Source organism: Bos taurus, chromosome 17, assembly GCF_002263795.3.
Source record: "Bos taurus isolate L1 Dominette 01449 registration number 42190680 breed Hereford chromosome 17, ARS-UCD2.0, whole genome shotgun sequence".
In the NCBI taxonomy this organism is placed as follows: domain Eukaryota; kingdom Metazoa; phylum Chordata; class Mammalia; order Artiodactyla; family Bovidae; genus Bos; species Bos taurus.
Genome location: NC_037344.1, coordinates 64,183,538 through 64,327,716, shown reverse-complemented (window position 1 = coordinate 64,327,716; position 144,179 = coordinate 64,183,538). Strand labels below are relative to the sequence as shown.

Genomic DNA, 144,179 nt, shown 5'->3' with positions numbered 1-144,179 from the left:
GTCCAGCTTGATTTCATTAAGTGGGTTTGGGGTGGGGACAAGGGGAGGGGCGGGGCCGAGCCCGGCCACACGCAGTCCCCCTCCCCGCTCACACTCACGGACACCCCCTCCTCCACGGGTGCCCCCTCCACAGCCCGGGACACCAGATGCAGCATTTCCTCCCTGACCGCGGGTCCCCAGGGCAGACTGAGGCCGACAGACACACACAGCAGGGCCGTCCTGCCGAGCACCCCTGGGCCAGCAAGCAGGGATCCTGCCTCCCAGCCCAAGGGGACGAGGTCAGGGAGGCTCCGAGGCCCCTGGAAGTGAGGAGGAAAATTCCCTGTGCTTGGTTCCAGCTGTGACTCAGGTTTTCCGAAGCTCAGGGCACAGAGTGGGAGTTGGGCTGTGCTTAAAGGATTCGTGGAGGGTCAGGCCTGAGGCAGGGAGGGAATTCAGACACCCAAAATCAGAGCCTTTTCTTCTGCAGGCCTCCGTTTCCCCATTTACAGGGATGGGTGGGAAGCTCTGTGGGTTCCCTCTAACATCCTGAGATCCACGGCCTCGCGATACCCCAAAATGAAGTGGCCAGAACACGGGTTTTCATGGCCCCGTTTCACAGACTGAGAAAGTGAGGCAAGGTGCATTCAAGAGGCTCCTCCAGGGAACCGAGATAAGTCAGTTGTGGGCACGGGAACCAGGCCCTCTGGCTGATCTGAGGAGTCCAGTGAGTCAGCAGTCCTTGCATTCATTTATTCCTGCGCTCATTCATTCATTCGTCCATCAAATGCTTAATGAACACCTATGTGCACCAGACCCGGTGCTAAGCAGGTTTCAGAGGTGAATCAGACCAGCCTTCAAGAAGCTCACAGACTTCCAAGCAGAAGCATACATACATTAATGGCTTTTTTTAAGAAACAGAAATGGGTCCACGGCGGGAGAGAAGCCAAGAGCTCAGGGAACCCCAGGACAGAGAGAAGTCCACTGAAAGAAGCAGGGGAGTTGTCCTAGAGGTTGTGACTGTGAATGAGCAGAGACCCAGGAAGGTTATTCCCGGAGGAAAGACCAGTGTGGATGAAGGCAGGTGGCTGAGGATGCTGCACACGGACAGGGGACTGTGACGAAACTGTGCTGGAGCACCAAGTGGATGAAAGGGAGGAGCGAATGAGGAGGGCGAGGGAAGAGCAGAGCTAAAGGCTCAGAACAGCATTCATCAGGGGCAACAGGGAGCCAGGGAAGGTCTGGAGCATGCGGAGTACAAGAATCAACAGATCATGCCCACCTTTTAGGAACCAGGGCCCTAGATTGTAGCTACTCCCTTTGATGGTCCCAGCAGCCCCAACTCGCCTCCCCAAAGAGGAGCCAGCTGTTTAGAAAATAAAACCAGGGAAATTACCCGGCCAGTGACCCCATTAGACAGCTATCAGACCATCTCTCTCTCTCTCTCTCTCTCTCTCTCTCTCTCTCTCTCTCACACACACACACACACACACACCCCTTAAGCCAAATATCCCGACCCACAATCTGAGGAGAGAATAACAAAAACGTCAATCACCAATGGGAGGGAAAAAGATCCCTGAGTTCCAGCCCCGGCTCACTCATCAGCTGTGAGTGGCTGGGCAAATCTCTGTCCCTCTCTGGGCTGCAGCTAAGCGTGGGGTTGTTCTCGATGCCCTCTGCAAGGCTGCCACCTCTGAAGTTCCAACGCTGTGACATGCTAAATTGTATTCAGTCTACAAATATTTCTTGAGCATTGAGTTTACACCCAGCCACTGTCAGGCCCTGGAAGACAGTAATGAGCAGACATAGGCTCAGAGAGAGGAGACTTGCAATAAGCAAGTAAACAAAGCAATGAATATCTAACTGCAAACTGTGCTAAGAGTTGGAATGGGGCATTTCCAAGGCTGTGAGAGGCCAGTCTGGGGGGCATTAGTCTGGTCCTGGGGCTCATGGGGGCCTTCATGAGGAGGTGGAAGTACAGCTACTGATGGAGGTATTTTGGGAGGCAAGAATGCACGAGGATAGCATGTGCAAAGGCCCAGGGGTAGACAGGAAGCCAGCACCTTCAGAGCAGTTCCTGATCATCATCAAGCAAAAGTCCATGAACTAGGCCTGTGGGGGGACCAGGACCTCTACCTGTTTTGTGAGTGGCCGTAACTCCAGCATCTAGGGCGGTCCCTGGAACACAGGAGGTGCTCAATAAATGCTTGTGACCATGTCAATGACCACTCTGCTCTCCACTCTCACGTTCCTAGGATCTAACCACTCCTCATCCATCCTGAAGGACTCACAGTCCACCTTCTCCAGCTCCAGGACCCATGGTAGGGCCTGGCCCGGGTGATCCCACGGCCCACAGCGCCACGCATGGCTCCAAGGGTGGGGGCGGGCAGGCCTGTGGCTTGGAGGGGGCCAGGCCGCTCACTCACAACCCACAATTTCAGAAACAGAGCAACGGGTCCTCTGCCCAGCCTGGAAGCAATTCAGAGCCCCCACCCTGTGCCTAGCCTGCAATTAGCAGCTGTGACCACCCCCACCCCCGCCCGGCTGAACAACCAGGACTGAGGAGGCAGGGAGGAGGAGGAGGAGGGAAAGCCTCACCCAGGCTTGAGTCTCTGCCAGAGTGCTCCCCGGTTGAGCCTGGGCAAGCTGCTTGGCCCACCGCAGCCCCCAGCTCCAGCCTCTCGCGGGCTCAGAGCCGCTTCTAATTACACAGCCCCCGAAGCCACCGGGGCCTGCCTTCTGGGCAAAAATATCGCAAGATTTTCATGTAGCTGGAGAGACCTGGGCTGCGGCCCCATCACAGCACGGGCCTGGCCTGCGGGTGGACACCCATGGAGTGGCCCCTAGTCGGGGGCTCCAAGGAGGCAGAGTGGCCAGGGCCCAGGTGTGCTGTGAAACCTCCCCATGCCTCAGCTCCCCCATCTGTAAACTAGAGACGTTCACTCATTCCACAGCTCTTTACCGAGTGTCTCTGTGAGCCAGGAGCTGCCCAGGGCCTGGAGAGAACTGTGAATGAGACAGATGCTGAAGCGACTTGCCTCTGGCTGTTCCCTCCACCTGAAGCACTGCCCTCCATGCGCCCCCCTGGCCTTGCATCTCTGTTATCACCACCTCCAGGAAGCCCTCCCTGAACCCCAGCGTCTGGGGAGGGAGATGAGCAGCTCCTTCTATGTTCCTGCACCCCTGGTGCCCTGTAAGGACTTGTTTCTATGTGTCTCTAGACTGTCAGCTTCTCGGGCCCAGAATAAGGGCTTCTTCTGTCACCAGTGCCTGGAACACAGTAGGTGCTCAGTAAATGCCCTCCACCGGCTGAATGACTCTCGTCCAACCTGCCCGTGTTCCAGACGGGGAAACTGAGGCCCAGAGAGGGGATTCACTGACATAATATTGCTCTGCCTCAAGGAGCTCCTCTCAGGGTAACCGGTTAAGAAGCAAGTCAACTGGCAGTTCAAGAAGACACCCTAAAAAGGCCGAGGAGACAGGAAGTAGCTTGGAAAGGGTCGGGGGCAGGTGTCCGGTCATCTATTCTAGTGATTGTGGTCAGGGCTGGCTTCCTGGAAGAGGTGTAAGCACTGACATGTGCAGATAAGAGCAACCAGGCACTCCAGGAGCAGGAGGAACAGCTTCCAGGGCCAAGAAAGCCAACAGCAAGTTCAAAGGCTCTGCGGTGGAAAAGGGCTTGGCACCAAGCATCTTATAGGGAAACCAGAGCAGGTGCTGAATTGGTTCTCGCCCAGGAGTCACTCAAGCTCAGAAACCGAGAGACCTGTCTTCTTCACTCCCAGCTCTGCCCCTCCCACGTGCACTGCTGTGTGAGCCAAGCCTCAGTTTCCCTTCCCACACCAGGAGGAGTCAGCCGAGTTTCCTCTGAACTCTTTCTGCTGTGTGATTCTAAGTGAATTTCCCACTCCAGCAAACAACCCACCACCACAGTAGGGAGAAAAATACCGTAGCCACTTTGGAAAACAGTCTGGTAGGTTTTATCAAGTTAAAGATATGCTTCTCAATGACCCAGCAAGCTCTTCTCTGGGTATTTCCCCAAGAGAAATGACAACACACGTCCACATGCAGACAAGAAAGTCGGTTTATCCATAAGAGCTGAAAAAACACCAAACGTGGCAAGTACCCAGATGTCCACCAACAGGACGACGGACGCATAGACTGTGGTCCGTGCAGTGACACTGCCCCGCAGGGGGAGGATGAGATGGGAGGCAGACGGTTTAGATGAATCTCATAGACACACGGAGCAAAAGAAAGGGACTCCACAGAACACAGACTGGGTGATTCCATTTACAAGTTCTAGAACAAAGTCTAAACCAGGCTGTGGAGACAGAAGTCGGAAGAGCGGATACCCAGAACTTCCCTGGTGGTGCAGTGGCTCAGGCTTCACGCTCACAGTGCCGGGGGCCAGAGTTCGATCCCTGGTCAGGGAACTAGATCCCACGTGCTGAAACTAAGACCTGGTGCAGCTGAATAAATAAAGATACATTTTAAAAAAGAAGAAGAAGAAGAAGGCAGTTACCCTTGGAGGCGGGTATTGACTGGAAGGAGACACAAAGAAATTTCTGGGGCTGGAGCCGGACAATGTCTGGGTGGCGGTTATGGGGGCACGTGTGTATGGGAAAATCAAGCCTCACACTTCAGATGGTTATGCTTTACGTAGGTTATGACTCAAAGTTGTCTTTAAAAATTAAGAGCCCTGCCTCCCTCTTGTTATTATTATTTTTTTTTTGGTGGGGTGGGGGCACCAGAGCCAGTAGGATCTCTGGCTTCCTGTGTCCCTGGTGACCTGTCCAGCCACACACAGCCTTGTAAACATTTACATTCCCCAAGCCTGGTGCAAGCAGCAGCTCCGTGCAGCCCACGTGGGAGCCCAAGTGTCAGAGGGTAGGGGTGTAGATGCACAGACCTGGCCTGGCTCTCCCGCTGTGCCAGCTGCCCACGGGGTGCCCTCAGCAAGGTGCCCTCCGGCAGGCCGTTCTGCAAGAGCCCCCTGCTGCCCCGCCCCACCCTCCATCAGGAAGAGGAATTGAGATGGTGGTCCTGAACCGCCTTGGCAGCACTGTTGGAAATCGAGGGGCGGGGTGGAGGGAGAGGGGTGCTGCCCATCTTTGAGCAGAGGGGCAGAGTGGGGAAGGCCCGGAGCTGGACTTCGGGGCCCTGAAGTCACCCAAACAGTACATCATCCTGTGTGTCTCCTGCTCTGCGACCCCTCCCTTTACACTAAGACCATCTGTCCTATTTTCCCTCTCTCTCCCTTCTTTCATCTTCTCCTTCCTTCCTCCTTCCTTCTCCTTCCTTTCCTCTTCCCTATCCTTCCCTTCCATTTCTTTCTTCTTGTTCTCTCTCTATCAGTCCTTATTGTGCACATGCAATGTGTCGGACACTTCCCACCGCTGGGGCTACAGCAGAGAGCAATACAGACGAAAAGTCTCTGTCCTCAGGGAGCTTGCCTTCTGGTGGGAGCAGAAGGCCGTTCAAAAGATAACTCTGGGACTTCTTCCCTGGTGGTCCAGTGGTTGAGAATCCACCTTGCAACACAGGGGACGCAGGTCCGATCCCTGATGGGGAACTATGATCCGACATGCCCTCAAGAGTCTCCGCGCCTCAGGGAAAGATCGCAATGAAGAACCTGAGTGCCGCAACTAAGAACAGCCAAATAAATACATGAAAAGATAACGCTGGGACTTCTCTGGTGGTCCAGTGGTTAAGACACTTGCACTTCCATTTCGGGGGCGGCGAGGCAGAGGTTCCAATGCTGGTCAGGAAACTAAGATCCCACATGCTGCCCAGCACAGCCAAAAAAGAAGATAGCTTAGTAATTACATACAGAATGATAGATGGTGATAAGGAGTACTGAGGAAGACAAAGCAGGGGAACGGTGATGTTCAAGCAAAGACCTGAAGGACGTGGCGGAGTGAGTCAGGGAGATGATCAGAGGAAGAGTGGTCCAGGCAGAGGCAAGAACGCTTGCAAAGGTCCTGAGGTAGCAGGTGCTGGGTGTTTTGTTTTTTTTTTTTCAATTTATCTTCAGTCAGTGAGAGGCTTGCAAGAGATATCATAGAGAATCTTTTCTTTTTTTTTGGCTGCACTGGGTCTGGGTTGAGGCACCCAGGATCTTCAGTCTTCCTTGCAGCATGCAGGAGTTTTCATTGCAGCATTTAGCTAGGGGATCTAGCTGACTATGGGGAAGGGGCTCCATGGAAGGCCCCTGTGAAGCCCATGCAGATCCCCACAGCCCCTCCCCAGCCACCGGCTTCTGACTCAGCTGGGACCCGACACTTGGCTCCGGGGTCTCCTAATGAACCTCCTCTCCTGGCAGCTGCTGTGAGCCACCTTCTGCACCCGAGCCCAGGGACAGCCTCACGGAGAGGGTCTTCCACAACCCCCAGATCCATCCACCAGGAGGGAAAGGGCCCCGTGGGGGTGACAGCAAGGAGGGAAACTCAGCCAGGGTGAGCTGAGACCACCTACCCTTCAGGGCCTCTGGGTTCTGCTGCTTCAGAGCCGAGCGACCTTGGGCTAAGTTCCTCCGCCACTCTGGCCCTTAGTCCCCTCATCTGTAAAATGGGAGCAATAGGAACATTTCCCTGGGTTATTGTGCGAATGTAACGAGCCCTGGTTATCTGTTACGGTTGTTGTTTAGTCGCTAAGTCACGTCCAACTCCTTTGTGGCTCCATGGACTGTAGCCCACCAGGCTCGTCTGTCCATGGGATTTTCCAGGCAAGAATGCTGGAGCAGGTTGCCATTTCCTCCTCCAGGACGTCTTCCCAACTGTAGGATTGAGCCTGGATCTCCTGCTTTGGCAGGGGGAAGGACTCTTTACCACTGAGCCACCAGGGAACCCTTACAGGCTTGGTGTGTATGTGTGTGCTAAGTCACTTCGGTCGTGTCCAACTCTGTGCGACCCTATGGACTGTAGCCCGCCAGGCTCCTCGGCCCGTGGGATTCTCCGGGCAAGAATATTGGAATGGGTTGCCCTACCCTCCTCCAGGGGATCTTCCCAACTCAGGGATCGAACCTGCGTCTCTCAAATTTCCTGCACTGGCAGGAGGGTTACCAGTAGCGCCACCTGGCACTAAATACATATGCTAATAATAACAACAGCGACGCAAGTGGCGCCTCGGACTGAGACTCCTTCTCACAGCATCTGGACAGCAGCGAGAACAGAGGCTTGGCATACAGCAGGCGCTCCACAAGGCTCCTGAACCGAAAAAGGCAGAGCGGTCACCCACCCAGCCCCCACTCGCTGGCAGGTCAGCTGGCAAGGCGGCCCCCATCCTTAGAGGGGTGAGCCCACAGGCCCAGGCTGGCTCCTGATCCTGCCAGGGCCCCCGAGTGCATGCTCCGATCCATCTCCCCCGGGTAGAGTCCGACCTCCCCAGGGCACATGCAGGCGCTGGCCAGGGGAGGAAGGGCCCCAACAGCTGGAAACATCTGGTTTGAATTGTCGGTTGGAAGCACCGACCAGGCAGCCATGGAATTTGTGAGCTAATTTTAGGCCAAAAGACGGCGTGCTTAGCAGGGCGGGGGCTTGCTCCCCAAACCACAGGGGGGCTGGACTTCCAGGCATGGGGGGATGTGGAGGCCCCACGGTGCCCCTCAGAGGGTCTACGCCTGCTCCCATAGCCAGGGACTGCCTCTCTAACGTGGGCCCTAGTTGGTCACCTGAAGTGTGCCAGCCATGTCACAGCTGTATGAATAGCAAGGGCTTTTCTCCCCATTTCACAGGTATGGAAGCTGAGGCTCCCAGAGGTTAGCCTTGCCCGACATCCAGAAATAAGCAGCAGAGCAGGGATTGAAACCCAGGCCTGACCCTAAGCCTTAAAGCTAAGGCTCTTTTGATTTCTGCTTCTGGTGCTTAGATTTTTGCCAGTCCCACAGCTGTCTCTGCATCTTCACCCCCTTGCCAAACTCCCTTGCCCATTTGTCAATGCGGTCCATGTCTTCTGAACCCCTGCGGACTGCCAGGCACTGTGCAGTCATAGAGAGAGTGAATGTGAGGGACAGAGGCCCCGCCCTTGCACAGCAAAAATCCGTACATCCACATGGTCATCTGGCTTCCCAGGTGGCGCTAACGGTAAAGACCCCCGCCCGCCAATGCGGGGACGTGAGAGATGCAACTCAGTCCCTGGGTCAGGAAGATCCCCTGGAGAAGGGCATGGCTACCCACTCCAGTATTCTTGCCTGAAGAATCCCATGGACAGAGCACCCTGGTGGGCTGCAGTCCACGGGGTCACGAAGAGTCGAACACCACGGCACGAGCTCCACCACCACCACCCTGAAGGGGAGCAGGGGGTTGTCCTAAACAAAAGTGGGGGCAGGGCCGCAGAGAAGGCCCCTCTGAAGAGGCGACATTCACGCTGAGACACAAAGGATGAGAAGATGCTGGTCCCGCAGACCTCTGGCCAGAGAGCACTAGGCAGAGGGGCAGCAGGTGCAAAGGACCCGGGGCAGGAGAGTGCGAGGAAGAAAGAACCAGCAGGCTCTTGGGGCCGGAGCCAAGTGACAGTGAGAGATGACAGCTTTCCTGCCCTCATCCAGCCAACACGTCTGCCAGTGGGTGAGACGGGGGTCCAAACAGGCAGGGGTTGGCTTCCAGAAGCTTCGGCTGCTGGCGGGATTAAGGCACCCTACCGTCCTACAGATTCATTTATAGCCAGTGATTTGCTGAGGGGGCCACTGAAGCTCTGGGGGAAATCCCCTGAAGGCCGGAGGGGTCCAGAGGCCAGACACAAGGGAGAACGATCCGTCTCTCGGAAGGACTGCCCCAAGGGAGGGGCAGCCCGGAAGCAGTGCTGGGACCGGAGGGGACCATGCTTCGCCCCTGGCAGGGTTCACGTGCCCGGGAAAGGGACTGCATCTTCGCCCCCTTGGTGCTCCTGTCTCCTGCCCTGGGCCCGTTCCTTTCGGCTCCTTTCCTCGGAAAATCAGCTCCAAGGCTGCCACCCTGCCAGGTTCAGCAGCAGCATCCTCACTGTGCCAGGCTTGGGCATGGGGCACTGGCCCCGTGGGACCCCAGGGGGCAAAAGCCTGAGCAATTATGGCTACAGGCTTCCAGCCACCAAGAGGAGACACAGCAATCAAGCTCATGGCCACACAGTTCGGGTTTCCAAACACTTTTGAGAAGGGGAACTCCAAGGGCCCTCACTGCCAAGTGGAGAGAGCAGAATTTCTCCACCTCAGGACCACTGACATTTGGACCAGACCCTTCTTTGCCTCGGGGGACTGGCCTGTGCACTGTGGGATGTTTGTCGGGGTCCCTGACCACCTACTAGATGCCAGCAATGCTCTCCCAAGTCATGACAACCAGCTTATCTCCAGACATTGCCAGATGTCCCCTGGGGGGGCAAAGTTGCCCCCAGGTCAGGACCACCAGCTCAGAGCCTTCCTGTGTGGGCATTCATAGCTAAAGAGTGGATGGTTTTACTCACTAGCTGGGGAGACCTGGGACCCCCCAGACTTCCTAAACACTTATGATTTTGTTCTGCCCATTGAAAAATATTAGGAAAACACAGGAAAGTCAAAAGAACCAAATAAAATTCACTTATAATCCCACGCTTGGTGGCTAATCTCTCTTAATGATTTGGTGTACTTCCAGTCATTTTTCTGTATCTGAAAATGGTTTATGGAGGACATATCTCGTGCTTAGGCATCAGGTAAGACTTGGTTGGGTGGCAGGCAGGGGTGGGGTATGGAGGAAGGTTTGGGGAGCCTTTGTCCAGATTGACAGCCAGATGAAGCACCCGCAGGGCTGGCAGCAACCCCCCTCCAAAGGGACAAGAGTAAATTCAGCATGCCACCCCCTGTCCCCCATTTCCTGTCTACCCTCCTTCCTTCCCTACTGCCAGAGCTGAAGTCAGCGGAGTCTGGTTTCTCAGCAGTGCAACTTGCTGAAGTCAGTGGCCCAGCTTTCTGAACCTCAGTTTCTCTAGCAGAGATGTGGGATAATAATTGTCCTCACCTCACGGGTTGTTGTGAGACCTGAATGCGATCAGGCAGATAAAGCATTTGCCGTGGGGCTGGGCATAGACTGAGTGCCCAGGAAACGCCCGTGCCTTGGTGCAGCCCCCTCTCTCAGTCTTGAATCCCGGGTCTGCTCTGTGCCTGCTCTCTGCAAGCTGGGTTCAACTTCGTCATCCCGGGGCTTCCCTAGTGGCTCAGACAGTAAAGACTCTGCCTGAATGAAGGAGACCCAGGTTCGATTCCTGGGTCAGGAAGAGCCCCTGGGGAAGGGATTGGCTACCCACTCCAGTATTCTTGCCTGGAGAATCCCAGGGACAGAGGAGACCCTGGCAGGCTGCAGTCCATGGGGTTGCAAAGAACTGGACATGACTGAGCAACTAACAAGTCCCAGCGCCTTCTCTCAGCAACTGGGAGCCACAAAGGGTGGCTGAGGGGACTTCCAGACGCCAGGACAGGTCAGCAGGAGCGGGAGTTTGGGGCACGGGATTCCCCCAGAACCCCGCTATGATCTCAAGGACCTCATGACTTAGTGGTAAGAATGTGTCTTTCTGATTCAAGCCTAGATTCCAATCTCAGATCCTTATGTATGATCTGGGACATGTGACTGCACTTCTCTGAGCCTCAGTTTCCTCTTCTGTAAAATGGGGAGACTCCTAGTTCCTTCATAGGCTGTATAAGGGGATCCATGGAGACATAGCAGATATTCGTGTTCAGTGGATGGATGGGGCAATTCCTGGGGTGATGTTCAAGGGCAAGGGAGGTCCAGACAAGTGGAAGGGCACACTAGGATGCAGGAGCCAGCCTATATCAGGCTCAGATCCAGTTGTCAAATTTTCAGAATTATTTGAACCAGTTGTTACATAAAATTAAGTTACATTATGTTAAAAACCAAGGTCTTCAATACTTAAAACTCATCGCTTCCGCATGATCTTACTACATCCTACATCTACGCCATTGGCATTATTTACATTTTTTGTATGATCTACTGTATAAATGGCTGGCTCAAAATCAGCCATGGGAGTATTTACAGCAAAGAAATTGGCAAGCACTTCAAATCGTGCTTTGGGCACCAATCCACCTGAGAAGCCAGTTGATAAATATATACCAGCTCCCCACTGGGTTTGGAGCTCTGATCTGGCTCCATCCTTCCTTCATCCTCCGAGACTGGACCAAGCGAAGCGCCAGGCTGCCCTTGGCTCCACTAGCTGGTGGTGGGCGCCCCCTGGTGGCATCTTCAAGTATTCGCCATCTCCGCTGCTGACGAATCCTGCACCTTGAAGGGAGGGCTGCCGAGAAACGCTCCTCTTCCGGTAGAGACGGAAAACCAACGTGCGGGAGCAGGGGTGCTCCCCGGGGCCCTTAGGGGAGCCCGGAGACCTGCTCTCTGCCCAGACGGACGGGGTAGCAAAGTCCCAGAGGAACTGCTCAAATGCCTCTAGGGCCCCACCCCAGTGATGTGGAATCCACCAGCTGAGTTTTCTGATCCCTGATAAAGGGGAAGTGAAATCCTGTTGCTGTCTTAGGACCCCACCTTCTCCAGGGTTGGCTGTCCCCGCCCATGGCGGATACCCAGCTGCACCAGCGCCCCCACCAGAGCACCTTGAACACACCTTCCTGTGTATCACAGCTGTTGTAGAGGTTCAAGGGCAAGGGGGCAGGGGAGGACAGAACCAGGCAGTTCTCCGCTTATCCTGACTCTGTCCCCTATGGCCCTGTTGCTTTTCGTGTTCCTCCTCCCTTTCCCCCCATCCCTTTCTCTGAGTTGCAGCCAACAACCCCCCCTTCCCCTGCCCCAATTAGACCTTTTCTTTGAATTCTTTCTCTGCAGGTTATGCCACGGAGTGGAGGGGGTCCTGAATTCCCAAAGAGGCCCTTGGAGGCATTTTTCTAGAAGAGAAAAAGTCCCCTGAGATGAATGTTCTAGAAGGTAGAAGTGTGTGTGTGTGTGTGTGTGTGTGTGTGTGTGTGTGTTTCCTTCCCCGTGTACAGAAATGACTAAAAGGCATTAGGAAGCAAAGATCAAAAGTCTGAAACCCTGGCTCAGCCATGTCAGGAAGTAAACCACACCCTTCTCCTCTCTAAGCCTTTGTCTTCCTGATCTGACCCTCGGGGTCCACGTGGGTTTCAGTGCTTAAACAGGGCCACTTGCTGTCCTAATCTGCTGGAGCCAGAAACCTTATATCCCATTGATATAGGACTTTAAGTGCTGAAACCAGGAAAGTCTCAGGACATCTGGTCACCCTACACTGAAGTCAGGGACAAGCTAACTTACAGAGCCTGACCCAGCCTGCTGCCTTAAAGTTTCAACAGAATTCAGCTAAACCCCTTCATCCATGACTCAGAGTCAATCGCGGCCTTTATGCCGGATGCCAGAGTTGAGAAGATGCGACAGAGACCACGTGAGCTGCCAAACCTAAGATATTTATGATCTTGCCCTTTAAGAAAAAGTTTACTGGGCCCCAGACTCTCTATGCTGGAGAAGGAAATGGCAGCCCACTCCAGTATCCTTGCCTGGAGAATCCCATGGACAGAGGAGCCTGGCAGGCTACAGTCCAGGGGGTCGCAAAGAGTCGGACATGACTGAAGTGACTCACTTCATTTCTTCAAACTCTGTAAGACAACCAGTCAGTTGTAGGAAGGCCTTGTGGGGTGTAGCCAGGCTCCCCCTGTGAGGAGGGGGCCACTGGGTGTTAAGGGGAGATGAGCCTCATGCAGAAGAGAGAGGTCAGGGTGGGCTTCTTGGGTGCATGGCATTGATGTTTCGAGGGGGTATCTGGCAGAGATTTGGGGTGCGGGGGGACCAAATTCTGCAGGCTTGAACTATGTCATGGGTGGCACTGGACAAAGTGGTTCCTGGGGCCAGCATTCTCTGCCCCTCGACAGCCTGAACCCCTCCCGCAGCGCCCAAGGATACACCAAGGTGCCCCCTGAAGTAACCTTAATAGCCTGTGCAGGGGGCTTCCTAAGGGCCCTGGGGCTGGGGGAACAGCAAAAGGACCCACTCTCCACCTGAAGGAAGCAGCCTGAAGCATTCACTCAGCCATCACTTGTTCACCACCAAACATTTACTGACCGTCATGGGGTCGCAGAGAGTCGGACATGACTGAGCGACGTGTGTGTGTGTGTGTGTGTGTGTGTGTGTGTGTCGTCCTGGGCCCTGAGCTGGGTGCCGGGAGACCTCTGCGAGCACCTCAATCAAGGCCCCGGGGGGGGGAGGCGAGGGAGGGCAGGATGGGATTAGGCTGGCACTAGACAATAGCTTGTAGGTCCACAGAGTCCCCTAAGGAACCTACTCAGCCCCCACAACTCACCGTGGGTTCCCTGAGAGATAGCCCAAATGAGGAGCGGGGGGTGATAGAAAGTGAACTAAGGAATCCAGTTCAGAGTACCCCCTTCCTGTGCAGTGACCGTAGAAGGAAACGGTAGCGGGCATGGCAGCAGGGACGAACTCTGAGTCCTCCTGGGTGCGTGAGGATGAGACTCCAGTGGCCAGGGAACGGAGGCATTAGAGGGAGCCCAGGACACACGGGGGCTGGGCAGGGAGCTGGGGGGTCGTCTGCAGCCTCTACCGGAGGTTCTGTTTGCCAGGCCTGCTTCAGTGCCTGGAGCCTGGCTGCTCTCAGTCTTGTGTGTGGCAGCCCGGGTCCCCGCCCTGAAGATTCCCGTCTCCAGGGGGATCCAAGGCAGCCTGACCCAGGGCTTAGAGCCTCGGCATGGGCCTTGGCTCAGCAGCTCGGGAGCTAAGGGAGGAAGCTGTGCAGGGTGAGGTCATCCCCTTCACGGCCCTCCCTCGGCCCCGCCTTCCGGCCCTGTTCCCTGGCCTTGGGCAGGTCCCCGTTGGGCACGGGCGCAGGCCCCTCGCCCCGCTCGGGCAGCAGAGATGAGATGCAGACCATCTCGCTGGGGGAGTAATCGCGCACGGGGTACAGGTGGTTCTTGCGGGAGAGGCGGATGGCCAGCACCACAGTGCACACGAGGAAGATGGTGGCCAGCAGGGCCAGGATGAGGATGGCCAGCAAACACTGCTTCACGGGGCCCGGGTCTGGCAGGCCGTCTGCGGGGAGTGGGGCCACAGAGCTCCAGGGAAAAAGGCTATGATCTTTGTTCCCAGTGAAGTCATCAGACAAGTTGCCAGCTGCCACAGTGGTGCCCTTGGGAGTATCAGAGGCCACAGGAAGGGCTGTGGTTAGGCCCCTTGTGGTAGCAGTTCTCGTGGGCAGGGCCTCCACAGTGGTTGGATCTGTGGGCAGGGCTGGTATGGTAGTGGGCTCCCTGAAAGGGGCTTCTGTGGTGGCCGGTTCCGTGGGCAGAGTCTCTGTGATTTTGGGTTCTGTGGACAGGGACTCTGTGGCTGCGGGTTCCGTGGACAGGGCTTCTGTAAGCCTGGGTTCTGTGGACAGGGCCTCTGTAAGCCTGGGTTCCGTGGACAGGGCCTCTGTGGCTGCAGGTTCTGTGGACAGGGCTTCTGTAAGCCTGGGTTCCGTGGACAGGACCTCTGTGGCCACGGGTTCTGTGGACAGGGCTTCTGTAAGCCTGGGTTCCGTGGACAGGGCCTCTGTGGTCACGGGGTCTGTGGACAGGGCCTCTGTGGCTGCAGCCAGCTCTGTGGATGGATCCTTCACTTTGGGAGGGATTTCAGTAACCAGTTCTTTGGTCAGCGGGACCGGTGTGACCAGTTTTGGACTCAGTTTTTTGGTGGTTGCCCCTGTGGCACTCAGGACAGCAGAGTCCCTTGTGGACACCTCCAGAATGAATGACTCAGGAATCATAGGCCCTGCAGACTCTCTCTGCCCCAGCGTTGTCACCATAGGCAGAAACTTGGGGACCTCAGTGATATTGTCAAGCATCTCTGGAGGGTCCGTTTGTCCTATATAGTCATAGTCTTCATCGTCTTCTGGGTCTCTCTCCTCACCTGGGTATAGGGGGCCTGGGGCCTTCACAGTTTCATTCGTGCTGGTCTCCCCCAGCTGGTGGCTGCTGCCAGGGCCCAGCAGGGCCAGAAGCAGCAGGAGTTGCAGAAACATGGCACCTGGAGGGGGGACATGGACAACAGGGCGTCAGGATAGCTGCACCCCTGGGCCCACCAAGCACCCTTGACCGCGACCCTGGACATCCACATGGTAACACATCTGGTCTGGAGCATCCTCAGCACCCCTCACATGCCTGGTGCACAGAAGCCCCTCCACAAATAGCAGCTGTTACTACTTACCAGGATCAGTGAATCCATCTGGGGGCACTCCTCAACTCCCCTGACCCAGTGCACAGAAATGTATTAATATTTGCCTCAGACCTCCCTGGTGGTCCAGTGGTTAAGAATTTGCCTGCCAGTGCAGGAGACACAGGTTCAATCCCTGGTCTGGGAAGATTCCACGTGCCACTGGGCAGCTAAGCCCGTGCACCACATCTACTGAAGCTGTGCTGCAGAGCCCCTGAGCAACTGCTGCGGAGCCCACACTCCACATCTGCAGAAGCCTGCGTGCCGTAGACCCTGTGCTATGCGACAGAAGAAGCTGCCACAACGAGAAGCCTGCACATCGCACCTGGAGAGCAGCCCCTCCCGCAAAAAACTAGAGAAAGTCCAAACTAGAGACTAGTTTTATCAAAACTAGAGAAAGTCCATGTGCAGCAGCGAAGACCCAGTGCAGTGTGGGAAGACAGTCTACTGGGGTGTGGAAAGATTACATTAGATCTTCTACTTATATGGACTTCTGTGTCACTTAACTTCTATTTGTGTACACATTTACAATGTCTCATGAGCACAGTGGTACCTGTACACAATTTGTAAATATATCAATGTACCTATCTTGTCCACCGATGGGGTTCATGAGCAAGAGTTTGGTGACCACGGGACTACAGGATAAAGATGCTCGTTTGGCCCTCTGAGGCCTCTTGGAGTGTGATGCTGACTCCTCTCTCTGCATCCCTCTGTTCCAGTTTCCCTTATCTTGGCTCCCATCTCACACAACCCTGGCCTGTCCCTCAGATTCTCAGTCTTCTCATCCTTTCTCCATGTGTTGGCTTGATCCAGTTCCCTTTGACTAGGTCCTCGCTTATATGATGGGGATGATAGCACCTACCTGTAGACTACTGTGAGGATAAAATGAGATGATACCTACAAAGCCCTTAGCATTTTGCTCCTATCTCCAGCTCCTGCAAATAGCAGCTACTTCGGTTCTTTCAGTAAATCTATCCTGTAAGTCCTCGAGGGCCCAGAGCCATCAACTGCTCTATCTGGGGCCAGGAGAACGACTCAAATCTGTTGTGAACAGCCTGTCCTCAGGGAGCTGACAGTCGTCTCGTTTGCCTGTGGGTAGCAGAAGTGACTGTCTGTCTTTGTATTACCCCTCAGCCTCCCGACCAGGGAGCCAGAAAGGGCAGTGCCTCTCCCTTTGGCCATCTGATTGGTCTTTCTTCTTGGCCTTGTGAACACTCATGCCTCCTGGGTTTCTCTCTCTCCCCTTATTCTCCCCCTGGCAGTGGCTGGTGTTTGTGGGATTCAAAATCTTGCAGCTGAGAATCCTGTGGTGACCAACAGCTGTGTTTTGGGCTGAGATTCCTCGATTCCCTGACATAGTACCCTTCCGCAATATGCAATCCAAGGTACTGTGGAAGGGGCCAGGTTGTGGTCCCCAAGGTGGGCTTTCCCCCCAACCCACCCCAGCACACAGAGGCAGCCCAGGGCAAAGGAGGGAACACTGAGCTGCTGTGTAAACTGAGCAGATTGCTTCACCAAGTCTGAGCCTCAGTTTCCTTATCTGTAAGATGGGCAGTATTGTCTCAAAGATGAGAATGGAGTGAAATGCTGCAGGAAGGACCCTGATGCTGGCATCCAGCAGGGGGCTATGGACAGAGGAGCAGAGGAGATGAGGGGTGCCTCTGACTCAGGAGGGTACGGAAGTGGCGACCTCCCTACCTCCCCACGTTAGGGAAGCTGCAAAGACCTGTGTGAGAGCAGAGACCTCCCTGCCTGTTCGGGATGCAACAGGGAGCACTGGGAAAAGCCAATATCTCCCTTCCTGGGACTAAGCCGACCAGCTCATGCCAGAGTGGAGCAGAGCCTGGATAATTTCCAAAACTTTTCCTTGTTTTTTTTCAGTTGGAGTATAATTGATTTTACAATGTTGGGTTAGTTTCAGGTGCACGGCAAAGTGATTCCAGTATACATTTGTTGATACATATATCTACTTTTTCAAAGCATTTTCTCATTTATTCAATACCTTTCCTTGTACTTCACGTAATTCAGAGCAGAGAACAGTTGTTCATCATTTGTTGAATATCTGTAACTCACTCATAGACCCTCTGCTTCTAGACTCAATTCAACCTCTCACATGTTAGTTAAAATTATGATGGTTTCTAAAATACCAGTCTGATCTTACCTTAAAATAATTTCTTAAACTAAACAATGATATTTGCACCAGACACATCTGGCTTTCACAGATATCCTCATTTTACTGAGGAGGGTGAAGCTCAGAGAGGTAGAGCGACTTGCCCAAAGACACACAGCTGCCAAGTCGCGGAGACCAGATTCAAAGCTAGCGAGAACTCAGGAAGGCTTTGTGGAGAGACCTAACCTAGCTGAGAGAGCAGAAGGTGCAAAGCCTTGGAACCCAGTTAGGAGAGGGAGGGCAAAGAAGGAATCAGGAGGACCTTGAAGGCTGTAACACCCAGAAAGGTTGGTGCTCTCTGTACTGGGTACTATGCAGGGCACAAGGTTGAGAGCACAGATTTTCAGGTCCAACAAAAGGATGGTCAAGTCTCAGCTCTGTCCCTTACAAGTGAAATCACCCTGACTCAGATCTTTGCCTTTCTGAGCCTCAGTTTCATCATCTGTAAAATGGGAACAACAAACGCCACCCATCTCATAGGGTTTTGGGGAGAATGCAATGACATAATGAATTCAAAAGTGCCAGCTTGCAGCTCGTGCTTAATAAATGTGTCATACACGTGTGCACACACACACATTCTTTGCCTCTGAATTTGCCTTTGGGAGGCAGACGTTCTTTGCACCTCGGGAAAGAGTATATGGCCTAATCTTGGCCCCACTTTCCTGACGGCAGGGGACTTTAAGAGGAAGCCATGTTTAGGACATATTTCGTAACTATGAGCTTGGGCACTACCCCCACTACCCCCACTTGGGCAGTTCTCGGTTCCTGGAAGGCAGAGCGCTTAGCCACTTCCTGGAAGCAGAAAGGGAGAACAAAAACAGAAGACCCAACCCACCGGCTCCCGGGTCAGGGAGGTACCTGGGTGAGTCAGGGAGATTGGGAGGGTACTGTGGAAGGGGCCAGGTTGTGTTCCCCAAGGTGGGCTGTCCCCCTGCACCCATCCCTTCACACGGAGGCAGCCTGGGGTGGAAGAGAGACCACTGAGCTGCTGTATAACCTGAGCAGATCGCTTTACCAAGTCTGAGCCTCGGTTTCCTCATCTGTAAGATGGGTGGTATTGTCTCAAAGATGAGAACAGAATGAGATGCTGCAGGAAGGTCCCTTGATGCTGGCATCCAGCAGGGGGCTATGGACAGAGGAACAGAGGAGATGGGGGGCGGGCCTCTTGACTCCGGGAGGGTACGGAGGTGGCGACCTCCCTACCTCTCTACATTAGGGAAGCTGCAAAGACCTATGTGAGAGCAGAGACTTCCCTGCCTGTTCGGGATGCAACAGGGAGCCCTGGGAAAAGCCAGTATCTCCCTGCCTGGGCCTAAGCCGACCAGCTCGTCCCAAATGTTCCCAGTGTTAGCACTGACCATCCCTCGTCCCCATCAGTCTCAGGCAACCAGGACCCTGGGACCTGCCATACTGTGGGCTTCAAGAGGAAGGTTACCGGGGATACAGCACCCTGGAGCCAGGCTGCAGCTGGGCAGGCCTCACCCATATGACTGAAACCCGCACGGTTCCCAGAGGCTCTGTGACTGCAAAGAGCCTCGCAGGTAACAAGGAGAGGAGCAGAGTGCAAGCAGCATCTGTGGCAGGTAGGATAATGACTTTCATCTTTGCTAGGACACGTGTACCCTAACGAAACAAGACGGCATAAACCCCCACTGTGGATGGATCGTTTCACCAGCTCATCATGTGGGGGACCCGTTCGCCTACCCACCTGGCGTGGGCCGCTCTGGTTCCTGTTACACAGATTAGGGAAGCGAGGCTGAGGGTAGTGAAGCCATTTCCTTCAGCCCCCACCTTTTGCCTCTTCTCTCCTCTGATGGCAGGAAAATAGTTGCTTACCACCGGAGAGGGGTGGGTGGGGCACAGAGAGGGGCAGAGAGATGCCACATCCTATTTATCTCATCGCTTGCCCGACAGAGGTGATCAGACACTGCCCGTTTCCTTCCACCCTGAACTGGGGTACTTCTGCCTGAGCCGCTCTCAGGCAGTGTAGACTAGAGAGCTGCCAGGGGCCACCCCCACACCCACCCGAGCCCCAAGCTCTGCACGGCTGCCCTGGACCACTCAGGAAAGACACTCATGGGACTCAAGACATTTGGGACCTCCCAGCTGGAATCCTGAATCCCAGCATTCAAAAGCTTGAAATCTGAGGATCCAAAGGATGGAGCATCTCAGGGTGTGGGTTGAACAGCCTCAAGAGAGGGGATCCAGTGGAGGCCCAGGCGTCCCCCCACTCCCAAGATCCCAGCTCAGGTCTGAGTTCTGCTGGACTGGACGTGTGACCAAGGAGGACCCTGTGGGGCCTTCTTAGGACAGACACTGCACCCCCCCTCTCCCCCGCATATTCTCTGCTTTAGCTCTTCCCTGAAGTACCTAGATAACAGTACCTGATGCACATTTCCTGAGTTGTTTTACAGATGCTAGATAGCCCTTCTCCCACCAGGTGGATGAACACGTAGCCCCCAGACCTGGCACCCGAGGCTTGATAATGTTAACCTCTGTGATGCTGCCCTGTTACCCAACCATCAACCAGTCAGAACTGTGCAACTCTCCTCCTTCCCTCATCTGGCCTTGAAAAATGCTTTGCAGGACTTCCCGGGTGGTCCAGTGGTTAAGACTTTTCCTTTCAAAGCAGAGGCTGTGGGTTCGGATCCTTGGAGAGCTAAGATCCCCATATGCCTTGCAGCCAAAAAAAAATAAGAAAATAGAAAACAGAAGCATACACTGTAACAAATTCAATAAAGACTTTAAACATGGTCCACATCAAAAAAGATCTTTAAAAAAATAAAAGTGCTTTGCAAAGGCTCATAGAGGAATTCCGGCTTTTTGAGCCCTAGCTGTCCTAGACCCCTTGTCTGCTACCCTGCAGTAAACACTGCCTTTTCCTCCCCCACAACATGGTGTCAGTAGATTGGCTTGACTGCACACAAGAGAGCGGACCCCAGTTTTGGTAACAGACAGGCCCTGGCCCCGCTCAGGATCAAATCCAGTATCAAACCAGATCCAGTCCCACCTCTGTCACATACAAGCTGTGTGACCTTGGGTAACTGAACCCACCTCTCTGAGCCGTGAGTTCCTTATCTGGAATACAAGATTCCAGTAGCGCCTATGAATGCTTTGTGGGATTGTTACAGGTTGAAGTGAGCTGGTCCAGGTTGAACATTTAGTACCTGGTAGGCGCTCACTAAATCCCATGAATGGAGGAGCCTGGTAGGCTGCAGTCCATGGGTTTGCGAAGAGTTGGACACGACTGAGCGACTTCATGTTCACTTTTCACTTTCATGCATTGGAAAAGGAAATGGTAACCCACTCCAGTGTTCTTGCCTGGAGGATCCCAGGGATGGGGGAGCCTGGTGGGCTGCCGTCTATGGGGTCGCACAGAGTCGGACACGACTGAAGCAACTTAGCAGGCGCTCACTAAAGGCAAGCTGCTGTCATTGTCGTTCTGTACAGAAGGTCCTATCCCTGAAAAATCTGCAACCCTGGGATAGCTGTGACACACTTCTGACCTTGTTAGTCAGAAAGAGCCAGGGCCAGAAGCCCCAGAAGCCTGGGTACCATACACAGCCTCAGTCTCCTGTGGTTTGTGAATCACATGTATTTAGTATAGACAACGCCCTGTGCACTGTTCTAAGAGCTATGCATGAATTATCAACTCACTCAGTCCTCACAACCTCCTCATATTAACCCCATGTGAAATATGGGGAAACTGAGGCTCACTTGGTGCTTAGAACCACATGGCCAGTAAGAGAAGGAGCAGGAATTTGAACCTGGGTGGTCTTGCTCCAGAGCCCACCTCATAGGCACAGCTCCGTACCACCTGTGAACCAGGCCTGGACGTTCTCTGGAGCCAGAATAAATGATGCTTCCTCCAAGAAGCCCTCCCAGATCACCCAGGCATGATTAGTCAGGTTATTTAAACGTTTTTAAAAAAATGCTTGTTTACTTTCAAAACATTCATTCCCATCAGTCCATAAATGCTAAATAGGAACCAGAAACTCTTATGACTCATGCTACATGCCCCGGGCTTAGCAGACAGACAGGTGCTGGGTAGGTGCTGTGATATTGATCCCTTGGAGTGCAGGCAGCGTGGCCGGCCACCTCCTTCAGATCTCAAGTCTCCAGTGGATGCCCAGTCCCCACGGGCCTGGCATCCTGGGGGCTCATTAAAGACGTGTTTCAGGAGTGGACACAAAACTGGGACCTGGCAACAGGCTCTCAGCTGCCCAGAGTGTGCCATTTGCAGACTTTCGGCCTCACGTGCGTCATCCTGTACTTCCCAACCTTTTCTTATCAATTACCCCAGAGCCATCAAGGAGCCTTTCCAGACATTACGCACATGTGCTCAGTTGCTTCAGCTGTGTAAGACTCTCTGCAACCCCGTGGACTGCAGCCCATCAGGCTCCTCCATCCATGGGATTCTCCGGGTGAGAATACTGGAGTGGGTAGCAGGGCTTCCCTGGCGGCTCAGACAGTAAAGAATCTGCCTGCAGTGCAGGAGACCCAGATTCGATCCCTGGGTTAGGAAGATCCCCTGGAGAATTTCGTGGACAGAGGAGCTTGGCTGGCTACAATCCATGGGGTGGGTCACAGAAAGTCCGAAGCGACTGAGCGACTAACACTTTCATTTTTTTTTCATACCTGGTGAATGTTATGTGGACCTTTACAGACACACAAACCATAGTGACATCTAAGATTTTTTTTTTTGCCTTCCTCTCATCGTCCAAAAAAACCCAACTCTTGGAACTTCCCCAGTGGTTTTAGTGGTGAAGACTCCAACCCAATGCAAGCAGCATGGGTTCAATCTTGGTTGGGGAACTAAGATCCCATATGCCCCTCCAGTGTGGATAAAAAAAATGGAAAAGAAAAGAAAAAAAATTCAAGTCTCAACTGTCGTACCCAAATTTGCTGGTCTGGTAACAGAGGAGGTGAGGTCCTTCCACAAATGAATTCACTGAGACCTACACTTGGTTTTAGCTTAAGAACTGACAATTTTCAGAGGCTATCTGTAGACAGACAGACGGACCGACACACGGAACACACACACACCAGCCATCCTGTAACAGAAGAACAAGCCTGACTCCATCCTGTCTGCCTTTAAAAGACGGGGGATGTTTCAAATATCCCCAAAAATAGTCTTCTGGGGGTGCATTTTGGGTAAGTGAGTGGTCTGATTACAGTTATGCTGCTGCTGCTGCTAAGTCGCTTCAGTCGTGTCTGACTCTGTGCGACCCCATGGACGACAGCCCATGAGGCTCCCCCATCCCTGGGATTCTCTAGGCAAGAACACTGGAGTGGGTTGCCATTTCCTTCTCCAATGCATGAAAGTGAAAAGTAGCGACCCCATGGACTGCAGCCCACCAGGCTCCTCCGTCCATGGGATTTTCCAGGCAAAAGTACTGGAGTGGGGTGCCATTGCCCTCTGTGGATTACAGATATGAACCCATGACTAAGAGGAAGAGGACATTTTACTGTAATGATGTGGGGGCCACTGTACCTATTAGGATCTGAGAAACCTTGGCCTTTGAATGACTCTCTAAATTACAATTGTGAAATTAGAGCCATTCTTTGAAGAAGTGGGGAAGAATGATAAAATCCCCTCTGTGCAAACAATTACATCAGGATGAGAAAAGTCCTACAGTTGTTGCTTTATACAGGCTTTTCAAAGGCTTGAAAAGAAGCCCAAGGGAAAACCTGTCACACAGGAAGAAAAGGAAAGGAAGGAGATTGAAGCCATGTTGCTCCAGACCCGAAGTGCTCCTCTGGCGGAGCTGGCTGTCCCAGCCACTCCAGCCACTATGCCAACATATCCACTCCTCCCACTGCCTCCCATTCTTCTTGCTGCAGCCCTACATCCCAACACTGGGGCTCGGGAAGTAGTTGGACTGGTTCCCTCTCCTTAAAGGGATCAGTTATCTTCCTGGGCACTGGAACCTGGTCTGGTGTCACTCTCCAAGACCCAACATGGCACCCAATTTGGACCGGGAGCCACTCCCAGAGCAGGGCAATTGCCCCATAGAGGGCATAAATGAAAAAGGCCAGCTGGCTGGGTTCCTATGGATGCACAGACCCTTCTCAACCTTGGATTTATTTAATTGGACAACCCTCCTTATAGGGAGGATTCTTTCCAAAGGACAGAATTGTTTTGCTACCCATTAACCACCCTACCTGAACAGACATACACAGTCTTCTCAATATGATCTTCATAGGAGATGAAAGGAGAAATGGTCACTGATCAGGCCAGGGAAGAAGCATACCAGCTCCACCTAATGGACTCAAATGGTACACCCAAAGCCCACTTGGCAGCACCCACAGCTGAACCAAACTGGGAGCCTTTGTGGGGGAGCCATGTCCGTTTTTGCTTGTTTTTGGCCATGCTGCACAGCATGCGGATCTTAGTTCCCCAACCAGAGATCAAACCCGGAGCCACAGAAGTGAAACGCTGAGTCCTAACCACTGAACCCCCAGGAATTCCCAATGCCCTTATTAGAGCACTACTGTAAGTGCATCTTGGCAGGGCTTCAAAAAGGGGTCCCAAAACAAGAGTTTGAAAAAGTTCAAGAAATTCAGCACAAATCAAGTGAAGACCTCTCTAAATTTGGTGGAAGAATTTATCAGACTCTATAAAGATGCAGATCCTGAGGGCCCTGAAAACACTAAAAAGGCAAATGCAAACTTTATGGGGCAGAGTGCCCCAGATATCAGGAGAAAGTTGTAAAAATTAGACAGTGCCTTTAGAATGAATCCTTCTCAGTTGGTAGACATTGCTTTTGAGGTATTCAACAGTAGAGAACAGACACAGACAAAAGAAGCCCAAGGTGAAATGCTATTTTTCTAACGGCTGTGTTGGATTCCTGGAAGACAGGAGGCTCTAAGAAAGGTAAGCTAGCACTACATACGAAACAGTGGACTTACTGTAAAGAGAAAGGACACTGGGGAGAAGAGAGCGCCTGAAATTAAAGGAAAAGAGGGCTAAAGACATGGAAGCAAGCTGAATGTTCACTGACAAATGAATGGATAAAGAAGATGTGGTGTGTATATGTGTATATATACATACACACATAAAAAGGAATGCATTTGAGTCAGTTTTAATGAGGTGGATGAACCTAGAACCTATTATACAGAGTGAGGTGAGTCTGAAAGAGAAAGATAAATACCGTATTTTAACACATATATACGGAATCTAGAAAAATGGTACTGAAGAATTTATTTACAGGGCAACAGTGGAGAGATATAGAGAATAGACTTATGAACATGGGGAGAGGGGAAGAGAGGGTGAGATGTATGGAAAGAGTAACATGGAAACTTAGTTCAGTTCAGTTCAGTTCAGTCGCTCAGTCGTGTCCGACTCTTTGCGACCCCATGAACTGCAGCACGCCAGGCCTCCCTGTCCGTCACCAACACCCGGAGTTCACCCAAACTCATGTGCGTGGAGTCAGTGATGCCATCCAGCCATCTCATCCTCTGTCGTCCCCTTCTCCTCCTGCCCCCAATCCCTCCCAGCATCAGAGTCTTTTCCAATGAGTCAACTCTTCGCATGAAGTGGCCAAAGTATTGGAGTTTCAGCTTTAGCATCAGTCCTTCCAAAGAACACCCAGGACTGATCTTTAGAAGGGACTGGTTGGACCTCCTTGCAGTCCAAGGGACTCTCATTACCATACGTAAAATTAATAGCCAACGGGAATTTGCTGTCTGGCTCAGGAAACTCAAACAGGAGCTCTGTATCAACCTAGAAGGGTGGGACGGGGAGGGAGATGGGAGGGAGTTTCAAAAGGGAGGGGATATATGTATACCTATGGCTGACTCATGCTGAGGTTTGACAGAAAACAGCAAAATTCTGTAAAGCAATTATCCTTCAATAAAAAATAAATTACTTAAAAAAAAAGATATGGTGTGTACATGTGTATTACATACACACATACACAATGGGATACTACTCAGCCATTAAAAAAGAACAAAATAATGCCAGTTGTAACAATATGCATGAAGCTAGAGATTATCATACCGAGTGAAATAAGCTATATAGAGAAAGAAAAATATATCATTTATTTGTGGAATCTCAAAAAAAAGATACAAAATCAGCTTTTTATAAAACAGAAATAGACCTACAGAAATAGAAAACAAATCTATGGTTACTAAAGGGAAAGGGGGTTGGGAAGGAATAAGAATATGCAATTAACATTCTTATATACTGCTATATATAAAATAAACAACAAGAACCTACCGTATGGTACAGAGAGCTACCCTGAGTATTTTGTAATCACCTAAACGGGAGAAGAATCTGAAAAAGGATATAGACAAATATATGTATAACTGAATCACTGTATTATATACTTGAAAACAACGCAACATTGTAAACCAACTATACTTCAATAAAAAAAAGTTTCTAAAAGAGGGCTAGAAATGGATAGTAAAGGACAGGAGTGGGGCCTATCAGACGGTAGAGAGGGGAGAATGTTCAGATGATGAATGAAGAGGCCTGGGGTTCCTCTGGATGTACGACACTCAATTCAAACATCCCCACAGGAGCCCTGGGTAAAACTGACAATGAGTAGCAAACTGGTTGATTTTCTGGTAGACACGAGGGAACAAACTCCGTACTAGACCCTCAGTTTAGTCGTTGAAAAGACCTGATGCTGGGAAAGACTGAAGGCGGGAGGAGAAGGGGACGACAGAGGGTAAGATGGTTGGATGGCATCACCGACTCAATGGATGTGAGTTTGAGTAAACCCGGGAGGTGGTGATGGACAGGGAGGCCTGGCGTGCTGCAGTCCATGGGGTCGCAGAGAGTTGGACACGATTGAGCAACTGAACTGAACTGAAACCCTCAGTTAGCACAGAGAACCTCCCAGTCTACGCCAGTCAGTGGGCTGTCAGGGGAAGTACAGAGGTGATCATTTTCACAACCACTGGAATGCCACCTAGGAAATCTGATATTAAAATATAGTTTCCTGTACATGCCTGAATTCCCTATCCTCATCCTAGGCCAAGATCATCTCTGTAAACTAAATGCTCAAGTGACGTTTTCCGATGGGACCACTAGATATCAGAGTCCCACCGAAACCTGCTTTGAAACCTACAGAGGGCTCTCCTAGAAAACTCAGAAAAATGGACAAAACTTAGATGATCTCCCTGAGGTCTACAGAAAGGTAAGACCAGAAGTATGGGCCAATGGCATCCCAAGAAAGGCAAATTATCGCCCAATCTGTATTGCCTAACATCAGTGACAATGTGCTTGCTTTTATCTACAAATATCAGCCAAGTATCATATTGATTGGAAACTACTCATGTACCTGGGGATAAGGCCTTGCCAGTTGTCCTGCAAAGGATTAGAGTGGTTCCCAGAAGCAAGCTTAAATTAAGCTCTTTTGAAATATTGGATTCCTGGTGTCCGCCTGACCAAGAGAACCTGTAGCCAATAGGTCGACAGACTCGGTGTTGCAATCCATTAGATCTTAAGTTGCTGTTTCAAGTCAGCCCCTACCATATAAGTAATGAGGACTTCACTCTCTCATTTCACTGGTACTTGCTGGAAAGGAAATGCTTTAATCAAGCTCTGTCCAAGTGGGGCTAACAGGGGAAATATACAAAGATAGCACATGGCAGAGCAGCCTCGGTGCCCTCAAGTGCTAGAGTTTATATACAGGTAAAGTGGAATTATATACATATACACACACGTGTGTGTGTTCAAGTGCTCGTCTAAGTGTGCATACGTGCTCACTCAGTGGTGTCCAACTCTTTGTGGCCCTATGGACTGTAACCTGCCAGGTTCCTCTGTCCATGGGATTCTCCAGGTGAGAGAATTGGAGTAGGTTGCCATTTCCTCCTCCAAGGGATCTTCCCAACCGAGAAATCAAACCCACGTCTCCTTCAGCTTCTGCATTGGCCGGCTGAGCCACCTGGCAAGACTTCTTGTCTTAAGTGTGACAGAACTGCATAAAGGCGGGGCAGTGTCCTCAGAATGCAAACGGCTTATGCTCAACCTAGGACTTGGGAATACTGCCAGTTTCAAGTTGATAAATTCCATTCCCCCATCACCCCTTCCTCGCCCTTGTTCAGCAAGAAGTAGCCAGGATGATCACTGACCCCACCCTCGCCACCCCCACCGCTGCCAACATTGTGGGATGGACACGGACAGTAGGGAGCCCTAACAGAGAAGAACAGACCTGGCTCCACGTTAGATCTACTCCTTTAGCTCTAACCTTTGTATTCTGTTGCCTCTGGTTAGGCCTTCTGGCTCTGCACTTTTGTAAAGAAAAAAAAAAAGTGTCACCTATAGCCAGAAATACACATACTGTTTTGTTTCTCAAGGCTCTGCCTCCCAGACTTGACCTTTAAAGGTATAACAGTTTTCCATTCATATAGAGATTAAAAAGTTGCCGAACAAAAAATAAAAATTGTCTTGGTAGAGGTTTATAGGAACACCGTGACCAGAACTACTGTGGACAGCTGCAAGAACAAAGGATTCCAACTCCAAGAAGTTTGCAGCAACCAGCCACCCCACCCCTCCCTTTTAGTATAAAAGCAGCCTGGATCCTAACTCAAGTAAGATGGTTCTTTGGGACCCTAGTGGGCCATCTCCTCAGTCAACTGGCTTTCTGGATAAAGTTGCTCTTCCTTATACCAACACATTGTCTCTCGATGCTTATGTCCTGTCCTGCAGTGAGCAGCACAACCAGTAACAATCCTATTTCCTTCTAGCCACAGGCCACCCCCACCCTCTGCCTGCTCCGGCTCAGCAAAAGGAGACCGGGAGACCAAAACTTGGGATCTCTGTGGGCTCCATGAGGGTCCGGTGACCAGATGGAGCCACCACAAATGCAAGCCTGCCCACCTCCCAGCCGTACCGCCGTGGGGGCAGCTGCTTCACCCCTCTAAGCCTTGGTTTCTTCATCTGTTAAAAGGGGGCACAGAGTTCTCTGATGACTCCCTGACTCCTCTGAAGGCTGAGGTTCCCAGGTGGTGCTCACCCTGCAGCCCAGCCCATTCTGTTCAGTTTCAGTCTGCCGGGTCTGCTGGCCCAGCCAAGCCGGGTGAGGAAGACGTCTACCGTGCAGGGTGTGGCCTGCCTGAGGCAAGGGGAGCCACATTCCAAGAAAAAAAGAATTCCAGGCAACCAGAGCCTACCAGCCCTGATACTTTCCTTGTCTCTGTGTATGTGTGTGTATAGGGGGACACTGCTTGAGCCACCAGCCCCCCACCATGCCCTTATATGCCCCTAAAGCACTCCGGACACAAAACAGGAATATTCTCATCATTATTCTGACTTTCTCTTTTGCTGGCGGTAGTTTCTGAATTCTAATATTTTAATAATTTGCTGTGCACACGCATCCCTTCCTCAGTCCTATAAAAATGTAAAGAACACAGGTTTGAAAAATGCAATTTTAAATGGATCCACAGCCTGAGCAAATCTCTTCTCTGGGCCTTGGTTTCCCACACGTGAAGGGGTAGGATGATTTTTAGGGAAACATTCCTGATTTCTCCATTAAAAAAAAGAATTCACAGTAACCCCCAAGCCGGCAGCTGCTGGCAAAACTCGTGGGAAGGGACAGATGAAAGTTGAGGGGGTTAGGACCCAGAAGAGACAGCAGAATAAAGCTCTGAACTCCAGGCACACCTCAATCCCGAGTGCCCAGAGTGTTGAGATGCTCGTTCCAGGGGCTGCACCTCAGGTCCTGCCTGGGGCTGGCCGCCAGCCTGCCCTTGTCTGTCAGGCAGGCCTGCTGGCCCTTGGGGACTCTACCACCCAGCCACTCCCCGTGGTTTTGCAAGCTGGCACTTACCGTGCTCAGCAGACCATGGGACAGCCACCTCGTGGGCCCAGGAGAAGTGGTTCCTCTGCTTTAGCGACAAGGACTCAGCCTGTGCTGCCGAGCACAGCTGTGGCACCCCTGCCGTGGTCTCGGATCGCACCAACCCCCAGCGGCCGTGTGTAAAAGAAGGAAGCGAGAGTGTGGTTACTCAAGGCCACGTGACAGCCCACAGCCCCTTGTTTGTGACAGCTTCGGGGACGTTAATCAAGCCTGGTGGGGAGTGAGAGACAGGGGCCCGCAGGGCCTGAGGTCACTCTCAGGTTCCTGACCGTGAAAAACACCTAGAACCACATGGGAACTCGTGGGGGAGTAGTTGGGAGGAGGCTCAAGTTGAGAAAGGCCACACCACAGTATTACCACAGGGATGGAGGGTGGGGTGAGAAGGCACCCCGCCCTAGAAAGGAGGGATTGACCAGATGCAAAGGAGGATGGTTCTCGATTCTTGGCCAAGAAAAGAATTGGGGGTGGGGGAGATTCAAATCACAGATCTTCCTGAGCTTTGCAAATCAAATGTAACCATTCTTTGGAGATCTAAGAATCTCTCGAAGGTGCCCAAGTGCTCCTTTTAGCTGCAATCAAGAACCTCTCTGGGGAGACAGACTGCAAAATCCATGAGGGCAGGTTCTGCCTGTTTTATTGCTCTTTCCTGTTTTGGTTCTTTAGCCAACTCTGACACCCCACCATCTTTGCTCTGAGACCCTAAGGCAAGTAATTCTGGGCTCTGGCCTTCTTGTGGCTGTTCATCTGATGAGGAAGCCAGAAAGTAAACAAGTAAACAGATCATTAGGACAGAGTGGTGTGGTCATGTCACTTCTGGATGAGCCAGGGAGGGGCTCCAAACCTACCCTGGGCAGGGGAGGGAGTTGACATGAGACTCTTCCAAGGAGAAGTGGCCACTGAGATGACAAGTAGCCCAGGGAGAAGGCAACAGCCCAAGGAGAGTGCAAAGCTGGGAGGCCTGAGAATGCACAGACTCTCAAGGAAGGCAAAGAACAGGGAGGGCTGCCTTCCAGGGTCTGGCCAGCGCCTTTGTATTAATACAAGGTGGGGCTCAGCATACATGCACAGAGAGCACCACATCCTGGCTTGTTGTCTTAAACTGAAAATCAGAGCCCCAGTGGGTGTTCACATGACAGAATCTTGATCACTTGAGGAAGCTACAGCCAGAAGGGGACCCAAACACTCAGTCTGTACAGGCAGGGAACCTGAAGCCCCCAAAGAGGAAGGGAGACACTTAGAGATTCTTGCTCCTCCTCAGCAGGTGTGGGAACAGCCAGCCCTCACGGGCAGGGGCTGAGAAACTCTGAACGCCTCACCCAGGGGAGGAAGGCCATGCCCCAATCATAAGCATCTCAGATATTAATACATCTCTTCTGGCCCGGGTTCACAAGCCCATCGGAGGCAGGACAGTCCCTCTGCTAGGCTCCGCCCCAGATGTCCACCTCAAACCCCAGGTCATCCCAAACCAGAGCCCATCACCTGGCCCACAGGTGTAAAGTCAATGACGAGGTCCTCAAGACGCAGAGGTCAAGGGAACAGCGTTGGCCAGGAGTCAGAGACCTGTGTGACCCCATCCAGGTCCCAGTGCTTGATTCATAAAACAGTAAGCCCTCCAAAGATGGAAGGTTGTCCAAGAACTAGGGGCAGATGCTAATGGCCAAGTCAGAGAGACAGGAGGAAGACTCTGATGGGAACGAACAATGGGGCAATAGCCCACCTGCCGGGGTGGAGAGGGGAGCAGCCCTGACTTTGCAGCAGGAAAGACCCCGTGAGAGTCTGGCTCAGGGATGACAGTCTACACAGAGGGTGATAACGAGGCAGGCCTGCTGGAACTGAAGGAGCTCCTGGGATGTGGGACTTTTAGTGTTAAAACTGGGTCAGTCCCAGGCAAACCGGGATAAGTTGATCATCCTAGAGCAGGGAGCAGCCCCTCCCAAGCCACAGAGCCAGAGGACCTGGTCATTTGTTCAATTGTGAATGGGGTGCGGGAGGCTGTGGGCCCCACCTGTGGAATTGGGGTGGGGGTACTGGCCAGGGGATCCAAAGGAAGCAGAGGCATGGCCCCACCCCCCCAGACACCTCCTTTCCTTCCTGGCCCCTGTGCAGCTTCAAGCTGCTTCTCAGAAGATTCTGGCACAGCTGAAAGGAAAGTTTATTCTTCCACAGGCCGGCCCCGGGCCCTTATGCCCCTGTGAGCTTTGAAAAACCATCCAGGAGCAGTGACCCATAGGGGACCACTCACAAGACCAGGGGCCTGGCAACTGGCCTTTTATAAGCTGAGTGATCCAGGCAAGTCACTTCTCTGGAGCCTCGGTTTCCTCTCCTACAAAGCCTTAAAATACAGAAGTTTAACATTACCTTGGCTTCTGCTAAGCACCAGACTCTGTGCATCTATCTGCTTGTAGGCTCACAGCAGCCTTTGGAGGTTAGGATGCTGAGGCTCAGAGCAAAGCTGTGCCTTGTTCAAGGTCACACAGAGTCAGTGGCAGAGTCCAGGCAGCCAGAAAAAAGCCCCTAGTCTACACCCCTGGCTCGTGTTTGTGCCGGCTTAGAGTTTTAGAGTACTGGTGAATCTTCTTTATAACCAGCAAGTGCTCTACATAAGGAGGAAGGTAGTAACTTAGCAGCAGGCAAGCTATGTCAAGGTTAAGACTTGTGCTGCTAAGTCTGCACGGCAGAGGAGCAAACAGTACTAAGGGGATGCTGGTTCTTGGCGTCTGTGCGAAAACCATAAAAGCATACCTTACAGCACCTAAACACCAGTAAGACGCAAGCATGCAGACTGAGTGGGTTTCCACTTCTACAGATGGAACCAGAAAAGTACTGCAGATGTCTTTGGGGATCGAAGCAATGACATTTCACCTAAGAGAAATATCGGTAAGAAACACACAAGTCCCACAGTATGGAAACCTGTCCTTTGATGGGATAAAGATGCAGGCGTTAAAGTCACGTTTATGCTAAATGTGTGTAAAAGCACTTGTACCTTGTTAGGTGAAAAGGACGGGGTGTTAAAAAGTGTACAAACAGCATACTTTCAACTGGATGTGGTTGCTTAGTGGACGGACTGAAAGAGAAGCTTACAGTGCCCTGTAAGCATAACAGTGGCCCTTTCTTTCTGAATATTTTCTTTTTCTGTATTTTTAAATAGAAAAGGGTATATAATGATGTATATGTCAGCTTTATTATCAGGAAATAGGCTCTAAACGGTACAAGGACTTTACAGACACCCTGTATTTCAGGATGGCTAGACAAGCTGCAGTTTTTGACTGCTTCTATCCTTGTGGGGTTTTGGGGGAGCTTTTTCTGTACAATTCTAGAAAGCAAAGCTTTTCAGCTTTGTGGATCTGTCAACCACTATTCAACTCTGCAGTTGTAACATGGAAACAGCCATGGTCCATATGTAAACAAATGAGCACGGTTGTGTGTCAATAAAACTTTATTTACAAAAACAGATGCAGGGCCAGATTTGTCACACAGGCTGCAGTTTGCTGATCCCTGATCTAGAAAAATAGAAGTCACTGGCTATAAGAACCAGACTGGCGAAGGGCCCCACCTGGTCCCCACCCATGGGCAGAATGAAACATTGGTCCACTTAAGTCTACGCTTCTGGCTCTCTCAGTACTGGACACATTTATTGAGCCCTGACAAGCGCCAGGCACTGGGATGAGCCACAAGCAGGGAACATACCTGTCCTTGTCCTCCTGGGGCCTTCAGGTTAGTGGTCAGGCCAAAAGCCACTAGGCAGGGGCACTAAACGTGGCCAGGAAGAGAACACAGGCCTAAGGATCAGGAGAACTGGGTCCTTGCTTCACATTTGCTGTGTGGGGTTAAGGAATTCACGTGAGCTTTCTGAGGCTGGCTCACCTGCAAAACAGAGACTTGAATGCTTAGTGCCAAACAACGGAAAGACTCAGTCAAGACCTGACAGCAGGTAGGCCCACCGATGTAGGCAGAAGCAAGGATATGCAGTACTTCCCAGCACTCTTCACCAAGACACGAGTGGCTGGGGTGTGGGGCAGGAATTGCAATCAGCAAAGCCACGGAGCGTTAATTTCCTCTCAGGGTTCAGGGGTGAGCTAGACTGGGAACCGAGGGCCATTTAGGACTCTTCTGGGGAACATGTGTCCCTGAACATTAACTAAAGCTTGGAGCAGCCTTGTCTTAAAGTGAATGGTGTGGCTCCTTGGGTCCCCAGCTGAACAACTAAGGATTTGCTATCCAAACAGCCCGCAACCTTCTTACACTCGGACATTCCTAAATACTCATCTGGGGGCTAAATGCAGTCGTGTTGCCGCTGGGTGGTGGGTGCGAGTGCCACAGCCACCACGTGGTGATGGCCGCAGTCACACGGTGGGCGCCCAGTCCCAGCAGCCTCAGCACCACCTTACGGCTCTGCTTGTGGCAAGGACTATCTATGGTTGCATTTGGTTCCTTAGTTTTCTCTGGGTGGGGACTGAGGTAGGGAACACTGTTCTTATGAAACAATACCACAGAGACAAAGAGAGGAAGCATTAGGTGGCCAAAGTCAGCAGAATTTAGCCTCAACCTGGTATTTACCAGACATAAGCTGGTCACTTATTGAAGAAAACGAGAAAAGAAAAACAAACAGACAAAACTTGTGGAATTCTGGAAATTTGTGGACAAGCAGGGACTGTATCTGAAAGGCCAGGAGTAGCTGAGATCTGATCATCTTCTCAATTTGCTGGGGACTCGCTGGGGCCCACCGCCCCCCCCAACAAGATGTCCACTTCCTGCGTGACCCTACATCCATTTCCCAAAAAACAGAGGAAACTGCAGGAAAACGGGGGTGGCGTCTCATAGAATCATGCCTGCCTTCCTAAGTGGCCATTGTGCCACTGAGGAAATGGGCTCAGGGAAGGGCCCAGGGGATCGGAGCCCAGGTAAGCCAGATAGCAAAGCCTCTGGCTTCCTCTCAGACAAAGAGGGGTCTGGCTTCCCAGCTGGCACTAGTGGTAAAGAACCTGCCTGCCAATGCAGGAGACATTAAGAGATCTAGGTTCAATCCCCGGGTCAGGAAGATTCCCTGGAATAGGAAATGGCAACCCACTCCAGTATTCTTGCCTGGAGAATCCCATGGACAGAGGAGCTTGTCAGGCTACAGTCCACGGGGTCGCAAAGAATCAGACACAGCTGAGTGGCTGAGCATGGCACAGCTGGAGACGCAGCAGTTTTCAAATTTACCTGCCACGGGACCCTTGGTTCAAGTGAAAACAAAGGTCTTCTAAAATACAGAACAGAGATATTGTAATAAAAGGTCCTGCCCTGGAGAGGCAGAGGGGACTACACCCAAATGCCTGCCCTTCCCTTCCCCTTTCCCCAACACCCTCGTGGACACAAAGGAGGGTTCACAGAATGCCATTTGCTGATTTGAATGTCTGAAGGGGAAAATGGCCACTTTAAGGCCCAGCAGAGCCAGGATGTCATTCTGTTAGGGGGAACACTGATGGAAACTGCCCACCCTGGCCAGGCCTGATAGTAACCACTTGCATGAGTTATCTTCCAACAGGAGGTTCTGGTAATGAACACAAGCCACCACCTGTGAGAATTCGGGAAGGGTGAAGAGGAGAGAGGAGATGCCAGTCCATATTTCCTATGAACCTCCCAGCGTCCTTGCTGGAATCCGCCTCAGCTTCTAGGTCCACACCAAGAAGGACTACATCTTGGTGGTCCTTCTGCCACCAAGAAGGACCCTGAGTCAGAATGATTGGCCAGAGACAACCCAGAAACTAACCCCACCACCATAAAACCTGAGACTGTCAGCTACCTAGCAGAGCAGTTCTCCTGGGTTCCCTTACCCTGCTGCTCTCCACCCGGGGAACGGGATCCCCTTCCCAATAAAGTCTCTTGCTTCATCAGCACCTGTGTCTCCTAGGACAATTCACTTCTGAGTGCTACACAAGAGCCAACCCTTGGGCCCTGGAAGGGGTCTCTTCCTGCAACAATTCCCCTTCTCAATGAGAACAGAACTTCGGGGAGTTGACCTTCAGCCCGATTCTGGCTCCATCTCTGGGCAGCCCCAGGAGCTGGCTGCTTTCGATGGAAGCCTACAGAGTAAGCCAGTCCTTCAGAGTGAAGAGGGAGTCTCTAGGGCTCACTGGATCAGCTTAGGGTGGACAGTGGCTGGTCCCAGACCGGAAGGCCAGACGGCAATCAAATTTTAAAATGGTGCTCCAGACTCAGTGATTTTTCCAAGACATAGCAGTTGAAGAAATCAATGCCTCCAACAAGCCACCCCAAGCCCTGGGCTTTCGTTGGCCCTAAAGGTACGAAGATGAAGAACTCTGGACCTCGGAACTCAAGGGGCTCTAATGGGAGAAACAGAGCCGTATGAGGAAGCGGTCTTGGCTGCAGACAAACTCAACTCAAACTGGCTTGGGCAGCAGGATTCCTAGGGTGTTTCGGAAAGCTGGATCTCAGGCATGGACTCAGGGAGCAGAAGGAAACCAGGATGCTTTCTCTATCACTGCACATCTGCCCTGCCTGCTTGCTCCCCGCACCCCTAATCCAACTCCTTCGTAAAGGACTTGCTGCCACTGAAGGTGGCGGGTTCATTGGTCCAGCCTGGGGTGGACTGTGGTCAGGGGAAGGTCATATTCTGGAAGCAAAGTACTGTTGCCCAGATATTCCACTAGGCACCTTCATCTCCGATAACGTCTGTTGAGTCAATTCACTCACTCAACAAATGTTTATTAACAGCATATGCCAGATTCTAGAGACACCAGCGTCAAGTACTGGTCCTGTCCTCATTCCATTTGGGAGAGACAGAAACTTAAAGAGTTGATAGACCTGGTGGTAACAGGTGTTAGGAGCTCTGCAGATACCGGGGGTGGGGGAAGGATGGGTGGTCCTGAGAATAGCACAGGTGGAAACTCAGAGGTAGGAGGCCTCTGACAAACAGAACATTAGGGGAGAGGAGGTCAGGAAGCCAAGGGCCAGCCTTGAGGATCTTCCAGCTTTTTATTCTGAGTGTGATGAAAAGCCATGGAAGGTTTGGAGCCTACAAACAGGAGTCAGTCTACTTTTTCTAAAAGGGCCATATTGCAAATTTCAGGCTTTGTGGCCACTGGGTCTCCTAGTACCTACTCAACTCTGAAGATGTCGAGTGAAAGCAGCCACAGATGCTGCTCAAATGGGTGTGGTTGTGTTCCAATAAAATTTAGGGACACTAAAACTTGAATTTGATACATTTTTTACTTGTCACTGTTCTATTCTGTGTATTTGCTGTTTTCTTACAGCCATTTAAAAATGCAAAATAAACCAACCCTTCTTAGTTTGTGGATTATACAGAAACTTCCAACAGGCAGGATATGGCCTGTGGGCTTTTGTTTACCCAACCCTGCCTTAGTATCTTAAAAGGCTACTCTGGCTGCGGTGCCAAGAATAGACTCAAGTGGGGAACAACAGGAAGCTTGGTGAGGAAGACATGATGGTTAATTTTATGTGTCAGTTTGACTGGGTCACAGGGTACCTAGATATTTGGTCAAGTGTTATCCTGGGTGTGTCTGTGCAGGTGTTTCTGGGTGAGATGCGCATTTCAATCGGTGGACTGACGTAAGCAGATTGCCCTCCCCAGCGTGGGTGGGCCTCATCCAATCAGTTGAAGATCAGACTAGAATAGAAAAGGCTGAGTAAGACCAAACTCCTTGCCTGACTTTGAGCGCTGTTTTGCTGCCTTGGGACTCAAAACTGAAACACTGGGTCTCCAGTCAGCTGACTGGAGATATGGGGATTTTGGCCTCTGCAATCATGTGAGCCCATTTTTGATACATCTCTCACTATATACATATATGAACACGTCTCGTTAGTTCCCTTTCTTGGGAAAACATAATACAGGTCAGTTTGTTTCAGAGAGGAAGGGGGCATGAACTACCAGGGTTACAGGGGCAGTGTGAGTAGCAGCTAGAATACGGACGTTATTTTCAAGCTGGAGCTGACATGAGTGATTTATGGGCTGAGAGAGGAGACAGGAGCCAGGTGGGGTGGGTGGGAGGCAGGGGTGAGTCAAAGGGGCTCTCATATAGGGAGGCTGAAGAGCTGGAGACAAGAGGGGAACCATTTGTGTCTCCCCCCCCGAGACCTTGACAGATTCTATTCTGGGAAATGTCACTCTGGAAGCAAAAAAGGGAAGAGGCGGGTAGGGGCAGAGGTAGAGGAACCAGTTACAAGGCTGTTCAAACGGCTGGCCGCCCTGTAAGAGGGGTGAGAAATCAGGTGCTCAGGGCCTACATGCGGACCTCTGCCTTGCGGTCTTCGGGGACGTTTGAACCTGCTGCCCTGGTAGAAGCTGGCCAGGCTGTAAGGACTGGCTTGTCACTTTGGGAACCTGAGGTTGAGGACGGCCATGTCTTGGCCGGGAAGTGCTCTGTCTTACCTTTTAGAATCCAAATAGCATCTTGGCACAAAAATGAATCTGCAGCAACTTCCTGTTATCTATGGGGCAACTTCCCAGCTCTCAGGCCTCACCACTAGAGCCCCCAGAGCTGGGATTTTGTTGCTAAAACCCTGAAGGTTGACTTCTTGACCCACGGGGCACTGAGCTTTGATTCAAACCACCTTTCCTGGCTGGGCCGCTTGGTCATTGGCTCTACTCCAATTTTTCTACAGGCCCTTTAAAAAATCTCTCACTATAAAAATAAGTATTTCCTCAGTGAATGGCAAGATGAATGGAACCATGGTGGGGAGGGGTGGTTTAGAAATGAGTAATGAGAAGACAGCAAGACTGTAAAGAAGGTGAAGGCCGCCCTGCCCCCCTCCAGCTGCTGCAGCACCTCAGGGCTCCCCAGGACCGTGTGTGACCCCTTCACACTGTGATCTGTCCGTACCCCCTGGACTAGCCGGCCGTGAAGGTGGGATGGTACTTGGTGTTTAAAGCCTTCGCACACAGCACCCGACACCAGACCAGTTACTTGCTCTTCCCCTTTAAGATACAGATGACCCCCCTCGCCTCTTTCAACCCAAAGCTTTTCCTACACCCGAAACTGTCTGCAGGCCTTTGTCTGAATCATTTCTCCCCAGTGCTGCTCCAAACCCACCATGTCATATCTTCCAAAAATATTGAATCTTTCAGATCACCATGAGGAAGCCTCCATTAAAAAAAAACAAAACCCAACCCTCAGCATCTAGTGGTTTCGGTAACAATCTGTCCGCTTGCTTTTCAGTCTTCTGAGCTGACTGTATCAATGGATTAACATCTGGTCTGACCCCAGCTCCAGGCACTGCTCTCTGCTTAGGGGAGCTGGGTTCTTCCACTCAGCACTTGCCACCCTCCATTCATGAACCCAGGCTCTGAAAATCAGCTTTCTCATTTTCATTTCCATGCAGTAACATGAAACTACACTGAATCTCACAGAGCCCACCAGCTTCTCTCAACTCACCTTCCTCAACGTGCAACCCAACTACCAAACTTGGCAGCCATCTGACCCCCAGAGATCTTTATATCCGGAGTAATTTCTCTCTTTCCACTTTTCTCTTTCGGAAACTTCAATCAAGTGTTCTATGACTAGTGTCTCCTAACAAACCCCTTCCACTTCTAGGTCGGTGTTAAACCAGTAGGTGGTGGACTAAATTCCAGAGGATGGGAGGAAGACTGTTGCTACCTGCACATCAAAACCCTCTTGGACTTATTAATAAAATTGGACATGCCCCACTGGGGAGGTGGAACCATCCCTGTTCAAACAGAGGTGGCAGCTGGGACTGAGATTAAGCACATTAAAATGTTACCCCATATCATGTTGGATGAAAACATATTTCCCACTTTCTGTGGCCTTCATTTTTTATGCCAAGTATTGAATATATAATTTGCTTTTTATGCAGCCAATCTGTCTTTTTGTCTGTGATGCATTCAATTGCTTTAGGATTTAAAATCTTTTACCCACTCTTAAGTCTAGATAAGAAGGGACTTATTTTTCCTTCTAAATTTGAAAACAGAAAAGTTTCCTGAGACCGAGACGTAGAGAAGTATCTCACGGACATAGTGGGGGAAGGAGAGGGTGGGACGAAGCGAGAATAGCACTGGCATATACATACTTAACCGCGTGTGAGATAGACAGCTGGTGGGAAACTGCTGTGTTGCCCTGGCAGAGCAGCCTGGTGCTCTGTGATGATCTAGAGGGGTGGAATGTCGGGGAGGGAGGCTCACTAGGGAAGGAATATATATAGACCTCTATCTGGGCTTCCCTGTTGGCTCAGACAGAAAAGAATCTGCCTGTGTTCTCAATGCAGGAGACCCAGGTTCGATCCCTGGGTTGGGAACATCCCCTGGAGAAGGAAATGGCTACCCATTCCAGTATATCTATATCTGTATCTATAGTTATGACTGGTTTGCATTGTTAAACAGCAGAAACCAACATAACATTGTAAAGCAATTATCCAATTTTCAAAAAAGTTTCCTTTTGTTTTAACTACTGACCCCGTGAAGCATGGACACTGGTGTTGCTGGGAGGCCCTAAGGAGTCCCTGCCCCCAATGTGACTTTAATGTCCCATCACTGAGCGATGACGCCTCCTGCTTTAACGAACTATTAATTTATCACTTGTACATTATTAACTTCTTCCTGGGAATTAAGACATTTATAGGAAATTGAGAAATTCAGAAAAAAAAATCCAGTTAATGAAAAATTACCCTCAACTGCTACCCTCCATGGCAACATTTGTGGCCTTTCAGTTCAGTTCAGTCACTCAGTCGTGTCCGACTCTTTGCGACCCCATGAATCACAGCACGCCAGGCCTCCCTGTCCATCACCAACTCCCAGAGTTCACTCAGACTCACGTCCATCGAGTCGGTGATGCCATCCAGCTATCTCATCCTCTCCCGTCCCCTTTTCCTCATGCCCCCAATCCCTCCCAGCATCAGAGTCTTTTCCAATGAGTCAACTCTTCACATCAGGTAGCCAAAGTATTGGAGTTTCAGCTTTAGCATCATTCCTTCCAAAGAAATCCCAAGGCTGATCTCCTTTAGAATGGACTGGTTGGATCTCCTTGCAGTCCAAGGGACTCTCAAGAGTCTTCTCCAACACCACAGTTCAAAAGCATCAATTCTTCGGCGCTCAGCCTTCTTCACAGTCCAACTCTCACATCCATACATCACCACTGGAAAAACCATAGCCTTGATTAGACGGACCTTTGTTGGCAAAGTAATGTCTCTGCTTCTCAATATGCTATCTAGGTTGGTCATAACTTTCCTTCCAAGGAGTAAGCGTCTTTTAATTTCATGGCTGCAGTCACCATCTGCTGTGATTTTGGAGCCCCAAAAAATAAAGTCTGACACTGTTTCCACTGTTTCCCCATCTATTTCCCATGAAGTGATGGGACCAGATGCCATCTTAGTTTTCTGAATGTTGAGCTTTAAGCCAACTTTTTCACTCTCCTCTTTCATTTTCATCAAGAGGCTTTTGAGTTCCTCTTTACTTTCTGCCATAAGGGTGGTGTCATACGCATATCTGAGGTTATTGATATTTCTCCCAACAATCTTGATTCTAGCTTGTGCTTCTTCCAGCCCAGCATTTCTCATGATGTACTCTGCATATAAGTTAAATAAGCAGGGTGACAACATACAGCCTTGATGTACTCCTTTTCTATTTGGAACCAGACTGTTGTTCCATGTCCAGTTCTAACTGTTGCCTCCTGACCTGCATATAGGTTTCTCAAGAGGTCTTTATCCTACATATAAATATTCGTTATATATACATGTATCCCGAAGCTGTGTGCTTAGTCGCTCAGTCGTGTCCACAACTCTTTGTGACCCCATGGACTGCAGCCCACCAGGCTCCTCTGTCCATTGGATTCTCTAGGCAAGAATATTGGAGTGGGTAGCCATTCCCTTCTCCAGTACCTTCTGTCCCAGGAATCAAACTGGAGTCTCCTACATTGCAGGCAGATTCTCTACCAGCTGAGCTACCAGGGAAGCCCCCATATCCTTAAGAGGGTTTGTCAAAAACAACCTATTCTGGGGTGGTTAATAATGAACCCAAGCTGCTCAACTAACTCCTACTCCTCTAATTCCCAAACATGGCTCATGCTAGCCTCCTTAGGATAGAATTTCCAGAGATGAAAACACCTAAAGCTTCTGATATACCCTATCAACCTACGCTCAGCAAAGGTACCAATTTACATACACTCTCTCCAGGAGTGGAGGAAAAACTTCTCAGCCCATTCACAGAAGGAAAAGTGGGTGTCCTTGACCATGACTCATGTCTGTGACCTCATGATGGCTTGAGGACCTGGAGATGTGCTGGTGAAAAGAGAAGGGCCACTCAGGGTTAAGAAAGTCTGAAGTGCCAACAGAAGTTCCTCTGGACACAGAACACCAAGAACGACGGCAAGGGAAGTAGCCTTTCGAAAAACAGAAGTTCTCCCTTGATGGGGCCTGGCTGACTGTCTGGGGCTAACACCCTGGGTCTTCTGGCAATGAAGCAAGGCGGCCAAGGGGAGAAAACCAGTCAGTCGTAAACATCCTGCACCACGAGTCTGCACCCTGACCGGGGGCGCTGAGGGGCTGCAGACGGACGTGGCCGACTTCCACTTCCTGCAGACACGGACGGACGGGCAGACCACGGCCCTGGCCTCTGTTCTCCCCACAGACTACAGCAACTTTGGGAGAGGGAATTTGAGGAGGGGAGGCTTCGTGCCAATGGGTCATCGTAGTCACAGACATTTAGAGAAATCAAACAGTGGGAAATTCTTTGCTGTGATCACTGAAATGTCACAGGATAATGCTTTCAGTGTAGAAAGGGGAGCTAAGAGAGGGCCACAAAATTCAAATGACCTTGAAAACCTTTTGTTGGAATAAAAATCACAGTCAAACCAAGGGTACTGGGCTTCTACAAGAAAGAGATGTTTTCCTAAGCCCTGATTCCCAGGGAATCAGCTCGTCAGAGGAACTGTGGTAGCTGTGCGGGGGGCTCCTTGGGTGACCAGACACAGCTTATATTTCTCTCACCTGAACCCTCGTCCCTCCTTCACCACAAGGGGCTCAGCAAGACTAGGCAGTCTGCCCCAGATCCACCCCTGGGGAAGGCTGGAGATGGGTTCTGAACCCCACTCCACCTCCAGAGCCAGGGGGCCCACTCACACATGCCCCATACTTACCCTCCAAAAAAGGCGGGGGGGTGGGGGTGGGGGGTGGTTCCGCTGAGTCAGAGACACTGTGTCAGGCAGCAAGGCACTCACTGCCTCAAAGACAGCGGACGTGTGAAATAAACACGGACACCGTTTTGTAATCAATTTTTTTTCTTTTATCTTTTAAAATGGAAGCAAGTGTTTCGACAGAATACGATGGCTGCTCTATAAGAGCCGATCTAGGAGTAATTCACTGGGTCTTCTCTCGGATAGCTCGGATTTAAAAAAAGAAAAAAGACAAAACAAGAAAAATAACCCACAGAGCGTCAAACACCAACTCTGAGCCTGGTGGGGAATCCGTTCATTAAATAAGCCATAAGCTACACATTCAGGTCAGAATAACTGGCTCCTGCCTCCTTATGTCTCCAAGCCATATTCCCTATGGTGTTTCACCACCAACAACAATTTTGCTCACTTAATTAATTGGGTATCAGAACCTTAGAACATTTCTGAATCTTAATAATGAAGGTCTTCAGCAGATTGTGTTGATAAAGAAACACATACAGGCTTGAATATAAACCACTGTAATTATTGTTTTCTTTATATCTCATTATCCACTTGAGTATTTAAAGCACACACGTACACACAAAACCACACCAAACATTCAAATACCCTGAAACTGTGGAGACAGCAATCCCAGGGTTGGCTAAGAACATGGTACCTTTTCTACGTGGACACATGGACAGCTTGCACACGTGGCCCAACCCACCGACACCACACTCTGCCTCAGCCTGGCCCCCTGCTCACAAATTATTCCAGCCAGTCCCGTCCCAGCCCCACGCCCACAGGCACACATGCAAGCGTCCCCACCGTGGTCCCAAAGGCATGACACAATTCCTATTCCATCGCTCAGCTCTTCTAAAAGGGCTCCTTACACCTTTTTTTTCTCAGGCATGCGCTCTGAGAAAATGGAAATGGAGAGGGGTTCCTGCTAACCCAGGAGCGGGGCAGGCCTGGAAGCTCAGTGTCTGGCCCAGGACTAGGCAGCCTCTGGGTTTGGATGCAGCCTTGGAGCCGCTGCAGGGGGCGTGGGTGAGTTTATGTAGAGGGCGCACAAGGACAAGCGACACCATCAAAGCTACAGCAGATGTCTGCTTCCTTCTTGGCCCTTCTCAGTCTCGGTATTCAACAGCACCCTCTGGCCGCAGCTCAGCAGAATGCAGTTAGGACCGAAACGCAAGAGGAGGGAAGCCCTGAGAGGGAGAGCTACATACAGAAGAAGGGAGAAAGGAAGGGCAGGAGCTTCAGGGATGCTGGCGGCGGGGTGGGGGTGGTAAGCTGTCCAGCACAGGACAAGCGGGAAAGCAGAGGATCACACAAGGCGACACGCAGGGCGAACACTCCCCTCTGGGCTCCCTAGTCTGTGTCCCGTCTAACCTTGGGTAAGCTGCTGAAATTGACAAGAAGGAACACTCCACAGCATGTGTGGCTCCTTGTCCTGGACACCCTTGTCAAGTATTGACCAAAACCTGAAATATGACATCAAAAGGGATGAAGGCCATAGATTCTATGTGTGTAACAAAACCGCAGAAACACATGCTAGTTTAGGTTAGATTATAATCATCTGAAGCACAGGATAACCAAGAAGCAAAATTCCATTCTGGTACAACCACCCAATTTCTAGAAAAGAGAAAGAAAATGATTCAATATGAGCCTTTTTTTTTTTTTTGGATCAGAAGACTCAATGGGAGGGGAAGGGTGGGAATACGAATCCACGTGATCTTTCAAGTCTTCCTTTTGTACAGTCATTAAGATGACCAGGTTTGTGCTGCAGAGAAGTCAGCACCGTGTGGCTACGGCTCTGTTCTCAGATGAATGTTTATACAAAATAATATCTTATCTTCATTTAGTTTATAAACATACACAGTGCTGTCCCTTTCAAATTAAAGGAAAAAAAAAAAAACCCACACACAAATACTGCAAAGTAGCAAAATATAAAGAAAAAAAAAAAGCTACTTTTGGTTTTGGCAACATTAAAAAAAAAAGAAATATAAAAAGCAATGTGGCATTGGTCCCTGTTTGTAAAAAAAAAAAAAAAATAGAAAGAAAGGAAAAAAAAGGTGCTTGGGCAGGACACTGAATCAGAATTGGTTGGGTTTCTAAAATTCAGAATATCTGGGATTCTCAAAGTAGCACTTTTGTCTTTTAGAAGTTCACAAGTCACATAACACTTAAAACATCAAAAAAAGTTTTCTGGTAAAAAGCTCAGCTTTTAAATCACATTTTGTTTCTGCAAATTTGGGAGACGAATTGAGTTCTTACTGGAACGTGGCCTGTCGCTGGTCGACAGATCTGAAATGGAATGTCTCCAAAGGCAGTGCCTCCCTTCGCCCTCCCCGGGACCACGCCTTCCTGCTCCCATCTGGGGGGTGGGGTGGACCTTCAAGCTGCTATCTTCGCCATCTGCTGTTCTAACTTGGAAATACGCTCGTCTTGATTGCAGATTGTGTCTTTTATAGATTTGATCTCTTTTAAAATCTCATCCAACTTGGCTTCATTTTGCTAAGGAAACAAAAAAGGGGGGAGGGGAGAGGGTGACTAAAGGCAGCGAAGTCCAACACAGGTAGCACGTATGGGGCGTAAACGGGATGTTCTACTTGGAAGTAGCAGGTCGCAGGCTGGGCCTCGTAGGAACGCAATGAGCGCTGGCCAGTTCCCCTGACCCCACAGCAAAGCAACTGTGCATCATGGCTCCCGGCCCCTCACCTGTGCACCTGCCTGGATGGACTCTTGGGATACAGTTAAGCTGTCAGAAGAGACTGAACCCTGCAAGGCTGCCCCACATTCTAGACAGCCCCGTTACCCTCCTCAAGCAGGAACACCCTCTATGGGGCCAGGGTGAGGGTGACCTTCTAGAGGCTGCCGAGCACCCATCAGCTCCTGCGGAAGGTCCTTCCTGGGAATGACATCCCCTGCCCTGTGGCTCCTCTAAGAGCCTGAGTTTCTCCCTCGTGGAGCCGATTCTTCGGGAGGAAACCCTGCTGTCTCCAAAGTCACGGTGCCTCAAGCAGCCTCCTTGGCCACAGCCTGAGGGCACCTGTCCTCTGCTTGCCACTCCTCTCGTCATCGACAACGCCCGGCCCTCCTGGCCCCCAGAACTCCCTTCCACAGCCTGCTGACGCCCCACTCCCTCCCCTCCCTGGCTTGCCCCTGCCCTCCCCAGGGCCACACGGGTCTTCACTGCCAGCCTCTGCTCCCTGACATGACTCTTGCTAAGATACCCAGGGTCATCTCAGCCTCTAAGTCCCACTCACTCCATCACTTGAACACCCAGCAACTCCTACACTCTCTCACCACTCCTTCCTTCAGGGACCTTCCTTCTGGGACCTCCTGTCCCCAGCAACAGTAACAGGCTGACTTCTATTCCAGTCATCATAAAAAAAGAACTAAAAGAATCAAACCCATAAATGCCATGTGGTCAAGGTAGTTCCTACAGATAGTGCCTGTTATCACAGCTGAACCCTGCCTGCCCGGTGGGGACAGTACTTGCAGAGGCCCAGGGCTGGCAGGCGCCTCTGGAAGGACCAGGCCCGGACAGCCCACTCCCCCAGGCCGGGCGGTCCTTACCCCACTGGCCGCATCTGCGGTCTTCTTGGGGATGCTGATCAGGTCGCACTTCTTGTTTGCTGTGGGCTTGCTGTCCAGAATGTTCTTCTTGACCACCTTGAGGTCCCTGTTTTTTCCAGGGATGTATCCGTCCTTCAGAGAGATGAGGAGTGGATCGGCATTCTTCCCCTCGAACCACTCTTCTGCCTCCAGGGCCGCCTCAGGCCCTGCCGTGTCGGGGTACAGGTCATCTTGGAAAAGGTCAGACTACATGACACACAGAAGAGAAACTCACAGGTGAGGAAGAAAGGTGTGGAATGCTTAAAATTCTTTTTAAACACAGATCACCTAGACAACTGGGCACTTACCTTTCTGGGGACAGTCATGATAATAGGCTCACACTTTCTCTCGTGAAGTTTGAAGAATCTTCAAAAGAGAGATAAAGGCAAAGTTGTATGAAGTGAAACAGGCCAAGTAACAGGCTTAGTAAGCATTCTTGTACATGCTGCGTTTGCCCATCGCCTCATCTGACAAATCCTGGTGAGCAGGGAGAACTCAGTGTTCCCATCCACAGAGGAGGAAAGGGAAGTGGGAGGAGCTATGCCGGGGAACGGCGGACAGGGCCGTGAACTAGGAGCAGAGGCCGTGCGCTACGGTGACAGTCAAGTGCCACTTATCGGGGGCTGACGAGCTGTGAGGAAATGGTTAACATCACCAATGAGGAACCGCCTGTGAGAAAACTACCAGGTTGACAGCCAGAAGACAACGAACACCCACCACTCTGAGAGTCTCCACGACCTGGATGCCAGGTCTTCCGCCAACATGAAGTGGTTGAACATTCGTAGGTATAAACAGGGTTTTTAAAAAGGAAATGAAAACAATCCTAGGAATTAAATGTTGGCATCTGAGCAAACCACATCAGGGGTAACACTCAAGAAAAATCTGGAATTATTCAGAGCGTGAGAAGAGTAGGAACACCAAGCCCCAAACCTGTGCAGTCAGCTCAGTAGTAGGAAGACAGGCCTGAGCTGGATGGCCAGCTCCACTCCCAGCCCGGGGCTTGTGTCCATCTCAGCCGGCCTTGAGCTCCTCATTCATGAAGGGGGTACACCAGCACCCACCTCACCATGTGGAAAGGGGACCTGGGCCGTGTGGTTAACACAGTGCCCCACACGCAACCAACACCCCAGAAACAGTAAACAGGAGGCGTCCTGACTGACCCACTTAAACGGTCGCTCCTCGGTATCCACGGGGGATGGGTCCAGGACGCCCCAAAACATGGGAATCCAAGGACGCTCTCAAGTCCTTTATACAAAATGGCACATCACTTTACAGTCTAAATCATTCTAGATGACTTACGACACCTAGGGTTACGTAAACGCTGGGTGTAAATCGTGTCCCACATGCCGCAGATTCGAGTTTTGCTTTCTGCAACTCTCTGGAACTTTTTCCCCTCAGTATTTTTAATCCACAGATTCAGAACGTGCAAATTCCAAGGGCTGACTATGGTCTCTTCAAACTTTTAGATGACAGTAGAGTAAACCCATTCCCAAATCCTGAATGTAAATTTAAAGTTCAGATTCAGTCTGTTTTGAACCACGTTTTGCTTCTGGCTGCCCTGGACAGCACGCCTGCTTCCCTGGCCAGGGATCGAACTCGTGGCTCCTGCAGTGGAAGCACAGAGTTTTAACCACTGGGGAAGTCCTTGAACCACATTTTGATTACTTTAATAAAACTGCAATTTAGAAGTATTTGTGACAGCTTCATTATTCTAGCTATAATTGAAGTATTTAAGTAGTATAGTTGAAATATTTTTTAAAAAAAAACAACTGTGCAGTGATTATATAAAAATGGGCTCATAAAAATTTCTTTTATTTTTAAAGATGTGTCAGTTATCTGTGTGACCAGCTTAGCACACTTAGAAAAATGTCCATGTAAATGCAGTGTTATAAAGATGTGTGGTATGATCATATGTCTGATAATGTTGTGCTAGTTATTCTGTTGTTCAAAATGGCCAGCAGTCGGTTGGTACTGAGAAAAAAAGCCTGCCCCTTAGGAAAGTCACTAGCATCATGGAATATGCATTTTTAAAAACTCCACAGAGTAGTAGAGAGAAGCAGATGTTACACAACATAGATGAGCTTCCTAAGCCAACTAACCTAATGCCCACTATGGATCTCTGCTTGTCTAGTTTCAGATCCATGAGGTCCATGAGCCAGTTAGGAACCTGGCAGGTCCCCTCACAGGGCAGGAAAACCATCCCTCAGTTCCATCCTGGGGACAGGCTCCCTGGTTGCCTGCCAAGGGACACTGGCCGCAGCTGCAGCCTCAAGACAAGAGACAAAGATTTCACTAAATCAGGGTGTGAGTCACCCCAGCAAAGCCACTTAACTGCTGTATTTCAAGTTTATAATCTGGAGGACGGGGAGGGCACAGTTGGATTAAATGATTTTGAATGGTTCCTTCTTGCTCTCAAATCCCATGTTTCTAAGAAGGAAATGAGACACTATTTCTAAGATTCTACTGCACACACACAGGCAGAAAGACTGGGCACAGCACAATCACAAGCTCTCCCAGAACACAGATGGTGTAAGCCTTCTAAATGCTCTCCAATACCGATTCTTTTACCTGGCAATCTCACATTTGTTGACATCGAGTCCCCTCTTAGGCATGTAGCCCATCCCCCTCTGAGGCTCCTTGCTGCTGAATGTGTTGAGGTAGTGGACATAAGGGGATTCGTCCGTGATCTCGAAGTAGCGGATACTGCTGTCGCCCTACAAGAAACAGGAGACGTGAGCCAAAACACCTGGCTTAGGTGGGCGTCTCACTCCTCCCTGAACTCAGTGCTGGTTGGGACTCCACTACAGCGCTGACCTCTTCCTCCCCGTAGGAGGCTTGGCCTCAGATGGTTTCACTTTCTGGCAGGGCAAACCCTCGCTCGTGCAAGGCTAGCATGCCCTCGAAACGGCCTCTTCTTGAGGGCTCTGACTGTCCTGTGCTGTGTCTGACACCGAGGCAGAGTCGGGGAGGAAAGGTTCATCGCCCAAAGGAATGATTTTAACATTCCTTCATGGCACAGGTCTGAGGGCACTAACACCAGACAACAGGAGAAGAAGTAAGATTTCTCTACTGAAGAAACATTAGTTTCAGCGAGCACCCTTTAACTTCAGATTGGAATGCTATCTCACTGCAATCTGTCAGGTTCTGTGATCATTTTGCGTAGATGGTCCAGAGTTTTTTGAAGACCTGAGTACACTAGCCTGAGTATAAACAACTATCATGCAGTTACATGAAACTGAGAATGAAGGCAGTCCTGCCTGGCAGAGGGGAGAGAAGAGGTCTGTGGAAGAAGAGATAAAGAGCTGGGCAGTACTCCACCCTCCTCTCCTTTCCCATGATCTCCATCTGTTTCAATGACATAACTATCTAAAGCAATGAAGACAAGCTAAGCACACACTGCTTTTACATACTCACAATAACTTTCCACCCAATGCTAGTAACATCTGGCTGACGATGAGGTCTATGGCTGCTGTTAACATCGCAAATACAACTTTCAAGGAAACAGACAAGATGTCAGTTTCTAACTGACCTATAAAAATGTCAAGCAGGTCTGCAGCTCACTCCATCAGTTGTGAACCAGACGTAATAATAAGACACCCCCAGCTTCACCCAGTGAGGGACTATCTGACAGGTTTGGGGAAGGGAACACATCAACAGATTTATTTTTATTAATTCAATTACTTCAACTACAAAAATTCTACATGATTATTGAGCCTACAAAAAAAGAAGGGATGCTGAGGTCACCACTTTCTAAAATGATGTAACAGTAATGAAGATACAGCTACCAACACTTTAGTCAGGCAGAGATCATCAGGCAGCAGAAAGGGGTTCTGAGTTTCGTGTGGGGTCTTCCTGTAATGACTGTCACCTCTGACACTTGAGTCGGGCTACATAATCCAAGGCCTGGCTCTTAACACAGAACTCCAGGAGTGAGAACCCTCTGGAGAGTCTCTGAGGCCATCAAAAGCGCGCATCTACAAAGCGCTCTATACAACTGCCCATCTACTAAAGCTTTGAAGGATAAACTTTTCTTCTTACAGGATTAAATTTAAGATCAAACAGGAAAATTACTGCTTACCTTGCCACATAAGTAAATGATACTGGTGTCGGGGTCGTAGAAAGGTAGCAAAACCCCATTGCTAGTGTCCATTTCATGAAGAGCAATTGGTTCCTCCATATTTTTCTGGAAGTATATATATATACACACTCACATATATGTATACACACACAAACACACGTACATACACACATTTTAAAAGATGAATTTTCATAAGATGGTACATTCTTTCATCTCTAAGTTAGCCATTTCCCTATAATAATGAAAGTTTAAAGAACACACATGTAATATTCATATGTGTAATTACTAATGAGAATACCATATGAGATCCAGCTCACTGAAGTGTGTTGACTTGACTGCATAATTACTGCGCCCATCAGTGTGATCCCATGAGAGATGAGAGAGTCCATCTCTTCTGTGACTACTTTCTTTTTAAAGCACTTTTTTCTAGTTAAAAAAAAAAAACTCATATTCTTTAGAAAGCCAAAAGGTACAGGAAAAGTCATCGCATACACCATAATCCCACGGTCCGGTGTGGGGCGACGACTGCTTTGGCTGCTCCCCTCCGGCACACAAGCACACGCAGCGGGGTCAGACCACACATGCAGTTCAGTACTCTCTTCCCACTTGTGCTGCCATGAACACTTTCCCAAGCATGACTATTTTGATTTAGACGTTTGATCACATTCTTTAGGAAACATTTTAACTAAGTTTAGAACCTATTTCCCAAGTCTAAAACCCTGGATTCTTCATGCATTCTTTCGAAAAACAACAGTAAACATGGACTCCTTGGAGCATCAAGAATGTACTTTTAAAATACACTCAGCAGTGAGTCTCCAGTGAGGAGGAGAACGTCACATCCAATTTAAGACAAGCGGGAGTTCAGCATATGACACCAAGAACCCTATCATCTACTGACCCATCTCAAGGCGCGCTCAGAAAAGGGAGAGCTCGAGGCTGCGAAGCGGTAGCAGGGCCGCGATGGTACATACCGGGTTCCAGAGAGCCAGCTGCCGCTCGCTCATGCGACTGAAGCCAGTGGTGAAGACATTGCCATCAGCCAGGAAGATGGCTCTCATGGGTCGGGCTCCTTCGTGTGCTTTCTCCTTCTCCTGGGTGAGAAAGCAAAGAGGCACTTTACACACAGACTGCAGGAAGGAAAAGTGAGGGAGGGCGGGGGCTCAGTGAACCCAGCTACACCCCACATGCCACTCACATCAAAGGTTGTGACTGTGTGTGCGCACCTGTGTGTGCACACGTGCACGTCAGTACTGACCACCTCCCCTCCCTAAAGGAGGAGGAAACAGAGGCACCGAGGGAGCTGGCTGAGGCCCCTCGGCTGGCGAGCAAGCACGCCAGGCCTGGACTGAAAGGCTCAGCCCTTCCACCAGCCCCTGCCACCAACTCCAGTCCAGCCTCTGTAAAAACACGTGAAAGGGTTCTGCCAAACATTTGTTTCTCAAAAGTATGATAATAACCTAAAGGTGGATATACACTATGGCGTCCAGCAATTTCATGGGACAGGAAGTTGAGTCTGGTTAACCCCTTCCTTGGCCTCATCTGTTCAATGGGAGCCCACCAGCTCTGCCCTATGGAAGGTTCTAGTGGAGAAACCACACGCACAGGGCCTTGATAAGCACCAGCCACGCCTGTCGCCTGACTCATAAAAAGCAATGCTGGGCAAGAGCTACCTTCTCAGAACAGGGCTGTGATGGGGCACAGAGTAGGGGAGAAGTGACTGAAGGCCTGACTGTCCATCTCTGTCGTAATGTGTGATTTTGTGGAGGCCTGGCTCAGAGGGCAGGACCGAGGATGCTGCGCTGTGGGAAGAACGCTCGGCATCATCAGGCCCTTTACCAACCAACTGAGGAGCAGGGGAGGGAATCCACTGAGCTACCTGCAGTCCCAGGCCAGCATGCAGTTAAAACTCTGTGGGTTAGCTGATCTAGACTTGCCAAGTCTGTTTTTTTAAGGGTGATACTGTATCTTCAACTTAATTTCTTTTCACTTTATTTACTTATTACTTATTATTTTGGGCCGTGCTAGGTCTTTGTTGTTGCGTGCGGGCCTTCTCTGGCTGTGGGGAGTGGAGGCTGCTCTCTAGGTGCGCTGCGCAGGCTTCTCACTGCGGCGGCTTCCCTTGTGGAGGAGCATGGGCTCGTGGGTGCCTGGGCTTCAGCACTGCGGTCTCGGGCTCTAGAGCACGGGCTCCACAGTTGTCGTGAATGGGCTTAGCTGACCCATAGCATGTGGGCTCTTCCCAGATCCGGGATTGAGCCCGTGTCTCCTGCGTTGGCAGGTGGATTCTTCACCACTGAGTCACCAGGGAAGCCCTAGCCTTGCAAATTCTCAATCGTCTCTCTGTGAGAAATGGTTGCCAACTGAGAGGGAGAAAGTGAAAGAAAGAAAGTGAAGTCGCTCAGTCGTGTCCGACTCCTTGTGACCCCATGGACTGCAGCCTACGAGGCTCCTCCACCCATGGAATTTTCCAGGCAAGAATTCTGGAGTGGGTTGCCATTTCCTTCTCCAGGAGATCTTCCCGACCCAGGGACTGAACCCAGGTCTCCCACATTGTAGGCAGACGCTCTACCATCTGAGCCACCAGGGAAGTCTTACCAGGAAGGCTTGGGTAAAAGCTGCACATGCACAGCTCTGAAGAGAAGGGCGCCTGGGAGACAGAAGCCCGGACAAGCCCTTTCTGATTCACAGTTGGGTCTCTGTATACAGCAAGGGCCCATGCACTGGCAGCCCAGACTCTCTGGTCTGTGTTAAAAAGCAGAAAGCTCTCACCCACTGGAGCACTACAAATACAGGGGCTGTTGCCCTAAGAATACTTACAGCAACAATCTCCTGTTTCCTCGGATCGATTACTCTCACTTTCTTGTCTTTGGAGGCTGTGCAGATCAGACTGCCGTTCCGGTTCCAGCTGACATTGTAAATCATGTCTGAATGCATGTCGTCCAAGTTTATCAGGGCTTCCCCCGTCCCCACGTTCCAGATGATGATGGCATTATCACAGCCTGCAAGCAAGCACAACCACACCCTCAGGGATGAGAAACGCCTGCACAACAACACATCTGTGAAAATCATAAGCACAGGGAGGATAAACACACATATGTATTGAAATGAAGATGCTAATTATAAGAAGCCCCACTTGTCAGGAGTCAAAACCTGAAATGACCAAAGAAAAAACAGATTTGTGTAAAAGAAACATGGTAAAGGAAAAATACACTTGTTAAGTCTGAGTTCATGTGAAACAAACAAGAATACCAAGCAAACAAAAACAAAGAACTGCAGGAAAATGGAATCCTCTTTTTTTTTTAAATAGAGTTAACTGGGCTGGTGGACCCTGAGTGACTGTAAGTTTCCTTTTCTAGTAAAACATGCATCAGAACGAATACAACTTCTTTCTTTTCCGGAGAAACTAAAAATAAAGGGTTTAAATAACGGTTTAGGAGGCTCAAGACAAAGACTGGATAGGAGGTTACTGCAATCAATGGTGCTATAAGACATGGTCTTGGACCAAAGCATATAAATTACAATAAGTGAACGGAAATGCCCAGCCATCTCCTCATAGCAGATTTTTATTTTCAAAAAGGAGAGAAAAATAGGCCAAGACTGGCCTGGTTTGAGAAGCACAAACTGCCATCAAATAGGCACGTAAATTCAGAACCTGATCCCCGAAGAGGCCACAGGTCAACTGAGCCACAGCCCCTCAGCTCATCAACCCACCTTCCCTCCATGGTCAGCCCCCTGTCCCCGAAGCCCCAAGAGGCACCATTTGCTGCTTCCAGGACATTAGCACAAGGAGGAAGCAACATAAAGGATGGACATCCTGAAGGAGAAACTCCTGTCAATAAGCCAATTCTGCAAACACTTACAAAAATTAGCTACTAATAACCAGGACAGCTAAGTTACCTAAGGGTTCAGTCAATTCACTCAGTTGTGTCCGACTCTTGGCAACCCCATGAAGTGCAGCACGCCAGGCCTCCCTGTCCATCACCAACTCCCGGAGTCTACCCAAACTCATGTCCATTGAGTTGGTGATGCCATCCAACCATCTCATCCTCTGTCATCACCTTCTGCTCCTGCCCTCAATCTTTCCCAGCATCAGGGTCTTTTCAAATGAGTCAGCTCTTCGCATCAGGGGGCCAAAATATTGGAGTTTCAGCTTCAACATCAGTCCTTCCAATGAACACCCAGGACTGATCTCCTTTAGGACGGACTGGTTGGATCTCCTTGCCATCCAAGGGACTCTCAAGAGTCTTCTCCAACACCACAGTTCAAAAGCATCAATTCTTTGGTGCTCAGCTTTCTTTATAGTCCAACTCTCACATCCATACATGACTACTGGAAAAACCATAGTCTTGACTAGATGGACCTTTTTGACAAAGTAATGTCTCTGCTTTTTAATATGCTGTCTAGAGTGGTCATAATTTTCCTTCCAAGGAGTAAGTGTCTTTTAATTTCATGGCTGCAATCGCCATCTGCAGTGATTTTGAAGCCCCCAAAAATGAAGTCAGCCACTGTTTTCACTGTTTCCCCATCTATTTGCCATGAAGAGATGGGACCGGATGCCATGATCCTAGTTTTCTGAATGTTGAGCTTTAAGCCAACTTTTTCACTCTCCTCTTTCACTTTCATCAAGAGGCTCTTTAGTTCTTCTTCACTTTCTGCCATAAGCGTGGTATCATCTGCATATCTGAGGTTACTGATATTTCTCCCGGCAATCTTGATTCCAGCTTGTGCTTCCTCCAGCCCAGTGTTTCTCATGATGTACTCTGCACATAAGTTAAATAAGCAGGGTGACAATATACAGCCTTGACGTACTCCTTTTCCTATTTGGAACCAGTCGTGTTCCATGTCCAGTTCTAACTGTTGCTTCCTGACTTGCATACAGGTTTCTCAAGAGGCAGGTCAGGTGGTCTGCTATTCCCATTTCTTTAGAAGTAGGAAATGGGTGAAAAAGCTGCACAACAGTATGAAGAGTTGGAACTAAATTCTGGGATGGAGACTTGACCTGTCCTCTTCCTCCTTCATCACAGGCAAATAAGTGACTCCAGCCACTGTGGATGGATCACATAGTCTTAAAATATGCACAACGCTGCAATCAACCATTCTCCTCAGCCTGTACAAGGGAGACTGGGCTTGGTCTGCCGACGATAGCCTAGGTCTGACCTCGATGAGGCAGGCAGTAGGGTATTTTCCATGATGGAATTCCACCTTTGGAATTGTTTTCTCTCCTTATCAGACTGAGGTTCTGAGTTAAACACTGGAAGGCTTTCCAGTTATAGTCAATTGTGATTTTAAAAAACAGAACCTTTTTTTTTTTTTTAAGTAGTTCTTGGTTTCAATAGGCACCAGGCATTAGATTTTTAAATTAACTCACTATATTATAAATACCTTTCATTTCTAGTTAAAAACTGGACTTCTCCCCTCTTTTTTACTAGTAAAGTGAAAGACTTTAAAGTTCTACCACTAACATTAACACTGCATTTTTAATAAGCCAATTTTTTTAAGGTACAGTTTGCATACAAGGCACTCATTTTAAGTATACACTGGTTAAGTTTTGACAGACATATATACTCATCTAGCTACTATCACAGGCGAGATCTAGAACATTTCCATCACCCAACAAAGCTCCTTCCTGTCCTTTGTATTGCTTCTATGATAGTAGATAAACGCTCACATTTTTGAACAAAGAAGAAGATTTCTTTAAGATGAAACTTGGAAACTATACAAGTGGGAAAGCAGTAGGGAACAACTAGGACTTGGTCACAAGATTCACTGCAGTGCTGTTCAACAGTGAAAAAGCAGAAACCACCTCCATGTCCAAAAACAGAGGACTAACTAAATAAACAGAGGTATCCAGACAATGGACTATTAATGGAGTCATTAAAAATATCACACAGTATGTATGAAAAGGACCACAGTGTACCAGCAAGTGCAGAAAGCAGGTCACGTGAAAGAGTCTGAACCTTCTTTGTATGTAAAATCATTTATGCACACAGAAATATCTTCTGGAAACATCAAAATGGGGTAATAATGATGTTTCCTCTGGGTGATGGGGTTATAAGTGATTTTTATTTTCTCCTTTTTGTTTATATATATTCTCTGTAATATACACGGACTACAAGGAGAAACATGGAAGTATTTTTAAAAGGAGAGGGCATATTTAACTAACAAGATCACCCCAACATCAGCAGCAATACCAGAGCTCCTGACTCCTACTCGGGCTCCTTCTAGCACAGCAGGAGTAACTACAACTGAGGGCTATGCGAGCCCCATTTAACTAACAAGATCACCCCAACATCGGCAGCAATGCCAGAGCTGCTGACTCCTACTCGGGCTCCTTCTAGCACAGCAGGAGTAACTACAACCGAGGGCTGTGGGAGCCCCCGCAGGAACCGTTGACTGCTGAGATTCACCAGAGCCACAAAGCGCTAGACGTGCTAAGGGAGCGCGTGTCCGTCCTGCTTCTAGACAAGAAGTCCACACTTCCACTGGATCTGCCCAAGCGGCCTTAACAGACACACACACACGGGCGCGCGAGTGCACACACAGGTTGGGGGACACCTGCACCCCACTCTGGGTTCTTCTGATTTCACAGCCGCCAGCACAGTTGAACGTATCTGTTGCTCCCTCCACACGGGGCCGTGGGGAGTGACGGGGAGGGGAAAGCAGAGGCCGCTCAGCTCCTACCTGCGCTGAGAAGCACGTTGCGGGCCGTCGGGTGCCAGGCTACGATGCCAACTCTCTTTGAGTGGCCTTCTAAGATGACCACGGGCTCAGTCAGGGAAAGGGTGAGTCCGTTTTCTGGGATCTGCCATACCTGTTGGAAGAGGAAGAAAGGTGATCCACATGAAAGAGGTCGGCTTTTGTTATCACATTTACTGTGAGCATCCTGTGGGAAGCCTCGCTGTGAGTAAAGAGAACGCACGGTGGTCTCTGGATGAAAGGCAGAATGTGGTGAAACACGAACAGCTGTTCTTCAAATGGAGTAGGATAACAAAGAGCAAAACATCCATAAGCTCTAAAAATGTTAGACCTCTCTGGCTTTTATTTACTATTAGTGGAGATTTTATTTTACATTCACTGTTAAGCTAAAAACTCTCCAGTTAGAAGCATACCAAAAAATAGAAAGAAAAATACAAAATGACTGAAGCAAGCACCCACGAAAAGCAGCACTGGGGTGAAAACCCCTAGGTGAGCCCATGGTCTTGAGGGGAAAGCAAACTCTATCCACCAAAGGTTCTTGGGCGGCAGCATAGTTTTTCAAACATCATATTTTCTATAATTCTACATTGGGAAAATAAAAAGATACCTAATAGTTTTGTAACATGTACTGAAGAAATGTTCTCACAAAAGAAAAACCTTAATTGGACTTCATCAAAATTAAAAACTTTTGTGTTTCAAAGGATACTATCAAGAAAGGGACAAGACAACCCACAGAATGAGAGAAAATAATTTATGTCATATATCTGAAAAACAACTTTTATCTAGACCATATAAAGAACACAATGCTGCTGCTGCTAAGTCACGTCAGTTGTGTCCGACTCTGTGCGACCCCAGAGACGGCAGCCCACCAGGCTCCCCCGTCCCTGGGATTCTCCAGGCAAGAACACTGGTGTGGGTTGCCATTTCCTTCTCCAATGCATGAAAGTGAAAAGTGAAAGTGAAGTCGCTCAGTCGTGTCCGACCCTCAGCGACCCCATGGATTGCAGCCCACCAGGCTCCTCCACCCATGGGATTTTCCAGGCAAGAGTACTGGAGTGGGGTGCCATTGCCTGCTCCAAAAGAACACAATAAGAAAAGAAAAATAATCCCATTTTTTAAATGAGCAAGAAATCTAGGTATTTCTTCAAGGAAGATATACAGATGGCAAAAAGGCACATGAAGAGCTGCTCAACATTATGAGCCACCAGGGAAACACAAATCAAAAGCACAGTAACACGTCACTTCACACCCACTACAAGTCTGGAATAAAAGGACATATACCAGCAAGTACTGGGGAGGATGTAGAGAATTCAGAGCCCTCATACACTGCTGGCTAGAATGAAAAATAGTGCAGCTGCTTTGGGCAACAGTTTAGAAATTCACCAAAAGATTAAGCACAAAGTTACTCTATGACCCAGCAATTCCACTTCTAGGTATCTACCCAAGAGAAAGGAAAATATATGTTTTGCACCATAAACCTATTATTATTCATCATAGCCAAAAGGTGGAAACAACCAAATGTCCAGCAACTGACAAATGAATACAAGAAATGTGAAACACAAAGGAATATATGACCAAAGAAAGGATGAAGTTCTGACACACTGGGCTTCCCTGCGGGTTCAGTGGTAAAGAATTCGCCTGTCGATGCAGGTTTGATCCCTGGGTGGGGAAGATTCCCTGGAGGAGGAAATGGCAATTCACTCCAGTATTTTTGCCTGGAAAAATGCCATGGACAGAGGAACCTGCCAGGCTTTTCAGTCCATGGGATTGCAGAGTCGGACACAACTGAGCACGCACGCACTGACAGATGCTACAGTGTGGAGGAAGCTTGACCATGTCAGGCTAAATAAAAGAAGCCAGTGATGACAACCCACATACTGTAGGATTCATGCATATGAGATGTCCAGAAAGGAAAATCTATACAGGCAGAAAGTATATTACTAAATTGCTTCAGTCGTGTCTGACTCTGTGCAACCCCATGGACAGCAGCCCACCAGGCCCCTCTGTCCACGGAACTCCCCAGGCAGAAAGTACATTAGTGGTTGCTTAGTGCTGGGGGTGTATGTGTGCATGTGCAACAGCTCAGAACATGGGGTTTCTTTCTGAGGTGGTGGAAACATTCTAAAATTGTCTGTGGTGATAAGTGGCACATATCTGTGAATATACTAAAGACCACTGAATTGTACACTTTAAATGGGTGAGCTACATGTAAATTAAATCTCAATAAAGCTGTTAAAACCAGATATTAAGTAACATTTAAGCTTTTGAAAAGGTTAAAGATTAAAACAATTATTTTCTTCTGTATTAAGTAAATCTTCTACCATAAAAGAGTTTATGCGACTAGTTCATAACAAATTTAGAACTTGCCAGTGGAAAAAATCATGCTCAACAGTGGAACAAGTGAGAAGTAGAATTTTCCTTTGTTGGGGGTTTTTAAGGAGGAGACAAACAACTGTGTGTTTTCAATTGCTTAGCGGAGGCAGAGTCTGGATTAGGAGTGGTTAAGGTTCAGCTCGGCTGTTGTCCTGCAAAGAATCAGGACAAAAAGGGTGCCAGTCTGAGGACCGTAGGCAAGTCGTGAATTATGGGATTATCCATAAACCCGCCTTCTGATGGCTTAAGAAACCACCTAATTTCCCCTGAATGCTCCATCAGTCAGCGGGTTTTGAGGCAGATGTGAACCAGCATGGGAAGGCAAGGGGGGTCGACTTTGCTCCTTCTCACCCCTCACCCAGACCAGGCTTCTCTCCTCCGGACAGAACAGACTCTGGCCTGCGGCCCCTCTCCTGGAGTGTGGGTGTCTGCTACCCTCCAGTGTTATCTGTTTGCTTTCCCCTGTTTTTATTCAACGGTTTATGATCAGTAAAACAGCTCCACATTGAACTTGGCTATTTGAATGTAAAGCAGGACAGAAATTTTGAACAGAAAACAAGCACTGATTTAATCAAAGCACGAAGTCAGCACAGAAACAATTAGGAAGTGGGACTTCAATGACTCAACAGGAAATGCATTTTGCAAAATGAATTCTGACCAGGCTTGGGACAGAAAGCATGTAATTCCATATGCTGTCTCCAGGTGGCACTGTGACCGCGGGCTGCCGGGTTTTCCCACAAGGATCGTAAAACCTTCAGTGCCTGACTGACCCCGATTAAATAGTGCATTTTCAAAATCCCTAATGAGGCGTGGAGTGATGGGTGGCTTTGGATATAATCAGCATTTCCTGTCTTAAACATGAGAGCTCATAACAGGACTTCATCTCTTCTTTCTCAAGCTTCTTCATCTTTTCTTTGGATGGCAAGGAGATTTTAGTGATGGAGCATAATATTTATTATATACTTTTAAAAATGAGGAAATTCTTTGTCCCTTCTTTATCTCACTTTTGGCAGACCTCACGGTTCCGTCAACAAGGCTTATGCATTTCACGCAGACACCTAACCCATCTTACTATCTCGGTCACTCACTCAAGAGCATTTTCCTTGAGTAGCCACCATAACACAGGCCCATTACCAGGCAAGGAGGGGAAGGACAACTAAGCTTAGATCTTGCTCTCAAGGGGTTTACAGTCTTAACAAAGCAGAGTGGTCAGTCTATGAGACTGAAAGCAAAAGACAGCAAAGTCAAGCAGACAGCTGGAGCATGGGCTCAGGAACCAAGCAGATCTTGGTTCCACTCCAGCCCAGGCCTCTTACGTTGATGGTCAAAGGGCTCAGCGCAGGGAAGCGTCAGACTTCATTTAGTGCCGTGAGGACTAAACGAATTAAGAAAGTCCTGGAACAGTGCCTGACACACAGTCAGTGCCCCCAGTACAGTGCAGGGATGTGGAATATCCTAATTCTACATATCAGCTGTATGACCTTGGGGACATTCACCTAACCTATCTGGACCTCAAGCTTCCTCGCCTATAAAATGGGAATAATAAGGAATTTGCTCTCACTGGGGTTGTCTGGAGACCAATGTGACAACAGCAATCTAAAGCACTCAGAACAATGCCTGGCCTAAGGCAGGCTCTGGGTAAGTGTTAGCTGTACTTATTACTTGTCTTTTTCACTAGGAAACCAGAGTCTACATTACCAACGCGACACTGGTGTAAGCTAAGTGGAGTGAAAATTAAGTGTCACGAGGTTGCCTTCCTGCCACCTGAGTCTGGTACATCCAGGAAGATTCCCTGAGGAGACACCTCTAAGGATGAATAGGAGTTAGGTGATAGGCGGAAGCAGGAAAGAAGGAAGGGGAGAGGGAAGGAAGGAAATCAAGGATCTAGTTTCAAAAGAAAACAGCTGTAGGGAGCAATTTTCTAAAGAGTAGATGCTCCAAAGAGGCTGGCTGAGGGGCTGAGAGACAGCAGAGTAAAAAGATAACACTGGCAGGAGAGCCCCAGCAGGAGGGGACAGTGACGGGAACTCCTGTGCGAGGAGACGCGAAGACAGCAGCCCTCCAGCCTCTGCAGGGAGGAAGGTGGACTCGGGAAAGGCCTGGCACACCTGTAGGTCCTTGCACATGAAGTGGACACAGCCCTGCTCGGTGCCCGCTGAGCTGGCTCACAGGCCCGCTGGCACGTGGCTCTCTGCCCTTTGCTGGGCTCCCTGCTGCAGCCACAACGGCCTTCCAGTTTGGACTGGAGAGGTCGCAGGAGTCTCATTCAGCCTATGTTTAGTTTCCCTGCGCACGACCCGGGACGCAGCCTGGTGTGGCCGCGGGCCAGGATGTCAGAGGCCAGGTCTCCGCCAGAGCTGGGACGCTAAGTGGCCACGTCAGCATGAAGAAGGGGCTTCACTTCCTGGAGCCTCGATTTCCTTGTTTGATTCAAGGGACAGCAGCAGCTCTACCCTCTGAGGGTAACTGGAAAGGTCAACACGTGGAAACATTCTGCGCCCCCAAGCACCCCCAAAGGTGAACTACTGCGAACGGAGTGACCTTTGACAAAATGTCACCTCTCTTGGGCCTGGGCTTCCTGAGTGGTAAAATGGGACACGCTCCTGCCTCACTGCGCTGTTAACAGTGATTAAAATAAGCACCATGTGAAGGCTTCACACGGTGCCCGGCAAAATAAAAGGATCTATGTTCATGATTCTTCTTCTTGTTGGTAACTGTGACCCTTATGACCCCAATATGTAATTTTAAGTCTCAACAGCAGGATTCTTGGCAATGAAATTAATTTGTCTTCAAATTAATTCAGCCCTTTACCTAACTGCCTAATTTATGTCCAAGATATCACATGTGTGAAAGCTCTAGTTCATGCCTGGGCCAATTAGCACAAATGAGATCAGCTCTGATCTCCAGGCTGGTCCGTTAGCTTCTCTGTGTTCTGTGGCCACTGCAAGGACTCTAATACCACTCGCTCTTCCAGACACATACTCGGGGAGCAGAGAGGAAGAGAGGCATCAGACACCCTCTGCTGAACCCTCAGCGGGCATTCAGCCTGGCAGCCACTACAAGCTATCCCCTCACCTCCTGGCTTTTTTCCTTTTTTAAAATAATACTGTGTATTCCTGGCATTTTCTGTGTGGATGATACATTACTAAGGCAATGTTTTATCTTGTTTCGTTTTGAAAGAAAGGGGGTAAAAATGCCATCAGTCTTTAGGGCTTCCAGACAAAAAAGTGAATCAGTGGGTGAAAAGCCAACATGGTTCTGGAAAAAAACAACTTTAAGCCCCTGTTCAGGAATGACTGTATCACTGGCCTCCTTTTCCCACGTGAATTTCTGAATATGAAAAAGGACAGGTCCAGAGAACAGTTCTAACAGGAAAAAAGTGAGGAAAATTAAGAAAAGTGATTTCTCTCAAAGCAGTCATTTTAAAGTGTATCTGTTTGACGGTTTTATTTCTCAAACACAGCGCAAATTTAAAGCAAACACAAAGTGTTTCCAGACACCGCTTCTCTGCTTTAATTACCCGTCATGAACTTGCTACTGGGCCAGCTACTGGAGTTACAGCCACAAAAAGGATTCCCCTCAAAGGCCGCGTTTTTTAAATGCAGAAGAAATCAACTCCAAAGGCAGAATGAAGGAAAGCGCTGATCTGAAGGGACAGGGAGAGGCTGAGACCGCAGCCCCTGCAGAGTAGCAGACTCCCCGCAGAAGCTGCCTTCCAACCACCCCCGCGGGCAGGATGCAGACTCAGGACACCCCTCAGGAACCATGACACCGAGAACAACGCTGGTCTTGAGAAAACCAAGCACTGAGAGAGGGGTTCCAATGTGCCAAGGAATAGCCACTTGGCCGACGGCCCAGATGCAATCTGGACAGAATGGAAATAACAAGTCCTGCTGGATGACTGAGAGGGGCTGGAGCCCTGGGGAATGCGCTCTCATCACCAACCACGTCACTTCCACCTTTATTTCAAGGCAAAGCCCACAACAGGAAAATTTACAACAGACGCAAAACTGGCTAAACTAGGGAGCTGATCACTGTTGATGTCCACAGGAATGTTAAGACTGATTTGGGAAAAGAGAACAGTGGCCATTTAAGCCTCCTCATCTGGGACCATCAGAGCCTCCAGGTGAAGACAAGTAAGAGTGCTCCTCTGCAGGAACATCCCCTCTCCCAGACTCTGAAGGAGCCAGCCAGGTGGCCCCGCTGTCTGGACAGCTGGTCTTTGCATCTGTGTTTGCAGATAAGGGACAGAGTTGAATCGACACAATTCACTACACCTACCTTGGCTGCTCTTTGTATTATATAAGGTGTGGTTATTTTCTTGGAGCTAAAATTTTCCCAAATAAAATACTCAACAGCTGCAATCTCACAGTATCAAAAAATCTGGAAAACCTAGGAGCAGAGTATAGTTTCCCGGAGCAGGGTTTATATCATTGCTATTTGCTTGTACAAAACATCACTTTAAGAAGCAGTGCACCAGGACTTCCCTGGAGGTCCAGTGGTTAAGACTGCGCGCTTCCACTGCAGGGAACACAGCGTCGATCCCTGGTCAGAGAACTAAGATCCCACACTACATGCCAAAGGAGTGGCCAAAAAATGAGAAGAAAAAAACAAGCAGGACATCAAAAGCAAACTATGCCTGCAAAATTTACCTTCAGGTGGCTTCAAGAAGCCATCTCTAAATGATGAAGGGATGTACCATAAGGCTGGTATTCCTTCTCTAAAACTGCGATCAACACTAGTATCACTGCCACAGAATCAATGCTCACACCATGAATTAACCACCACTTAAATGCAGAGGACATCATAGAATTACACCATAAATATAAAAAGCAGTTTTAAAAATTAATTTAATCATTTACTGTTCATTTGGTAAACTGGTTTTGTTGTATTTTTTCCTACTGAATTATCTGCTGAAGATATTATTACTGCCATGAATCCACTCTAAGTATACATCAAAACTCACTGTAAGAAAAATAACTCATTATATATTTATACCTTCCTTGATCCTCTCAATTGGCGTACTTGTGTGTTTATTTATTTAATTTAGTTTTTGAAACAAGTAAGGTAACTAAGGCTGAGAACATACGTATACATAGATAGATAAATAGATAGACGTGGCCTGGGACCTTCTCAGCATCCTTTCTCGACAAGAGCTGGGCCCTGATAGCAATCTACATTTGCAGCTCCTGGGCTATCACCAGGAGGAAACTACAGCCAACTTTTCTTCTTCTTTTTTTAATTAATAAAAGCTGCTGTTTGAAATTATTTGATCTATTGTATGGTGTTTTTATCTTCAGAACAAGTGGAAAATGAGGTATTAAGAAGCAGGTGGGGTAGGAGATCAAATACTTCTTAAAAACTTTTTTTTTCAACTGCTGAGTTATTAAAGCATTTTGCAATTAGCCCAATAATATCAAATGATTTGAAGCAAATTAAGCGATTAAAATATCAGCCCCATACTTAAGGGACTAAAAAAGAGCTGGAGGAAGATTTATCCCAAATTTACAGAATGTTCACTCTGGCAAAACCAATAAAGGGGCAACACAGGAGGATTCCGGGAAGACAGTGGTGTCAGCGGCAGATCTCCCCAGGTCCCTGCAGAAAAACACAGAGCACCCAGATGACAAAACAAAACACAGGGATCACACTTACAGAAAACGAGGCGACCACCAGATGCAAGTGGGTGGAGGAAAATCACCAACAGCCACACGACCCGTGTGCTGTCGGCCTCTGTGTGAAAAACCCCTGCGGCAGCAACGGGGGCCCCACAGACCTGAGCAGAGCAGGCCGTTAGGAGACCACAACGGAAACAGGAGGGGCTCTGCCTCCCCAGCAGTGGACGAGAACGGGGCCTTAAACAGCAAAGGTCTGCAGGGGCTGAGAAATCTAGACCCCAATATTCTCGAAGCCAGCCAGAGAGGACTCCCTTCTGAGACAGGCCCACACCGAGAGGCAATTCCAAGGAATGGAAGCAAAGCTGAGCAGGACCGAAGTAAGACGGACAAAGGAATCAGAAAGGTCAAATTAAAAGCAGGTCAGGAAATACAGAGCAAGCCGCGGTGTTCCTCAACACTACCCGAAAACGACAGAAGAGGGCGCTCTGCAGAGTTTGAACAGCTTTATAAAGCAAGCCAGCTTTTGAAAGCTTTGGAAAAACTAAATCCACATTAAAATGAGAGAGAGGGCAAAAATAAATAAATAAATAAAGGCTCCAAAACTACTATGAGAATAAAAGAGAATACGGTACAGAAATAGCACCCTGACAGACAGTACAGAACACTAACAAGATCCGCGCCAAAAAACGATTTAAATACTATCACATAGGCTTCAAAAGACATTATTAAGAGAACAAGACAGGAAACGTTATAAGTCTGAACTTGAAAAATTCAAGAACAGGTGGTGGAAATCAAGAAAAAATTAGATCTCAAAGTAAAAGTACTTTAGAAACAAAGGCTAACAAAGAAACTAACAGCTGCTGCTGCTGCTAAGTCGCTTCAGTTGTGTCCGACTCTGTGCGGCCCCACAGACGGCAGCCCAGGCTCCCCCATCCCTGGGATTCTCCAGGCAAGAACACTGGAGTGGGTTGCCACTTCCTTCTCCAATGCATGAAAGTGAAAAGTGAAAGTGAAGTCACTTAGTCGTGTCCAACTCTTAGCGACCCCATGGACTGCAGCCTTTCAGGCTCCTCCATCCATGGGATTTTCCAGGCAAGAGTACTGGAGAGGGGTGCCATTGCCTTCTCCGAAACTAAGAGCAAACAGACACAAATAACAACCCCAAAGAAATAAAAGGTAAAAAGCAGAAACATTTTAGCCTACAAGAAATGAGTAGGAGGGATGTCTCTGGTACGCCCATGCAGGGGGACAAGGCCCGCAGACCCCAGTGTGGCTGAAGTCTACAGGTCCCGCCATGTGAGCGCACTCGAGGGGCTCCTGAGCCACCCGCTGCCACCAGGTCCAGTGACCCTGGGATGGAGCCCTCGGAGGATCCGAACCTCTCCACTCCTCTTGCAGGCATCCGGGTTCCTGACCACGCCTTTCAGGCAGGACTCGGCCCAGGCATTTGGGGGACCAGTTGCTTTCACCAGCGCCAACCTCAGCCCTCAGGCCAGCTCTCTGAATGTCGAGGAATTCCAGGACCTCGGGCCTTGTCTGTCACTGGTGATTAGGGACCCACTGGGGACAACCAGAGCCCTGAGGTGTCAGGCTCAACTGTGGTCGACTTGCCTGTGCCCGGAAAGTCTGGCATCCTTTGCCCAGGTGTGCCCTGGGGAGTACTGGGCCATCCTCCAGCAATATGGGCTGCTCCCCTCACATGGATCCTGCCTGTGAAACTCCAGGGACGGAGGCCTGGGGCCTGGTGCTGGACACTGTCATGTCCCACTGCCGGTGGCTGGCAAGGCCTCTTTGCAGAGGCCGCTGGGGCTGCAGTGTTACTGGTCTGACCTTTTAAGGCAAAGTTTCTTTCTGAACACGATAGATAGACCAGGCCTCTGAAGCTGCTGGTTAAGCCTCACACCTGGTTAGGGAGGGGATATTTATTTATCTGTAATTTCATCTTCAGTCACAAGCTGAAGAGAGATTTTATGAACATCCCTAGGATGGCCTTGTTCTCATAAGTTTCTTCTTGTTCTGATTTCTGAAAAATAAATCACAGATTCGGAATCCAGTGAGAGCCTCTTCTCTGGTGCACAGTGGCATTTCGGGTCCAAATCAGCTAACACCATCAGTTGGTGCTTGTTAAAAAGTCTCAAGTGACCAAAGGCATGAGCTTGCGCTCCTGAAGCTGGGGCGGAGTTAGGATATGAACTGTAGAGCCAAACATGTTTCCACTGAACCAGGGGCTGGCTCTGTGCTGTGACTGCCTGGTGGAGAGTCATCATGATGGTTCAATGGTGGGAAGTAATAAGTTCTTGGCGGGGCGGGGGCGTGGTGTGCTGGGTCCAAATGAAAGAATAATGAAAAATAAACCTCTCCTGTCTTTTTCAGCCCTTTTTTCTAATTTATTCATAATATAAATTGTAATGAATTATACCTACAACACCTTTATTTAAATCCAATGTCTACTCAGCAGCGTTTCTCTTTATCCAAATGTATATACCAAGTGTTAAACATAATTACTGTTGGGCATTTGAACTTTGTATTTTCTTTAATAGACAGGAGTGCTATTAAACATCTTTGTAAACGCTAAAAAAAGAAGAAGAAGAAGAAAGGTTTGGAGAGAAACTGATAAATATCAAAGCTAGATAGATAATATCAAACATCAAAGAAAGATGATAAAGCACTTGGATAACAGGAGTCCCTGAAGGAAAAAACCAAAGCAAAAGAACAAACTTTGAAGACTTCTAAGTCAAGAAAACTTTCCTGGAGGGTAGGGAAAAAAAAAGAAGAAGACCTGAAGCTACACTGAAACAGCACATCACATACTCAGAAACACCAACTCAGAATAACCAAAAATATTCTAGCGAAATTTACTACATTTTAAGAAAAAAAACACAAAAATCTTATGAACATCTAGGCAAAAATAACATATCTATAAGGAAAAGAAAATTACACCATCATCTGGTTTTTTATAGCAACACTTTATGCCAAAATAAGATATTTAAATACTCAAGGAAATGCTGCAAGCCAAGGATTTTATATCCAGAAAAATTTACCTTCAAGTATAAAGGTCAGAAAACTAAGATCATGGCATCTGGTCCCATCACTTCATGGCAAATAGATGGGAAAACAGTGTCAGACTTTATTTTGGGGGGCTCCAAAATCACTGCAGATGGTGATTGCAGCCATGAAATTAAAAGACGCTTACTCCTTGGAAGGGAAGTTATGACCAACCTAGATAGCATATTCAAAAGCAGAAACATTACTTTGCCAACAAAGGTCCGTCTAGTCAAGGCTATGGTTCTTCCAGTGGTCATGTATGGGTGTGAGAGTTGGACTGTGAAGAAAGCTGAGTGCCGAAGAATCGACGCTTTTGAACTGTGGTGTTGGAGAAGACTCTTGAGAGTCCCTTGGACTGCAAGGAGATCCAACCAGTCCATCCTAAAGGAGATCAGTCCTGAGTGTTCATTGGAAAGACTGATGCTGAAGCTGAAACTCCAATATTTTGGCCACCTGATGCGAAGAGTTGACTCACTGGAAAAGACCCTGATGCTGGGAGGGATTGGGGGCAGGAGGAGAAAGGGACGACAAAGGATGAGATGGCTGGATGGCATCACCAACTCAATGGACGTGGAGTTGGTGATGGACAGGGAGGCCTGGCGTGCTGCGATTCATGGGGTCACAGAGAGTCGGACACGACTGAGCGACTGAACTGAACTGAACTAATAAATAATAAAGGTCATAACAAGCTGCTGTCAATATAGAAGAGCTTAGAGCGCGTGTTCCCACGAGCCTTTCCTAGTTGATTCCGTCCCTTGGAACTGCTCCTCAGTATGGATCCAGCCCGTCCCAGGAGGGAGCCCTCTCAGATTGGTTTCCAGAGAACTGGGGTCTACAATCGACCAGAGGAGGTCAGATGATCCAAATGACTTTTTTTTTTTAAACTGCTTTCAGCAATCATGACAGTGGTGATACTATTGGTATTTTTAGTGTGAGATTACTGTGTGTATACCGTGAAACAGCAAATGAGATAGATTAGAATATTTTAATTCATCTTGACTCCCTGAAAACCAGGATTCTGGGTGTGAAAGAAAGGAGACAGATGCATTATTAAAGAAGTCAGATAAAAACTCTATAGTCCTGACTTTGAACTAGAAAGATTAAAACTAAGTCACAAGGTATCATATCTTTAAATATATATGTATATTCTGAACAAATTTACCACACGGTCTTATAAACAATGATCACCACAGTAACAATGAGCATCCCTAAGCACCCGGACAGTGACCGAGAAATTCCATTTTCCATTCAAAGAAACCAGGGCCTCTGAGAGAAAGGCCGATTCGAGGCGTGGGGCTAGAGATGTCCAGGATGGGCCTTGGACACTTCGACATACCAAAGAGTAAGGAAGCCACAGAAACAAGTAGGGTCATGTCAGAAGGACTCGGGAACTGCAGACAGGTTTCCATTAACAAAGACTGAATGAGCTGAGCTTTGAAAGAAGAACTGTAGTGGATCAAAAACTGTGAAGTAAGTTCAAATCCATGAGTTCCATATGAAATGAAAGGGGAAGAAAACCTCCAAAGGAAAAACTAATTGGTCACGTTCTGAGGAAGACCAAGAACCAATTCATTATCTTGAAAACTGGGTAAATAAAAGGAAACAATCAAATGTTTACCCTGCTTTCCTGTATGAACTGTACTCCTGGGTAACTAAATAGATAAGAGGGAGGACCAGCTTACAACTTCTACCAGCTGAAAACTGAAAACAACTGATACCCAGTAACTGTGCAAATTAAAAAAAGAGAAAAAAACAAAAAAACAGGCATCTTGAGACCTCGTGCCTTGAAGGAGACCAGAGCTGGAGCTCTAGGCTTGTCAAAGGGTTGGAATCTGAATCTAATCACACTCTAGGATGCAGCTGCCAACTCGCAGGGAATCTGAAAGACAGAGAAGCAGGTTGAACTGGACCATGAGGGTGCAATCAGCAGAATCTGGACTGCTGGAAGCTTCAGGTCGAAGGTCAGGCATCTTCAACAAGGAAAGGATGGAGGAGGAACTCCTCCTGTAGACTAGGAAAGACTTAAAAGACCTATCAAGCTCTTAAAACTTGGAAGGCTGAGCTCTAGCATCATCCAGAGATGCACGTTTACATGATTAAAACCACAAAGAGAGGCAAGGAGGTGAATTTACTGGTTACTTGTGGAGGGAGGGGTGGCTCAGGATTGGGGTGGGCATAGGAAGAGTCTGAGAGGGCTGGGAGAATCCCACTTCTTGACCTGGGTGGTGGTCACAGGATGTTCACTCTGTCATAAATCTCTCAATTCACTTTTTCACTTAACTGTTCAGTGTGTTTTATAACACAAAGGTGGTTTGTTTGTTTTTTTTAAGGGCAACATGAACAATAATGCTGGAGATGAGGAGAGATGTGTCAAACACCCTTCTCTAAGAAAGGTTAAGGTTTCCTAGATTAAGATTTGGCATTGGGTCTGAACACTGTTCTTCTCCCTTAGCAAAATGTGTCTGTAGCCATTCAAATGATCAGTTTAGCAAGGCATGTTAAATGGAACAATTCCTTTTAATAGCAGCATATTTCTTTAATATGCTTTGGCTGCCAAAATCATGAGATCACAGGAGGAGTTATTCTCAGCCAAAAGTCCATGAGAAAAATTGGTAAATGTTTAAATGGCACAGTTCAGGAATTAATTTGTGTTTATGTAAAATAATTATAATTAACAAAGCCTTCCAAACAATGTTTCTAGGTCTGGTTCAGTGCACAGAAAACCAAGAGGGAGCTACCCGAGTGCGGTTCTTGCAGCTCTCTACTGCCAAGTGAGAGGCTGCCTTAGGGAAGACCTGCTCCCATCCAGACCTGACTTCAGGACTCCCCTTCCGCGCTCAGGCTCAACCTTTCCAGCAGATGTTGGGATAGGGTTAAAAATGCATTCAAACCCATAATTACACTTGAAGGCTAAGAAGAACATAATCAAGAACAAGAAGCTTCACTTTCAAAAGTACTCCTTCCTTCCACCAAAGCCTGGTTTCACACATAACCTACTTTCAGAACCTAGGGAACATAAAGAACTTACTTTAAAAATCTTTCAAGTTGGATGTCTGTACACCTGCAGAGAAAGGACTTTCTTAATCAGGGTCCACAAACATTAGCTTGGAAACAAGCACTTGCAGAAAATTCATTACTATCTCTCAGTATCTGTTTCATGTCCCATTTATCTGTATAACCTCTGGCATCATATTTCACTGGAATATGCAATTCATGCGAACAATTTTCTCTGCCTTTTTGGTGGGGAGGAAGGTTATGCTGTCCAATGGCATTCACGGAAATATTTGAAAGTCACTTTATCTTTTCTAAAATCTTCCCAACCAAGCAGATTTGTCAACTGTTAACAAGGAAGAACACACACACACACTCACACACTCATACGAAAGAAGAAAAAAAGACAACAGAGTACAACTCCTTGATATAAGGGCTTGTAAAATGATTTACCAAAGTTAAACTTTGATGTTGCTAAATTCTCACATAATACAATGGACAATCAAATCTACCACGATTTTCTGCATTTCAAACCTCCTCACACACACTCTTGGGAGGCAGCATGTGAGCTGCGCTGGCCGGCGTGCCCACCACACCACGGGGACTTACCATAACAGTGCAGTCCTCCGAGCCGCTGGCAATGACCTGGTCGTTGTGTGGGCACCAGTCTATGTCCAACACTGGTCCTGTGTGGCCACATACTGTTGGGTAGGATTTGTCAATTCGACCAGTCTGAAAGGAGAGAGAAACATACCTATTAGGTATCATCAAGGCCACAGAGTCTGTATGTTTTCTCAGATCCATTTTTCCTTTATTACCTCTACCCTGAACTCTCAACACTCTACCAATGATAATGTTCATTCAGATCAGCCAACGTCAACCAATAAGAACTGTCAACTTGCATTTCTAGAAATAGTTACTACTGCTACTGCTGCTGCTACTAAGTCACTTCAGTCGTGTCCGACTCTGTGCAACCCCATAGACGGCAGCCCACCAGGCTCCCCAGTCCCTGGGATTCTCCAGGCAAGAACACTGGAGTGGGTTGCCATTTCCTTCTCCAATGCATGAAAGTGAAAAGCGAAGTGAAGTCGCTCAGTCGTGTCCGACTCTTAGCAACCCCATGGACTGCAGCCTACCAGGCTCCTCTGTCCATGGGATTTTCCAGACTGGAGTTGGGGTGCCATTGCCTTCTCTGAGTTACTACTGGGGACACTCTATCAAACAAAGGAGCTACATTTCCAGAACCAGAGATTTAATTAATCAATGGCATTAAGAGACACAGCAAAAAAGAAAAAGTCTTTTTACCAAAATACAATTCTAACAAACAGCTGAATTGTAAATTATAGGTGTTTCTACTGTTTTAAAAAAAAAACAAAACACCCTAGTACTACTCAAAGTGTAAAATATAACCTTTAATATAATAAGCTAATACCCTTGAATATATACAAATTAACAGCTCTGGAAGTGGATGGCACTGTGAGCAAGCAAGTGAAGGTAATACAAAGAAAAGCCTTCACCACTGCTCAGGGGCTGAAGGACATAGGATGTGTCCAGGTCTCTGCTGTCTTCAATCAACAGAAGACCACTTTAGCACTCAGTCACTACAGATCCACATCGCATTAAGAGCACCACTTTTAAGATTGGTCATAGCAACCGTCACAGTGTGCTCACGTTACACACTTGAACCTAATGAGCCAATGTGGCTTGCTGGACCAATTCAGTGTTAACCAAGACAAACGCTATTACAACAACAGATGTATAAAAGCCACTTCCTTTTTAAAAGCTTAATGCCAGTCCTTTCTGAGGTTCTTCTACATGTGCTAAACACAGGTGGACAGAAAGGGATCACTACAGTGTAAAACCAAACCTCTGCTGTTACGGCCAGTTGTCACAACACAGGGGCAGGCTTTTTGGAAAATGTTTAAGATCAGTGAATTTGGATTTCTCCACTGACTATGGAAATCTCCAGGGAAGCAGTGTGCTAAAACAGAGATCACAGGCTCAGAGTCAGAGAGATATGGGTTCAAACCCAGGCTCTCTTGGTTAAACAGCATATGATCTCAGACAAGTAATTTCTGTAAGTTTCAGCTCATCACCTATGAAATGAGTAATAATAATACTTACCTCCTAGGATTACCATGAAGAGGAAATGAGAAATGAGGTAAATCACAGCCCAGCATTACAATGATCTATATAAGATCTATAAAAAAATTATAGTACCTGGAATACAGTAAACACTCAATGAAAAACTGGCACTTATTACTAGTTTTTCCTGCATAACATATTCACTCACTCCATCATTAAGAGTTACAAATGTGTGCTATCTGTGAACTTTGGGCCAGATACTGAGCTGAGTGTTGGAGACACAGAGGTAAGCAGGGAGGCCTGGCCTGGCCGAGCGTGGAGTCCACCTAAAGCTCCAGTTACAGCGCAGCACAAGACGTTGCGGCAGCAGGAGAGGCCCCGGGCGGCGAGGACACAGGAGGACGGTCAGCCAGAGGCGTCGGGCTTAGTCTCTGGGAGGGTTTTCTGCTGAGAAACGCGAGTTCTCAGTTGAGGGGTGAAGATGGACCAGCCTACAGAATTGAGGCCTGGGTTTTTTCACACACTCTCCCTTTCTCTTGCAAAACTAATTCAACCCAGAGTGTGTGTGGGTCCTGAATTAGTATTATAGAGAAGCTGGGTCATATATGAGAAGCCATGTGGGTCACTGACAGGCCACAAAGCAGCAAAAGTCAGGGACCAGGTGCCAGGGCTGGGGTGTGGCATTGCCGTTTTCTCCCTGAGGCTCTGGCCAAGCCTCAGGTCCTCACCTGTAAAACGAGAACCCTAGACTTCTTTCTTCCAGAACGGATGTGAGAACGGACTGACACAATCAAGGGAAAGCACGTGGTACTGTCCCAACACTTCGAACGCTCAGAAAATGTTGCCAGAATTCAACTGCTGGAACCCACTCTATCAGCATCCCTGACGACACCCTTCCATAAAGAAGGAACTGTCACTAAGCACCTAGGCCAGGAGTTCTCAGCCTGACTCTCCCTGTGAGCACTCCTCCCTGGAGCTCCTGCCCAGGTAACAGTCTACTGCTCAAGGTGCTGGCGGTGAACTTACACGTGTTTGTTTTCTAATATTATCATCATATTATGCATTATTATCATTATTTAAACTATATAGTAGTTACTCTCTTGAATGTGTGGTATTTTGTAATTTAAAACATTCTGAGACAGGAAGCCCAAGGTGGGACCTGATACACATTGCAACAGACATCGCAGAAGGACAGGATGCAAGAAAGACAAAAACTGAAGAGATGAGAGCGGAGGATTTTCCCGATTTAACTGAAGGTCAAATCTTCAGACTGAAGAGGCACAAGTCCCAAGGAGAAAAAGAACAAATCCACATCTATTCACATCCTAGTGCAACTCCGAAACACCTAAAACAAAGACAAAATCTCAGACAAAAGCAGCCAGAGAAGACAAATTACTTGGAGAGAGCATGCCTAGGTCAACTGTGGGCAGACTTCTCAAAAGCAAGTACAGAAACACAGATGTGGGGGAATATCTTGGAAACGCTAAGAAAAACAACCACCTGTGCATTCTATACCCAGATAAACTATCATTCAAAAGTGATGGACGGCCAAAAAAACGAGACCTTTTAAACAAAAAGATACTGAGAACTTAGCATTTAAAGACTCTTATGCAAAGAATTAAGTTCTTGGACTTATTTCAAAGATAATTTCAAAGAATTAAGTTCAAGGGGTTATTTCAGGAAAAAAAAAGTTAACCAAAAGAAAGAGCTGGGATCCCAAATCAAGCAGTGAGCAAAAAAACTGGTAAATGTGATCAGTGTAAATGAGCACTGACTGTATAGAACAGTAGTAATTATGAGTAACTGCAACAGAGGTAAGACAAGGCACATATTAACATCATTTCCAAACACACATTAAATATTTATTTTTAAAATAACCAATTAGGATACCACAAAGTCAATCTCCAAATCTACCAAGGAATCAAGATCCTAAAGTGCATGTTCTGAGTACAATGCAATACAATTAAAAATTAACAGAAAAATATAAACCAAAAATCTCCAATGCATCCGAATTACTCAATAATTCACATAGAAAATCAAAACTGGCCAACAGCCAATAGAAAAAGGTTAAAAAAAGAAAAGTGAAAGTGTAAGAAAAAGGTTAAAACTGGTCAGTAAATACATGCCGTATCAAAACTTGTAGAATACAGCTAAAACAAATCTTAAAATTCCAGACAAAATAAGCCATCTCCTAGAAAATATGTGATGTATCAAAAGTTTTTCAATAAACAGGAAACCTAGAGAGACCCAGAACCATAAAAGAACCAGTACTGTAAACTCCATATTTCACTGCCCACTCAAAACCAATCAGTTAGTAAATTCCAAATGTAACAGAGCTGGATGGTTGTACAGATGAGTTTTACCCAACATTCAAGGAAGAACTCATCTCCAACCAACATTCCCAGAGAACAGAAAATCAAGGCACACTGCTGAAGCCATAACCTAAGGAATGTACCACCTGACATGAAGGAAACCTACAGGACATAAATATTGATGCCAACATCCCTCAAAATGGGGGGAAAACGTAAACTAAACTCAGCAGTATGGGTTGTTCTCAAAAAACATAAGTAAAAAGATATGTTGCAGAATGGGAGAAGATTTAATATTTACATCTGTATTTGTACACTATTATATGCATGTATACATAAAATGTATATCTGACAAAATCAACAACACTTTAACAGAATAAGGGGCAAATGACAGGAACAGGGATCCACAGGGAAGGAAGCCTGAAGAGCCAACAGATGCATGGAAAGCACTCCATCTCACTGGTAATCAGGGGACTGCAAATTAAAACAATAAGGTAATAATATTTGACCCCTATTAAAACTGGCAAGAATTTAGAAATCTAAATACAAGTGCTAGCAAAGATGTTGGGAAAGGGGAACTCATAAAAACTGCACCCAGGAGAGTATCCTGCCACAATTCCTTTGAGAGCAGTCTGGAAACAACTGGAGTGGAAGATGCCCACCACTCAGCAATACCACTTCTACATGGTCTGTCCCATATTTTGCACAAGAAGGGTATTCATGGCAGCACTGTTGGAAATAGTGAAAAAAGCAGAAGCAATTTAACTGTCCTTTGGTATAAGAATAAACCTCACTTACATAAAAGTTTAATACATAGAAAATAACAGTCTGTGTTATAGGTATATGTACATGTAATAAAAGTACAAACATATGATACACAGCAACTTTGAGAAGATGATTACCTCTGGGGAAGGAAAAAAGATGAAAAGGGGAATGGTGTTTTAGCTACATCTGTTATGCTTTACTGTTTTTCAAAAACAGAGATGAAACAAACATGGCAAAATTTTAACATCTGTTTAATCTTGTGGGTGAGCACAGGAGTGTTCTATTATATACGACTTGTTTCCTAGTTTTAAAAATAATTAAAATATAATAAGGTTGAGAAACACACTAATGCATTGCTACTAATTTACATTTTTTAAAAATGTTTAACTTTAGAAAATTTTTCTACCTGAATTGTTTTATTTGATCTCAGGGTCTCTGCATTCTGGGGCTCTCCCTAGCAAACCACTTGTGGCATTCTTAATGGTAGAGTACAGTCACTAAGCTCTCAAAAGCTAAGGACACCAAATAATTTTTTTCAATCTGAGCTAAGAAGAGCTTTTGCTTACGTATACAGCAATCTTGAGGGGAATCTGGGAGTACATTAATGCTGTGCTGTGCGTGCTCAGTTGCTCAGTCCTGTCCAACTCTTTGCGACCCCATGGACTGCAGCCCACCAGGCTCCTCTGTCCATGGGAATTCTCCAGGCAAGAATACTGAAGTGGGTTGCCACGCCCTCCTCCAGGGGCTCTTCCTGACCCAGGGATTGAACCCAGGTTTCCCGCATTGCAGGCTAACTCTTTACCGGCTGAGCCACCAGGGAACTAATTGTTCTTATATACTCAGAAGCTTATTAAATGACTTTTCTTTTTTAGGTTAAAATTACACAACCCTGGCCAAAAGTTAATAGCTACTTACCAGTATTCTTCAGTTAAGTAAGGTACCTGAGAATAGTAAGACGCATTTCTGCATTCTCAGCTCAGCCCCAACAAGTCTACAGGATAAAAGTACTAAAGGGCCCAACATTTTCACAGGGACTTGGATGTCATTTAAAGGACACGTGCCACTTATTTCCCTCCTTTCTATTAAAAAAAATCAGTAATAAAAATCACTAGTGCTTTCAGAAGACTTACATTACATGCTAAGAACTGTATGAAGATCTTTAATCTGCATTAGCACAACTTCCTGCATGATAGAGCAACTCTATTATTCCCATTTTCTAGATAAAGAAATACCAACAGAGAAAGCCAAGAAGCACAGATCGAAAACATCACTGACAATCCTACAAGGTTTCTACAGGGAAAGATAATTTCCACTATGCCATGAGGTTGTGAAAAAGGCACGAGAGTAAAGTGGAAATTATTGGCAGCTGGTCATCAGAAACCCAAAGTTAATCAAAACTGATACCCTGCAAACAGCTGCTTCCTCTGGTTATAACATCGCCCTAAATCCTTACGACAAATAAAGCAGGGAAAGTCACATCCTCCTACAGCATGGCAGGAAGGGAATCGACTCAAAGTCTGGTAGTGATAAAGGAACACAAGGCAGAGCGTGTGAGGAACACTGCCGTTTTCAGTGTGCACTGGTGGTTTCACACGCAGGATGCTCTCCACACACGGTCAGGCATCAGCCCTTGATTCCAAGGGCTTACACATCCAAATAGTTTCTTACCCGCAATAAAATCAAACCCAAAGCACAACAACATATTTCACCCATGAGTATGTATCTTTAAAAGGGCGGAGCTGGGGAATTACAAATTGCTGAGAGCTCAAGTCCCTGGAAACCGAAGGAAACCATACTATAACGGCCTTATATGGTAAAGATGAGGGCATATCGTTTCTGAAAGTCCTTCTGCACCGGGACCTAATGCGAATGCACTTCTCATTCATAATCATGACACATCCTCATTTATCATCCAGTGAATAAACTGAGGAATCCATGTCTAACTCTAGATTGTGAAGGGCCATTCAGAAAGACATGACTACAAGTCATGGTGACAACATGGCTTACCTGCACATCTAAGCAGCAAATTTAAATGAATGCAGAGGATGGAAGGAAGACTGACAAGAACTTAATAACAGCTTTTAAAGTATCATCTCTGGCTAAACAGTGATTTAAGAACTACTCATCAATTTCCCAAGGCTTATATATAGAATAATTTCATTTACTAACAAATCAGTCCACTGTTTCATTAAGGATGCGTCACCTCAGTTACATCATCTAGAATATTACTGCTTTGCTAGCATGGAATTCAAAGCTTAGCTGAGACTAGCCAGTCAGATGTAAATTTCCTGCTTTAAATAATTGTTTAAATATATTGATTATTTACTAGTTATCCCCATCACATGCCATAGGACAACTTCTACTGTACCTCTCCAGCTAAAACTCCAAGTGATGAGAATTACCAGCAAGTCAACTCAAGTGGCGAAAATGACCAACACCAAGGTTCCCAAAGGCTCTGGCTCAGACCCCACTGCATACACCTGTGGGACATATCAGTGAAATAGGTCAGAGCACTGGCTTACAGACTATTATTATCTAAAGGACTCAGTGGCCCGCCGGAGATCCAGCAATATGAGCCCCGGGTAAAATGTAGCTCCGAAGTGCATGTGTGGCTGGCACCAGGGACAGCTGTGACAGCAGTTTCCACGTGGCGGCCCTGGCTGAGGTTGGCGGTTCCGACAGGTTCCAGCCAGCACTCCTGTAGCTGAGAACCACCAGGACACTGGCACTGTCGTTTACTCTGGGTTTGGGAAAAGTTCTCAAATATTTCAAAGAGGCTATAAGCCTCAGCACAGCTCCTGGAGACTGACGCTTCACTAAACCCACAGAGTTTGGGAACACTTTCCTCCCATAGGCTTTCTTTTCTCTTTTGGGGGGGTGGTGAAAAATCAAAATTTAAGCATTAGTAAATACATCTTTGTAAAACTGCTCTAGGAAGGAATGCTTGCAATTTTAAATAAGTTGGCAAAAACATTCCTCCTTAGGCATAAAAAATTCAACATAACTAAATATTCCTAATTGCAAAGGTATTTCCCATTAGCTTGAATAGGAAACCACAACTGATTCCACTTACATCCAATAGTATCTTACTTATGTGTCATAGAGTGGAGTGTTAGTTGCTCAGTCATGTCCAACTCTTTGCAACCCCACGGACTGTAGCCTGCCAGGCTCCTCCGTTCTTGGGATTCCCCAGGCAAAAATACTGGAATGGATTGCCATTCCCTTCTCCAGAGGCTCTTCCCGACCTTACCTTTTGTATCTCCTTTCAAAAAAGAATCCACGTTTAGGAAGTGCACTCATCGCAGTCACTGAAGACACTACCACGCAATCAAAGCCCTTTGGATACATACAAAACAGACACATGCAAAAATCTTGTCACAGACGTTTCTATAAAGGAGTTCCACTCTGGGATGTATTTTCAAGGAAGCTAATGGTGTATTTTACAGGTGCAGACATTTCACCCTCCCAAAGTCTCAAAATACAACTCTGGAACGCTTCCATAAGACCTTTGCATTAATCATTTAAGTTGACTGTTTCTTGATTTAAGACCGACCGCCTGACATGGTAACTGCTTTCAATCCACACATTAGCTCGCTTAATATTAAATTGAAGATGCTACCAAACTGGTGCCAAGGAGGCTCAATCTGATAATTACTGGTTACTTCCAAAAGTGACTTTTGGTAAAAGCCATACAACACTTTACCCGGCAGGCTTATTCTTTCTCACAACTAACATGTTTCTGTAAAGTTTAAAAAAAACAAAACTCCCATGGTGTCAAAAAGTGACACGTTAGTTCTATCATTCAAATCAGATATTCCTTTTTAAGATGCTGAGAGTATTCCACACACTATGTCCTTCTGGTCTACACTCTGGATTCAGTCAGACATGCAGGCTGTTCCGGGGCGATGGGTTCTGCCTGCTTCCTCAGCAGTCTCCCTCAGTCAGTCCAGTACAGGCAGCTCCCACGACTGCCCTCCAAACTTCTCATCTGCAGTCGTCTTATAATTCAGCCATTTTATAATCCATTATGATAATCTGAGTTTATTATCCAGACTGGTTACACCATCCTCAGATATAAGGCCCAAACAGCTTCCCCCCATACCCTGGCTCAAGGAACAAAGATTTTTCCAAACTGTTCATCCCTACTTTATATTCATACAGGTTTTCATTTTAGGGAAAAATGCTGATCAAAATCACTTGACGTGTCCAAAGTTCAGTAACTATCATACTGTTGATACATCAGAAGATCTTTCCAGAGGCACGGTCATCTCTCACCACCAGCCTTGGAATAATTCCCTGAAAACTCATTCTCCACAAGGAGAATGGTAAGTTAAACATGTGCTCAGACGCAAAGGAAAAGTTTGCAGAGCCTGGGCATAAGGCCTCCATTCACACTGTGCAGAGTTCAAAGGAGTCAAAAAAGGGTAACTATTGAAGTGGGTTTTTCTTTCTTTTTTTTTTTTTTTCAACTTCCTTTTTCTTAGAGCAGTATTATTTATGTGGATATGCGTTCTATTGAAATCTCTTCAGGCCCTGTTCCTCCACAGGAAGGAGCTACAGTGACTGGTGGGGGGCAGGGGGTGGTGCAGGGAGAGTGGTCCACAGGGCAAGGCTAGGCGCCCAGCAGCTGGCCGGGAAGACCAATGCACACGACACAGGGCCTGCAGACAGGCGGTCACCAAGAGTGACAGCTCATACATGGCCCAGGAATGGAACATTCTGAGGAGGTTTTACCTTAAGGGAACCAGAAACGCCAGCCTTAGGTGGAGGTGAGAGGAGGGGCTCAGGAAGAGCACACACAGATTGGGTTACCAGGCGCTGGAAAGTAAGCTGGCCACCACAGCCGCCAGGCACGGTGTGGGAGCCCTCACCTGCATGTGAGCAAAAAGAAACAGTCTCTATGGGCACAAGTGAAAATGCCAAGCAAACCATTCTGGCACTGCATGTCCTCTTTAAAAACTGGATTGAAGAGTGAGGAGACCATTTTAAAAGTCCATGAAGAATCTGGCGGCAGTTACTGTAAAAATATGGATATTTTATCATCAGAAAGCAGAAAGGTAGAAGAGTTGGCATTTCCTGGCTCAGCCACGCCTAAATATACAACAGCAAATGGAGAGGCTCTATCTCCTAACTTCTTAACTTAACAGAAAATTTATAAAGCAAAAACCTCATCACTGCAGACAAATAATTCCATATACTACCTCTGGTCTGAGAACCTAAAAACTAGGAACCCATGATGAGGTAGAAATGAGTCAAAACACAGTTCAGCTTGAAAGGAAAAGCTGGAGAGCAAAAGAACTATCCATGTAAGAGCAACTACAGGAAACTAAAACAAAGTATTTGACACCCACTCAGAAAGGAGGGGAACTGGTTGCCGAACCCCTGTCCTGAGTGTCATCTCCCTGACCCTGGGGTTTCCTCCCACAGGACCCTCCACGAATGGGGAAAAGCCCCAGAACCACCCCTTCCAATCCCAGCTCTGCACTGGTTTACCCACAAGCCTCAGAGCAGAAACCCACCCTTCCTTGAAGTGGGGATGAAAACCAGAAAAATATCACAGCTCTTTTTTTTTTTCTTTCTTTCTTTAGGCAAATGCTTTGGGCTGCATGGCCAACGCAGCTGACATCTTGCAGTGGTTGTAAACAAGCAGGAGCACCAGAGCAGAGACCCAATTCAGTAGCCTGTATCATTTACTCCCGACTTATAGCTCAGCCAGAAAGGAAACCCAAGTCCCCGCTCCTCCGAGAAGGCCAACACGTGCTCATCACTGCCCTCCGGCTCAGCCTGGACTCAGCTTAGGTCCCACCCCCAGTCAGTGCGGAATTCAACTTGGCGAGAGCAGAACGTCTACTACATATGGTTACAAAGAGGCTTCTGGACAAGCGGGGACGGCAGGAATCTGTCTACAGCACCTGGAGTCTATTTCAGTAGCGTAATTGGTATGTAGAAACCTGCTCCTCGCTGCCTGCCCAACGTGGGGTCATCGTCACATTTATACACAGAGGCCTCTGCCAGCAGCACTGCCTGTGTGCTCAGCCCGGGCTCACACGCTCCAGAAAACCAGGAAAGAGTTAAACGTTCTTTGCACTTGACTCAGTGGCTTCCCCTCACCACAGACTCCCAGATCCCACCATTCTCCAAGCCCGCTGCGCAGCCAATCAAAGCAAAGGAAGGAAACGATGCTGGCCGGCTGACAGCCCCAGAGCTCTGATGGCCATATATGGTAAAAACCACTGTCAGAGCCTGTCAGGCCTGCGGGCCGGCTGCTGTGGACATATCAGTGAACTGCAGCAGCGCCAGAGGCCAGCCAAGGAAACGCACAAAGGACAGGCTGCCTGCTCATCTCCAGGAGAGGGCGGAGGATGAGGGGCGGGGGCGCGGCGTCATCTGCCAGGGCATACTCTGAGACACAGCCACTCGCTGTAATCAAAAATAGCCCCCGGGTACACGGTGAGGTTCCTTCTGCCAGGACTTTGTGCTCCACTGTTAATAACTGGGGGTGAGGAGGGTGTCCCCCCGGCCCCCCACCCCCAGCATGACTGTGGAGAACAGTCACTGGGAGAAAATGAAAAGGTCCTTCTGTGGCGCTTCATGTGGTAATGAGGCTGTGCGGCGCTCATGGGGCTGGCAGCTCGGGACACAATTTGGAAGTCATTGTTCTGCACCTGGTGCCCGCCACCGCCACCGCCACCCCCAGCCCCACCCCCTGGCCCTTCACAGTTGTCCGTACAACCGACAGTTAAGGTGCTCAGGGCAGCAGACAGCATCTACTTCAGGAGGCAGTGAATGGGCATCCCGGGACACATCAGGACACTGGCCCTGCGTAAAAGCTCTGGCCCGTCACACCAAAGCTACCCTGTGCCAAACGTCCACATCGGTACAAAGGGCTCCCAGCATCGCCAGCCCTCTCCAAAACGGGGCACCGCTATTTGTGGGAATGGAAATTGCCTGTCAGCGGCGTACAGTCAGGGGGAGTCACAGCCAATGCAAATCCAGCAGGTGCTGGCAGTGACTGGGGGTCAGAGAGAAAAGCGCCATCGGGAGACTGCCGTTCCTTTTGAACTAGTCCATGAAAGAAGGCACTTATCAGCACGACGCCTGGCACTTAGAGGAAGCCTTCAACGATGTGAGCTGCTGCGACTCCATCATAGCCGCTGTCTGCGCGCGAGCGCGGCGGAGACCAAGCACTTTCCGAACCTCAAGACAATTCTCAAGCTGCCAGCATCGGAGCCCTGACAGGCTAGTGTTTTTTGTTATTAAGCCTTCCAACCCCAGAGAAACAATGCCAAGGATTAAGTGTCAATTAGGCCATGGTTTCTATTTTTTTTTTTTAAATCTTTCACCCTCAGTGGAAAAAATAAATGTTAATCAAAAATATACATGTACAAATAAAATAGAGACTCAAAGTTCTAATCCACGGAAGGACTCAGAGCTCTGGGCAGTCACTCGGTCTGCGTGTCAATGTCTGCAGCTGTAGAACAGGCGTATGGCAGCAACCCCACTGTACGCAAAAACCAAGACATGAGGTGTGAATGGGGCCCGCCAAGCACATTGTTGATGTCGTGAATATGACATGAAGTCACCACCGCTTTCTGAAGCTGAAACAGTGCAAAGATGCTATATGGATCCACTTTTAACAATAATCCTAAAATTCAGAGCAATGCTTACTCTGGTTTTCCTTCATATAATGGTGAAGGAAAATACCACTTCTGCACTATTTATACTGGAAGTGAAGGGAAAAACGGCCCAAAAGCGTGAGATTTTTCTACCAAAAGGCTGTTCTACAGCTCCTCCAAATTCCTCCCTAATCAAACATTCCATTTCTCCAACACTAGAAAAGGTCCTCCCGACGCAGGGAGGAGGGACAGGGCTCTCCCTGGTTCTCTGCCCTCCTGGGAACAGGGCCCCTCTTCTCACCCATGAGTTTAGTGAGTTGGCTGCGCTCCTCTTCTGTTTCACCTCTGGCTCCCACGCTCAGGAGAAACCCAACTTGCAGTATTCTATCCTGGAAGACTTTATTTTCACAGACTATACATATTCTCTGTGACATCTTCCTTGACTTCTGAGGCTTGGTGAGAACTCATTTCCCATCACTGTGTCAAGAGCCCTTTAGGCACAAACATATCTCCCCACTGCAGGGATCACCGTCAACTGCTGGCAAAGCCTTTTTAAGAGCAAGAATCCAACACACGTTCTGGCAGAGCAGGTGTTCAAATGTCTCATAAATAAGCATGTGAATGAATTAATGTAATTTTTCTAAAGTACTGATTTAGCTTTCATTAAAGTTTAAACAACAAGTAGCTCTTCATATACACTTCGGTAATATTAATGAGAATGCTTTTTAAAAATAATATTTACATGTAATAAATTCATTATAAAACATTTTGAAAGAAGTACCGATAATTATAAAGAAGAAAATAATCACCTTTAGTCCCACCATCTATGTTAACATTACAGTTTTCCCCCAAAATTAATAACATAATTTGAAGTTACACATAAGGCAGACTATAACCTTATAACACATTTTTAGGTTGTATGACAAAATCACAGAACATAGGATAAAAGTACCGCCATCCAACATAAATTTCTCTTGCTACTGTACCTAATCCCTCAATATTCATTTAAGATTTATTAAAGAATGCTATGTATCTATATATTTATCTACATATATTTTTTTAAAAGGAGAGGTGGAAAGAGTATCTAAAATTACCCAAAAGGCCTTTGAGCCTCGTAAGACACATGGGTTCAATGGCTGGGTTGGGAAGATCCCCGGAGGAGGGCATGGCAACCCCCACCATTATTCCTGCTTGGAGAAAGCCCATGGACAGAGGAGCCTGGCAGGCTACAGGCCATAGAGTCACAAAGAGTCAGACACAACCAAAGTGACTGAGCATGCACGCAAAGGACATTTAGGCTATTTTGAGTTATTTATTTACGCACTGTGTGATCTAACATTATGAGTCAAGTAAGCATCATATTCTGAGAATACACCTGATCCTTGAACAACATGGGTTTAAACTAGGCAGGTCCCCTTAGGATGCAGATTTTTTTCAATGAGTATGTACTACAAGATCCATAGTTGGTTGAATCCACAGATGCAGAACCATTAATACAAAGGACCAACTGTAACCTTAAACGTGTATTTTCAACTGCCTGGGGGCTCTGTGCCTGTAACCCTAGTTGTTCAAGCGTCAACTGTACAATGTTTCAGTTATCATTACTGCTTAATTGTTGTTGCTCAGTCACTCAGTTGTGTCCAAGTCTTTGCCACCCCATGGACTGCAGCATGTTAGGTTTCCCTGTCCTTCACTACTTCCCGGAGTTTGCTCAAACTCATGTCCATTGAGTCGACAATGCCATCCAGCCATCTCATCCTCTGCCGCTCCCTCCTCCTCCTGCCCTCAATCTTTCCAAGCATTAGGTCTTTTCCAATGAGTTGGCTCTTCATATTAAGTGGCCAAAGTATTGGAGCTTCAGTTTCAGCATCAGTCCTTCCAATGAATATTCTGGGTTTATTTCCTTTATGATTGTCTGGTTTGATCTTGCTGGCCAAGTGTCTTGGACTGCTTAATGAGTCATCCTAAAATTTAGCTACTTAAAACAATAAATATTTCTTATCTCACAAAGTTTCTGTGGGGTCAGGAGTGCAAAAGCAGCTTATCTGGGTGGTTCCAGCTGAGGGTTTTCATAAGTCAAGGTGTCAGCCAGGGCTGCAGGGATCCACCTTCAAGACGGCACACTCACGAGGTTGGTCAGTCGGTGCTGGCCACTGGCAGGCAGTCCCGAGGACCTCTCCATAAGGCCAACTGAGGGTCTTTACAACATGGCAGCTCCAAAAGAAACAAAGCGGAAGTCAATATGCTTTTAAGGCCTAGTCTCGGAAGCCACACTCCATCAGTTCCTCCATATCCCAACGGCGAGAAAGGTCACTTCCATTTAATGTGGGAGGAAACCGCCTGACGGCGAGACACGAGGAGGCGAGGCCCACTGGAGGCCACTCTGGAGGCTGCCGCCCACAGGGAGTGAGGCGAGACGACGGAGAGCCCTGCCACACAGCCGGCCAGCCAGCCTGCACACCACCCCAACCACCCTCCCTCTATCTGTCAGGTGGCTAAAAGCATAATTACCTGACAGCTTGAGGATGCAGCCTGAGACAAGCAGCTCAGGAAATCCAAAGTCTGATTTCCACTGTCTCAGTGAATCAGAGGTAAACTCTGAGTTGGATACTAAATATCAAGCAGCAGCACTTAGAATACTGACTACAATGAATCAAGATTTCTTCCTCAATAAATTTCTTCTTCAATAAATATGACAGAAAAGTACTCTAAAGCAGCCCTTGCCAACCTGAGTCCATGGAAGAATTAAGTCCTAACGCCCTGAGGCAGCTACTTACGTAGTGGATTAATTTCTTTCCTATGCATCTACAAGGCTTAGCAATGTCCATTCCTTAAGAGAACTAAGAAAATATTCACGGAGATGATTTCTGTAGGGCCGAATTCTTTCACAAAACTCTACTTGTAAAGGGCTACAAATGAATTGAAAAGATAGTTCATGGACATAAATAAAGCAAGATCCCAAATACTCCCACAAAATATATGGGAGAAACATAACGATGTATAAGAAGGCAGACACAGCTAACACCAGAGGAACAAGAGCAGAGGGGAGACAGAGGCCCAGAAGGTTAGCAAAGACTGAGCCACATCCACCCCAGCATGGCCAAGAGCAGACCTGCTCTCCAAGGCAATTGCTGGGAAGAAGAAATCAGCAATCACGCCAATCCTCTGAAGTAAGACCGTCAAGGGAGGAAGCAAGACAGGAGCCCTCCACTTTGCATCCTACACCCGAGTGGATAAGAGATCGCGAGCAAAAATTCTAACCAACTTCCTCAACCCCTGTTTAGGTTAGGATTTCCAGGTTCTCTGTGATCGGCAGCTTTAGTGTGTGTGTGTGTACACACGTGCACGCACACACCTACCCACAAACACTGCCGTGTTCGTGTAAGCCACAGTGGCTCACAACAGGGATGGGAGTGCCTCAGTCCCACATCATGAGTGTGGCTCCCATACTCAGGAAGGCTTGTTCAGCCCACGTGGTAGAGCGCACAGGGGGCCAAAACCTGCATGCTTCTGACATGGCAGCTTGTGCAGTTGTGGGAAAACTCCATGGCCAAAACCACAGAGCCAACTTCTGTTCGGCAAGACAGCTATTATTCATCCTCTGAAAGACCAAAGAACCAGAAAACGTACTAGGCCACACCTCGAGAAGTCATGACAGGACAGCATGCCGCAGCTTGATGGAAGTATTAAGGAAGAAACCCTGAATCATGCGTACTAATCTAAATTGCCCCACCTCGGGGCTCAGTACTTTCCACATTCCCCCAGCAGTGACCCTTTAAAATCCTATAAAATCTTCTGGACAAAAACCTCATAAACCAATACACTTAAACAAACATATTCCTTCCTAAGCTTATCTCTTGCTGTGTACACATCAATGTATTTGTCTCTAATACTCTTTCCATTTCTAAAGTCCTGGAAGACAGAGACCATGATTCTCCTAGAATCTAACCACAAGCCTCATGAGGCTGCAGTCAGTCGTATTTACTGCTGACACTAACTTTGAAGAAAAACTCACAGAGGCCATGTTTTAAAATGGGGAGCCTTTCAGAAAGAGTCACAATACATCTTAAAATCAATACACACTTATTAATGTGGACAGAAAACCTCCAAAGCACCACCAAAACCAGCCTGGCTGACTATAAGAAGGGGTAAAAACTGCAGCCGCAGAGGGCATGAGGGGAGGACGTGGCGGGTGGGGAGCAGGGGGCGACGCACATTACCAGAAATCTCTGAGATATTTATTTAAAACCATACGCATCCCCTTAAGTTCATGTTTAGAGAAATCCTAGACTGCCATCCTCACACACAGGAGCCCAACACACACCCAGAGCATCATTCCCTGCTATCTTCACTTCAAGCATCACTTCATATTACATGTGGGAATTTGGTTTTCCCTTCCCTTTAAACAAAAGCAGCACCTCATTATAAAACAATTTCAAAGTTGCCAAGACACTGAAGTTGCAGGATCTCTTTTCCAGGACAGAATCCTGTTCAGGACCAAGGGTTCAACATGCACTCGGGGTCCCTAGTGTTTTCCTCCTTCAAGGCTGCACTTCTAAAGGGGAGACAAACATCTCAGTACCAGCAATCTTCGGGGGGTGGGGGAGGGTGTCAGGAAACTGACCACAATAAAAGGCAGACACAGCACTCCTGGAGGACAGAGATTACAGACGATCAAACCAACTGATCACATGCGCATCTAACCAACTGTGCACATCTAACAATGAACTATCACTTGTGAAAACGTAAAACTTATGATCCTCATTCAAATATATACTATTAAACTAAAATTAAAAGGAAAGAGATATCTGGGGGCAGTCGGCCCTACAAAGCAGGCAGAAATGTAGGTTTCCTGACAACGTGGAACAGAGTTCTATTTTCTAAAAGCACAGGTAGTAAGTAGTTAAGGGACAGGGTCTTAGGAAGAAAAGAAAGGGGAGTGTTACCTGACACTCCAGGGCTCTGGGCTAGGCCCTGCCATCCTAGCAGAGCCTTTCAAGAGCTGCTGAGACACAGGACTGTCTACAGAGGCCAAGGATTACTTTTCTTTGCTTGGCTCAGCCTTGCCTTTGGTAGAAAAGCAACCAGGAGTAAACAGGCATCTACTTCGCAAAGTTACATGTTGGCACTAAGGAGGGAAAAAAAGGAACAACAGCATTTCCCTTGCTGACTTCTGGGTAGCAAAATGAGAAGTCATATTAACATTGAGTGCCACAGGAGACGAGAAATACTTGCAAGATCATCTGGAACTGCCAAAGCAGAAAATCACTTTCGTATAATACAGAGCTTTTCACATTCCAGATAGAGAAATGGGAGAGAAGGACAGAGTGAGGAATCCACGCCCTACCAGAAGTCAGTGACCGAGGCAGCACTGAGCGGCCGGCTCCCCAACTCCCGGGCCCATGTTCCTTCCTCAACACCACACTGATCCTAAGGACGCAACACACATGCTTTAATACACAAAAATCCCAGAGTATGTGTGAACCCATTGATTATAAAATTTGGTAACCCCAAGTACTGGATTTATTTCCAATGGGTGTCACTGGGCTTAGTTCATGCCAATGTCACCTCCTCCAACACAAATTAATATTTAAGGAGCAAAGAATGCTATTTATAAGCCTGGGAAATACAGGCCCTGGAGGCTCCTCCAAAACCACCACTTTGCTCAAACATGATAATTTCTGAAGCAACTCATTCTATCCTAATTCCTACACAGTTGCTTAAAGAACAAAATGCTAAAATCTACTTATTGACCACTTCATGTTAAAAACCAAAGCACAGGATCCAGCTGGCTTTGGACCTGCACACGAGTGTCCCTTACATGGTATAAGCAGAACCCTAAGCTTTCCATGGTTGGTGAAAGCTAAAGTGGACTCACAAAGCCTTCTGTGGATGTAGGACTTGAAGAGAACTGTCTGAACTCAGAGGAAGATTAGCCACTCGGAAGTTTATTTTGGGCTTCTTAATTGGCTTGTTCCATTTCTTTGAAGCAAAAAAAAAAAAAAAAACAACAACAACCCCAAAAGTCTTAAATTTATCCTCTTGAACTCAAAAGAGATCACGGTGCCTCAGAGCCTGATCTTGGTCAACAAGCTGAGCTATCTTCTCAGCTAGCCACCATTAAGACACCACTGAAAGTCAAGTTTTCAAGTGCTCCTTGCTCTTGGTGGACAAATCAACTAAAAAGTCGTGGCAATCAAATGCAAAACTGGCATTAGATTCCAAATCCCACTCCAAAATCAGGTAAGTACAGATGTAACAGTGTAATGTATTATTCTGCTGGGAAAGATTGAAGGCAGAAGGAGAAGGGGATGACAGAGGATGAGATGGTTGGATGGCATCACTGACTTCAATGGACACGAGTTTGAGCAAGCTACGGGAGTTGGTGATGGACTGGGGAGCCTGATGTGCTGCAGTCGATGGGCTCGAGAAGAGTTGGACATGACTGAGCGGCTGAACTGAACTGAATGTATTATTCACCACCAAAGCAGACGTTTTCTCCACAAAAGCGAAAGTGTCTGAGTACAAAATAATTTCAATTTAATGAAGAGTCTTCTTTAAAAAATGATAGATAACTTTGCCAATAAGAAAGTACATGTGGAGACATATATCAGATTTGTTCCCCAAAGGCATCCATGTCCTGTTTCTGTAGTGAGATGGTTCTGTTGTACAATACCACATCAATCCAGTCACCGAGGTGCAGATCAGATGCTAAAATAAAACAAGTTTGGTCACGAGCATCTGAGAGAATGAAAAGTCAAAAAAAACTGGAAGCTTTCCCAGCAAGAGTCTTCCTAAGAAAAAAAACACCAAAATACAATGGGAAACAAACTTTGACAGAAATTCACGGACCGTAACCATTTCAGGATCACACGGCCCATCATGAGGAGACACGCCCCTAACAGGCATGGCTCGGGCTCAGGGAGATCCACTGTTCCCAGCAGAGTGGAAACAGCTGTGACGTGACCCAGCCTCTGCATCCTTATCATGAGGGCTCAGGACTCACCAAACCTATTTTCCTCCTAAAAGCTAATCAGAAAATGACTCTTTCCAGGCTCTCTCTTCACAGTGTTTCCCGCCCGCCCACCCCTCCATTATTTGCAATTCTGGGATTTCCTGTTAAAGCCCGCACACACCTCATCTACAATTTTCAAGAATGGTCAGAAAGTTACAAACCGCCTATCTGCTCCCCTATATCAGAGAGGGTTCTCTGGAAGGATGAAGTCAGAAGGGAGAACTAGGAAGCCCAGCAAGGCTGAAAATCACATGGAACCACTTTCAGTAGATAGCCTTTATTTCTACCACTTGTGAATGCTGTTTAGATCCTATGCCGAAACTTACTACTGCACAGACTTGCAATTTGCATTGTTTGGGGACATTTTCTTGGGCTCTCATCCCATTTACCATTCAAAAACAAAACAAAACCAAGAAGTCTCATTCCTCATGATCACTCACACATACACACATACACAAGAGTTTCTTATATATCTTTTACAATTTCTGCCCATTTAAAAACATTACTGCTTTTAAAGTTGCACTTTGGGTGGGAATCTTTTAAGGCAAGCGGATGGTTACTAACCAAATCATTAAGTCCCTGTGCCTGTCCACACTCACAGCGTCACTGTAAGAATCTTTCCTATCCATAGAGGGCATGTCCAGAACAGAGTTCACCATTCTGTTTAATGATTCTCTGTCAAAGAAAAACTAATGTGGTTAGTAAAGCGTGTGGAACTTAACCTCAATTACAGCAGAGTCTAATGGTCCCAGAAATCACACAATGCTTAGTGAACTATCAGTCTCCAAAATCAATCCATTATAGGCTAAGCAGAGATTACTGGAGGGTGTCATCTCACAGGATGGAAAGTCAGATGACTTACCTTGTGCAAAGGGAGTACAAGGAACGCTCCTCCCCCGCTCGCTTCTATGATTATGGCAACGAATCTGGGATTGACAGCGCAAAAGGAACTGTCCCAGGTCACTCGAGAAACCCGGATGTCGTCGTAACACTGGTCATTTTTCACTGCTTGTCCAAATACATGCCGAAACTTGCTCTGTCGTACCACTCGCCTCATCGTGTCTGTGGGAGGACAAAAAGTAAGTTAAAATCATGCCCCTGAGAGAAAGTTTACTTTCACAAATGAAGAGCTCCAAGTCAGGGAAAAAAAAACAGAACAGTATAGCATTTTGTCTGCTCTCTTAAATGGTGGCCAAATGGCAAATCCAAATTTCCTTTAGCAGCACGTACTCAGAGAGAACTGCAAAATGCGTCAGGGAAAGAATTACAAAGAAATGAAAAATTCCAAATTCGAGATCCAGAAACAGCTCATTAGTTTTAATTTTAAGAGAAAAATCAAGGTAAAGAATGAAAGAAATTAGCCTTTCAGGGCTGGGTGGGACTGAAAAGACAATCCACTATGACCCCCACCCCTTTATGGATAAGAAAAACTCCAAAGTGAAGTCATTTGGTTGATTTGAAGCTGAGGAATCCCCTCCTCTCCCAAATTATGATACTGTGGCTTTTTCCTCAGTCTGCCAAGGTAATTTTTCCATTTTTAAGCATTTTCCCCAGACATCAGCACTCTGCCGTCTGAGAGCAGTGTCTGCTCACGAGTGTTTCCACAAGACCAGCTACAAACAGTGGAGAATTCAACACAAACAAACCGCCCTTGCCTTCAAGAGGCTTCCAACACAAGCAGAACAATCAGAGCAACTGAGAACCACATCTCTGGTGATGTTACCTGCAGTCTGACTACTTCTGCTATCATGGGGCCAAAGCCAGGTTGAGGAAGAGAAAAAGCAAGGCAAAAATTTTCATGAAAAGTGGAGATGAACTGGATGATAAGAGGGGTGCCACCGGCACACTGGACTGATCAGGCAGAAAGGGGCTGGGCTAAGAAGCTGCTGTGATGGAGAAAGGCCTGGGGTCATCACGGCAGCAGCCATGAGCAGAGGAAAAGAAAAACTCAAGGAGGGGAAAGGAAACCAGTATGTCAGAGCTGACCACTCAGCACAGCCACTTCCCAAGGGGCCCAGGGGACCTGGGGACAGAAAGGGACACCAAGCCGGTGTTCCCGGGCTTCCTCGGGGGTCATTTTAGACCCCAAATTCCACTGGGTTGTCCAACACTGAAAGCAGTCAGGCTTTAGGAGCAGCAGGCCCCACCTGACTGAGGTCTCCTGGGCTGCACCGCAGTGTCATCTTCCTGTCCTCTAACACAGGACATTCCATTCATGCTGGCCAGGGAGGAAGGAGCCCCCGGAAAACACGTGACGATGGAACACAGGCAAACCTTCACAACTCAGCTGCAAACTAGTTCCCCTGTCCCCAAGGACAGAGGAGGGCACATAATACCTGTCCACTCGTGCCAAATGGGACATATGTGGGGGGCCACTAATTACCACCAGCCCCCACCCTTGAATCCCCTTCCTCACGGCTCTGGGCCCACTGCTAAGTGCAGAAGCCCAGGGCATGTGGCTGGGCTGAGGCAGCAAAGCCTTGGCAGGCTGCTGCGCACCCGTGTTCCTCAGTGCAGCAGCTGCCAGACCTTCCCAGCTGACCAGGAAGAGCAGATGCCGAAAGCCCTCAGTGAGGAGACGGTAAATTATTTCCTCCCACTTGGCCGGGGCCCTCCATCCGTGCAACAGAATGAATTCGTCTCAAGCTGGAGAAGACAAGACAGCTTCCACAAGGTGGTGAAACCTAAAGAAAAGCACGTCCATACAAAAAGCAACGTACAGTCAGCTGGTCTCAGGGTCCACTTCCCTCCCTGACCACCTACACAAGTCGCAAAAGCCGGAATCCCCGCCATGACCTTCTAGCAGGCGTTTCAGAAGTGCAGTTAACGCAGAGGAAGGGAGACCTGCACTATGTGCCAAAGAGTTGATCCCGCTTAAGTAATGATTTTACAGATTTCAAACATGAAAATCCCAATGGGAAATCACACAAAGGACACGATGAGGTAATTTACAAAAGAAATTCACAAATGGCATTTCTCTCCACTCCTTCCTGAAATCCTAATAAAATGACAGTAAAGGAATAAACACAGGTATAAACGCCAAAAGAGAAGCAAAGACACTGGAAAGGAGCCTACAGAGAGCAAGCGGGACCACGAGCCTGTGCAAGAGGAATGCTGTCGAGCCCGTGGGGCTGACAGAAGTGAGTGCTCTCCCCGCAGCAGAGGTCTCGGAGGAGCAGCTCACAGGACGCCAGGCCCAGCGCTCAGAAGGGAAACTGATGTCGGTGCGTGGCCAGCGGGGTCGGGGGGGGGGGAGTGCTGCAGGGAAAACTGACCGACAGCCTAGTTAGGAGCAGCCAGACACCCAGCTCTGCTCCTCCCGTGTGGCACAGTCAGGCGCTGCCCCCACCTGCCCCAGAAGCCACACGGGGGCCCTGGACAGGACAACACAGCACAAGTGAGCAGAGGTACCAGCGGGTGCCACCCAGACAGCCTGAGTCTGCACAGTGGAGCCTCCAGCCCCAGTGTCCCAGCAGGTCCCGAACACTGGCTGCTAGGCTGAGACAGCTCTCGTCGCCCTCTGGGAAGTCCTCCACCCACCCAGCCCCTCCACCCACATGGGCACTGGGTCAGCTTTTCGGGCCACCATTCAGTCAGTGTGAACAGACGTGTGAGGAAGCCCTCTAACTTGAAAAATGGAGACAGTTTTTCCTCTTCAGTCAAACAGGCCAGGATACCATCTAATCTCACCAACAACGTGAATATTAATATAAATATGCTTTGAATGTCTTCACTGGAAAACATCTCACAAAGCTGCTGGCTGTCTGACGTACTAAAATACCTTTAAAAGTCACGTCTGTATTACACAGAGTGACGTATGTTACACAAATTTCCATCCCAAGTACACGAAGTCTGAGTGAGAGGTTCTTTTGCTACAACCACGGAGCAGAGTGTTAGTGACAGAGCAGACAGGGCGAAGGCCAGGGCTTTGGCCGTGCTGCGCTGTCTGGGCCAGGCCATCCACACCCGAGGTCGAACCTCATCTGGGCTCAGCTGCCCACGTGTGGCACGGCTGCTCACACTGCACACAACAGAGAAGAGCAGTGAACAGGGCGGGCTCGCAAGTCGGGCAGCTGTGTGAGCGCAAAGCACTCCGTTTACCTCCTGGCTGGGGTTCAGCAGGGCAAGTCATAACCTCCTTCAGGGTCAGAGTCTCTGCCTGGAAATGGACACAATACACATAAAGTTGCAGTGACCATTAAACGAGCCCCTGTTACCGGGACTGCAGCAGGATCGCATTTTATTACACTGCCCTATACAGTCAGAGACACACAGCTGTCTTTATCATCCTGGTCCTTGACATAAGGTAATCCGGATTCAAGTTCCACTCCTGCCACTAACCTTTCTGAGCCTCAGTTTCCTCACCTATGGAAGAGGATGATACCTTATAATAAGAATTAAAAACGATATTTGACATACCAGGTCCAGATGACTTCAATGCTGAAGTCTATCAAATGTTAAGGAATCAATACCAGTTCTTCACCAATTACTTCCAAACTAATTTTATAAGGCCAGTATTACTCTGATACCAAAATCAGACAAAGACATCCCAAGAAAACTAGACTAATATCTTTTATAAATATGGATGCAAAAATCCTCAACTGAATACTAGCAGACCAAATCTAGCAACATGTGAAAAGGATTCTACACTGTGACCAAGTGGGACTTTTCCCACAATGCAAGGTTGGTGTGACATTTGAAAATCAATTAATGTAACGTGTCAATCAAATAAAAAACAAAAATCACATGACCATCTCACAGAAAAAGTATCTGACAAAATCAGAACAAGGACAGACATATAAGTTAATGGAATAGAACGGACAGTTCTTCCTACATCTTTGATCAAGCGATTTCAACAAGGGTACCAAGATGATTCAATGTGGGGAATAAGACTCTTTTTTTCAACAACTGGTGCTGAGACCGCACAACAGACACAAAAGAAGCTGGAAGCGGAACTCTATGTAACTTTGTTCTGTATTTTCCAAGTCTTTTGTAAATGTGTTACCATATTTTCATAATAAACGCATGATTTTAAAAAAAAAGGCTGGACCCTGACCTCACATAATATAAAATAATTAACTCAAAATGGATCAAAGATATAACTCTAAGAGCTAAAATTTTAAAACTCTTCGAAGAAAACACAGGAGTAAATCTTCATGACCTTGGATCTGGCAAAGGATTCTTAGCTATGACACCAAAAACACAAGCAACAAAAATAAAAAGTATACAAAATGGACTGCGTCAAAACTAAAAACCTTTATGCTTCAAAGTCACCATCAAGAAAGTAAAAAGACAACTCACAGAATGGGAGAAAATTTTTGGAAATAATATATCTGATAAAGTACTTGTCTCTAGTATAAAGAGTTCCTACAACTTAGTAATAAAAAAGACAAACAATCTAATTTCAAAATGAGCAAAAGACTTGAATAGGTCTTTCCAAAAGAGAAATGTCCAAAAACACAAGAAAAGATGCTGGATATTTTTGGTCACTGGGGAAATGTAAATCAAAATCACATTGAAATACCACTTCACACCCACCAGGATGGCTAGAATCAGGCCAGAGAATAAGTGTCAATGAGGACGCAGAGAAATCTGAACCCTCAGACACAGGTAGTGGGCTCCTTGGGAGGGCAGTCTGGCAGTTCTGAAATGATTCAACAGAGTTACACTATGACCCTGAAATTCCACAACTAGGAACTTACCTCAAAGAGCTAAAAACAGGTAGTCAGACAAATATTTGTACAAGAATTTTAAGAGCAGCCCATTTGCAACAGCCAAAGGGTGAAAACAATTCAAATGCTCGATCCCCACTGGACAATGAATGGACAAACAAAATGGCATATATCCACACAAAGGGATATTATTTGGCAATTAAAAAAAATACTAATACATGCTACAACTTAAATAAACCTTATTATGCTAAGAAGCTAAATACAAAAGCTTACATATTATGATTCCTATTCACACAAAGGCCCAGAATAGGCGAACCCATGGACACAGAAAGCAAATTAGTGATTGCCTGTGGGGAGAAAGGGGTATCACAGAATAGGAGGTTATAGCTAAAGAGTACAGCCTTTCTTTCTGAAGTGATGAAAATATTCTACGATTTGTGGTGACAGCTCTACATATTTGTACATATTTGTGAATATATTAAAAACCATTGAACTGTATACTTTAAGTAGGGTGAATTGTATAAGTGAATTATCTCTCAATAAAAATGTTTTTTAAAAATATGCAATGTGCCTAGTATAGAGTCTGAAACATAGTAAGCACTGTCTGATAAATGTCTGCAACTGTTATTTCAGAGCCTGCTAATAGGTTTCCCTACCCCAAGGGAAAAAAAACAAGTCAACTTCCTGCCAATTTATGAGCCAAAAGTACGATTTCACATTAATGACCTAGCAACAGTTATCAACGAACCTTTACAAAACTCTATATTCTCCCATGGCAGCATGGTGTTCACTACAGAAAAACAAACCTCTTCCTGATAAAGAAGCCTGTAGTATACATTAGTGTTTCACCAATTTCTTAGATGTTCAGCTATAAATTTCCAAAGTGTCATACCATCAAACTTAGGTGTTCTTTTATTAAATATCGTATCCCAAATTACACAACTAAAGCATCCCCCAAATGAAGGCATTTTATAAGTAAATTTAATTTTCAGTTATATTAAAAAGAATAGATGAAACAATGCTGAACAAATACACAGACAAAAAGCCCAAGGATAGAATACATTCAATTTCAAATATCTTATCAGAGTTCACTCTTGGAGAGGTTGTCTGCCCATTAGTCTTTCAAGTGTAGTTCTTGGAACTGCATAGGGCCTTTTCTTTCCAACTGTCACAGTAATTAAGGTCCTCGTGGTAATAAAGAGGGAGACAGCGCAGCAATCATTAAGCAATCAATGTTTACAAATTTCAAAATAAACTGATTTTAGATAGAAAAAATGCAATGTGGTTTTTGTTCTGTTTGCAATGTGTTGTTTAATTTCCACAAAATGTTGGGAATTATGAACCTTACTCAAGGCCTTATAATAAGCAATTGATCATTCTGCCCAAATTTCCAGTAAGACTGGGACTGTTCTAGAATGATTTTCATTATAATAAAAACTGATGAATATCTGAAAGACAAAGACTGTAAGAACAGGCTGAGAGCACAGGTTCAACTATAAAACACTCTCACAGACACATCTCCTCTGCCCAAGTCTCTAGATGATACTGAAAGCCAAGCAAGCAGATTAAAAGTTAAGTCTTGACTGTTGAGCAGCCATCATGGCAGCCTCTTTTCAGTTCATTTACCCTTTTTGTAGCTGACAAGGCTGTACATTAGGACTTGCTTATATTACAACCAGAAGCTTGCACCTTCAGACCCCTTCACCCGTTTCACCCGCCGACCTAACCCACCACCTCTGGAAGCCCCCAAATGTGCTATTTGCTTAGAGTTTGGGTTTTGTGTTGGCTTTCGTTTTTAAGATTCAGCATGTAAGCGATAAAGAGTATTTGTCTCTGATTTACTTCACTTAGAATAATGCCCTCAAGATCCATCCATCTTGTCACAAATGGCAGAATTTCCTTCTCTTTAATGGCTGAATAATATTCCACAATACTACACTTTCTCATCCATTTATCTGTCAGACATCTGCGTTGTTTCCATTATCTTGGCTATTGTAAATAATATTGCAATGAACACAGGGGTACAGATACCTTTTCAAGATAATGATTTAGTTTCCTCTGGATAAATACCCAGAAGTAGAATTGCTGGATCATATGGTAGTTCGATTTTTACCTTTTTGAGGAACGTCCATACCATCTTCCATACTGATTACACCAATTTACATTCCCGCACAAATTTCTAATCAGTAGATAATATGTCCTTGTTTTCAGCTTCATGAAGAAAATCTAGGGCTTCCCTGATGGTCCAGTGGTTAAGAATTCACCTGCCAACGCTGGGGACACGGGTTTTTGACTCCTGCTCTGGTAAGACCCCACATGCTGTGGGGCAACTAAGCCCATGCACCTCAACTGCTGAAGCCCGAGTGTGCTACAGCCTGGGAGCCGCAACAAGAGAAGCCACCACAAAGAGAGGCACAGGAGCTGCTACCAAAAGTGTCCCCACTCCCCGCCCTAGAGAAAACCCAAGTGTAGCAACTAAGGCCGGCACAGCCAGAGATAAATAAAGCTGATCTGTAAAGAAAGACTCTTAAAAAAAGAAAGAAAACCTATAAGCTATTGATGCCCACAATACTTAACAGTTCATCTAAGGAAACAAAAAATTATTAAAATTTTCTTTACATGTTGGGTAAACATTTTAACCAAGAACAAACTGTGAAAAATAAGGTCCATGTTTTAAGGACCTATTTTATAGGCATCAGAGCAAAGTTTGCTAAAAATCATTCTCAGAAGAAAACTTCCATCTCACAGTCAGCTGATCATCATCAACCTCGACGAGAGTGTAAAGGCATGCTTCTTGTGGTAATGCCTAGTCAAGTTAACAGAGAAAATATATTTCAAAGGCCATAAAAGAAATGTGTTGGGTGTTTACAGGGGGAAACGTAGACAAAACAGGGTGTTTATAATGGCACCAAATAAAACACTCAAACACCTGAGTAAATGTCACTGCGTTTTTTCTCCATTCTCTCTGCTTCCATCAATCTCATAAAAAAGGGACCACAATTTTGACATTTTCCTGTTTATTGAGAAGTTATCTGTTTAAAGATTCCAGCAGATGCACTTCTGTGGTGTGTATGAAAGGAAGCACATCCTGCTAGGAACACATACAGGAAAACCCCTACTAGCAGCAAAATCCTGCTCCGCACATGTGCGGAGACCATTCCAGAGGCCAGACCGCTCAAGGGCTCAGGAGGCTGAGCAGCAGCAACCACAGGAAGACTCCAGAGTGTCCCTACAGGGAAAGGACATGTTCCCTGAGCTGCTGTTTTTCTGGCCCTTTTAGATGTGGGGAGAGATCAGACACGTTATTTAATAGAAAGTGGCAAGCAGGACAGCAGGGGAGGAAACAAGGGTCCCCAAATCCGCTATTTAAATGGCAGCACCAACAGTTAAAAAGTCTTTGTGAGAAGCTGTAAAGGTATCACGCAAGCCTATGTAGGATGCACATTCCTAAGACAGCAGACACCAGGAGCAAATACGGGAGAGGTACTCTGATTAAATACAGAAATTCAAGGTTCATCACTTTTGGATATGAGATGGCTTGGCTTTTTTGAATTGCCTTAAACCAAACCCACCAGTGATACTTGAAGAGTTCACCTAACAAATTACTTTTATTGCATCCAATCCCTTAATAGATCCATATATGAGCTCCTCAAAAAAAAAAAAAGCCTAATTTACTTAGTTTAATAGAAGCTGTTTTACAAAGGAAGAAAAAAAAGACCACATGCAACAATCTGCTTTACGTAAAGCACAGCAGAAAGTCAGACAGACACACAACATTCCTCACACACAGCAGCTAAGGGTGAAAGTTTGCACTCCAGAGATGTTGGAAATTATTTTTTAGAAAAACTGCTGACCACTTAAGACAACTGACTGCAACTATGAAACAGCCTTGATGTTGGTTCAATTCATCATGACATGAGGAATGGTGACAGGGCTTCCCTGGCAGTCCAGTGGTTGCGACTCTGCCTTCCAATGCAGAGGTGTGGGTTCCATCTCTGGTCAGAGCTAAGATCCCACAGGCCTCTTTGCCAAAAAACATAAGACAGAGGCAATATTGTAACAAATTCAATAAAAGACTTAAAAAAAAAGGGCAAAAGTAATGGGTGAAAATTCACCCATTATAGCTTTCCAAACACTGACGTCCCCTTATCCACTCAGGTCCTAGGTCAAATGCCACAAATGAGGCATACCAACAATAAGTGCACTTTGCTCTGACCCAAGAATCCTACAACATTTTGGTTTTTAAATGCTTCTTGGAAAGAAAATACAAAGAAATGCAAGTAGGATTTACCAAGAAGTATCCAGACCGGGCCCCACAGAAGCAGCCTGGAGTAAAAAGGGTCATCTGTTCCAGGCCCTTCATTTTTAGACCAGAGACACTGCGTGACTCGCCCAAAGATAAAGGACTCCAGAGAGACAGTTTGACCTCGAACCACAAAGTACAGGGCAGTTCAACTTCTCACCCCCTGAACTTTCATACTTTTTCAGTGATAAACTCCACACACACATTCAGTTTGGGTTTCCCACATCAGCCAGCAACGCCTCTCAGAACTCCTTCAGGCGGTGCCTCCACAGTTCACAGTTCCACTTGGCCCGCTGGTGCCATTTTTAAATAGGAAATGACACTGGGCTCACACTTTATAAACTACAGAAGCTGGCTGTTTGCATTCAAATACACTGAGACGAATGACAGAACACATCAGGTATGCCGAAGGAAACCCATCTTTGCTTCTGATTGAAAACCCTTAGGTTTAAGTCAAGGGACTCTGTGCTCAAATGTCCAAGAGAAGAGCCGGGCATGTATAAAAAGCTGGAGATCTACATGTCAAGAATAGTTTCTGGGCTTCCCTGGGAGCTGCTCAGTTGCAGGAGACATGGGTTCGATCCCTGATCCTGGAAGATCCCACATGCCTTGGGGCAGCTAAGCCCGAGTGCCTCAACTCCTGAAGCCACGAGCCCAGGGCCCGTGCTCCACAAGAGAAGCCACCGCGGTGAAAAGCCCGTGTACCGCACTAGGGAGCAGCTCCCGCGCGCCCAGGCTAGAGAAAAGCCTGCACAGCAACCAAGATCTGGCACGGTTGAAAATAAGATAAATTAGTTTTTTAAAAAGAATACTTTCTAAAAGGTGAGGTACGGAGCTTTCTAAGAAAAGAACTCCTGCTTTTACAGTTTATAACTTTGTACTCACAGGACCTGGTTACAGAGTCTCTAAAATGAAATCAGTAGGCGCTCCCCGATGACACAGAGTACGATGGGCAGCTCAGAGTGACAGCAAAACATGCAGCGGCAAGGGACCAAGCAAGCCGTCATCTGCACCAGGTCACCACGAGGCAGGCTTCAGACACCTTACAAGTACCTGTCAACACACTCAACAAGGCTATGATTTTTAAGAAAGAAATGAGCATGACGTGAACAGCAACAGAGCCACAGAAAAAGATCCTAAATACAAAAACTCGAAATCCCACTTCAGCTCTTGCACGCTCGTCTCTTTAAAGAAAGATCCTTCGTCAACCAAAGAGGTCTGTGTTGGAACTCCCTTAAAATGAAGAAGAATTAGATGCCATGAATTTTAGTTACTAAATCAAGAACTTTTAAAAGGTCGCAAGGGTCATCTCTAGCTCTTTAATGACAGAATTTTTTTTATTACTTTATCAAAGGAAGGGCAGGTTTCCCCCAAGATTACATATGAGGACGACAGTCCCTTGTATCTCCCAGCTTTTTGCTATCACCAGCATCTTTATGGAGAAGGCAATGGCACCCCACTCCAGTACTCTTGCCTGGAAAATCCCATGGATGGAGGAGCCTGGTAGGCTGCAGTCCATGGGGTCGCTGAGGGTCGGACACGACTGAGCGACTTCACTTTCACTTTTCACTTTCATGCATTGGAGAAGGAAATGGCAACCCACTCCAGTGTTCTTGCCTGGAGAATCCCAGGGACGGGGGAGCCTGGTGGGCTGCCGTCTCTGGGGTCGCACAGAGTCGGACACGACTGAAGTGACTTAGCAGCAGCAGCATCTTTATAAATGCACCATGCTATGCTTCCCTGGAGCTTTAAGAAAGGATCGCTGAAGAATCCCCCATCCAAGAGACAGGCACCGCCTGCCCAGACAACACGATGGAACCAAATAAAATCCTCTGAGCTGAAGCATCTCCCTGAAGTGCCCCACAGGAGACCAGGCTCGGAAGCTTGGTTCTGCCTCCCTCTTCAAAGAGCCAAATTAATCCCAAGAGTGCTCATCCCAATTGCAGAACCTTTACCGACATGACTGACCCAGCACTCTCACTTAAAAATTAATGACAAGTGTGTTTTGAAATGCTCTTTCTATACTGATGACCTACTTTTCTTATCAACAGCTGGGGGAAAGCACATTGTGTATGACTGTTCAAACTTGCTAAGTCTGTTCCAACTACTGAGATGGAGTTTCTCTTGGAATAAAATTTTAATGATTCTTTAGCTATATACTTAGAGCAGGAAATGAAATTATCAGACTCCCAGATCTTTCTGTGGGTTTTTAAAGGCATTTTTATGAAGACCCTCATAAGGCTGCTGCTGCTGCTAAGTCACTTCAGTCGTGTCCGACTCTGTGCGACCCCAGAGACGGCAGCCCACCAGGCTCCCCCATCCCTGGGATTCTCCAGGCAAGAACACTGGAGTGGGTTGCCATTTCCTTCTCCAATGCATGAAAGTGAACAGTGAAAGTGAAGTCGCTCAGTCATGCCCAACTCTTCGAGACCCATGGACTTCAGCCTACCAGGCTCCTCCATCCATGGGATTTTCCAGGCAAGAGTACTAGAGTGGGGTGCCATTGCCTTCTCCCTCATAAAGCTAGCCATAGGAAAAAGTAGCAATGTCAAAAAAAAAAAAAAACCACTAATCTCCTTCAACTGAAGAACTGCCGTCTTCCCTTTTTAATACTATATACCCTAGGCAAACAGTGATCAAATAAACACACTCCTGACCCTGTTTCAAGGGAGGTAGAGTAGGAATAACTCTGGCCTGATGCAAGATAAACTTAACCTGACACAGTCACCTAACCACTAAATCAATTCAGTCCTATGGTTGGTTGTTTCTTCATCTAAAAGTGGGAGAACTAAAATAAATTATTTCTAGGATGCTATTACTAATACAATTATTATTAAATGTATTAATCTAAAGCCTACAAGTCTATACGGAACGTTTCTTTCACTGGGATGCAATCTACATCCCCCCATAAAACACACACAATTCAAGGAGAATGGAGTTACCAGCACCCATACGGTTATACTCATAACACACATGCTCGACTGTGAATGCTGAAGAGGTCTTTAATCCCAGTCATTCATCATGCATTTATTCACCAACTATTTACTGAGCTCTGATCATGTGTCTGGCATGATGCTAAGAAGAGGAGCCAGGCTCTCATGGAGCTGACAGTCTCCAAGAGGAGACACTGCAATAGAATATTCACACCAAAGTCACTGTGCTGCTGGGACGCAAAGTACATGGGGCAGGGAGTCAATTCAGGGTGAACCACCTTTTTAGGAGGAGTTCCCAAGAGCCTTCTCTTTATAAGCAGGGTATCTGAAAATAGCAAAAACTAGGGGAAAATATTTAAATTACTTATTGTGACTTTTCAGATTAGTAACAATCTGTGGCTAACAAACTAAGGTAGTTTGCCCACAGAGGTGCCCCAGAGCTTGAAGGTAAACATACAGAACAAGCTATTTGAAAACAAAACTAACATTGTTTAAAATAAAAAATCTCCCTGTTTCCAGAATTTTCAGCCATTTTATAGAGACAGGAAAGTGCACAGGTGTACACAGCTCAAAGATAATGCAGGTTCAGTTTCAAACCACTGCAACAAAGCACATCTCAAAGTAAAGTGAGTCACAAGAATTTTAGGGTTTCCCAGTGCACGTAACAGTTCCGTTCACGTTATCCGTAGGACAAAGGAGCCTGGCAGGCTACAGTCCACAGGGTCACAGAGTCAGATGCGACTGAAGCGACTTAGCGTGCACACAGTCTACTGAGCGCATAACAGCATAATGTCTGAAAACAACGTATACATCTTTATTTAAAAATACCTAATTGCCTTTTTGAAAAACTAGCTATCATCTGAGCCTTCAGTGAGTGATAACCCTTTTTGGTTGATGGCTGACAGGTCAGGGTGGTAGTTTCGAAAGGCTGGGTGGCTGTGGCAATTTCTTAAGACAACAGCCTGCCACATCAATTGATTCTTCCTTTCACAAAAGATTTCTCTGTAGCACACGAAGCTGTTAGAGAGCATCTTACCAATGATAGAACTTTTTTCAAAATTGGGGTCAATCCTCTCAAACCCGGCTGCTGCCTTATCATCTTAATCTATGTAATATTCTAAATAAAACCTTTGTTGTCATATCAACAATCTTCACATCTTTACCAGGTACAGAATCCACCTCAAGAAACCATTTTCTTTGCTCCCCTGTGAGAAGCCCCTCTTCATCTGTCCAAGTCCGAGCATGAGACGGCAGCAATCCAGGCCCATCTTGAGGCTCCAGTTCTAGCTTTCTTGCTATTTCCATCACATCTGCAGTTACTTCCTCCACTGAAGTCATCCATGACGACTGGAATTAACTTCTTCCAAACTCTTGTTAATGTTGGTATTCTGACCTCTTCCCATGAATCATGAATGATCTAAGTGGCATCTAGAATGGTGAGTCCTTTCCGGAAAGTTCCCAATTGACTTTGCCACAATCCATCAGAGTACTCACCATCTATGGCAGCTATAGCCTTACAAAAACGTATGTCTTCAACAGTAAGATCTGAAAGTTGAAACTACTCCTTGATCTGTGGGCTAAAGAGCTGAAGCTGTGTTGGCAGGCAGGAAAACAACATTCACCTCATTCTACCTCTCCACCAGAGCTCTGGAGTGACCAAGTATGTCAGCAACAAGCAGTAATATTTTGAAAGGAATGTTTTTCTGCACAGTTGGTCTTAACAGTAGGCTTAAAATGTTCAGGAAACCACGTTGTAAACAGCTGTGCTGTCATCCAGGCTTTGTTGTTCCATTTATAGAGCACAGGCGGAGTAGATTTAGAGTGATTCTTCACAGCCCTAGGATATTCAGGATGGTAAACGAGCACTGCCTTCACCTTAGGTCACGAGCTGCGTTAGCCAGTGAGAGTCAGCCTGCCCTTTGAAGCTCTGAAGCTAGGCACTGACTTCTCCTCTCTTGCTATGACAGTCCTAGGTGGCATCTTCTTCCATTAGAAGAGTACTTCATCTGTGTTGAAAATCTGTTGTCTAGTGTAGTCACCTTCGTTAATAACCTGCGCTCGATCTTCGGGATAACTTGCTCCAGCTCTACATCAGCACTTGCTGCCTCACCCTGCACTCTGATGTTACAGTGACAGTTTCTTTCCTTAAAGTTCATGAAGAAACCTCTGCTAGCTTCAAATTTTTCTTCTGCAGTTTCTTCACTTCAAGCCTTCACAGAACTGAAGAGAGTTAGGGCCTTGCTCGAGATTAGGCTCTGGCTTAAGGGAATGCTGTGGCTGGTTTGGTATTCTCTCCAGACCACCAAAACTGTCTCCATATCAGCAGTAAGACTGCTTTACTTTCTTATCATTCCAGGTTCACGAGCAAGCTTGAAGAACTTTTCCTTTGCATTCACAACTGGACGAACCGGCCCAAGAAGTCTGTTAGCCTCCCTCACTGAGCTTAATTATTTCTAACTTTTGATTTAAAGTGAGAGACCTAACACTCTTCCTCTCACGTGGACACTTAGAAGCCACTGCAAGGTTATTAACGGGCCTAATTTCAACACTGCTGTGTCTCAGGGAATAGGGCAGCGCACGGAGAGAGGGACGAGGGAGCAGCCAGGTAGTGGCGCAGTCAGAAAACCCCTTGACTAAGTTCACCACTTACATGGGCGTGGTTCGTGATGCTCCACAACAACTGCAACAGGACCATCAAAGACCACTGATCACAGAGCGTCATACCAAGTATAACAGTGAAGAAGTCTGAAATTCTGCAAGAAGCACCAAACTGCGAACACATGCGTGAAGTGCGCAAACGCTGCTGGAAAAACGGTGCTGACAGACTTCCTGGATGCGAGGCTTCCACAAACCTTCCACTTTGTGAAAAAACTGTATCTGTGAAGTGCGATAAGGAAATGACAACCCACTCTATATCCTTGCCTGGAAAATCCCATGGTCAGAGGAGCCTGGTGGGCGATGGCCCATGCGGTCGCAGAGCATCGGACACAACTGAGCAACTGAGCGTGAGCATGCCGGTACCTCGTGAAGTCTTACCGCACCTTTGGACAGGTCATTTTGTCTAATCCTTTTTGGTAAAATTACAAACTACTTCCTCATCAGCATACCTCTCTTCCAAAGGGGGGAAACACAAAAAAATCAGAATATCAGTGTCTACAACCAAGAAACTGTAAAATGTAACATCACTAGGGAAAATGTAATTACTATCAAAAAAATACTTTACCACCACTCAAAACCTTTAGAAGGTCTCAGTTCTTTAAGTGGGAAATGTCACACATCTTCTTTTACTAATAAAATGAAAATACCTCCGGGGAAGTGGAGACAAATAAAGCTCACTTTCAGAAGCAAAATGAGCTTTCATTTGGGCTAAGTATTTTGGGAGTGAATTCTATTACTAGAAGCTTTTACCAGACTTAGCTGGTAAAACTGTAACCTCATCCATTCCAAATCCAATTTCCCTCCAAACTGGATAAAGATTTGAAAAGAAAATCATAGCCCTTAATCCTTTATGTTAAATTAATTGGACTACATAATAGTAACTAAAAGAGAATTTTCAAATGCCTCAAATGAAACCAGGAAGAATCCTTTAGGCATTGTGAGTAGAAGGCCAGCAGGAAGGTCAGAGGTGCCCCACCCCCTAACACTACTTGTCTAAAAACTACATTTATAACAAGCTTACATGTATAGTTTGCAGGAACCTCTAAAAATGGCCAAAAATAACACACACAAAAATGCAGCTACAAAATGATTCTTTTTTTGTGATTGCATGTTATAACGGGATATAAACCAAAGCCTACGGATTTTCAAATTTTAATACTGCACAAATGAACTCCTAAATGATTCAACAGCTGGAAGGGTGCCCAATTCACCCTACATTAATGTACTTGGTTCTTGTCAATTTTTCAAGTGAAATGAACCCAAACATATTAAATTCTTGGAGATCTAGGAGCCACTGAAATGAGCTGAGACCTGCCCTGTGACTCCCCGGGGCTGGCTTGGGGGCCCTGCAGCGTCCACTCTGGGCACTTTACAGCAAGTATATTAAAGGACAGGAAACTGGACAGAAGGAGAAAGACAATAAAGGGAAACTCCATTTCTTCAAGGGCTACCTTAACTACAAATCCTCACCTTGGTACAGATCAGGTTTCTTCCCACACCTGTTTTGACAGAAACTCTCCAGCCGAAGGCACACTTCCACTAGGACGTTTCTTCAGATTCTTTCTGAAGTCACAGTTGCAAGAATAAAGGAGTGGGGTGCCATTTCCTACTCCAGAAGAGCTTCCCAACCTAGGGATCAAACCTGCAGCTCTTGTGTCTCCTGCATTGGCAGGCAGCTTCTTTACCACTAGTGCCACCTGGGAAGCCCCAGAGTTGCTAACCAAACCACAAATCAAAGCCCTAAGAACTCCATGCTACCAGTACTTTCAATTTACTCAATAAATTAGTTCATCAGAATTCATGCTTTAAATAACTAGAACTCCAAAATCTGCTTCACAGATAAAACATGTTTCAGTAAGTAAATGTGTACATATATGCTAACACATTTATTTAAATGAAAATGATGACTAGCTTATCATAATTTAACCAGCAAATGTTTACAATCAGCAGTACTACACCACAGAAAATTCCCTCTATTCCTTTCATCTTCTAGCAAAATAGGAAGACTAACAATTCCTAGCACAAGTATAACATGCAAAACTGAAGTTCAATTATTTGACTAGCATTTACTGAACACCTACTGTATGCCAGGCACACGGCAGCGGACTGGGAAATGAAGGCCCAAAAAACCTGAGACTTCCCTGCCTTTGAGGAACATGGCATATAGTGGTGCCAGTGTTCACTTTCACAAACTGGAAAATAATAATTCCACACTTGTTTTAAACTTCTACTCGTTTAGCTCAAAATGTAATTGCTATTAGCACAGAAATCAGTACCGTTAGTGACACCCATAAATTACATTTCCCTCTGCCTTTATAACTCCATAGCTAAACCACACTTCCATTTTACTCAAATGCACCGTATGAACGTGTATTCTGTTCTCACGACCTCGGACAATCTGGGTCATCTGCCTTGTCCATCGACGTTACTCTTCCCCTGTTACACCTGCCCTGAGTCAGCACAGTGCCATTTCGTAAACCCGAGGGCAGGGCCTCAACCCAGTGTCCCAGAGACACTGACTCTCCACCGCCCTGTCCTTTCAACCCCCACAGGGCTCAGGCCCCACACAGAGAATTCAGCATCAAGAACTGTATACTTGGGGGCTAGAGGAAGCTTTTATTTTTATGACTATTACACATTTTAAAAGTAAATCAAAACATTAAGCCTGCCATTAACACTTTGTGAAGAAGTCTTTTCTACCTGCACCAGAAAAATCAAGTCCCTAATCCTTATTATAGTTTCATAAAATGTTGAACATGTTTTCCAAACCCTTTAAAGAGGTAATAACAAAAAGGTAAGATCAATTATTTCCCTTTGTTTGAGGAAAGAAGGGGCTTTGTGATGAGTTTATAAAGGATTAGAAATACAGGTGGAGACCAGCACACAGCTCTGGCCAGCACAAGTCACCCCAACTTACAGCCATTACCCTGACCTGACCTACCACTACTCCAAGATTCCAGAAACCAAGTCACTGCTAAAACTTAAAACCCTTTCAAGCCGCGGGTCCCAAATGAAAAGAGAAAAAAAAAAAAAAAGGATCATGAGAGTTTTGAATGAGGAACTTTTCTTTTTCTGGAGTTTAAATGCATTTTATTTTTAGACTACGTACACGACATGTTTGCTTAAAAACAATGCCTTTGCGCCAAATAAATCACCGTTCAGAACAAATGAAGAGCTTGAGATGACATCAGTCCCATCTGTCTAAGCCCTGGTGCTGTGTGGATGAAAAGCAGCAGCCAGCCAGTTATGACGACAGGTGACGGACCCACAGTGACTGTCAACTGTATCAACATATTCCATCTCTAAACCATCCCTAAAGAAAATCATATACGGGGTCACACCACGCTCACGGCAGTCCAGCAGAGCAACCTGCCATATTCATGTTTTCATCAATAAAGAACTGACAGTTTTTAAATTAGCAAGGATGTGCTTGATGTGTTCTGCAGCCCCTATGATAAAAGGTTTTACTCTTTCTGGTCTCTGTTCTTCAAGTTTCCCTCTGATTGACTTGATATCACCTTTGATGTACTTTTTGTAGGCTTCTTTTGTGAAGCTGGTTTTCTGCAAGTGATGGTTCAAGACAATATCAACACCAGTGATTACTGTGCTTTCAGCACCTTTGCCCTTGGGGACTTCAGCAGAGGCACAGCCACCAAGGAGCGAGTCACCAGTGTTACCCTCTGTCCTACTGACCATATTCCCCTCCACCTCCAGACACAGCCCGTCCACAACCTCCCAGGTCTTGTGGATGTGGGAGAGTATGTCATCATCTGCTCTCCAGAAGCAACCTTTCTAAAGCAGACAAGGCTTCTTCCCAATTCCAGGAACCAGGGCTGCCTCCTACATGGGCTCTGCCTGAGCCCGCTCAAATTCCCTCAACCTTTCCCTTGAAACTCTGTTACACTGACTACAGGCCAACATTTCACAGAGATGATGTTTATCAGTAAGGAATCTCCTTTGTAAAAATAATAATACTGTATCTCTAAGAGGGGCAAGAGACATGAGCAAAATAAGCTGAGACAATTAAGGCCACAGTTGTTCTAGCACTGAGTAACAGCAGTCTCATAGGAACTGTGGCCCTCCAGAAGCACATTAGTTAGTAGAAACACATTTGAACCACCTGCTTTGCAACTACTATTTAAAGGAGACCAGCTGAACAGGGGAGTGGAAGCTTCAAGTCAAGAGAGAAGGAAGCTGAACTTGGAGGCCTGCTGTGGCCTGAGGCTGCGGGATGTCCCTGCACAGACAGGCATGGGCTGGGCACCGGGGAGAGCTGGGTTCCTTCCTTACTCGACTCCCAGCTCCCAAGACCCGGAATTCAGCTATCATCACTAACACTTTAAAAAGTTGTGCTGAGACTTAAACAGATTTCTTCAGTCTAGGCTGGGAACTTACCCACCACTATAACACTGAATCTATACCAAAAACATGCCTTCTCGGTTCCAAATAACTGAGTTAGACTTGGGAATGCAACCCAATCCTGGGTTGGGGACTGAATGGACACGCTGCCTCCAGAACAGAAGTTGCAGCTGAACCCTTCAGGGTCAGGGAACCACGTGACTCACAACTATCCTTTGCAGGTAAGACATACCACTTATTCCACTTGACATTGTAATTCAGCCCAGGGCATGCAAGACAGCTCTATACTACATAAGACAAAGGACATCTCAGAGTTAAAATAAACAAACAAACACACTTCCAGTTTCCCTTTTCCTCTGTAACACGGTAAAGCAACAGCGGTTCACATAAAAGACAGGGAGCCTAAGGGGACAGTTACTTTATTTCTAAACCAGACAACACGCAGCTTATTAAGTGTCACCCCAAAGAGCGATGGCCAACACTTGTTGGCTCTGGCCTCTCGCCTGCTTGCCAAGAAAAACTAGGATGACAATGTTAAACTAAAGACACTACTAACTGCAAAATTAATTTACCATCTAGCTTGTAAAGTGACTAGTCTCCTAATAAATCCTTCGGCTTAACGGAGATGATAGCGCAAGTTTACATGTGTTTCTCAGTCACCGCTCAGGCAGCGCTTGAGTTCTTATATTAATAAATCGGCCTCAATTCTTTAAGTTCCTAAGAATGAAAGGAATTAGAGTCTTTAACTAGAAAAGAATGCTTGACCATTATGAAAAGGAATTTAAGTATCTTTCATGGGAAGCAAGCAAATAATGGTGAGTAAACATTCATCCTACAGAGGGGGAGCCTGTGAATTTTGTCAAGAACCCTGATAATGTCAAGAGTGGAAAATACACCCCCAAAGGCTTCACTCTCCCAACACTTTCTTTCCAACGTGTGTTTATGGCCATTTACAAAAGTGAAAAAACTATGGCTTTGTTCACACAGGATGAAGACCTCAGCAGCTGTCAGAACACAAGGACATACTTTGAGTTCACAATGAGGCAAAAAAGGCTCCTACACTGAATGGCCACCTGCCCAGGCTCCCAGGCCATCCTGGCTCCCCAGAGACATAATGACCACTCTGGGGAGCAGTGATCAACTTCTGCCAACCCTGTGGGGTTTTCATTACACCTGTCTATAGTCCCAGTACCCGTCGGATCTTGTTCCTGTCAAAATGAGCCTTTTCATGTATGGATGGCCTAATGGGGCTGACCTTTGCAATATTAATTGGTCTTTGAAACACCCAAGATAAATCCTTACCATAACTACATACTATAACGGTCAGATTACAAGATTGAGGACACAAAAAGGGGTCAATAAAATACTGTCAAGGAGCTTTACATGAAAACTGGGACGTCTACCAAAGGCTTATCTGAGAGATTCCATGTATTTTCAAGTTTCCCCAAACTACATCTAAAAAGAAACCCTGAAAATCTGGACCAAGTTTCCTAGTTTAATACGTGTACAATCTGAAGATGAGAAGCGGAAAAAAGAAATTGGTGCTAACTACCAATCTGGATGATGAACTGAAGCAAACAACAGTGAGTGGACTCACTGTGTAAATCTGGCAAAAGACCATGGTGGAAGCTTAAGAGGGAATCGCTGCATTGTGTCAAGGACTAAAAATTAAGGAAAGCCCATCAAGGTTCACACTGTAAAAAAAAAATCCACACTATAGTATAAATCAACACCACCAATTACAAAAATGAACTTACACCATCCATGAAGGGAGGTGGAGGCAGAAGGGAGGGACAGGCAAATTCCTGGACTTCCCAAGAATGCCAGGACTTCTCAAGCGCCTGTGACCACAGTCCCCTGGTCGTCAGATGAGGAACAAGCCAGCGAGGTACTTTCCGCTTGAGCTGTGATTCAGAGTCACCAGGGAGCTGGAGCCCAGGCAGCTGGACTGACCAAGCTGAACCTCACGGGCACCAAGTTGAGGACCTCTGGGCCTGAGAAATAATCTCCCAAACCCACTAAAACGATACATTCGTCAAAAGACAGTGACCTACCAGTGCTAAAATTACGATCCATTATTCATAATTTTAATGTAGATAATTGCATGACCAAAGGGGGAAAAATATGTATTGTGAAATTCCCACCTTTAGTCATGCAAAACACAAGCGTTTCCACTCCCACTTAGAGTACACCTTCACCCCAACCTCCGCGTTAATTTGATTTCTCTTGACTATGGCAAACCGAAGGAACGATTTTTGTCATTAATATAAGATTCAAGTGACAGGCCTAATTTAACATCCCATGAGACAACAGAGGCTCTATTCCCACACAGAACGTTACACTTGATCACAACACTGCCACTCACAGCGTACTCCATCCCGTGAGCATCTCACACACTGCAGCACAATCTCCTTCCAAATCCTAAAAAGATCAATTTTTTTGCCAGTAGCTAAACCTTTCTCCTTAAAATACACAGACCTAATACAGCCTAAGGCCTGCATAAGAGAAGCTCGTCTGAATAGACAGTTCCAATTCAGATCGATGGCCAAAAACTGTCTCATTTTTAACACTACCTTCCTATCCTAAAATTAAAACACTTTTTTCCTCTCCAGAGATTCAAGTTTGATATGAAGTCTAAAATGCAGAGGTAGGAGTGAGAATCCATACACTAATAGCTTAACATCAAAAATAAAATGTGTTAAACTGCCCCTCGTTGATTCTCCCCAATTCCATTCATTAATAGACATTTAAGAGTGAAGACAGAAGGAACACAAATTTATTTGGAGTCTACTCAAAACCTAGCAAGGTACCGTTAGCATCTCTGTATCACAGAAGAGGAAACTAAGGCTCAGGGAGGTCAGGTAATTGACAAAATCACAGCTATTAAAAACAGGAGTAGAGAGTGAAACCCCCTCAGTCTGGCTCTGAAGGTCTGCATTCTTCGTTGCTTCAACTTCTCTAAAGACAAAACTCTCAGAGCAAGAAACAATGTAAGAACAGATAGCTCATTGAGCCTGATGAGACAAAGAACAAATGTGAAATTTATTCTTATTAGTTTTAAAGCATTGATTTATTTATTTGGCCGCGTCAGGTCTTAGTTGCAGCACACGGGATCTTTGTTGCGTCATGAGGGATCCGCTCGAGACTCTCTAGTTGTGGAGCACAGGCTCAGTAGTCGAGGCACCCCGGCTTAGGTGCCCCTTGGCGTGTGGGATCTTATTAATAGTTTCCCAACCAGGGATCAAACCCATGACCCCTGCACTGCAAGGCAGATTCTTAACCACTGGACCACCAAGGAAGTCCTAGAAATTTACCTCACTCCACTCCAATCGCTTCAGTGACTACACAAAAAAGAAAACATAACCTCAAATGGCCAACTGCTTTTTTTCTAATTCTTAGGAAGATACTAAATGGAGTATTTTTAATTAAAGTGTTAATCGGATGCTCTGAGAGAAGCAAGAGCAAGTGAAAAGGAAGGCAGTATGCACCTTTAAAACTCAACCTACACCCACCATCAGGGGTGCACACGAGCAGTTCCAGCACTGACTGACTGACTCAACACCATCAGGGTAGGCCTGCTTGCACTTGGTGGGGCTAAATCATACCAACCAAATGTGTTCCCTGGCCATCTGCCCTGCTGAGAAGGCTGTGAGCCAGTCATCACTGTTTATTAGGGGGAAAGAGCCTGGATGAGAATATTCTGCCCTCAGGAAAATGTTTCAGACACTCAGTTTACATCTGAGCAATTTTTTGGTAAGAGCCGGACTCAGGTGCCAGAAAGGCAGAGGGGAATTACCTCTGTACTTCATGTTATTTTAACATAGGCAACAAAGGTGTAAATAATAACCAGAGAAACAAACCACTGACCTCAGGATCTTTCCAGTTAACTTCAATAAAAATAATCATTCAGCACTAGAGACCGCGCTGTGAGCAAGCGAATCTCGATCTGCCTTCCGTGTCCATTTCTCTCTCACATTCTGCCTTCTATAGGAAGGCGCCTTTCAGACAGTGAGCTCAAGTTCAGATACAGTTCCTTGTAGCAGATGGGAGTGATGAATGTCAGAGGCATGAGGACAGGGACAGTGTCTGCCTGCGAGGACTAAGGCAGGTTTCACGGAGGATCCCAAAGGACAAGAGGGAAATGCAAATCAAAACCACAATGAGATACCACGTCACACCCACTAGGACGCCTAGTATCAAACAGTCAGAGGATAACAAGTGTTGGCAAAGATGCAGAGAAACCAAAACCTTTATACGCTGCGGGTGGGACTGTAAAATGGTGCAACTGCTTTGGAAAAATCTGGCAGTTCTTCTAACAGTTAAACACAGAGTAACCAATATGACCCAGTAATTCCCAAGAGAAAGGAAAACATATGTCCATACAGAAACTTGTACATAAATGTTCACAGAGCATTATTCATAATAGTCAAAAAGGAGAAACACCCAAATGTCCATCAGCTGATGAATGGATAAACAATGGAACAGAGTATTTTTCAACTATTAGAAAAAGAATGAAGTACTTACACATTCTGCAGCAGAGATAAATCTTCCATACACTATGCTTAATAAAAGACACAAAAGACCACATATAATAGATTCAATTTATAGAAAATGTCCAAAACAAGGGAAATCCATAGAGACAAAAAGTAGATATGTAGTTGTCTGGAGCAGGGGGGGAGAAGAATTGAGGGACGGGGGTAAGACTGACTGTTAATGGGTACAGGGTTTCTTTTGGGTCGATGAAAATATTCTAAAATTGTTATGATGACTGTACAACTCTGTGGATATACTAAACATCATTGGATTCTACACTTTAAATGGGTGAATTATATGATATGTGGATTATAGCTCCATAAAGTAGTTATAAAACAAAAAGGATTGCATTTTGTGCCACTGAAATACAAAATAAACTCTCAAAAGGAGCATAGAATCTTGTTCACTCATTTTAAAGGATCTGAACTAGGGCAATGAAAACCCAGAGAGATTCTATTACTTAACATTCTGGGTACTAGGTCATACTAAAATATTCATGAGTATTTCCACGTTTTAATAGAGAAAAGGCATCTTATGTTTAAAAAGATATACACGTGTCAGAAAAGAGTTCTTATAACTCAGGAACAGGATGCATCCAAAGGAAAACAAACCTGGATTTGTACCCTGCATCTGAAAATACCACGCAAAATTTATTATTGTTCCACTTCTGAAAAAGAAACCAAAGGTAAAACAACTTGGTTCCAAAATATAATATTTCTAAAATACTGTTTGCAACAAAACACAGTATTAAGAAATAATCTGTCATCTTACAGAAATGAATTTCCACACCCCCAGTGACATAACATAAGAACTGATCGCTTCTCCTTTTGTACATTCCATTTCGTAGGTATCTGAGTGACTCTCTTCATGGGTGGAGTGAATCTCAACAGCGACAGCTGTGGTGAGCATAAAACTTCAATCAAAAAATCCAAGTATTTAAAAAGGGCTATATGTCAGGAGTGAATGGAGTCAAGAAGTACAAACTTCTAGTAACAACATGCATAAGTCATGGGATTTTACAGACAACAGTAACTACAGTCAATAACCTAGCACATATTTAAAAGTTGTCAAGAGACTAAATCTTAAAAGTTCTCATCACAAAGAAAACAGAAATGTAACTTTGTATGGTGACGAATGGTAACTAGGTTTATTACGGTGATCATTTCAGTGTATACAAATGTCAAATCATTATGCTGTACACATGAAACTAACAATGTTACATGTCAATTACATCTTAATTTAAAAAAAAAAAAAAATGAAGCAGCATACACATCAAAAGTCTTGTCTGTCAACCCTGAATCTGATCCCAAACTATATATAAAGTAATAGACATAACTTTTGATTAGCACAATCTGCATGCAAAGAAACAAACGGTCATGAAAAATGTAATACTTTGTGCAGTGATCTCTCGTTAGTATGTGTCCGTCAGAATCCATCAGGCTTTAATGCACCTTCCACAAATAACTGAAAACAAACACAGACAGGGCACATTCCTGATTGGTCAAAAAGGTGTGTACCCAACCTTTATACTAATCTTTGTTCAATCCCCAGCACACACGACAAACATCTACCACAGAACGTGGCACCTGGAGGCCTAATATACAACACAATTCCCAGTTTTATTTCACTTTCTCCCCCTATTTATTTATGCAAACTCTCAGATTCAAGAGTTACTATTAGGCTTCATATCCAAACATGGTGCTGTGACTCTGAAATGTACCTCCAAGGCAAAAGAAAAAAAAGTTTCCTTTAAATTAATTTTCTGAAATACATAGAATCAAGTCCAAAATAGTCTTCCCATGTCTTCAGTTTTACAGGCAGTGCAGAAAGTGCAGTCCTATAAACAGCTATCTATTTGCCTTCACAATTGAACAGCAGACGGTACAAAGCAACTGCTTATACTTAATCATGTTTCTGTCTATTCTAGCAGGCTGGTGTCAGGAGAGAGTTCTGCCAGATAAGGACAATGAAATGTATTATTATAGAGTGACTACCAGCCCTACAAGTGTTGTCTGAGGATGGAACCCGGGGCAGGAAGGCTGAAGTGAGAGGGCCTACTATTTTGTTGTAACCATTTCCAAAAGTATATACATTCGTTCCCCAAACGCGCACTATATTCAATTCTGCTTAAATGTCTTATAGGAAAGAAAGGCCTCTATATCTTGCTCCCCTGGGGAAGATGAGCGACTTGCAATTTGCTTCGTACCCTGAATCCCACGTTTGCAACATGTAGAGCAAGGACTTCAGACACCACAAAACAAGGACAGCCTACATTAAAGCCAAATATAGGATGTGATTCTAAACCGCGATGCAGTAAAGGCTACGTTTCCTTTTCCAGCCATCAAAACCCTTTGAACACTCCCAAAAAAGGACGGGAGGACCAGCGCCTCTCCTGCAAGAGGAAGCCCCTTTCTTCTCGGCTCTCCCCGCAGCCGGCCACTTGCCCCCAACACATTCATATCATTCGAGACGGAGGGCAGCGTGTGCGCGCCTGTGTGGACAGGCGGGAGGGCTCGGTTCCCGTATTTCCAGCCTCTACATTTGAGCTCATCCTCAGTCATTTAGGCGCAGCGGAGCCCCACCTGCACCGCGCTCCGTCTTAACTGCGTCCCTCGCCAGCTGCCCCGCTCTCATCCAAGCCTAGCTCTGAATCACCCAGCGCACGCGGACGCTCCAGGCCCCCGACCCTGCCGCCTTCCTGCCCCATTCTTCCTCTCCCAACCTGCCCCCTCGCCCCTCCCCCGCCAGTCCCAGATCTCGGCTCCCACCGCCCGGCTCAGCCTCCTCTCAAACAGCCCCCACCCACATCAGTCCAGCCCCAGCCCCACCCCGCCCTTCCCGACCCCTTACCCAGAGCTCTTCAGGGTCCAGAGCCGGCCTCTCACCCCAAAGCAGGCACCCCGAGGCCAGACCGCCGCCCTCACCTCTCCCAAGCAGAACCCAGCTCCCCCAGACCCCACTCGAGCCCGGCCCCTGGCACCCCCCCAACTCGCTCCCCAGGGCGGCTCAAGCCCCGCCTCCAGGCCTGGCGCCCCCGGGCTCAGCGCCTTGGCCTCTCGCAGCCCCACCCCACCCAAGACCCCACCCAACCCGGCGGAGCCCTGACCCCTACAATCCTTCCCGGGGTAGCCCCATTCCCACGCGGCTTCTCACCCGTCCAGGAGGGTTCCGGACCCCTAAAAGTCTCCCCTGAGCAGCCTCCTCCCCACAGGCGACCTGGGTTCACTCTCCTCAGGCCGAGCGGTTCGGTCCTCAACTCCCCGCCCCGCCGGACCCCAAGTCTCCCGAAGCAGCCCCGACCCCTGCCTCTTGCACACCGGCCAGGGCGGGCCCCCGACCCAGGGACCCGCGCTGCGCGCGCCCACCCAGCCCTGTCCGCTCCACCGGGCCCTGCCCTACGGCCCGCCGGCTCCTGTCAGCCGGCGCCCGCACATGCTGAGAGGACAGATCCGTCCACCCGCCCCGCTTGCTCCCAAGCGGCCCTGCCGGGCGCGCGCAGCTCACCAGGGCCGAGGTGCCTGAGGCGCGGCTGCCGAAGTCCCCACTGCAAAGCCCGGCAAAGCCTCCAACCGCTACCGCCTCCCGCCTGGCACTGAGCGCAGCGCGGGGGAGGGGCGCGGACAGCCGCCACCGCCCCCGCCGCCGCACGCAGGCCCCGCCCCCGCGCCGTGCCGCGCCCAACCAGGGCCGCTGCGCTGCGGCACGCCACGCCTACTTCCGGGAGGGGAAGCCCGCTTCCCACCCAGCGTTCCACGCCTCACTCTCCCTAGCGCCTCCTCTGGTCGCGCCGAGGGATGCAGGTGGGCCTTGGAAGAAGGCGGTGCCCAAGTGCAAGCACCGCCCACTAGCCCTCGGAGTGACCGGAGAGCCACGCCCACTGCTCCCTCAGAACTGGGAGCGGCGACCTTAGAGCCCGCCCACTGACCTGCTTGGTTCAGCCGAGCCACATTCCCTGGCTGCTCAAAAATTCCCCCAGAGTCCCTTAAAACTGGAACATCAGCTCCTCTAAGCTCCGCCCACTGCCCCATCCGAACCCTTCGCCGGCTTCTTGGGTCCTTAAGCCTAGCTCCCCTCCCATTCCTTCAGAACTGTCCCTTCTGCGTCACAAACCCAGTCCCAACTTCTAGAAGCTCCGCCCACGGGCGAACTACCCTTATTTGTGGCATCGCAATTCCCGCCCGGGAGTTGGCGATGGACAGGGAGGCCTGGCGTGCTGCGGCCCATGGGGTCGCAAAGAGTCGGACACGACTGAATTCCCGCCCAGGGCCCATCTAACTGTTTTAAATATCAAGCTCCGCCCAGAACCCTCGAATCCCCGCCTCTGGCTCCCGAAGCTCCGCCTCTGCAGCCAGCACACCCTCCCACCGCTCTGGGAACTCCTGAGGCTGATCTTCATTCCACTACACCTTGTCACTTTGCTAGCACAAGGTGGCGGCCCCTGGACTCCCACACTCGCGTATCCCCCACCACTACACAGGAGGGCCTATCTTGACCCAATTTCGCAGGTGGGGAAATGAAGGATTACAGGGTCTCTCCCTTTCTTTTCCTGGCCGAAGTCCCTCACTTAATAACTGGGCGACCCAGGCCTAAAAAAGTCAGAGCGCGGGGCTTCGGGTCCATCTCTGCTGCCGTCAGACTGTGTGTCCTGGGGCAGTTGCCTTCATCTCTCTGGACCTGAATTTCCTGATCTATAGCGTGAAGCTGTCCTCTTGATAGCCAGAGTCCCTTTCTCAAATACCAAGCTCTGAAATGACAAGATTTGGGGAAGCTAATCTTCAGGCCTGGTAAACTGAACTGACAAAGCAGATCTTCTGATGGGGTAGGCTATTTACTTCCCAAAGCAAAACACCTTTGCAGTTAACAGTGAGGAATTTTTCATTTTCAGCATCAGCCAGAGAAGTGTGTGTTATGTAAAGCAGGGTCCACCTGAACCAAAACAGCTATCAAAGCAAATTATGTTTCCTCTCTAAGCCTCAGGGTTTTGGGGGGTGAGCAGGCTGCACTGTACAGTATATGGAATCTTAGTTCCCCAGGGATCAAACCAGCACCCCCTACATTGGACCCACAGCCCTAACCACTGGCCCACCTAAGCCTCAGTAAAATAGAGATAGATAATAGACGCACCTTAGGAAGGATTCCATGAGGTCCCAGTTAGTAATACACTTATCAAGCAGCCTGACTTGGCATAAGCCCTCAGTTAGTCATTACGCTAAACATTAAAACGCCTCTCTGGCAACATGACAGAATAGAAAAAACATGGACTTTAGATTCTGACAGACTTGGCTCTAAATCCAGGCTCTACTTCTTACCAGTTGTGTGACCTCGGGCAAGTCACTTCCCCTCTCTGCACCCAGCCCTCCGCCTTTATATAGTGGGATTCATCCAAGTGCTTACTTCAGGGAATGGTTTTGAAGATTCAGGAGTTTAGAGTCAATGAATTAAGGCATGGCAAAGCATCCAGCATAGTGCCTGGCATTCAGAGGGTATTTAAAATGTGTTGATTCCCATCTCCCAGTTCTATAAATGATAAAATTAAAGCAAAATTTCCCAGGACATCAATTCCCCACAGATGACACCACCATACCACAACCATGAAATATACTGAGAAGGATCCCAAGGCATCTGTCTTCCAGTTTTATCCTTAGGGTGAGGAAGATGATTCTTGGACAGAAAGGATCCAAAGCCAGAAGCAATGCCACATCCCCAGCTCACCCCACACCTGACCCAAATGTGCTCAGTGGAGAGCTGCTACTTCCAGAAGCAGCTGGAAAATTGCATACCTCTTTGAGGAAAAAAAAAAATCATCCCATTGTTCTTGAATCCATAGCAACCTCTTCAAGGGTTCGAAAGGAAACCTTGGGTCTGTCCAAGTTGGCCCCAAATGGAGAGATTTAGGTGCAGGTAAGATGCGTGATTTGTAAGTCTTCTGCTCTCAAAAGCTGCTGATTTCTGAAATAGCCTTAAAAGATAGACGCTAAATGACGGTGAATTTAGTGATCAGGAAAAAGAAGAATGGTCCCATATCCTACATGATACACATGCCAGCTCATGTATGAAGAAGAAAGAACTGTGAGACCTGCATTTGGAAGCGCCTAAGAAAATCTTTTTTTCTAGTTTCTCTTAGTAGCAAATGGGGACCTTAGTCTTAGGTTGCCAGGGCAACATGGAAGCTGAGCTGGATTAGCCCCATGGAAGCATTAACAAATGATAAAACAATTAAATGAAAGACTGGAAGTAATCTCAGATTACTGGAATAATCTCAGTAGGCAAGACCCCTGCTTGAGTGACAGAAGGGGACAAAACTTGGGGAATATAAAAATTCACCCTCCATTGATCAATTTTGATTCTCACTGCTTGGAGTGCTGCTTTCTGCAAAATAGAACTAGAAATCATTGATTGGCAATGGGTAGGATGTCTTTTTCAAAAATTTATTTTACTGAAGTATAGCTGATTTATGTGTTAATTTCTACTGTATATAGTGATTCAGTTATACATGCATATACATTCTTTTTCATATTCTTTTCCATTAGGGCTCATCACAGGACATGGAATATAGTTCCCTGTGCTATACAGTAGATCTTATTGTTTATCCATTCTGTATATAATAGTCTGGAATGCCTTTCTTAATTTAAATGTTCGATTTTGTGATAATCGTAGGTACACATGTAAATATAAGAAATAATACAAAGAGGTCATGTGCTTTTTACCCCAATGGTGTGTGCTTTGCTAAGTCCCTTCAGTTGTGTCCAATTCTTTGCAACCCATGGACTCTAGCCTGCCAGGGTCCTGAGTCCATGGGATTCTCCAGGCAAGACTACTGGAGTGGGTTACTATTTCCTCCTCCAGAGGATCTTTCTGACCCAGGGATTGAACCAGTGTCTCTTACATCTCCTGCACTGGCAGGTAGGTTCTTTGACCACTAGCACCACCTGGGAAGCTCTCCCCCGGTGGTAACATCTTGCAAAACTGGAGTATAATCTCACACTCTGGATATTTATATCTTGACACAAGACAGAATATTTCCACCACCAGGAAGATCCCTGACATTGCCCTTTTACAGCCACCCCCACTTCCCTCCTGCCCCCATTCCCTCCTAACCTCGGGCAACAGCTCATCTGTTCTCAATTTCTATAATCTTTGTGATTTTAAGAATGACAAATGGGACTTCCCTGGTATTCCCCTGATTAAGAATCCACCTGTCAATGCGGGGGACCCAGCTGTGATCCTTGGTCCAGGAAGATCCCATCTGCTGAGGGGCAACTAGGCCCAAGTCCCACAGCTACTGAGCCTCTGGGCCCTAGAGCCCATGCTCTGCAACAAGAGAAGTCATTGCAATGGAAAACCTGGGCACCACAATGAAGGGTAGCCCCGCTTGCTACAACTAGAGAACACCCACTCACAGCAATGAAAGACCCAGTGCAGCCAAAAAGTACATGTGTGTGTGTGTGTGTGAAGTCGCTCAGTCGTGTTCGACTCTTTGCGACCCTGTGGACTGTAGCCTGCCAGGCTGCTCTATCCGTGGGATTCTTCAGGCAAGAATACTGGAGTGGGTTGCCATTTCCTTCTCCAGGGGATCTTCCCAACCCAGGGATCGAACCCAGGTCTCCTGCATTATAGGCAGAAGCTTTATCCTCTGAGCTACCAGGGAAGCCCTTAAAAAGTACATAAATGTTTAAAAAAAAAGAATGACAAATGAATTCATTTTTTTAAACATTTAAAAAGTACATAAATGTTTAAAAAAAAAAGAATGACAAATGAATTCATATATTGTATGAACACTTCAGTACTCTTGCCTGGAAAATCCCATGGATGGAGGAGCCTGGTAGGCTGCAGTCCATGGGATGGCTAAGAGTCGGGCACGACTGAGCAACTTCCCTTTCACTTTTCACTTTCATGCATTGGAGAAGGAAATGGCAACCCACTCCAGTTTTCTTGCCTGGAGTATCCCAGGGACAGAGGAGCCTAGTGGGTTGCCGTCTATGGGGTTGCACAGAGTCAGACACGACTAAAGCGACTTAGCAGCAGCAGCCGCAGCCACAGCAGCAGCTGAGGGCTGGCTTTTTCTCACTCAGTATAACTCTCTGGAGATGGCACCTAGACTGTTACATGTTTGTTCCTTATTTCTTTTTGTTGTTAGTTTTTCATTTTTCCTTTGTCCCTTATTATGACTAAGTAATATTCCATAGAGAGCAGAATTTGTTTAACCCTTTATCCATTGAAGAACATCTGGGCTGTTTCCTGTTTGGAATCATTTGTTATGAATAAAGCTGCTATGAACACTATACACATTCATGTACAGGTTTTTGTGTGAACACAGGTCCTCATTTCTCCTGGAAAAATGTCCAGGAGTTTAATTGCTGGGTCATATGGTACAGGCAGACCTCAGAGATACTGTGGGTTCAGTCTTAGACCATCATAATGAGTCCATGCACAACAGCCCTATTGGACTGAGCTGACGGTAGAAACTCTGATGTAATGACTGGTCCTGCCATTTCCTGGCTCTGACATCTTAGACAAGTCGTGTTACCTCCCTGGGCTTCACCTTCCTTATCTCTTCAATGGGGAGAAATAACAATAACCTATGATTATGTTTGTGTGTGTACCTGCTACAGATCTTCAATACAAATAAATGATATGATGGAGCTTGTACTTATTAACCACATACTGCTCACCAGGCCCAGAGTTAACCAACTTGCCAAACACTAACTCTTTGACTCCTCGTAAGTTGACGGGAAATAATATGGCTTTTTAAAAATCAGTGTTTTACAGAGGTGGAAACAGGTTTGTTACGCAGTAAGAACTAACTGATACAAACTGAAAAGACCTCGGTAGAGGCATTCTATATGGGCTCAGTAATTCCATTCTCAGAAATTTAACCTAAGGCAATAATCATGGTGACATGCAAAAACACAATCAACTCTCATTACTCAAGAGATATATTCTATAAAATCACCACACACACTAAATGAGTGAATATTGAATCATTAATTCTGGGAGAAATATAAAATAAGGTTCCTACAGGCTTCTGGTCACATGTTCGCCAACCAATCATATATAACATGGTTTTATATATAACGTGTGCTTCTGCTTGAAGACATCTTATTTAACATGTACATTGTTGAGATATATATATGTGAATGTGTGTGTGTGTGTAGTTGATTCAACTTTCCAGGTGGTACAGTGGTAAAGAATCTGCCTGCCAATGCAGGAGATGCGGGTTTGATCCCTGGGTTGGAAAGAATCATCCCTGGAGAAGGAAATGACAACCCACTTCTTGCCTGGGAAATTCCATGGACAAAGGTCCCTGGCGGGCTGCAGTCCATGGGGTCTCAAAGAGTTGGACATGACTGAGCAACTGAGCACACACGCACGCACGGAGTTGATTCACCAACACTGAACTGACAGCCAGTAACAGCACAGCTCATGCCCGAATGAAACGAACACATGTATTTTCTCCATAAGGCACCGTACATCCTTCTTGTCCTCAGTTACTCTAAACAGCACTTCATCACTATACTTGGGTGCCATTATAAGTAGCAAAATCATGCCACAACACACAAATGCTAAAAATGTGGTACTCGATTTATAGGGAAAGGATACTTGTTTACAGTACGAACTGAAACAAGAAGACAGAGCTTTACCTCCTTCAACCTCAGCTGGCAACCTGTGCATTGAGTAACTCAAATTTTTCTCCACTCTGAATGCGCACATGCCCACAAATGACTAATAAAGGACAGTGAGTATGGTTTTGTGGGGGGGTCACAAATTTTAACGAGTAGCTGAATTTGAAAATATAGAGTCCACAAATAATGAAGATTAACTGTTTATATGTGGAAGAATGCTTATCACACCACTATCTGCTAGGGAAACAGCCCTCAAGGGAAACAGTGAGACGAGATGGATTAATATCAATACACTCCAGGGTAGGAACTGGACAGAAGGCTATAAATGAGGGACACGATCAGAAAGACAGATAGGGCTAGGCTCTGGAGACAATGCACAACAGCCAGAAATGTCTGCACCTCGCCCTGGAGGCAAAAATGACTTCCCAGAACCCAACCACTGCCCTCTCCTTTCATGGGGTCCATGGTCTCTGCCTCCACGTGTCCAGGTAAAACCTGGACAACATGAGTCAAGGAGTATGGCTTCAGCCTTTTCCCCTGTGAATCCTGACTATTTCCAGGCTGCCAGGAGCCACAGGAGATTTTTAAGCAGTAAAAGTAAAAAAATTTTATGGAAGAATATTTGTTGTTTAATGATACATAAAAATATTCCAGATGCTGTTAGATGAAAAAGGCAGGTCAAAAAACAGTATGTCCTGTTTTTATAAAACACACATTTTGTAATAGTATTTTTGCATCTATGCTCATCAGTGATACTGGCCGGTAATTTTCTTTACACATACTATAATAGAAATGATCTCTGAGTGACAGGATCCACGTTATGGGTGAGTTTCCATGTTACACTTCCTGTTTTGTGTTTTCTACTTCTTTTGCAAAGTTCATTCAATGATATACATTTTGAAAAACATTATCTTTTTAAAGGGAAAGGAGAAATTCTATAAATTCAAGGTGTTATCTCCAGACTCCAAGCCCAGTGTCACCCTCTGACAACCTCAGCAGAACCCCAGCTGGAACAATTTCTCCACACAATGCTCCTGTAAAGTTTCCAAAATTTAAACATGAATTTTGGGAAAAAAAAAAAATCACTCAACCGCGTCAATCTCATTACTGAAATTGAGGTTTATTACAAACCTTGCAAACTGCCCAGGCAGTCTGCAGCAGCAAGAGCTGCAGCTTCCAAAGCTCAACCTGGCCTCCCCTTGCAAACCAGGTGCCTCAGCCTCACCTGAGAAGGGAACTCTTGTTCATAATAGCAACAAGAAAGGCTTAGACCAGAGGTTCTCAACCAGGCCGGGGGCAGTTTTGCTCCCCACTTCCTGCCCAGGGACATCTGGCATTGTCTGGAGACATTTTTGGTTGTCACAGCTGCTGTCACAGCTAGGAGGGCGCTGCTGGCATCTAATGTATATAATAATGAGAGATGCGCTTGATATCCTGCAGTGCACAGAACAGGCCCCATCCCAGCCCACAACAAAAAAGGCTTAGGTCCCAGGAGTCAGTGGTGGTGAGATCGAGAAACCCTGGGTCAAACATGTACTGTGCTGTGCTTAGTTGCTCAGTCGTTGTCCGACTCTTGGCGACCCCATGGACTGTAGCCCACCAGGATCCTCTGTCCATGGGGATTCTCCAGGCAAGAATACTGGAAAGGGTTGCCATGCCCTCCTCCAGGGGATCTTCCCAACCTAGGGATCAAACCCAGATCTCCCATATTGCAGGTGGATTCTTTACCATCTGAGTCACCAGGGAAGCCAACACAGAACCTTATTAAGTCTGGCTGCACCAGGGGATTTACAGGAAAGATTCCATTTAATCCTCATAGCAATCCTACCTAGGAGATAGGGCCCATTATTCGCCCATTTTACAGAAGAAGAAACTGAGGCGTCTGCTCGGCAGGAAACCTGAGATTATGACTCCATCTTGCAGAATCAGGAATCGTGTTGAAGGAAGGGGACTTCCCTGGGTGGTCCCGTGGTTAAGATTCCATACTTCCAATGCAGGATATGCAGGTTTGATCCCTGGCCGGGGAACTAAGATCCCACATGCTGCGAGGTGCAGTCAAAAACAAAACAAGAATCATGTTGCAGGAATTCGTGGTCAGTCCAATGATTGGGACCAGGGACCATGGGTCCTGGTTGGGACCTGGTTGGGTCCAGTGCTTTCACTGGCAAGGATGAGGTTGATCCCTGGTCGGGGAACTAAGATCCCACGTGCCACACAGCGTGGTACAGCTAAAAAAAAAAAAAAAAATTTCCTAACTCAGCACCTACACTCTTCTCTCCCCACACCCTGTACCCAAACTGCTGAGACACTGTTGTCTCAGGGCTGCATTTGGAACTTAACGGGTGCTGTGCTCTCGTGCAGAATCAGAACTCCCTGAACACGCAGAGGGACATCACACCAGCCTGCGGTTCTCGGGGCCACAGGAGCCCCTGTCGAGTGGTTTGGATTTGTTCCCTTTTTCTTTACAAGTTTTGATGTTAGTCCCCATCAGTGGCTACCTTTCCCAGCAGAAGAGCTGGATGGAGGATCATCTCTCTTCCCCAAGGAAGTGTACCTCCATTTCTGAGAGGCGAGAAAAATGGCTTTTCCCAAAGGGAGGCTGAGATGGGAGAACAAATGCTCTGAGACACAGACGCTTTTGCCTCCCAAACTGCTAGTAGTAGGAAGGAACCGTGTGATGTGGGGTCTAGGGAGCTCTCCTTCCGTGTCTGCAGGATGCAGAAATTCTTCCAGCTGATATATTCCCGGTGCCTAGAACAGTGCCTGGCAATAGTATGTGTTCGTTGCTCAGTTGTGTCCGACTCTTTGTGACCCCATGGATGGTAGCCTGCCAGGCTTCTCTGCCTATGGAATTCTTCAGGCAATAATACTGGAGTGGACCCAAAAAAATAATAATAATAATAATACTGGAGTGGGTAGCTATTCCCTTCTCCAGTAGATCTTCCCAACCCAGGCATGGTACCATTTCACTGGGGGACCCTCAAATGTTGACCAGTCCCCTCTGTGTCCTAGTCACCTGTTCTGTGTATCTCATGGCCAGCAATGGAGGAATGTAGGACCTTTCTGAAATATGGATCAATGAAAAAATACTTTCCTTGTAGAAGGTGGAATAAAACAGCAAAAAAAAAAAAAAAGTACACAGCAACTTCCTTTACAGGGCACACGCTATGCCACAGACTTTGGGCACAGCTCTCTTCATGCTTTGCCTCATTTAATCCTTCCCTAAACCCCATGAAATGAAAGTCGCTCAGTCGTGTCTGACTCTTCAAGACCCCATGGATTCTCCAGGCCAGAATACTGGAGTGGGTAGCCTTTCCCTTCTCCAGGGGATCTTCCCAACCCAGGTCTCCTGCATTGCAGGCAGATTCTTTACCATTTGAACCACCAGGGAAGCCCAAGAATACTGGAGTGGGCAGCCTATCCCTTCTCCAGTGGATCTTCCCGACCCAGGAATCAAACCAGGGTCTCCTGCATTGCAGGTGGATTCTTTACCAGCTGAGCTAACAGGGAAGCCCAGTACTGTGAGAAGTAGCTGGAATATGGACGTTATATTAAATATTATTTTTTTAAAAAAATAAAGCTGCAGAGTTAAAAGGGCTTCCCAGGTAGCACAGTGATAAAGAATGTGCCTACCAATGCAGGAGACACAAGAGATGCAGGTTCACTCCCTGGGTGAGGAAGATCCCCTGGAGAAGGGAATGGCAACCCACTCCAGTATTCTTGCCTGGGAAGTCCCATGGACGGAGGAGCCTGGCGGGCTACAGTCAATGGGGTCACAGAGAGCTGGACACAACTGAGCAACTGAGCACACGCGCACACACACAGAGTTAAAAGAACGCTGGCTGAGGACTCAGACTGCCTGGGTTTATATCCTGGCCAGGCCATTTACCAGTGAAAGAGCTAACCTCCCTGGGCCACGCCTCCCCATCTGCAAAATGGGAATGTGATACTAGCAGCAGCTTCATAGGGCTGTTATGAAGATTAAGTGAGTGAAGGAATATAAACACTGAAAACAAGGTCCGGCGCATAGCTGGCCCTCAGTGCATGCCAACTGTCGTCATTAACACGACTTCACAGATGAAGACACTGAGGTTCAAAGTCGTGACTGCATTGATTAATTTCACTTGGCTAGTTGATGGTGCGCAGAATCGTGGACCCTGGTCTGACAAATTCTTGTAACAGCTCCATCATTCCTGGAAGTTCCAGGACCATCTGCCCACCACCCAGGGTCCTGCCTCTGCAGCCAGAGTTCCAGCTCCAGAGTCAGTGAGGACTTGCTCAGTCAGTTCCTAGCTACACAAATGGATTATAGAATGATTCCTCAGAAATCCATGCCCAGTCTCAAAACCCATGGGAAAGACCTGGTTACAGCAATTATAAAATTGCATTGCAATAATTTGCTTTTCTGGTCATCTTCCCTCACAGAAATAGCTACCGACCATTACAGGTCTGTGTGCTGAGTGTCCATAGGCAGACACTGTCTTATTTAATCTGCACAATAAGCTGGGAAGGTGCATTGATTAGACCTAGTCTACAGATCAAGAATAGAGGCTCTGACTGCTGCAGGCATGCGTGTGCAGTCACACAGTCGGGATTCAAATAAGAAGCTGTCTTGTTTTGTGATGCGGACTCATTCAAGGCTATATTACCAATAGCAACACAGTCAGTACTCGTTAGAAACAGACTCACAGACCCAGGGAACAGATTTGTGGTTGCCACGGGGCAGGGGGAGGGATGAATAAAGAGTTTGGGATTAGGAGATGCAAACTATTATCTATAGTATGAATGAACAACAAGGTCCTATACTGTACTGTACTGTATAGCACGGGGAACTATAATCAATACCCTGTGATAAGCCATAATGGGAAAGGATATGAAAAAGAATATATATTATAGACAGATATATAACCAAATCGCTTTACTATACTGCAGAAATTAACACAACATTGTAAATCAACTATACTTCAATAAAATTAAAAATATACGTATATGAATCTGTCGTGTTTCCTGATGTGAGCTCATTCGAGGCCCTGTGGGACCTTTTACTACCAACCGTAAGAAACTCAGTCCTTGTTAATTCATGCCAGGTTCTAGGTCCAGAACCAGTTGTTTCATAGGCATAGCTCATGTAAACCTCAAACCATTGCAACAGATTCTACTGTCATCTTTTCCTTTTGGAAAGGCAACTGAAGCTCAGAGAAGGGCAGAAAGCATTCCAGGGTCACACAGTTTGTTAGATAGGCTAGCTGGGATTTGAACCCAGTACATACTGTTACAACTATGGACTTTTTACACTATTTGCTGCCTCTGTGAATGACTCTAAGCGCAAAGACCATGACTTACACACCTCTGAATCATCTCAACAGTGTCTGAGATGCTGAATAAATACTTACTGAGCATACTAATGATCGAATGAATGGAGCCCTTGGTATTTCTCCAAGTGCTCAGGCAGGTTCCCCAGGTCTGTACATCACGTGGGGAATCTTCAGAGCACATGAGTCAGAGATATGGAAGCCGCTTTGCCCATGATAACCCTTATTCGAGTTGTATGTCCTCTGGTGAAATAGTCCTCGTGAGCCACATGTTTTTATCTTTGACACTTTCAAAAGCTTTTGAGAATCTAGAGAAAGCAAGGAGCAATTAACTGACAACAGACTGGGCTTTCTCTGTTGTGCAACTCAGGTTATTAGAAGTTTTAGCCGGGCACAGAAGCAAATTGTGAACATCTTTCCCTGGAAGGGCTCAAGGCCACAAATCAAAAACCAATCTGCATATGGGAACAGCCTGGAAAGGGCTGTTGGTCACATACATGCGTGTATGTGTGTTCAGTCATTTCAGTCGTGTCTGACTCTTTGTGACCCCACGGACTGTAGCCCACCAGGATCCTTTGTCCATGGGGATTCTCCAGGCAAGAATACTGGAGTGGGTTGCCACTTCCTCCTTCAGGGAATATTCCTGACCCAGGGATCAAACCAGCGTCTCTTGATTCTCCTGCATTGGCAGGTGGATTCTTTACCACTAGCGCCACCTGGGAAGCTTTGGTCACATATAGGGCCTTCCAATATACTCCGCATTTCCAGGTGGCTCAGATGGTAAAGCGTCTGCATGCAATGCGGGAGACCTGGGTTCAATCCCTGGGTTGGGAAGATCCCCTGGAGAAGGAAATGGCAACCCACTCCAGTATGCTTGCCTGGAAAATTCCATGGACAGAGGAGCCTGGTAGGCTACAGTCCATGGGATTGCAAAGAGTCGGACACAACTGAGCAACTTCACTCACTCACTCCGCATTTCCAGAGCTAATGGGAACTCCTGTCAAGAGGCCACTTTCAATCATTAGGTCAATTACATGTCAAAGTCAGTGCTGACAATCTGGCAATATAAAAAGGGAAGAAAAAAACTGGCACTCTCCATCACGCGTCTAAAGAATGCTCTGGTCTTCGGTTCAGCATATTATTTACCTATGGCTGTGAAACAAATCACCCAAAACAGGTTAGCTTAAAACAGAAATATCATTTATCCTGTCTGGTGGACTGGAGATCTGAAAGAAGCCTTCACTGTGGGTTCTGGCTCAGGGCTTCTCGTGAGTTTGAAGTCGGGTGAAAGCCAGGGCTGCAGTCAGTGGAAGGCTTGCCTGAGACCCCACTTCCATTTCCAAATTAGCCCACATGCATGGTTGACAAACAGGGGGGCTGTTGGTGTGAGGCCTCAGTTCCTCCTCAGGTCTGACTGAGTGCCCTCGGGACATGGTGGTTGGCTTCCCCGGATTGAGCGATTCAGGAAACCAAGACAGAGGCTACAATGCGTTTTGTAACTTAGCCTTGAAAGTCACACGCTGTTGGGACTTCCCAGGTGGTCCAGTGACTAAGACTCCTCCCTCCCAAAGCAGGGGGCCTGGGTTTGATTCCTGGTCAGGGCACTAGATCTCACAAGCCAAAACTAAGATCCCACGTGCTCCAGCTAAGACCCGGTGCAGCCAAATAGATTAAATAAAAATGTGAAAAAGAAAGTCACACCGTCCACTCAGGTCAGCATAATTCAGTGTGGAAGACGACATAAAGGCTGGGACTATTAGGAGGTGTGGATGGCTGGGGGGCCCCCTTGGAGGTAGGTTGCCATTTCTGAGAACCAGGTCGAAGGAAAGATGGCAAGTGCTACAAAGGATTTTAGGCACAGAGTTGTTTATCACAGCATTGTTTACAATAGTAAGCAATTGTAAACAATCTATGTGTTCTTCTACATTAAGGCAGGCTGAGTTGGCTTCAGCACAGATACCCAGAGAGGAACTGGGAGGACATTATCTCACTTTGAGCAATGGCTATTTCTGCAGGTGGGCGTGGGACTGAGTCGCATAGGTAAGAAACTGAGGTTCAGAGTGCCCCGATGTGGGACTGAATGAAATAGGAAGGAGGACAGCTCTTCATTGACAAATCCATCCTGCTAGTTTCTTTCTCCTCAATACCCCCAGGAAACTGAAACCAAGCACTTCAGCTTCTGAGCACCTGTATGGCTGAAACACCCTCTTAACCAGGCTATCTTTCCAGAGGCTTAGCAGCCTGCTATAGGGTTTGATCCCAAGAAGCAGACTGCCCAGCTCAATGTCAGGGGTCAGCTCTCATCCACTTCTCCAATCTTCTCTGTCACCTATGCTGATTAAGACACCAAGGGTTCTCCCCGGTATCCAGGGCTGGAAGGGCCACCGGAGATGCTTTCTCCTGTTAATTACCAACAGACATTTATCCCTTACTCCCTCTCCCTCCATCAGTCCAGTGGAAAATGACCAGCCATTTTCCTGACCTCCCTCCCTACCCCTGCCTCCAACACAGTAATTATCAGAGGTTGCAAAGAAAATGAGACCATTTCTGGAAGAAATCTATGGCTCCATCTGTCCCTATTTCCCTACGGCTTCCAGATCTCAAAAAGCTTTCAGTGGATGCAAACACGGGTTTTTCCAACCAGACTGCTGCAGTCTCCCTGCAGATAAAACTGAGTCCTACCCCCAGAGCCTGGGAGAATTCCATCCCTAAGGGAGAAGAGAATGAGAGCCTGAGAGAGCTGGATGCCAACTCTTACTCTGCCTCAGTCAGCAAACCAGAGGTGAGACAGAAAAAGAAGAAGCCTTCCTACTATAATCTGAACAGAGATGAAGCAGGTTGGCACATGAGCACAGGTTTTGGCAGCAAATGGACCTCATTTTGATTTCCGTCTCCGCCAAAGACATGCTGAGTGGCCTTGGGCAGGTTGCTTTGTCTCTCTGTGCCTCCCTTGCCTCTCCTTAAAAAGGGCAGAGTAAGAGGGTCTACATGGGCTTCCCTGGTGGTTCAGCGGTAAAGAATCCGCCTGCCAATGCAGGAGACGTGGATTTGATCCCTGGGTTGGGAAGATCCCCTGGAGGAGGGCACGGCAACCCACTTCAGTATTCTTGCCTGGAGAATCCCCATGGACAGAGGAGCCTGGCAGGCTACAGTTTGTGGAGTCTCAGAGATTCTGACACGACTGAGCACACACGCACACACGCTGAAGAGCGTCTACCTCTCACGGTGTTGTGAGGTGTAACGAGATCGCATTTAAAGGCTCAGCAAAGTGTATGGCACAAAATGTGAGCATGGTGAATGGTCCTCGGGATTAAAATGGGGCAGTCCCAGGAAAGAAGGGCTTCCCTTGTGGCTCAGCTGCTACAGAATCCACCTGCAATGTGGGAGACCTGGGTTCGATCCCTGGGTTGGGAAGATCCCCTGGAGAAGGGAACGGCTACCCACTCCAGTATTCTGGCCTGAAGAATTCCATGGACTATACAGTCCATGGGGTTGCAAAAAGTCAGGCATGACTGAACGACTTCCACTTCAGACCCACGGGACACCAGACTCGGGAACGGTGCCGAGAGCATACATGTGTTGTGAGTCTGGAAATACCAGCACTAAATGAATGGCATCTCTTGTTCTTTCTCTCTGGCTAAATGATTCCCACTTGGGAATCGTGGTGCTCCTTTATCACTTTATGGTTTGTTGAGCTCCAGAGGAGGAAGAGTCTGGGACGCATCCTGGGGTCAGAGCCGGAGGAGCTGGATTCAAGACCAGGCCCTGCTGGCCTAGACGGAGCCTCTGCAGAATTAGGAGAAGGTGACCAGGGTGACGGGGGCAAATTGTTGAATGCCCCTGACCTCACTTCTTCGTTTCTGAAGTGAGGATAAATAAGACACAGCCACTTGGCTGGGATGTTGAGGTCAGCCACTAGATCGCTTGTAGATGGTCAAGCAGGGTTCAAACCCCACTTACCCGACCTCACTGAATTAACTGCACCTGTTCCTCCCCCTAGTCTTTAACACACCCATCCCATTTCCCCGTGACCTGTGATCAAGCTTGGGCTTTTCCCATCTCCAAGAAAAAAATTCCCTTCCTCCACCCAGCATCGCCTTCAGTAACAGCCTTAACTCTTTCACCAACAAGCTTCTCGAGACTTGCAGCCATTTCTTCAATTCCAGTTGGCCGGGCCAGCTGTCACTGTCCTCTTCTCTCTCTCTCTCCCTCCCCGATCCCGAATCATCTCTTTCCAAAGTCACCAGAAACCTGGCTGCACCCAGGGCTGGCTGGTCCCGGTTGACAGGTGCCTAGTGATCCTGGCCCTTCAAGAACTGCTTGCCCCTGGCTTTGCTGCTGCTGCTGCTCTGGCTATATCATCTTCCGGGCACCCCCACCCCCAAGCCCCTTCTTCTTTATCTGCGTCCTTTCCTACGATGGGGGCAGGGCGTCTCTTCTCAAACCTCTACTTGGCCCACACCTCACTGCCGGCCTCCGGGCACCAAAATCCAATGGCCTCCCAGACATCTCCACGTGGCCACGGCACCAGCACCCAGACGTGAGCTCATCCTTGTCCCCCACCACCCACCTGCCTCCCTCCCAGGTCCCCACCTTAGACAACAGCCCCACCGTCCACTCAGCTGCCCGAGCCAGAACCTTGGCTCTTGAACCAGTCACCTCACGCTATCAGTTCAGCCTCCTGATGGCCTCCCGAGGTCATCGTCTCATCTTCATCCCCGTGACCTCACTCAAATCCAGCCCATTCGTCCGTTCAGTGGTCATTTACTGAGTGTCTGCTGTGTTTCCAGCAGCATGGGAGGCGCTGGTCACCGGCACCTCTCACTGGATTCCTGGTAACCCCGTCTTCACTGGTCTCCTCCTCCAACAACATTTTCCTCCCAGAACCCTGAGTGACCTCTCCAGCACAGCGCTGTCCACAGAACTTCCTGCAGCGATGAAAATATTCTGTATCTGTACTGTCCAATATGGTGACCAATGTAGGCACTGAGCGCCTGAAATGCGACTAGTGCAGTGAGGCACTGAAACACTAAAACAAATACTCATTATTTGGCTGCTCCAGGTTTTAGCTGAGACAGTTCAGTTGTGGCAATCAAACTCTTAGCTGCGGCATGTGGGATCTAATTCCCTGACCAGGGATGGAACCCGGGTCCCTTGTATTGGGAGCTCAGAGTCGTAGCCACTGGACCACCAGGGAAGTCCCAAGAAACTGAATTTTTACTTTAGTGAACCACGTGTGTGTTAGTCATCTTGGGCTGACTTATGACTAATACAGTCATAAAAAATATCACACTGGGAGACTTAAACAAAAGAAGTTCATTGGAACTTCCCTGATGGCTCAGTGGTTAAGACTCCACATTTTCAATGCAGGGGACACAGGTTCAATCCCTGGCTGGGGAAGTTATCATGCTGCATGGTAGAGCCAAAAAAAAAGGAAAGAAACTTTTTGTCTTAGAGTTCCAAAAGCTGGGGAGTCCAAATTTAAGGTGCCAATTCAGTTCCTGGTTTGACCTGTTTTCCTGGCTTATAAACAATATCCTCACATGATAGAAAGCTCTGAGTCTCTTTCAGTTCTTATAAGGGCACCAGCCCTATACAGTTAGGGGTTTACACGTGTTGTTGTTTAGTTGCTAAGTCATGTCCGACTCTTTTGCAACCCCATGGGCTGTAGCCCGCCAGGCTCACCTGTCCGTGGGGTTTCCCAGGCAAGAATACTCGAGCGGGTGGCTGTCTCCTTCTCCAGGGCATCTTCCCAACCCAGGGACTGAACCCAGGTCTCCTGGATTCTTTACCACTGAGCCACCAGGGAAGTTCCAGGGCCTCATACCCTTATGACCAGATTTACTCTTTATCACTCTCACAGGTCCCATACATGGGTACTTGGCTTCAACATGACTTGGGGAGAGTCCATGACAATGTGGCTGGGGGCAACCACACTGAACAACGGGGCTCAGGAGGGAAAGTCAATCATGTCCTTCCAGAGTCCGCAACCTTCTCAGCTCCTCAGCACCCTCAGGATCAAGGCCAGACCTGGGACAGCAGCCTACAAGGCCCTGCAGAGTCTGCACCTGGATCATCATTCTAGCCCAGGGGTCCCCAACCTCGGGGATCAAATGCCTAGTGCTCTGAGGTGGAAGTGATGTACTAATAATAGAAATACAGTACACAATAAATGTAATGCACTTGAATCATCCCCAAATCATCCCCCCATCCCTGTCTGCAGAAACAGTCTTCCACGAAACTTGGTCCCTGGTGCCAAAAAGGTTGGGGAGTGCTGCTCTAGCCTCTACTTGCTGTCTTGATTGCTGAGAGTCTGTAGAAGCCAGAGCACTGGCCCCCATCGCTGGGCCTCTACACCAGAAACCCCCTCCGCCCAGAACATGTTTCACCTCCCGCTCCCCACACAACCCCCACTTCTTCACCTCACTCTGATTCCCAAGTCGGGGATCCCCCTTAGACATCTGTGAGGGGCCCTCCTTCTGTGTGTGTGGAAGCTGTGAGCGGCAGTGACAGGCTGGGCCAGTAACACAATGTCCACATCTGTGGTCCCTCCCCCCAAGCATGTTCCCCAGGGATAAGGCAGGAAGGTGGTCTCAGGGACCTGAGGGTGCTGACCGGAAACAGGAGCAAGGACCCCTTGATCTTTCCTCTGGGAAGCCAGCCCTTGTGGGGTTCAAGCAGATGATCTGAGGAGGAAGTGTTTCAGTGGGATGAACATGGGGCTTTGAAGTCAGGCCTCGGGGGTGGGGGTTTCTGGGCCCCATTTCTGCACCTCTCATCCACCCACTCAATCCTAAAGGAAATTAACCCTGAATATTCATTGGAAGGACTGATGCTGAAGCTCCAATAGTTTGGTCACATAATGCAAAGAACTGACTCATTGGAAAAGACCCTGATGCTGTGAAAGATTGAAGGCAGGAGGAGAAGGGGATGACAGAGGACAAGATGGTTAGATGGCATCACCGATTCAATGGACACGAGTTTGAGCAAGCTCCAGGAGACGGTGAAAGACAGGGAAGCCTGGTGTGCTGCAGTCCATGTGGTTGCAAAGAGTCGGACAGGACTGAGTGACTGAACAACATCCATCCACTCACGACCCTCTTTTGGTGGGGGGCGAGGGCATGCCAAGTGGCATGTGGGATCTAGTTCCTACACCAGGGATCAAACCCATGGTCCCTCCAGTAGAAGTGCAGAGACTTAAGCATTAAACCAGCAGGGAAGTCCCATGATCTCATTTCCGTATCAGTAAAATGGGTAACAGCACCTCTCAGGAAGGTTACTGTGAGAATTCAATAACGGAAAGGAGGTTCGAATGGATCAGGCACTATTATAATCCTACAGGTAGAGCCTTCACAAAATGAAGTCACCTCTTTGAGTTTTAAGGTGGAAGGCCTAGCTCCAAGCCATGGTAGCAGAGAAAAGGAAACTGAGGGTCAGAGAGGACCTGAAGTCACGGACAAATGGGCAGCGGTACTGAGAACGCAGGTGCCCAGATACCCTCGAGGATTAACTGCCCAAGCAGCCTGTAGGTCCAATGGAGGGAAGGGACACTCCCCACAGTGCTCACCTTTTCGAGTGGAGGGTTCTGCCTTCTACCTTTCGAACCTCGAAACTAGTGGGTCCTCGCGTGGGGAGACCGAGATGGCTCCCGCTGTACCCGGATGAGCTCCCTGGAGACGGTGTACCTGGATGCCAGGAGTTCGGGAGGCGCACTGAGAGTGCTCTCTTCTCCAGATTGTACACTACTGACCCGGTGGGTCCGGGGCGGGGTAGTCCCAGGGAGGCGGCCGAGTGAGCGTCTGCTTGGGCCTGGGCGGTGCTGCTCTGGCCGCACCCCATGGGCGAGGCTGCAGGAGGTAACGCCCCCCCTGCCCGCCCCGCCCCACCCTGAGGCTGCAGATGACAGCTGGAGGCTCATTTGCCACCCCTGAGAGAGAAGGCAATGGCAACCCACTCCAGTGTTCTTGCCTTGAGAATCCCAGGGACTGGGGACCCTGGTGGGCTGCCGTCTATGGGGTTGCACAGAGTCGGTCACGACTGAAGCGACTTAGCAGCAGCAGCAGAGAGGCTTCTTGACTCAGGGGTGGTCGATAAGGATGACAGGTTCCCCCTTCCCATACTTTGGGAGCTACTAACAATACCTCTACCCTAGATGCTGCTGATATGGTGTCCACCACCCCCACCTCTCATCCCAGGGTTGGGGAGGCAACCGGCCCAACCCACATAACTCAGGGTTCCTCCACTGTCCACTGTCTCCTTCTTTATTCAACAAACAGATATGGGGCTGCGATCAAGACCCTTCTTCCCACCGCTGTGTGACTGGAGCAAGTACTTAACTTCACCTCGCTGAGCCTCAGTCTCCTCATTTGTAAAATCATAGCTTTTTCAGGATTTATTGAGAAAACGAGTAAGGCCCTCAACGAGGGAGGCTATTCCTGTTGACACTGTGCTCCATTCCACCTCTCCCCATCAACTCAGCCCAGGAGACCCCCTGTCTGTCCACTCAGAGGCCCAGCCCTGTTGTTTGTTTGGGGTTGTGCAGGGAGAATGGCTAAAGCCACAGCTGAAACCAGCAAGATATAGTCTCTGTGACCTTGGACAAGACACTGGCCCTCTCTGGGTCTCAGCTTCTCCATCTATGGAAGACAAGAGCTGTACTATAAAAAATGAGAGACAGCTGTGCCAGTGCACCTGTGACGTGCCAGCCGTGTGCTCCACGCTTCACCTGCATCCCAGCAACCCTAGGGGGCTTGCCAGTAGCAGCAGCAGCCGCATTGTACAGGAAGAGGGGCTCAGAGAGGTGGGGTGATGTGTCCACAGGCACACAGCCAGGAGTAGGGGTGCTGGGCTTGAAGCCCCCCACTTTCCTGTCTGAGGAGCTTGGGCCCCTGGGAAAGCAGGGCTAACTCTGGAGGGGCTTCGTCTTGCCCTCCTTCCCAGTGCCCACTGGGAGGTGCACCCTGGAGGAGCAGCCACCACCCTGCCTCCACCAGGCTCAGCACAAAGCAGGGGCAGAGCTGGTGCTCCGACTCCAGCTCATCGGAAATGAGATGGAAAAACACAGGAGAGTTGGCCTGGGAGGGGAGGGTGCTCAGGAGCCAGCGCTGGCTCTCTGGGGCTGCATCTCAAACAGCTGAAACAAGATTCCATTCCTTTGAGCGTGTGAGGACCTACTGTGTGCCTGGCACTGAGCGGGGCCAGAGGGTGGGTGGAAGAGTTAGGAACCGTCCCCGCCCCCAGAGAGCTCACGCTCCATCACACGAGCCCCCCAAAGCATCACTTACATAGGATGCTCACCGTGTCCCTTCACTCTCACCACCCTGAAGCTATGGGTGCTGGCAACACCCCCAAGGAATGTGTCTGGAAAATGAAGCCCAGAGAAGGAAAGTGATTTGTCCAAGGTCACACAGCTAGTCTGTGTTGGAGCTTGACATTGGGCCTGAATTGTCTCTCTATAGGGCTGTTTACTGAGCATCTACCATTAATACGTGTAGTCATGGTAGGCCATCTCCAACTCTCCCCCTAGAAGGAAACAAGCTCAGAGAGGTTAGGTAACTGGTCAAGGTCACACAGCCAGGAAGTGGCAGAGGAATGAATCAAACTCAGGCCTGATTCTCCCAAACTTCTCCTGGCCCAAGTGGGGAAAAGAGAACAGCTCTACCATTCACTCATTTAATTGTTTATTCATTCAACAAATGTTTATTGAGCACCTCCTCTGTCAGGTACAGGGACAGGGTGGACCACAAAAACTTGAGCCAGCCTCTGTCCTCAGGGGGTTCATGGTCTTTTTTAATATTTATTTTATTTTGGCTGCACCAGGTCTTGGCTGTGGCATGCAGGATCTTTAGTGGTGGCATGTGGGATCAGTTCCTGGAGAGCGTGCTCAGTCACTCAGTTGTGTCCAACTCTGCAACCCCATGGACAGGTTCCTCTGTCCATGGGATTATCCTGGCAAGAATACTGGAGTGGGTGGCCATTTCCTCCTCCAGTTCTATGACCAAGGATCGAACCGGGCCCCCTGCATTGGGAGCATGGAGTCTTAGCCACTGGACAGCCGGGGAAGTTCCAGGATCCTGGTCTTGAGCGTGCCCATGGGGTGCTGGGACAGAACAGCCATTTCTTCTAGAATTGGGGCGGGAGGAGGGGCTGCTGGGGATGGCTTCCTGGAGTTGACTCTGGAATTGTCTACCTTCTGGCTGGGCCACCTGGCCCCAAAGTCATTTACCTTCTGAGTCTCATCTGAAAAACGGTGATAACAAAGTCCACCTTGTCCAGTATGGCTCAAGAAATGTCACTGTTATTACTAGTATTATAGTCTCAACCAAGCCCCCACAGCAGGGCACAGCAAGTGGGCAGAGGAAAGGGGTGTGAGCCACCAGTGTCTAGGCCTTGGGGAGAGGCAGAGAGTGCCAGCATCCTGAGAACGTGGCCACAAACCTGTGAAACGAATCCCCAAAGGCCTCAGACCTGGGGTGGCTGCAGAGAGCCTAGGGCCGGGTCTGTGGCCTTGGCTGGACCCCTGGGGCCTCCAGCAGGAATGCGGTCAGGGCTGGGGCCTGTGATCAGAGGGGTGGAAGGGAGCCTGCAAGGCGTTCAGGAAGCAGCAAAGGGTGGGGGTGTGAGAGGGTGGAGGAATCTGGGCTTGGGGCACTAAGGCTGGCATAACTTGGGTTCAGATCCCACTGGGCACCTCTAGGCCTCAGTTTCCTCCTCTAGAAAATGTGTTCCTGACACCTGCATGGCAAGATGGAATCAGATCATGCCAACAAATTGTTTTATTTAACAGACACGTGTATAGTGTGTGCTGTGGGTCAGGTGCCGCTCCATGGACCTTCTGCCCGGGTATTTTTAAGTATACCTGTTTTATTTCTTTGGCTGTGCCAGGTCTTAGTTGTGGCATGCAGGATCTGCGTTGCTACCTGCAGGATCTTCTTGTTTCGGCAGGAAGACTCTTAGTTGCGGCATGTGGGATCTAGTTCCCTGAGCAGGGATCGAACCCTGGGCCCCCTGCATTGGGAGTGCAAAGTCTTAGCCACTGGACCACCAGGGAAAAGTCCCTGCCGGTGTATTTTTAATGAGAGGTACGTGCTCCTACACCACGAGGGCAGTGGCTACATCATGTGATGGTGCTACAACGACCGGGTTTTACTTTCAAATCAGGAAAAGCAGTAACAGCCAGGAAAGTGAATTCCATTTCGGGAGCAGACCGGGACCTGGGAGGCTGGCTGTGGGCTGGACCAGGACGAGAATTCAGGACAGCCCGGTCCCTGCCAGGGCTGCTCTCCAGGAAGAGAACTGGAAACCCTTCTCTAAGGGAAATCGGCCTGTCCTGGAAAGCCAACTTGCGTGCGTGCGTGCGTGCGTGCGTCTGCACATGGGTGTGAGTCTGTGCGTGCATGTGTGTCGGTGTGTGCGTCTGCACATGGGTGTGAGTCTGTGCGTGCGTGTGTGTCGGTGTGTGCGTTTGCACATGGATGTGAGTCTGTGCGTGCGTGTGTGTCGGGGTGGGGGTGGCGGGGGGACGTCCCGGCCCTCACCCTCCGCGGCCTCGCTGCCAGCCGCCAACCCCACCGTCTGTTGTGGCAGATGTTTGGCTGTGCCATGGCAACGCCGGAACAGGATGTACCTCTGGATTGCAGCAGGGACAAGCCCAAGCTCACAGGCCGCCCACACCGTTCCCCTCCCCAAAGGCCTGCTGCGGAGAAGAACCGCTTGGGTCCAGGTTGGGGACAAATGGTGCTTGTGTCGGGAGGGAGGCAGAGATGGTATCCTCCGTGGGGTCAGCGGTGGGGAGGGGAGGGGAGGAGGAGGAAGACATACGTGTGCACAGCCCAGCAGAGGCCCTCCTCTGGGAGCTCGCAGTGGCTTCCCTCTGCCCAACAGAGGATGCTAAGGAAACAGTGTGGGAAGAGGAGCTGCCGTCAACAGGGCTGGTCTGCGGGCGGCTGATCGCTGTCTTTCCCACGATTACAGTGGCTCCTCACGGAGGGAGGGCTTTGTGCCAGGACATGTGCTCAGTACTTCGTCTAGCAAATATCTACCTTCACAGGTCTCTGCTGTGTGCCGATGACACAGCGCACATCTTTGTGGCAGCCCTATGAGGTCATCCCTGTTCTTCAAATGAGGAAAAGGGGGCACGGAGAGGTGAAAGCCAGCGCTCTGGGTCACAGAGTGGGTGAATTAGGGGGCAAGACCTCGGGCTGTCTTGCTCCCAAGCCCTTGATTAAGTGTGGTGACGCTGCCAGGACTGGCCACATCCTCTGCGGGGCCCAGTGGGAAATGAAAAGGCCTGGCCCTCGTTAAAGAATTAAAGACGGCGAGAGCATCAGACCAGACCAGTCGCGGGGCCCTTGTAAGTGCAGGGTTCTATGCAGCTGCCCAGGAAGCCAGGCCCCAAGGGCTCGGAGGGTGGGCACAAGTGGCTTGGAGAAGCATACAGACCAGGATAGTGAGCCCCAGCCTGGCCCCTCTGAGCTGCAGTGATCTGAGTGTGATCTCTGCTCCAGGCAGCCCATGTTTCCCCATCAGAGGGGAGAAAGGACCACCCACCCTGCCCAAATGCTGTGCTGAATTCCCTAGAACCAGAAGCCTGGGAGATTGGAGGCCAAATCTTAGCTCAGTGCTAAAGTTCCTCTGTCCTTGGGGATTCTCCAGGCAAGAATACTGGAGTAGGTTGCTATGCCCTCCTCCAGGGGATCTTCCCAACCCAGAGATCAAACCCAGGTCTCCCACACTGTAGGCAGATTCTTTACTGTCTGAGCCACCAAGGAAGCCCATGAATACTGGAGAGAGTAGCCTATTCCTTCTCCAGGGAATCTTCCAGACCCAGGAATTGAACCAGGGTCTCCTGCATTGCAGGTGGATTCTTGACCAGGCTGAGCTACCAGGGAAGCCCATTGTTTTATGAAATCTTTACATTTTCCTTTTAAAATATGAAAGTAACAACAATCCTATTGGAGAGATTCTGGGATTGATAAAGGGAGGGGAAAACGCCTACCTGGACTCCTAACCGCCTAGCCCCACTGCCATTGGTAGGTTGTGTATTTTCTTCCTGACTTTCACAGGCGGGCTTTCTCTCAGGACCCCCGGAGTGAAACAGAGGCTCCTCTCTGCCTCACTCAGGCAGGAGCACATGAATGGGGGAGAATGACTGAATGGATGGATGTTTCAAAGGAGTCTGGTCTGGATGACCTTTCAGATTCTTCTGGACTCTAACTAAACTCCGGATTCGTTGAGGGGAAGAGGGGGGTGGGCAGGGTGGGGTGGGGGGGAGGGGCCCAGTCCAATGAGCCAAGCCCAGTGTGCTGGGGCCCCGAGGTGGTCGATTCTGGGCCCAGTCCTGCAAGGATGTAGTTTAGGCAGTTGTGAGTGCCCCCAAGCTTTCCCAGCCATGGTGAGTGACACTTGGCACTCATTTTCACAGCATATTTCATTCATTTACGCTCATTTGATACTGAGTGCTTGTTATGCACTGGGCTTCCCCAGTGGCTCAGCGGTAAAGAATCCGCCAACAATACAGGAGATGCAGGTTCCGTCCCTGGGTTGGGAAGATCCCCTGGAGGAGGGCATGGCAACCTGCTCCAGTATTCTTGCCTGGAGAATCCCCATGGACAGAGGAGCCTGGCAGTTGCAAAGAGTCTGCCCATGGGGTTGCAAAGAGTCGGACACAACTGAAGCACGTACTATGTACAAAGCCCACGAGGGGCTGGCTCTTTTGGAGAGAAGATGCGGAGGTAGAAAGTGTAAGAATTTGGAGTCAGGTACCCTGAGCTTCTGTCCCTTCCTGGCTGTGTGGCCTTAATCCGGGTGACCTAACCTCTCTGGAGCTTCCACCTCTTCATTTGCAAAACAGTCACCTCTACCGTGAGGATCGTCTCAGTAACAGACATGAAACATCTGCACCCACATGCTGGGTGCACTTGACTTCCTTCTCCCCTCCCGCCAGTGCCAGCAGTAGCAGCCACTGACTCAGCAAGTGGCGTGCCAGCAGAGAAGAGGTTTGCATACATTCTCAGCTAATTCTTAAATTATTGGCCCCACGAGGTCGGTAGCACTGTCCTTCACCTGTTGTGAGATCCAATTTCAAAACCAGAGGGAGCTCTGTGCCTCCAGCTGCCTGTGGGAGAATCTGTCTCTTAGCATCCAATTCCCAAGCATCCTTTCCTGTGCTAGGGCTTCTGCTGACACTTCACTTGCAGAAACAGTTAACAACAGCAAAGAGGAATTTGGGGCTGACACCGGACCCTTTGCCAGAATACTTCAGGGTGTGTAAGCAGCTTCCCTTTAAAGGTCAAATACAGAGAATTCGATCT

At 47.6% G+C, this 144,179-nt stretch overlaps 3 protein-coding genes, 1 non-coding gene and 2 pseudogenes across 8 annotated transcripts in view; 1 reads left to right on the top strand and 5 right to left on the bottom strand.

Moving 5' to 3' along the window:
* The window catches only part of TMEM119 (transmembrane protein 119), a 12,938-nt gene extending 6,027 nt beyond the window's left edge, over positions 1–6,911 (bottom strand). The window contains exon 1 of the mRNA XM_015475460.3: positions 6,454–6,911. The gene's annotated coding sequence lies outside the window, so the exon portion shown is untranslated. The remainder of the gene's footprint in view (positions 1–6,453) is intronic.
* Positions 6,912–12,993: 6,082 nt separating this feature from the next.
* Positions 12,994–29,242, bottom strand: SELPLG (selectin P ligand). Of its 3 annotated transcripts, NM_001271160.1 has the most exon segments (3): positions 12,997–14,975; positions 25,553–25,609; positions 29,112–29,242. In NM_001271160.1, a coding segment is annotated over 1 exon segment (1,284 nt). In that variant the 5' UTR covers positions 14,971–14,975; positions 25,553–25,609; positions 29,112–29,242; the 3' UTR covers positions 12,997–13,686.
* A 13,128-nt stretch (positions 29,243–42,370) lies between these two features.
* On the bottom strand, positions 42,371–118,990 carry CORO1C (coronin 1C). Of its 3 annotated transcripts, none has more exons than XM_059875988.1 (11): positions 118,858–118,990; positions 91,337–91,536; positions 71,294–71,416; positions 56,643–56,772; positions 52,779–52,960; positions 50,933–51,052; positions 49,962–50,066; positions 48,452–48,597; positions 46,192–46,249; positions 45,845–46,090; positions 42,371–44,779 (listed from the first exon to the last, which is right to left on the bottom strand). In XM_059875988.1, exons 1-11 carry the CDS (start codon positions 118,958–118,960, stop codon positions 44,660–44,662), a joined length of 1,533 nt encoding a protein of 510 aa, XP_059731971.1. In that variant the 5' UTR covers positions 118,961–118,990; the 3' UTR covers positions 42,371–44,659.
* Positions 65,750–67,690, top strand: LOC104974677 (threonylcarbamoyl-AMP synthase-like; annotated as a pseudogene).
* LOC104974678 (translationally-controlled tumor protein-like) lies at positions 91,544–117,767 on the bottom strand (annotated as a pseudogene).
* A 21,853-nt stretch (positions 118,991–140,843) lies between the features above and the next one.
* TRNAG-CCC (transfer RNA glycine (anticodon CCC)) lies at positions 140,844–140,917 on the bottom strand. Its single transcript has one exon. It is a non-coding gene; the product is annotated as a tRNA-Gly (tRNA).
* Positions 140,918–144,179: the final 3,262 nt, after the last annotated feature.

What these genes read in the sequence shown, in the direction of transcription:
- CORO1C (XM_059875988.1), bottom strand. Translation starts at nt 118,960, where the DNA reads ATGGGGCAGTGGGCGGAGCTTAGAGGAGCTGATGTTCCAGTTTTAAGG. An exon ending in AGCTGGCTCTCTGGAACCCG is followed by an intron (nt 50,067 to 50,932) that starts GTATGTACCATC and finishes ATATACTTCCAG; the next exon opens with AAAAATATGGAGGAACCAAT. An exon ending in CCGCAGATGCGGCCAGTGGG is followed by an intron (nt 44,780 to 45,844) that starts GTAAGGACCGCC and finishes TTGTTTCCTTAG; the next exon opens with CAAAATGAAGCCAAGTTGGA.
- SELPLG (XM_059876168.1), bottom strand. Translation starts at nt 14,970, where the DNA reads ATGTTTCTGCAACTCCTGCTGCTTCTGGCCCTGCTGGGCCCTGGCAGC.